Source organism: Geotrypetes seraphini, chromosome 3, assembly GCF_902459505.1.
Source record: "Geotrypetes seraphini chromosome 3, aGeoSer1.1, whole genome shotgun sequence".
In the NCBI taxonomy this organism is placed as follows: Eukaryota; Metazoa; Chordata; class Amphibia; order Gymnophiona; family Dermophiidae; genus Geotrypetes; species Geotrypetes seraphini.
Genome location: NC_047086.1, coordinates 143,778,476 through 143,911,439, shown reverse-complemented (window position 1 = coordinate 143,911,439; position 132,964 = coordinate 143,778,476). Strand labels below are relative to the sequence as shown.

Here is a 132,964-nt window from a genome sequence, read left to right as displayed (position 1 = left end):
GATCGATAGCAGGAAGGCTGTGGAGGAGGAACCACCATTGCATACACTGAAGGTGCAAAGGGAGAGATAGGAAGAAAACCAGGAGAAGGAAGAACCCACTACATGCTTTTATTACTAGTTGCCTGGATTACCGCAACACATATCTGGGCCTTAGAAAAGCAAACTTATCTCGTCTACAACTGATACAAAACACAGCTGCTAGGCTCCTAACGGGGGCACAAAAAATGACCCTAGTACTGTTTGAACTACACTGACTGCCTCTAACCAAGCATATCAATTTCTAGTTACATTGGGCTAGATTCACTACAGCTTCTGATCCTGTCCCGACGATCGCAAAACCAGTTATACTGGTTTTGCGATTATTCCCCGACCACATTCACTAAACTGCTGCCCGATCAAATCTCCTACCCGATCCGATCCACCCATGCAAATGAGGGGAAATGGCATGCATAAGTAGGAAGTCATCAATTCACTAAGCAAAAGAAGAAACACCGATTGGGTTTGCCGATACGAAATGAAGCGACTGTTGAAGATCAGTCGCTTACTGTCCTGGCCGATTCTCCTGCCCTCTTCTGCCCTGAAATGTCAGTATCGAGGTTACAACCCCATATAAAACAACCATCAAAATACAAAATAAAACAGTAAAATATCTATACATATGCATACAAATTCCCTTTTTATATGTTCTGCAAAAAGCGCAGTGCGAGCCCATGGTTTTAACCCGTGGGTTTAAAGCATGTTCTGTTCCATAATCTGGCTGCACAAAAATTAAAATCATTCCTCTAAAAATGTCCACTTGTAGGGCCAGCAAGTAAACTGCAGCCACCCCTCCCCCTTTATTTTGAGCTAGCTTATGCAAAGAGCAAACGCATGCGCAAATTGCATCTAAACCAACAGGGATAATCTGCGCATGCGTCTCGATCGCTCACAAAAAAGAAAAATATAGGAGTTAAAGTGGGATTTAATCTTAAATTCCTTGGTTTAAAATGCATTGCAACCATTAGGTTGCCCTTCTGCTCTGCAAGGATATCTGTGTGGCCATTTCTCTAAGAATGCTGCCAGACAGACCTCCTTATCCCTACTGTTTTGTTGGGACATTCCAGTTTGTAAAATGGCTGTTCATGTCGGATGTCCTCAGTACATAGTCATCCATTTCATGTATTTCCTGTTGGAAAATAAATGTGAAATGGCATCCATTTTGGACATTATCAGCTGGATGTCTCTATTCTGATTTGGATTGTCTTTAAAAAACACAGTTCTGTGCCTTTATAAAATAGCCCCTAAGTTAGGGTTACCAAATGGCTCCAGAAAAAGGAATATGGATTGAGACCTTCTGGAGCCATATGGTCAGTGGCATACCAAGGGGGGGTGGTCCACCCCAGGTGCACGCTTCAAGGGGGTGCACAGCCGGCCGGATATGAAATGTCCCACGCTGCTCAAAACGGCACCTCAGCGCGACCGCCGTACTTATTCCAGAGCAGAGTCGGCAGTTGCGCTGAAGTGCAGGAAGGTCCCGTGATGACTACTTCTGCTGCTTCTGCTCCGGAAAAGGTAAATGACTTGGGGGGTGAACCAGCAGCGGGACCTTGCCGCAAATCCCTGCGTCTGCCGGCCCAGCCCCCCTTCAACGTCACTTACCTCTTTCGGAGCAGAGGAAGCAGCAGCAGCAGCAGTCATCGCGGGACCTTGATGATTTGGATGGAGAGAGAAAGGAGCATAGCAGGGTGGTGGAAGGAGAAAAAGGGGGTCAGGGTGGAATGGAAGGGTGTGGAGGGTGAGAAAGGAGGTCAGGATGGTATGGAAGCATGGTGGACGGAGAGAAATGGGGCAGATGGAATTGCAGGGAAAGGGGAAAGACACATAAGGGGAAAGGTTACTGCATGGAATTGGGTTGGACGGAGAGGAAGGGGGCAGATACTGATAGAAGTGGGGGGAAGGGAGAGGAGAGAGTAAAATGCCAGATCATGGGGGTGTGGGAGAGGAGAGAGATGCCAGACCATTGGAGAAGGGAAGGGAAGAAGATGGATGCCAGACCAATGGGGGTGAAGGGAGAGATGGAAGGGGGAGGCATAAAGTTTCTGGAAGGGGAATAGAAGGAGAGAAGATGCCATATAAAAGAGGCAGGTAGACAGTGGATGAAAGGAAGAGTGACAAGAAGATGAGGAAAGCAGAAACCAAAGAAGACAAGGTAGAAAAAAAAAATTCCATTTATTTATTTAGCTTTAGGGGAGATGCATCGCTATTTCTGTGGTGTTGCATTGTATGAGGAGTTCAGCTTCTTGATGCTTCAGTTTAATCTTTGTCTACGTATTTTTATTCTATCTCCCCATTTACAAAACTGTAGAACGTTTTTTTAGCGTTGGCATCTGAGTTGTTACCACCATGGCTAAAAACCACACTACAGTTTTGTAAAAGGGGGAGGGGTTAGTTTGTGATTACATACTAGGTGAAGGTGTTTTCTGTGTTCTGTGTGTTCGAAAAGACATGGTTTTCTGTTAGGATTGATCTGTACTAGTCTGGCTTGTTTAGTTTTACAATGGGCGTATTGATGTTGTACTGCTCACTGCAGTATGTAAGATGCTGCCTTTTATAATGAGGCAGGTATGGGTGGAACTGGTCTGTCTTTAGGACATTCTGCAGTGTCTTCATCAACTGCCATTTATAGTTCTCTCAATCATTTTGTTAAAATGCCTCTCTCATATACAGTTGTCTGGATTGTGTTTAATTTCATCAATTTTATATGTTATATTCAAAAACAGACGCCTCAGCCCCACCACTCCACCGCTTGTAATAATTCAAAAAGCGGGAAGCTGATTGTGGTGCTTCATCATTGGCAGTCAATTTTGCATGATGTTTTTCCCTTAATTTTAACTCTTTTTTATTTTTTATTTTATTTTTTCTATGTATCAAAAATCTTTGAATAAATAAATATTTCAAAAACTCTTCATTTCTTGAGTGTCATAATGTGTGTTTTAAAAAATAGATAATACTTATCTCAGCCAAAAACCCAGGGAGTCAGACCCGACATGTTTCACAACCAAGTGTTTTTTCAAGGGTCTCCCAAGGGTGCCGCTGTCATCCGACTCCAAGTTAGTAATGAGAAAAGATGGCATATACAGGGCAGTCCAGTTACAGTTATTATGTATTCTGTGGAATCATTGCTCACCAGTGCTGATGTCAGCTGGTGCAGGTCTACGAATAACTGGTTGAGCCAAGCAGGAATAGGTCTATTTTTAATGCAATTACAGTAAAATAACTTTTTTTTTTTTTTTTTTAAAGCTATTCATAGGGAGTTTGAGGCACAGACTGGGAGAATAAAATAGTACCACAGTTCATGCCATGTTTCAACTCTAGCATTAATGTATAGCGATGACAGGAGCTGAATGACATTTTAATGTGAAATATCCCATTAAACTAAGCTAAAAGAAGTCAGTGTTCTCACAGAGAGCAAGAGCTTCTTATTTGAGCTGCATTTATACTGTAGCAACTGCATCATCAAATTGCAGGACAAGTTGGTGGATTTGACATGACACGCAATGCTATAACACTTCCAATCCCATAAGAAAGAATTTATTACCTCATTCATAAAGATATAGAATGTACTGAAGGTCTAACCAGGCAATGCTTTTGTGTGTGTGTGGTGGGGGGGGAGGAGGGGGCCCAAGAGCTCCATCCTAGCCCCAGCAGGATCCTGCGACACAAACTATTTGTCCAGCTCCCGACCCCCCCACCCCACCTTCCCTGGTCACTGTAATTTTAAGTCTTCAAACAGCTGCCGCGCAGCGTCAATGAGCAGGCCTGCCCCGGATGTCTTCATTCTGCAGTGACTTCCTGTTCGTTGACACTATGCGGCGGCTGCCCGAAGATTTAAAATTACAGTGGCCGGGAGGAATTAGGTGGGGCAGTAGAGTCATAATAACTCACTCTTCTGACCGCTAAGTTTTGGGGAGGCCATGGCCCCTGTGGCCTCCCCCGTTCCGACGCCTATGACCAGGCCTCCATCCTTCTAATCCTGCCGCGCCCTTATCATAGCATTATTAATGTTAACCACGCTTACCCTAATATTCTTCACCCCTTTTGTTTGTTTTGTAGGTGTCTTGTCTAGTTTGAAAGCTTCACATGGTAGGGACTGTCCCTTAGGGTTGCCAACTTTTGAAAGAAAAAAATCCACTACCTACTGCTGTACTACCCATGCTGCTCCCTGCCCCATCCTGCTCTAGCTTCTGACCCACCCCCAACAAGCAGCATTAGAAACATAGAAATATGACAACAGATAAAGGCCAAATGCCCATCTAGTCTGCCTATCCTCAGTAACCATTATCTCTTTCTCTCTCAGAGATCCCACGTGCCTATCCCAGGCCCTCTTGAATTCAGTCACAGTCTCTGTTTCCACCATCTCTTCTGGGACACTGTTCCATGCATCTACCACCTTTTCTGTAAAAAAGCATTTCCTTAGATTACTTCAGAGCCTATCATCTCTTAACTTCATCCTATGTCTTCTCATTGCAGAGTTTCCATTCAAATGAAAGAGACTTGACTCATGCACATTTATATAACATCACATAGGTATTTAAACATCTCTATCATATCTCCCCTCTCCTGCCTTTCCTCCAAAGTATACAGATTGAGATCTTTAAGTCTATCCCCATACGCCTTATCACAAAGACCACACACCATTTTAGTAGCCTTCTTCTGGATCGACTCCATCCTTTTTATATCTTTTTGAAGGTGCGACCTCCAGAATTGTACACAGTATTCTAAATGAGGTCTCACCAGAGTCTTATACAGAGGCATCAATACCTCCTTTTTCCTACTGGACATATCTCTCCCTATGCAACCTAGCATCCTTCTAGCTTTTTGCTGCCACCTTTTCAACTTGTTTGACCACCTTAAGATCATCACATATAATCACACCCAAGTCCCACTCTTCTGTCGTGCACATAAGTTCTTCACCCCCTAAACTGTGGAGGAGTGTGCGGCGCAGTGGTTGGAGCTACAGCCTCAGCATCCTGGGGTCGTGGTTTCAAACCCCGCGCTGCTCCTTGTGATCCTGGGCAAGTCACTCAGTCCTCCATAGCCCCAGGTATGTTAGATAGATTGTGAGCCCACCGGGACAGATAGGGAAAAATACTTGAGTACCTGATTGTAAAACCTCTTAGATAACCTTGATATGCGGTATATAAAAACCTAAAACTTGAAACTACCGTTCCCTCTGGTTTTTGCAGCCCAAATGCATGACCTTGCATTTCTTAGCATTAATTTTTAGCTGCCAAATTTCAGACCATTCTTCAAGCTTCCCTAGGTCTTTCTTCATGTTATTCACATCATCCGGCGTGCCTACTCTATTGCTAGTTAATCTTAAAAAGTAATTAATTACACTTACTAGGATATGGATAGATAGTTAGCTACTTTATTGGTTACTACAGGAAAGTAATTAATTATATGAACAGATTACTAGTAATTCAATATTGCACAACATTGCTAGCAAGTAACTGTAGCAACAGTAGTATAGGCGTCAACCCCTGCAGACCATATCAGTGGAGTAGGAGATGCAAATAAGGTTACTGTATTTTTGACCTGAAAAAAAGAGGACACATGACCCCACCCCACCCCCGGCTCTGTCTTCATCCCGCCCCTGGCCCAGTCCCCCAGAAGCTAATTTGGCAGGGCCAGTTACAAGGAATCTGGTAGCTCTCCCCCTCTTACTTCCTTGACACTGCAATTCTATTTTCTTCAGGCCGCCGGCAGCTCAGTGATGTGAACGTTTTTCTCAAGACCCATGCTGAGAAAGAATCGTTTTGGAAGCTAGTGCCTAGAGACAAATTTCCCAACTTCAGAAGATGCAGTGAAGCTGCACACGCCTGTTTCGGTTCAACTTATTTCAGTGAATCTGTGTTTTCCCATCTGAAAATGACAGAATACTCAACGTTCCAACATGACAGATGAACATTTCCAGGATTCCCTGAGACTGGCCCTGACGCATGTCAGCCCTGCCTTAACTTACTGGCCTTACCAATGTCAGCAAAGGCCTATGGGAGATCATATCATTCATGTCTGACCTTAGGGAATGTAATTGAAAACAGCCTTAACCAGCCTAAATTAAATCAGTGCTTAGAGGACCTGGCAGTAAAGAGGTGTTAAGATGTGTTAATGTCTGATGCTTAGGATAGACAGGTTAGGATGTACAATGGGTCCAGGTGCACAAATAGTTAAGGTAATCAGAAACCAGTGTCAGAGGCATACTGGAAATTACATTTGACTCCAGTCTATTCTTCTCCAGTCTCGCACACCTCACTTGCCTTCCTTATCAATGAAACTAACCATTGTTTCAAACAGTTTACAAAAGATAGGGATACTTAACTTCAATAGATTATATTGAAGTTCAATAGTTTCTATATTTAGAATAAGATTCTAAGCTATAAAAGCCTCCTCTCTGCATCACCCCTCTCTCTCTGGAACCCGAATCTTGGAACATTACCCCACCCCCCCCCTCTCTTTCTACTTCTCTCTCTTTCTTTGTCCTCACAGCACCTAATCAGGAAGCTGTCTTTTTCTATTTCATTCACAAGAGCACAGAAGCAGTCTCTGTATTTATAAAACTTATTTCTACCATTGTAATGATTGATGTATCTTTATAAATCTTGCTTTTCTGTAATATTAAGCTTTTTTTCTGCACAATATATACATTCTTTATACAAGCGCTCTTAGTGGTCTTTGTCATTGATTTTACTTCCTAATGAATCTTCTGTGAGGGTATTGAACCCGGGACCTGGCGGATTGTAAGGCCGCTTCAACATTACCCCTCCAAATCTTACATTTGGGGGGCTAAACCTTACAACACAATATTCACCTAACTACAAAAAGCTGGTGGATGAAATGCAGGCTCAGACATCTCACTAATGAGCAAGAGCGAAATATTAAAGATTGTGCAAGATCACCCTGGATCAATACGCGACCTAAATTTAACACAAATTACTCAAGAGAAGTTAAAGAAAGTTATTAAGACAGTTAAAGAAAGTTATTACTCAATAAAACTTTAAGCAAAATATACTTTCCATTTCCCCTCGCAGTTCTTACTGGATCTTTGTCTCTTGTTTTTGCTTAATTTGCTTAACAGCGACCAGAAGCTCAACAAGAGACTGATACCCTTTATGGAAGACTTTGTCTTTTGACAACACTGTTTTGGCTTCCTGAAGAAAGTATGAAATGTGGCACGTCGAGGCCAATTGAACTTCAATTAAAAAGATGTGTTGCTTAATAAATTTTTGATGCTAATGCACAGTGTTACACTCCAGTAAAGTGGAAGTTCTGCAATGATTGGGTGGTGAGGTTTTTTGGGGACAATGTCCCCTTTTTCCTCCATGTCTCTGAGCACAACCTATCCACAAATGAAAATATGATATAGATGATGTTAGAGATAACTTTTTGAATTTGTCACAGTGATTTATATTAGCGTGATTTACAGCAAGGGCAGGATCACCTGAGGATCACTCCTGCCTTAACTATACCTCAAGATTGCCAAGAATTGTAGGATAGACCCAAGGGAGTACCTACAGGTGGGCAGGAGAGAAAGCAATTGTTATTTAAAGGGAAGGGGGAGGAAGGGAGACAAACGGAACAAAGCACAAATTTTCAGATTCCACCAAAATCACATGGTCAGTTTCAGCCAAAACAAAACCATGGCTGAAGACTTTTGACCAAAACCAGGCCAAAAAAAAAAAAAAAGAACTTTGGGCCAGTTTTGGCACCGAAACTGAAATTCAGTCAGCCTCTATTTCCATACCATTTAGTTTTAATCTTAATTTCTTGTCAGCTAACCAGATTGTATTACATTTGATCTTTTTTTTTATGTCCAAAACATTAAACCTCTATTTTATAAATCAATTTTGCAGGAAAAACCTTATCCAGTGCCCTGGCATAGATGATAGGCACATTGTACTCCTTATCAGTGTTTCTACTGACCTTATCAAACCAGCTTAATTACGGTAAATTATGTTTAGCCTGTGCTGCCTGCAATCCATTAAATTAATCTGGAGCCTTTAATACAGTTGTTCCACTTGTGTTTATGCCCCTGATTAACAGTGATTGAGCTAAAGCCTCTCTTTTTACTCCTACCCACTATTACCATATCTATAAACCTCTGCCCCACTCAACTCTATTCAGCAAAGCTCGGTGAATTCCCCCCAGTTGAGGAAGGCTGCCACTTGATTTTACTGTTTGATTACTGGAATGAAGCTATTATGGTGCCAGCATTTGAGATGCAGGATATTGCTAATACTGCTGTATGATCAGTAATAACAATACACATAGAAGTAGCTCAAGTAGGTTCTTTTAAGGGAAAATAATGTTATGTAGTTGTCAGAACAGTATACAGTGGTGCCTCACACAACGAACTTAATTGGTTCCAGGAGCAAGTTTGTTATGCGAAAAGTTCGTTATGTTAAACGCGTTTTCCCATAACAATACATGTTAAAAAAAATAATTCGTTCTGTAGCATAAAATATGCTAAGATGACATAAAAAAAGATACATTTTTTGTTATTATTTTTATTTAGATACATCTAAAAACATAATTGTTTTTTAAAACAACACATTTTTTAAATTTAAAGACAGACTAAGTAGAGTCTAATTTTACAGTGAGAGAGGGCAGAGTCTCAGCGGCAAAAACTGGGACTTAACTGTTCATTTTTTTTTTTTCTAGCATCGGGGAAGCGGCGAGAGTAGCTCCGCCCCCCCCAACGCATCAGCAGTAGGCGCCGGGCCCCTGCGAGCCGATGGTCCGCCACTGCACAGGGAGCCAGGCGGAGAGAGGGCAGTTAAGCGCAGTGCCTGCGCGGAAGGATGCAGCTCGGGCGACTTCGTTGTGTGAAACGAAGTTCGTTGTAGGAAGCAAGACATGAAGTTCGTTGTGCGCAGCGTTCGCTGTGCGAGGCGTTCGTTATGCGAGGCACCACTGTATGTTGGAATAAACACTTCAGGTGAGTAAAAGGAAACAGTGTCGGCTAACTTAATAAGTATGTCCAAGAATGTGTCCAGATTGTATTGATTTTAAACCTGACGCCTCAGCCCCACCACTCCACCGCAATGTTAAGTTCAAAGAGCGGGAGATTTACTGTGGGAGCCTCATCATTGGCTGTCGGGTTTGTATCCTAAATTTATTTATTTTTGTATTTTTTGTATTTTTAATAAGTTTTAATAAGTTAATCTGGACACATTCTTGGACATACATATTAATCAATATTTGTCTAGATTATACCAACCTAATTTTTGTGGCCATAGGTTTAATGGGCTAACTTAATAAGCCAGCTTTCTTCATTGTAAGATCCAGATGTTAATGGTAACCACAGTTGATATAATGAGTAGAGAATGACACGGGGACAAATTTTTCCCCGTTCCCGCAGGAACTCCATTTCCCCATCCAGTCCCCACAAGTTTGTCCAGCCTTAACCGAACAAACCTCGAACACTTATGATTTTTAAGTGTTTGAGGCTTGTGCAGATGAAGACAAAGCTTGCAGGAATAGGAAAAGAACTCGCTCCACTGACTGACCTTTTCAACAAGTCTCTAGAGTCAGGAGTGGTACGGGAGGACTGGCGAAGGGCAGATGTGGTCCCTCTCCACAAAAGTGGAAGTAAGGAAGAAGTACAGAATTACAGGCCGGTAAATCTGATGTCTGTGGTAAGCAAATTAATGGAAATACTTTTAAAACAGAGAATTACATTACATTAGTGATTTCTATTCCGCCAATACCTTACGGTTCAAGGCGGATTACAAAATAAGTTATCTGGCTATTTCCAGAGGAACTGAAAAGAAGAGCAGGTTGCTTCAGATAAATTGGGATGAGTCTTGCAGTGTTAGTTTGTCTTCCAGGATTTCTTGAATAGCATGGTTTTTATTTCTTTTCTAAACGATTTGTAGTCTGAGGTTGTTATCAGGAAATTGGAGAGTTGGTAGTCCAGTTTTGCTGCTTGTGTGGCTAGAAGGCCATCATACAGTTTTTTTTCATTTGACGTCACTGATTGGGGGATGCATGAACGGTCTGTATGTTCTCCTATATCTGGTTGAGGTAGAATGGTCAAGTTTCTGGAATCCTGTGGATTACAGGACTGGAGGCAACATGGATTCACTAGAGGTAGGTCTTGTCAGACAAATATGATCAATTTCTTTGACTGGGTGACCAGAGAATTGGATAGAGAATGTGTGCTAGATGTGGTGTATTTAGATTTTAGCAAAGCCTTTGACAGTGTTCCACACAGACGTCTAATAAATAAACTGAGTGCCCTCAAAATAGGGTCCCAAAGTGACGAGCTGGGTCAAGAACTGACTGAGTGGAAGGCAACAGAGGGTAGTGATCAATGAAGATCACTCTGAGGAAAAGTATGTTATCAGTGGTGTGCCTCAAGGTTCTGTTTTTGGGCCTGTTCTTTTTAACATTTTTATAAACAATATTGCTGAAAGGTTGTCGGGTAAGATTTGCCTCTTTGCGGATGATACCAAAATCTACAATAGAGTAGACATGCCGGATGATGTGAATAACATGAAGAAAGACCTGGTGAAGCTTGAAGAATGATCTGAAATTTGGCAGCTAAAATTTAATGCTAAGAAATGCAAGGTCATGCATTTGGACTGCAAAAACCCAAGGGAACGGTACAGATTAGGGAGTGAAGAGCTTATGTGCATGACAGAACATAAGAACATAAGAAGTTGCCTCCACTGGGTCAGATCAGAGGTCCATCGCGCCCAGCGGTCCGCTCCCGCGGCGGCCCATCAGGTCTATGACCTGTGAAGTAGTTCCTGACCATTTTTATAACCTACCTCTACTTCTATTTGTACCCCTCAATCCCCTTAACCTTTAGGAACCTATCTAAACCTTCCTTGAACCCCTGAACTGTGTTCTGGCCTATCACAACCTCCGGAAGCGCATTCCATGTGTCCACCACCCTCTGGGTAAAAAAGAACTTCCTAGCATTTGTTTTAAACTTGTCCCCTTTCAGTTTCTCTGAGTGACCCCTAGTACCTGTGGTTCCCCACAGTCTGAAGAATCTGTCCCTGCCTACCTTCTCTATGCCCTTCAGGATCTTGAAGGTTTCTATCATGTCTCCTCGAAGTCTCCTCTTCTCTAGGGAGAACAGCCCCAGCATTTTTAATCTGTCAGCGTATGAAAAGTTTTCCATACCTTTTATCAGTTTAGTCGCTCTTCTCTGGACCCCCTCAAGTACTGCCTTGTTCTTCTTGAGGTGCGGCGACCAGTACTGGACACAGTATTCCAGATGTGGGCGCACCATTGCACGATACAGCGGCATGATGACTTCCTTCGTCCTGGTTGTGATACCCTTTTTAATGATACCCAACATTCTTTTCGCTTTTTTTGATGCTGTCGCACACTGAGCCGATGCTTTCAATGTTGAGTCCACCATCACCCCCAGATCTCTTTCAAGGTTGCTCACCCCTAGCGGGACTTTGGGTGTGATTGTATGTGATGATCTTAAGGTGACCAAGCAGGTTGAAAAGGTGACGGCAAAAGCTAGAAGGATGCTAGGTTGCATTGGGAGAGGTATGCCTAGTAGGAAAAAGGAGGTATTGATGCCCCTGTATAAGAATTTGGTGAGACCTCATTTAGAATATTGTGTACAATTTATTTATTTTAAAAAATTTTTTATTGAATTTTATAAAAAAAAGTACAAAACAGCAGAAAATGGATACCAGCACAATCATAAATGCAAAATTCAACAATAATACAATACAACAATCTCCCAACCTGAAGTGCACAAAATATACCTCCCATCACAACAGCAGTGCCTGTAACCCAATCTTGAACAGCAAGCGTAGCTGGTTTTAAGAAAGATTTGGACAAGTTCCTGGAGGAAAAGACCACAGTCTGTTATTGAGAGACACGGGGGAAGCCACTGCTTGCCCTGTAACGGTAGCATGGAATATTGCTACTCCATAGATTTTGGCCAGGTACTAGTGACCTGGATTGGCCACCATGAGAACGGGCTACTGGGACTGATGGACCATTGGTCTGACCCAGTAAGGCTATTCATATGTTATGGCTCATGTTCATCCACAAAGGATTATACTAAAGAGGAAACAAGAGATCTAATGGCAAGATATAAATAAAGCTTAAAGTGGGATATGAAAATAATGGGATTGGTATGCCTGCCTCAAATGAGCTAACTGAAAACTTATGCCCAAGCGAAAATGACAATAGCCAGGCAATGTACTAACTCCCATCCAGTGGCGTGGGGAGGGGAGGGGCGGGGTGGGTTGTCCACCCCGGGTGCCATGCCAATATCCATTTGTAACCTTATTTGATATTTTTAAAATTGGTTTTTAATGGCATGTTAATTTCCATATAACCAAAGAACTTTGTTTGTAAGAGTCTCCTTATATAACTATGAACACTTGAATTCCAAGATGTTCCTCTTAATAGTCACAGAAAATTTCAGTAGTAGGAACCTACCGCAAGGCAAAGTCTCCCAGCAGAACCGCGCATCTTAACGCCAGATGGCAAAATTTATACGGGTTCGCCACTACATCATTTTTTTCTCTTTGAACATTTTCTACTTTTGAATTTGCTGTTTTGTTTTTTTTTTTAAATAAAAGTGTTTCTTAGCAAAGGAAGACTCTTTCTTTATATATATATATGCAAATTTTCAAAATGAAGAAATTAGTTGTCGACTCAGTCACTCATGAATATAATAATATCAACGGGAGAGTCACTTAGCTGGATTTTTTGATGATGTGGCACGGCTTGAGACTACCCAACAGAGTTCTCCGTTTCATCTCTTCATCGAGGGTAGACGCCTGTTAATCTATTGCAAGCTGCTCACCAGATCTGAATTCAAGAACTCGACCCAACAATGCATCCAAAGTCGAGCGTCAACGTCGATTATCATGCCATTTAACCCATTAACAAACAAGTTGCATTCAGATTTAAGTTAGGCATTGCTAAGCATCTATGTTTAAAGCCATTTATTTATTTAATTTGTTTTCATCCCGTTCTCTCCAACGAGCTCAGAATGAGTTACAGGTTGACATACATAATATATATGTAATTTGTAATGTAATGTAATTTATTTCTTATATACCGCTACATCCGTTAGGTTCTAAGCGGTTTACAGAAAATATATATTAAGATTAGAAATAAGAAAGGTACTTGAAAAATTCCCTTACTGTCCCGAAGGCTCACAATCTAACTAAAGTACCTGGAGGGTAATAGAGAAGTGAAAAGTAGAGTTAGAGGAAAAATAAAAATAAAATAAACATTTTAACAAGTTGGAAAGTAGAAGAGAGGAGAGAAAGGAATAGAAGCAGAAGGGGGAGCCGTTGAACAGTAGAATTCTGGAGAAATTTAAATGATAGAAATAGAACAAAACAAAGACAAAAGGCAAAACAATAGATAAGATTAAAGATAAATCATAAGCTGGAAAGAAAAATAAAATAAAACTTTGTCTTCAATCCACGGTTTCAGCGTCAGTGATGAAGTGGAGCAAGTAAGTTTAGGAGGAGCGATTGACGTTTCCAGAAAGGGCTGAACTCAAATATGGGGAAATTTATTTACAACACTGTGAATACTGTAAACTGCTTCAATTCTTATCACAGACCTTCTTGAAATTATAATCAAATCACCACTTATTTTATATAATGTAACATTTGTTATGTGAATTTGATATGTTCAGACCCACAACCTCGTGAAATAAGTGAAACAAGCTGTTCACCAGCACGGGTTGTCACGGGACCATCACTGCAGCATCAAGTCCCACCGCCTTATCTTATGACTGTTACAAGCACATTGATCTTATTTGTAGTTGTTAAATAAAGGTGTCCCAAGACAAAACGGGGATAAATCAAACACTTTAAACCCAAGTGCTATAAATAGATTGAATGGGCATATATCAAAATATTCACAGCATTTACTAAGTCACACTTGTATTGTGCTCAGAGAACCGTTACAAGGTAAAAACACCCCGTCAGGGAACTAGAAAGCCCACTTTTGAAAACGGCTCAAGTTCTCAATCACTGCACAACACGGAGTGTATAAAGTGCTTTTTATCAAGTTACTTAATATATTTAATTTAAATGGAAAGACGAAGAGTCAATTCACCACATCAAAAAGTAAAAAAAAAAATTTAAATTTAGCTGCATGTAAACGTGTGAATGAGTAAAAATGAGTCTCAGGTCCTGACGCGTTTCGCAATCAGTTGCTTCAGAAGACCCTGATTGATGCTGGCAAAATAGCTCACATTTCTTTCTGTTTCTGTTCTCCCATTTCTCTTTCTGCTCAAGACATGCAGCTAAGTTTTAAAAATTTTTTTTACTTTTTGATGTGGTGAATTGACTCTTTGTCTTTCCATTTAAATATATTAAGTAACTTGATAAAAAGCACTTTATACACTCATACTTGTGCAGTGATTGAGAACTTGAGCCGTTTTCAAAGGTGGACTTTCTAGTTCCCTGACGGAGTGTTCTTACCTTGTAACGGTTCTCTGAGCACAATACAAGTGTGACTTAGTAAATGCTGCGTGTATTCATTTGATCTGTTAAATGAAGGTGGTCATGTTACTGGGACCCCATGCTTGGTAAGCAAAATTTACTTAACGATAAGCTCTCCGAGTCGGCCCCCCCCCCCCCAACTCAAGTTTCACCTAATCACAGTTTCCTCAGGAGGGAATGCTTACCCTTGGCTTTCATTCCTAGGAGAACTTTGAACTGGTGCTGCCAATAGACATACTGTTTTATTATGTTTATTTAAGATTTGATATATAAAATAAGGGGTGATTTGATTATAATTTCAAGAAGGTCTGTAATACATAATATAGTATAGTCAGAACGGGTTACAATTTGCCATATTTATTCTAGCCTGACATATACAGAGGATCTGGCCCTAAATATAGAATCAGGCCCAAGGTGCAGAAAAAACCCAACTGATGGTCATGTATGGAATGGAGTATATGGAGTGGAGCATATGGGATAGTTAAGGAATGAAAGTATACTGGTAAACCAAAATGCAGTGCCTTGAATGCTAGAAAAAGTTTTTTAAATTTAATTTTCTGTTCAATCGGAAGCCAGTGATGTTCTTTCAACAACGGCATAATGTGAGTAATTCTGTTCACACGACAGAGTACATGAAATAATGGTTACTACGGATGGGAAGACTGAAAAATAGTGGCATAAACAATGTTACAATAATCCAGTCAGGTCATGAAAAGGGAAAGAATAAGTGTGTGACAAGAATTGGTATCGAACATACACCTACCTGCGTAGCTGTCTTAAAGTAAAAAAGTAAAACCTAGATAGGGAGGAAACCTGAGGACCAAAATATAGCTGCAAGTCAAATAGTATACCGAGATAGCAAAAAGTCTCAGAATGAGTTTAGAGCCAAACAAATGGAGATTCTTCTCGGGGTGAGGCAAATGGCTAGATGGCCAATAGGCCACTGTCTTTTCAGGATTTAGAACCAAACGGTGATCAAATAACCAATTTGCAATCTTATCCATACATGCTTCAAGAGATTGGAAATCTGGGTTAGTGGAATTGGAGGGAAACAGGAGGAGAGTACTTTTTTTTTAAATAATCTTTATTGATTTTTAATCTAAAACAGTGCAAGACAAATAAAAGAACAATAATTATTACATACAATGCACTATTAGCTGTACAGGTAACATATATATCATTCAAGATTTTCCAGATTCCCTACATTCAATAATAACATAACATAATATATAATGTAAATGAAGAAAATAAAGTTACCCACATGTCGCCATCAATATTTAATCTTTATGTATTGTCCACTCTATGGGCTCCTTTTACTAAGCTGTGTTAGGGCATTAACGCGTGGAATAGCATGCGCTAGACGCTAACGCCAGCATTGAGCTGGCGTTAGTTCTAGCCACGTAGCGTGGGGTTAGCGTGCGCTAAAAACGCTAGCGCACCTTAGTAAAAGGAGCCCTATGTCCCAGCTTCAATCGCACGATCATCTACTTCACATGAAGCCCAGGACTGCAACCTGGCAGTACAAAATAGCAACTACTGAGCCATTAAAATTGCAATGTACTTATAACCATTGCTAATGTTTGCTTTGCTCACAATTTGCCAGCTTCTCAGTTGGGTTTTTTTCACTACAGCTAATGCATTAGCCTTTATCTGAAACGAATGCATCATTCCGATGACCAGATGTTTTGCATGCAGCTGCTGTTATTTAAGAGCTGTTATAAAATGAAATGGCCAGCCAAGCAAAGGAAAAAGAACACAAAAGCTTAATGGAGAAAATAAAGACTGCAGGGATGGGAAAACCAGAAGTGAAATGGAAAACAAGAAGGGAAAGAAAGAGCATCAGACCTGCGGAAGAGAGATATTAAATTGGGAGGTTAAGAGGAGTAAAAGGGATACCAGGTCAAAAGAGGCCCGACAAATCAGCCCAAACACAAAATAGCCCTTACGAAAAAGCTCCTGACAAAAGGGCCCGCCCACAATTTATCCCTGAACAAAAGGAGTTGCCCCCGACTTTTTCACCCATGCTGCTATTGCTGGGTACTTGCTCCGGGCTGGTCTTAGGCAGGGGCAACCAAACAGGAGAAATGCTTGACCCAGAGATGGAGAGAGGATGTTATGCTAGACCAAAGATGGGGTAGGGGATAGAGGGGGAAAATGCTGGACCTGGGATGTGGGAGGAAGAGAAGAGAGAAGGGAGGGACAGGGCACAGACAACAGATGCTGGGCATAGAGCAGTGGTCTCAAACTCTAACCCATTTCATGGCCACATTTTGGATTTTAGGTATTTGGAAGGCCTCAGAAAAAATAGTTAATGTCTTATTAAAGAAATGACAATTTTGCATGAGGTAAAACTCTTTATAGTTTATAAATCTTTCCTTTTGGCTAAGTCATAATAATAATATTGTAATTTATAGCTAAAGAGACATATGAACAAGAAACTATTTTATTTTACTTTTGTGATTATGATAAACATACCCAGGGCCTCAAAATAGTATTATTTTATTATTTATTTATTCAATTTTCTATACTGTTCTCCCAGGAGAGCTCAGAACGGTTTTACATGGGTTTATTCAGGTACTCAAGCATTTTTCCCTGTCTGTCACAATGGACTCACAATCTATCTAATGTACTGGGGCAATGGGGGAATTAAATGACTTGCCCAGGGTCACAAGGAGCAGCGTGAGCTTGAACCCACAACCCCAGGGTGCTGAGGCTGTAGCTTTAACCACTGAGCCACACTCTCCCCATACCTGGCAGGCCGCAAGTGGTCCCCAGGCCGTGAGTTTCAGAGACAAGAACTCAGGGGGTGGATAGGGACACTGAGTGGACAGATGGTGAACAGAAACACAGAGCAGACATGCTAGACAGGACAGATAGGGATGCAAAGAGAAGATGGATGCCAAACATGCAAAGAGAAGAAATGTAACAAAATAGCCCTTGACAAGGCTATTTTGTCGGGGCTATTATGTCAGGCTGCCAGGAAAAGGAAAATCAAAACATCTCAAAAAAAGAGACAGAAAAAAATAGCTGAATGGGGAGGAAGAGAAGAAATGAGAGTGCCTTAAATGAAGACCTCAAGTTGTCTGTGTTGCACACAGCTCTAGATGGAAAGTATTACCAAAATGTGGCTGCCACTTTCTTCCAGTTGGAAATAAAACTTCTCCCCCCCCCACCCCATTATCAAAGAGGCCAGTCTAAATAACCTTCCAGCTTCACAGTGCACAACTGAAAAAAGAGTAAACAAGCAGCAAATGATGAAGAGGGACCTTGTAGATAGAAGAGATCTGAGGAAATCTGGAGGGAAATAGCCTCCACCCACCGTCCCTTGCTAGAATACAGCTGTGCTCCTAATCTCCTTTTCCGGGGGAAACTACCATTACATTATATGGCTCCTGCACTTTCATCCTGGGAAGCAAACAATTAATTATTGATGATAAAATAATAATATTACAGCTCTCTCCTAATGTAACATTTGTATCTTAGAAGGTTTAGAAAGTGCAAGTGGCTGTCAAAAGGCACAAAAGTTATTAGAGAAGGCCTGATAGTTTTGTTAGAAAGGATGATGAGGCAGGCTTAAGTTCAAAACCCTTTGCTCTGTTTGCTTGCATCACGTCTGTTGGACTGTAAGCTCTTCCGAACAAGGACTGTCTGTTAAATGTCAAGAGATACAGCACTGCGTATGATTTTCAGTGCTATAAAAGTGATAAGTAGTAGTAAGTTTTGAAATGATGCCTCTTTTGCCAAAGAATTTTATTTCTGCAAGATCCTCTGCAGTTGAAAAGTCTAAGAAACACGGTTGCCGCAGGACATTTGCCTGATCATAATACATTACTTAGCAGCCCTAGGCAAAGGTTTTTTGACACTTTTTTTACAGAAGATTATTTCTTCCAGTTGTTTTCTGTGACGTTTTATAGCCCCACCTCCTTCCTGTATTCGCAGGCATAAATACAGCTACAGCTCTGTTGTAAGCAGTGACCTGGTCAGTTCAGATAGGGATGCTGCCACATGAAGGCGGGCCCACGTAGAGGACAACTTGGGTGAGCCTAGGGTTACAAGATGTCCGGATTTTCCTGCACATGTCCTCCTTTTTGAGGACATGCCCAGGGGTCCGGAAGGCTTTTCAAAACCTGTCACTGTGTTTGGGTTTTGAAAAGCTTCCAGCTAGCAGCGATGCCAGGATGACATCTGCACGTGTTCAGATGCAACGCAGTGATGTCACATGTGACATCATCATGCCATACCAGTGCATGCGCAGAGACCCTGCTGACATACGACCAGGTTGAGGGTGTGGGGCTGGAGAGGAATGGTGTGTGATTGGGCGGAACGGGGCGGGCCTGGAGCGGGGCCATGGGTCTGGATTTTTGTTCCCAAAAATCTGGTAACCCTAGGTGAGCCAGCAGTGTTACCCAACACACCTCTACTTCTACACACCTCTGTATGCTTCCAAGCGCATTAGAGTGGCTGCAGGGAATGTCTCTGACAGGCACATTCAGACATGCCAAGTCACACACATGTAGGCAGCTTCTCCAGCTCACACACCTAAATGTGGTATCATAGTAAATGATGGCAGATGAAGACCTGAATGGTCCATCCAGTCTGCCCTACGCTCATTATAAATTCTTGCTTAAATTGAATCGTCTTTTGCCTTTGATATTACTGGGAGTAAATTCCAATCAGGCCAGAAAATTTAAATGTCCTGTTACTTCAAACAAAATACAGAGCCAGGCCTGTTTCATCAGAATCCAGTTTTCTTCATGAAAAGTTCACACATTCTCCCACCAGGCACCAGGGCCTTGAGCCATTTGCTCAAGTGTGAGTTCAAGTAAACAACAAAGAAGGAAACCAGGACACTCCTCTCCTCCAGTACCTACAGTGCCTTCAGATTGTATTGAAAAGGTATGAACTTACCAGGCAAATAAATACATATTCTATGACCCTGACCAACTGCAATTTTTTTTTGGAAGGCAAGGCTACCACAAGGGCTCCAGACTCCCCCGTGACTCCTGCTACCCAGGCTTAAAAATAAACCCAAAAGCACTCTGAGTTCCTTTAGGTCGTGTGTTTGCTCGACTATGATTTCTTGTAATTTTAATTTCAACTTCCCTTGATTTGGTATGGTTTCTCTCCCTTCAATTTGTGGACTATGGTTATAGTAATTTTAGGTGTGAATGTTTCCGCCTATTTTTCTTTGTTAACCTTTTTCAAGAAAGTATATTTTATTTCCTGTCAGTTTGTTTTTCTGTGATGTGAAAATAAAAAAATTAAAAAAAAAGGTATGAACTAAATTCAGGAACTATGTTTATTCACTCATTCCTCTATGCCCCTAAAAACGTGCCCCTCCTCCTTGATGTTAAGCGACAGTTGCTTCTAGAATTATAGGCATTTTTTAAAAACCGGAAGCATCAGTGGAAGAGATTATAAATTGGGTGACATGAGAGAAAGTAGAGATGCTGGAAGGGGAAAGTTGAGCGAAAAAAGAAAAGCTGTATGGGGAAAGAGGAGATGCTCGACAGGGAGAAAGAGGAGGAAGAGCATTAAAATATTGGGCATGCTGCACAGTGGCATAGTAAGGGGGGAGGGGCGGTCCACCTCAGGAGCTGTCTTGGTGGGGGCGCATGCTCCCGTCCTCCTCTCTGCCCCCTGCTTCCTTCCCTGGTACCAGTTTAACATTCGCCGCATAAGAAGCAACCCCAACCTGCTGCTTGCGCTAGTGACGGCTCTTCCTCCGATGTCACTTCATGGACCCACGCCTAGAAAGTGGCATCAGAGGAGGAGCCGACGTTGGTGCGAGCAGCAGGTTGGGGTTGCTGCTCGCGCAGGGAATGTTCAAGAGGTATGGGGGAAGGGAAGGGGCACGTATGGCAGGAGGGGGCAGGGAAGGAGTGGATGGGGGGGTAGGGGGTAGAGAAGAGGGTGAGGGAGGAGCGCCACTGCCCCAGGCGCCTCTCGCCCTTGCTACGCCACTGATGCTACAACCCTATAGAAATAGCCTGGGGGGGGGCAAAGAAATGAGTGAAAGGAAGATGGCAACAGAGATGGTGAAAGAAGGTAATTAGAGATTGGGGAGACTGGGGTATGGGGATAAGAGACAAAAGCAAAGGATGGGGGAGGGGAGGAGATGAACAGAGAAAGATCTGAGGCTGATGAGGGGAGAAGATTATAATATATCAATATGACTTCTTTGCCCTTTGCTACTGTGAGTGATGACTCAACTGAGCCTCAGGTGAAGAGGATACCTTTGTTTACACCTGACAGATGTAGCATCTAACCTGGCTCTGGAAGCTACCAACTGCAATTACCAGTGTGCATGGCCCAGTCAGTATAGCATCAGACTTTTAGGCTGAGGGTCCAGGGTTCAAGTTCCTGTGTGGGTAGGTGAGTCCCTGGGATTAGCTCTCTCTCCCACCATGTCTGCCATACAGCCACTCTCCAACTGGAGAGAAGAATGTTCTAACTCAAATCAAGCTCTTTAGAGGAGTGGTAAGTATGTTCACTCACTCATTGTGCATTAGATTTGTGTGCCTTATATGCAGAACAGGCTGACAAGAAGGCCCAATGAAGGCAAAATGTTTGCCTTGAGCTGGTTTCTGCTGGGAAGCCAGCAGAGGGTGAAGATGAAGGTGAAAGGGCGACTGTCGGACTCGAGAGTAGTCTGATTTTGAGTGCAGGAGTAGCTTAATGGTTAGTGCAGTGGGCTAACAAGGGGAGCTGGGGGGTTTAATCCCCACTACAGCTCCTTGTGACCCTGGGCAAGCCACTCAGACCTATAACCAGAGAATGACATGGACAGAATTTGTCCCCGCCTCCACTGTTAACCACGGGGGAAACTATCCCCGTGTCATTCTTTAAGGAGAGGGAAGAATCAGAGTATGAAGGTCAAAAGCGCAGAGGACCGCGGCACGCCGACAATGCCGAGCTGACATTTGAGCGCAGGACATATGCACGCCGCCACTTCCGCAAATTTCAGGGCTTCTGTTTAATGCTGTGAGGGGGGTAGGGGGAACCTCCGACTACACTTAGAACACCTTGTGCTCCTGTTGGGGGGGTTGGGGGGAATCCCCCCCAGTACACTGAAAACTCCTATTCTCATTCCCGTTTTTGCTCTTTGGGAGTTTTCAGTGTATTTGGGGGGTTCCCCCCACCAGGAATGCGAGGACTTCTAAGTGTAGTGGGGGGGTTCCCCCCCACACACCACCCTTAGAGTGCAAAAAGGATGCCCTGAAAGTGGCAGAAGTGGCGTCACGCATATGTCCTGTACTCAAATATCGGTGTGCCGTTGTCCTCCTTGCTTTTGACGCGTCACCGAGTATGAATGAGCATAGCCATTGACCTTCAAGTCTTAAATTGAAGAATGCTGGTATAGAAGGACTGAGGTTGAGATAGACACTAAAGAATGACAGTCTCTGATATTCAGAGCAGATATTGTGATGTCATAATGCCTCATTCCACAAATGCCTAAGAGCCAAACCCATCAGTGATGTCACAATGGCTTCATTGTCCTATACTTGGCACACATAAGAATCAGAGTATGAGTGGGCTCAGCCACTAACTGTCGAGCCTTGCACTGAAGAATGTTGGTGTAGAAGGACCAAGATTGAGATAGACACTAAAGAATGACATGGGATGATTTCCCGCAGGGATAGGGACAAATTCTGTCCCTGTGTCTTTCTCTTTAGATTGCAAGCGCACTAGGAACAAAGAAAGTACCTGCATATAGCGTATACAGTACTGTGTGTATCTAGTAGCACTAGAGAAATGATAATTAGTAAAAGCTGTGCAGTCATATAGAGAAACATTTGCAACTTTGGGAGCTGGTTCGCATTGCTTTTTGGGTGGAGGTTGCAGCCAAGAATATCATTGCACATGACCCAAAATCAAGAGGCTGCAGCCAATGATTTCCCCAAGTCCAAGATGAAGAAGGGAGTGATGAAGGTAAGCCTCAACAAGAGAGAGCTGACGTGAAGGGGTGTTCTTTAAGAATTAGAGAGCAAGGAGTGAGGAAGGGGCTCAACTCTGGGAAGTGGGGCAGAGAGAAAGAAAGCTGGAGTTTTTGCTGGGGGGGATGGAAAATAGTAAGAAAACTGGGAAATGAGCAAAGAGAGCTTGGAGGAATGGAGCTTGGGGAAGGGGGTACAAAGAAATGGGTAGCGAGAACTGGGGGAGGGAGAAGGGAAAGGGAAAGCTGGTGTGGGAGAAGGTTGGGGAGGGGGAGAGATGGAAGGAAGAGTGAAGATAGGGTTCAAGCTTAAGAGGAAAAGAACTGGACAAGATGGGGAAGAAGGAGAACTAGAGCTTTTAATGGGATAATTCAGCAAAAATACTAAAATTATGTATATTTGAGAACTAATGTATTGTGCAATACATATATTAATTACTGAGATGTCTTATTTGAACATATAAGGTTGCATAATTTTCAATTTTCTTTTTGCCCATAATGCCCCCAGGAGTATTAATGGACTGGGGTTAAAGTCGTGTAAGTTTCTGTATTAACCTATAAATAACTTCCTAATAGTTTGTTCTAAGGTGGATTTCTATGTATTATTTTGATTTGTACTGTGTTCCCTCATAATTTTGTTGTGTTAATCCTCTAGCAGTTTCCTGAACGAGGAAGATCTCCGGGATCCCAGCCAACATGGATTCACCAAGAGTAGGTCATGCCAGTCCAATCTAATCAGCTTCTTTGACTGGGTAACAAGAAGACTGGACTCAGGAGAGTCCTTGGACGTCGTGTACCTGGACTTCAGCAAAGCGTTTGACAGCGTCCCACACCGCAGGCTGCTGAACAAGATGAAATCGATGGGATTAGGAGAGACTCTAACTGCATGGGTTTAAGATTGGCTTAGTGGCAGACTTCAGAGGGTGGTAGTTAACGGTACCCTCTCTAAAATGTCGGAGGTGACTAGCGGAGTGCCACAGGGTTCAGTCCTGGGCCCACTCCTCTTCAACATATTCATTGGGGATCTGACTCAAGGGCTTCAAGGTAAGGTAACCTTATTCGCTGATGACGCCAAACTATGCAATATAGTAAACGGCTATAATCTACAGAATGCTATGGAGCAGGACCTGCATACTTTGGAAAGTTGGTCCTTGATCTGGCAGCTGGGCTTCAACGCCAAGAAATGTAAGGTCATGCATCTCGGTAACGGAAATCCTTGCAGAACTTACACCCTGAATGGAGAAACTTTAACCAGGACTACGGCAGAACGAGACTTAGGAGTAATCATCAGTGCTGACATGAAAGCAGCCACTCAAGTGGAAAAGGCTTCATCTAAAGCACGGCAGATGATAGGTTGTATCAAGAGAAGCTTCGTAAACAGGAAACCTGAAGTCATGATGCCATTGTACAGAGCCATGGTGAGACCTCATCTGGAATACTGTGTGCAATTCTGGAGGCCACATTACCGTAAGGATGTGCTCAGAATTGAATCGGTTCAGCGGATGGCCACCAGGATGGTCTCAGGGCTAAAGGGTCTCCCGTACGAAGAAAGACTGAGTAAATTGCAGCTCTACACTCTCAAAGAGCGTAGGGAGAGGGGAGACATAATTGAGACATTTAAGTACATCACGGGACGGGTCGAGGTGGAAGATGATATCTTTCTTCTCAAGGGACCCTCGACCACAAGAGGACATCCGCTCAAGCTCAGGGGAGGGAAGTTTCGTGGAGAGAGTGATTGAGCAATGGAACAAGCTTCCAGTGCAGGTGGTCGAGGCACGCAGCATCCCAGACTTCAAGAACAAATGGGATACCTATGTGGGATCCCTATGAGGTCATGCCAAGGGATAGGGTCACTAGGACTTGAATGAGCGGGTCAGTAGAGGGACAGTATAATTACAATTATACTTCAGGGGGTCAGTAGACTTAATAGGGTGGGTAAATAGTGTGGGCAGACTTCATGGGCTATAGCCCTTTTCTGCCGTCATCTTTCTATGTTTCTAAGCCTTTTTTGGGAACTTTGTTGAAATGCAAATAATAAAAAAAATTATGTTAAAGACCTACACCAGTGTATTGCAAACTGTGTGCCACTGCACACCAGCGTGCCTCCTGAGATATCAGGTGTGCTGCGGCACACTGGCGAGGAGGAGAGTCATCACGCTGTCTGACTGCCTACAGGACATGCCTCTCGCAGCGAGAGGCACATCCTGTAGGAAGTCAGCCGACGCAGATGACTCTCTTCCTGGCCGGCGTCTCTCCTCCTCTCCCCGCACCTCCCGGATCCTTCCACTAAAGCAGGTCATGGCCAGATGGGCCTACACGCATGCATGGACGTCAACATGATGACTTCATGCAAGCACATGACATCATCATGTCGATATCCACGCACTTCCGGGTGCCTTCCAGCCGGGGCACTGTATTTAGTATGCCGCTGGCCGGAAAGTTTGCGAGACACTGACCTACACAAAACACTAGAAACAGTAAAACAATGGATGAAAAACCACAAAGTAAAGCTAAACCCAGGCAAAACAAAGTTCCTACTTCTCGAAAACAACAGAATCCCTACCATAACGAACCTTGAAATAAATTCCATCTCATACCCCAAACAAACCCACCTAAAACTATTAGAGTGATGATAGACAGAAAAAGTCCAGAAAGCCTTCATAGTCATGCGTAACCTAAGAAAAATAATGAAAATTATTCGATAGAACACAATTCAGACTCCTGATCCAGGCACTAATACTAGGCCTACTAGACTACTGCAATATCATATACCTACCCTGCCCTGCCACCATGATAAAACAACTACAAACAGTGCATAACGTAGCCCTCAGACTGATCTACTCACTGAAGAAGTGAGTCGTCTATCAAGACACACACTAGCTACCTGTACAAGCACAAATACTTTAAAAATTCTACTGCATGCTCTTCAAAACCCTATATGGCAATGGATCATCCTACCTGAACACTCGCCTAACTCAGAACAACTTTTCCAGACCAAGGAGAACGTAGACACCCTTCACCCACCCCCCAATAAAAGGCATTCAGCGTAAAAAAATACACCACAGACTACTCACCACCAGTGTTCCCTCTAAGCGGGCGGGTGTTGTGAGCAAACTTTTTTCACTGTGAGCTAAAAATATCGGGCGCCAGCAAGTTATGAGCCAAATAAATATGTTGTCAAAGTTGCTGATACATGAGGACGAGGTATTCAAAGGAATTTTAGGCCTACACGCTAAATTAAATAACGTTAAATAATATTTTTAAGAACACAGAAATTGTAGGGATGAAATGATATCTTAATAAATGTTTTACAACAAATGTAGTTATGTCTGTTACATCCATATGTGTAAACTGTAAATTAAAAACAGTCCAGAAGACAATACGTTTGATGCTTTCAATTTCTAGACCAGTGTTTTTCAACCTTTTTTGGGCAAAGGCACACTTGTTTCATGAAAAAAATCACGAGGCACACCACCATTAGAAAATGTTAAAAAATTTAACTCTCTGCCTATATTGACTATATATAAAGTAATTCTCTTGAATAGGAATCAAATAAACACAAAGAAAGTATTTTATAATTACTTTATTATGAAATAAAAATTATAAAAATTATAAAATACTTTATTCAGTGCGAAACCTGGGCCTGTTTGGCTGAACACAAAGCTGATATTCTGGCTGGAATGGAAGAAAGACACACACGTAGCTCTTCGTCAACAGCTCTCAGTCTCTCTCTGTATTTGGTTTTTATAGCATACAAAAATAGACAAATATACCCTCCATCCTTTTTATTAAACCACAATAGCAGTTTTTAGCGCAGGGAGCTGCGCTGAATGCCCAGCACTGCTCTTGACGCTCATAGGCTCCCTGCGCTAAAAACCACTATTGCGGTTTAGTAAAAGGGGACCATATTGTAAAATATAGACAGCAGATATAAATTCAGAACTGTGCATAGTAAGTGAAGAGAAGTTTTCATCTCTGGGAATTTACCCAGTTAACTATTAAGTTATTTGGGCAAATTCCTTTGAAAACTGTGGTAATACTGCCTCCACTTTGCTAAATTTAAAATAAAATCATTTTTCCTACCTTGTCTGGTGATTTCTGGTTGCACTTTCTTCTTCTGACTGTGCATCCAATCTTTCTTCCCTTCTATCAGCCTGTATGCTTTCTCTCCTCCAAACCTCATTCCCTCCCCCAACTTTTTCTTCCTCTCTCCCTGACCTTTCTTTCTTTTTTTCTGTTTCTCTTCTTTCCTTCTGTTTCCCTGCCTGCCCCCTTTCTTTCTTTCTCCCAGCCTCCTGTCCAGCAGTAACTCTCTTCCCTTCCTCCCCTCCCAGCAGCATCTCTCCGTCTCCCTCTCCAGTAGCAGCTGTTCCTTTTTTTTCCTTGCCCAGCAGCTTCCCAGATTCCTTTCCCTCCTCCCCTCCCAGAAGCATCTCTCCTTCTTCTCCCTCTCCAGTAGCAGCTGTCCTTTTTTTTCCTGGCCCAGCAGCTTCCCAGATTCCTTTCCCTCCTCCCCTCCCAGAAGCATCTCTCCGTCTCCTTCTCCCTCTCCAGTAGCAGCTGTCCCTTTTTTTTCCTGGCCCAGCAGCTTCCCAGATTCCTTTCCCTCCTCCCCTCCCAGAAGCATCTCTCCTTCTCCCTTTCCAGTAGCAGCTGTCCCTTTTTTCCCCTGCCCAGCAGCTTCCCAGACTGATAGTGGTTTTCTCCCCTCCCAGCAGCTCTTCTTACTTCCCAGCGCAGCGATTCACGAAGGCAGCCTCGGGTCCTTTGTTGTGTCGCGCCGCCTCTGAGGAAAGAGGAAGTTGCATCATCAGAGGCAGCCGCGACTCAGCAAAAGCCCAGAGGCTGCCTTCGTGAATCGCTGCGCTGGGAAGTAAAGGAGAGCTGCAGAGAGGGGAGAAAGCCACTGTCGGAGGCTCCCCAAGATCTCTCCGGCCCAGCGCACGCTTCCGATGCTGATCTTGCAGAAGTTCAAATGAGTCAATCTTGCCGGTCCTGCGCTGTGACGAGAAACTTGTGCGCTGCGACCTAATATTTTGTGCGCCAGCGCACGCCAGCGCAGCTTAGCGGGAACACTGCTCACCACGCAAGTGGCAAAACTAGACAGCCACATCTCCAACATACTGATACTCAGCACCAAACTACAAAACCTTCAGGAGGGAAATTTAAACCAGGTTATTCAAGAAATATATCAAGACAAACTCATGATAATAATAATAATTTTAATAATAATTTATTTCTTATATACCAATATACCGTGAAGTTCGAAGCGGTTTACAATAAAGATACATTTGACAGTACATGGGATAGAAACGGTTTACAATAAAGATACGTTTAGTCCAGGGGTGTCCAATGTCGGTCCTCGAGGGCCGCAATCCAGTCGGGTTTTCAGGATTTTCCCAATGAATATGCATGAGATCTATTAGCATACAATGAAAGCAGTGCATGCAAATAGATCTCATGAATATTCATTGGGGAAATCTTGAAAACCCGACTGGACTGCGGTCCTTGAGGACCGACATTGGACATCCCTGGTAGTCAGTACATGGGATGCAAGTGGTTTACATTAAAGATACATTTTGTCAGTACATGGGATACATGTGGGTTACAGTAAAGATATATTTTGTCAGTACATGATACAACCAATAACCTCACTCCATCACCAGACTCTCACATGTTCCAACGAATAGCTTCCCTGTAACCTTCTGGATATGACCAGAATCTCATCCTTTTGTAATCCGCCTAGAACCGCAAGGTATTAACGGAATAAAAAAATCCTAATGTAATGTAATTTAAAGTCATAGGAGAGATTAGGAACTAAAAGTAAATTCTTGACATTTACTATAAGTAAAAGAACCTAAATCGGCTGCATATTTTTTATCAATAAGAGCAATCATTTAAACATGACTCCTAAAAATTAATTATTAAAAGCAGCTATAAAAAGCCAGGATTTTACTGGTCTCCTGATGTGAAGATAATTGGATTCCAAACTGATCTCACTAGGGAGTGATTTCCAGAGACAGGTAATAATGTAGGAAAAAGACAGCTTCTGAAAAGATCTGAATACTCTAGAAAAATTGTAATTCAATAATTGTTCACTTAAATACAATGGAACATGACCATGATGTGCTCTGAATGCTAACAACAGTACTTTAAACAGAGCTTGTTCTCCATATTTTCTGAAAGTGCACAAAACGGGGATTGGAAAAGCGGTGATACATTTCTCTGGCTCGTTGTTTTCTTATGCAAAACAAGTGGTTTGCTCAGTAGAAAATGGCACCATGCACTGCAGGGGATCTCAAACCAATTCTGGGTGTACACCCAGACAGTCAGGTTTTTAGTAACATGATGGTAGATAAAGGCCAAATGACCCATCCAGTCTGCCCATCTGCAGCATCTACTATCTCCTCTTCTCTCTGATCCCACATGCCTGTCCCCCGTTTTCTTGAATTCAGTCTTTGTCTCCAGCACTTCTACTGGGATATTATTCAACGCATCTACCACCTTTTATGTAAAAAAAAGTATTTCCTTAGATTACTCCTATCACCTCTTAACTTCATCCAATGCCCTCTCACTCTGGAGTTTCCTTTCAATTGAAAGAGACTGGCCTCATGCTTCTTTATGCCACGTAGGTATTTAAATGTCTCTAACATTGCCTCCTGTCTTTCCTCCAAAGTATACATATTGTGATCTTCAAGTCTGTCCACATCCGCCTTTGATCGGGTCAAGCAGTCATTACCCGTCACTCCTCTATCTCCACATACTTCTGGTCTTCCTTCCTATGTCATCTTGGTACTGTTAAACAAAACAAAAAACCCCAAACACACTTCATTCACACTCTTCTAAAACACATGACCAGGTCTCTCCAGATACTTCCTGATCACCACCGGGTCCTCCCTGGACTCTAGTCTTCTCCAGGACCTCTCCAACCCTTCATTGGCCCTCCAGGTGTTCTGGCAGCTTCCAGGACCATTTACTAGTCTCTCCGATGGTTGACACCGGTCCCGCTGGTCCCTCTGTCAGTCACTTGCCAGTCACCTTTGGCCAATGATCTCAGGGTCTACAGGCTACTTCTTCTTGGGTCTTCTGGCAGCTCCTGGTACCATTACCAGGCCCTCCGTCGGTCACAAATAGAACAGGCATGTAATGCGTCCCTGAGTGCAATATGGCAGAGAGAGCATGCGCGACTAGGATATGTCAATGCTGAGCCGCCACTCGCTGCAGCCATACAGAAAAGCTGCAGCGAGTGGCAGCTCAGCATTGACACATCCTAGTCGCACGCATGCCATATTGCATATTGCAAACAGGGACGCATTCCAGAGTGCCAAAACTGGGATCCCTGTTGGGACTATAAATTTTAAACTTTTTATGCTAATAAACGATACCATTGGTTGATTTGGACATCTCGCTTGCCTTTGTTGTTTGTAAATAATTTGTCGACATGCATTTATGGCTGTAAAGCTTTAATTGGTGTATTTTTATGTATTTTCCACATAGCATGTATTGTTTTGACTTGTCTGGTGCTGCTGCTGTTCAGTAAAAATTATTCAATAATATATATATGTTTATTTATGTTTCTATGTATATATGTGCATGCATGTGTGCATGTTTATACTGATGTGTGCATATGTAGATGTCTGTGTGTGTGTGCTGCCTTTGTGCATGTATGTCTGTGACCAAGAGAAGAAGGGAGAACAGAGGGGCAGTTTAAAAGGAATAATTTCCTAATTGCTATGCTTCAGTGTATCAATGTTCTTATGCTGCCTTTCCCACCGAAATGCTTTGTGCAATGTATTTTTGAGGGGGGAGGCTTGATATCTCTGAAACCCTTTGTCTGATCTGGCCCATATTTTAACCAATGCGTTTTCCCCCCTAAATTTTACCCATGTCAAATTTGATGACATTGTTACACTTTTTGGAGAGTTATTTTGCCCTAGACAGATAAACATTCTTGACCTGTTACGTATAATTTCTTTCCAACATTCCATTTGGTTGGAAATTTTAAAAAAATGTAAGTACTCAGAGGAAAACATGTGAGAGTTTCTGAAGACGAATCTAGCTCTTATACAGTTTATCCTGAAAAGATTTTAAGGATCACACAAATGGACTAACAATTTATTCTCTAAGATGGAAGATTTTTATTTTGGCATGCTACACAGAAAGTCCCTTACCTTTTCTTCATCTCCTGCTCATTTGTTTTATTATCTATTGATCCTTGTATGTCAGCTACTCAGTTCTGCCCAACATCTCAGTTTCACATCCAAGAAGTCTGCTGAGATTTTTATTATTACATTTCACAGGCCTATTTGCTAAATTATATTTTACTGTTGCATTTACTATGCAGTATCAGAAAATTTGAAAATGTAATGTATGAAACAATTTTCTAAATAGCATAACAGGCATAACTTTGATTAATGAAGCTACTGGCATTCCTCTCTAATAGAAAAACAACAACAATAGTGTAAACTTACCCCCCCCCCCCCTGAGGTTTTTAGTGCCGGCCAGGGCAGTAACAGTTCCGACACTCATAATTCCTGTCCTGTTCTCCTCATAGAACTCAGATTAAGATGCATAAAATACAGTTAACAGGTTACAATTTGCCATAGTTACAGTATAAGGTGTTTTGGGGGTTTTATTGTTGGGGTTTTTTTTTGGGGGGGTGGGTTGATACAAGTTTAGATCCTAACACATACTAGGGATCTAATACCAATATATGTGGATGGGAATTTTCAAATAAAAGGTCTAAGTCCAACTTGGACGTTACCAGCTGAACGCCCAAAGTTGGAGGTACAAAAATGGCTCCTGCTGGTTGCAGCTCAGCGGCAAAAGAAATCAGCTGCCACCAACCAGGTTAGCAGTGGGCAGGAGCGTGGAAAGCTCGCTCCTGCCCGCTGCTCCCCTGGACCACCAGGAATCAAATTTTTGGGGAGGCCACGGCCCCTGTGGCCCCCCTCCCCCATTCCGGCACCTATGATAGTAGGGTTTATTGGGTCTCACACGTTTTACCATAGTGGTTAGAGTGGCTTATGGGCCTGGGTCTTCCTCTCTATGGTTCATTAGCCCGCCCACCAGGCTACTTAAGACACCTGTGTGTAGCTCTACTAGGCTTCCCCATACCAGATGCTGCTGTTTTAGAGACAGGTATGTACCTTTTTGTTCTCATTTTTGCGTTGTGGAAGGGGGTCAATGATATATATATATATATATCTTAAATAATAAAATGCTAAGCGCGCATGTGCACTCGCGCCGCATGTTCCCTGATCCCTTTTGTGTCGGGGTATGGCAGCACGAGTGCGCATGCGCGCTTATTACCTCACAACAACCTCCCTGCTCTCCACCTAGTGCTGCTTTCAAAGGGCCCGGTAAAGGTCAGAGAAGGCGGAGATCATGAGAGGAGCCGCCGGAGCATTAAACTGGTCGGGGCTCGGCCTGTTCGGTCTGTGCAGGCTCCTCTCTCGCGGTCTTGCCAGCGGACAGGAGGGAAGACGCAGACCAGCACGAAGCTCCGACTTGGCGCGCCTTTGTCGGTGCACGCTTTTGACCTGTCACCAGCTCTGACACCAGCAGCAGCACTACTGCCCATCCCCTCCGTCAGCTCACACGGCAGCTCCAGCTCCAGCAGTCCCTGATGATCCGTGTAGCCGCACGCCTCGCACACTCCGTCTGTGGATGGCTCGGTTATCTTCCTCCAGCGGCTCAGCGTTGACCGACAATGCCAGGAGGGCAGCGCCGCATTCAGGAGCTGCCTTAGGGCGCACGGCAGCTTTGCACCCAGGAGGCTGCCGGGCCGGAGCGACATCGGCCAGGTCAGAGCTGCCGGGCGGTTCCGGGGGCCGCTCGGAGGTCCGGACTCGGCTTTGATGAACATGAGCCTGCCTAACCCATGGAGAGAAAGGGAAGGTAATACGCTTGGCATTCAAAAAATTGGACAGCATGGTCTGATGTTGACCCGTTTCTCACAGGGCATTGATGGGCCTCTCTATATCTAACCTTTAATACTACCTGCAGTTCCCCCACACATGCTATTGAAAAGTATGTCACTCTCAGCAGAGATGGTTTTTACAGGAGAAATCTGCTTAAATTTATTGGGCCGATGCAACACTTTCGTTTTGTATGAAACCTACGTGTTTTTGGTTTTGGGTTTTTCTCTCATAGCCCCTAAGGCATATTGGTAAACCTGGCTAGCTGCTTAAATCTGACAGCCTATTTTATATCAAGGGGGTGAAGAGTAATGCATTTTACCTATTTTAAAGCACAGTATAACAAAAAATTGTGTCCATCCTTTTCCTATCATCACAAATCTAAAGCCCCTTTTATCAAGTTGTGTTGGGGTTTATTGCAGGCCACTGTGGTAAAAGCTCCGATACTCACAGAATTCCTATGAGCTTTGGCGCTTTTACGGCAGTGACGCTCATCCTCAGCTCCCTGCCGGCCGGTGAAAGGTGCATGTGAGGGAAGATCCTGGATGGCGGCGCCGGTTCCCTAGGACCGGTTATTCTCTCCACAACAGTTGACCCACCAGTTGTGTTTCGCTGGGATGGTAGTGAAAGGCAATCTAGAACTGGCCCCTCACAGTATCACCACTGATTGGATAATACCAACCCCTCAACAACGGGTCTCCAGCCCCATCCAGCTACCGCTACTGGGAAGCAAGTTAACCTGCCAAACAACACACACAAACACACACAGAAAACAAACAAACACACATACAGCAGGCAAAGAGACAAAACCAAAACAAACACAGACAGAGAGACCACAGGGAAGTGGGGGGGGGGGAGGAAAATGCTGCACAGGGTGGGAGGGAAATGCTGCAGCACAGGGAAATGGAGGGGGAAGGAATGCTGATGTAGCTACTGCACAGGGAAGTGGAGGGGGGAGTGAAATGCTGCTGCATAGGAGGCAGGGAGAGAGACAGATAGTGGGAGGGAAGGAGACAGAAAGAAAAGAAGGAGACAGGGGCAGGGAGAGAGACAGAAAGAAAGAAAGACAGTGCCAGAAAGAAACAGAAATAAAGAAAGACAGACAAATATATATTCTAGCACCCGTTAATGTAACGGGCTTAAAGACTAGTATAAATATAAAATAAGCTCCATATAGGAGCCCTCTAGATAAGGATTAAAGAGTTACCCCTTATTTATATGCACTTTTTAGTAGCACTTATTAAAAAGCTTGTTCATACTGACCCCATTCTTTCAGCTTCTTTTAAATGTCTACTTTAGGTTAGTCTGATGGTACAAAAGCCCCCAAGTCACATGGCCATGCACTTCACAATATTGCTATCATCTATTATTCATTGCTTTTTTGGGAATGTTATATTATTTTATTGTTTTGGCAAATATAGGTAACGAGAACCAAAGCACATACAGACCATGAGTCATCCAAAAAAGACATAGTTTTTCTCGCCTGCTTGCTCTTGCCTTTCAACAGATGGCACTGATGAATGGCAGTACTCCAAAGTCTTTCTAAAACAATTAGAGGCATGTTCTTCTATAAATTTTTGTTCCTTTTTTTTTTAAATCAAATTTATATTGGCTAGGCTGACCTTGGCCAAAATACAGCAGTTAGAATGATTTACGGACTGAGGAAGTATGATCATGTAACCCCTCTATTACCGTGAGCTACACTGGCTCCCAGTTGAGGCCTGGATGATCTTTAAGTTGGGATGTTTATACTATAAAGTCGCTTTTGGTGCCGCTCCGCTTTACCTTGTTGATAGATTTGTTAGATTCACGGGAACAGTAGACAATCTCCTGCCCTATTTATGTTCCCTTCTGTTAAGGGCTGTAAAAATAAGAAATATCATGGGCACTGTCTTTCCTATCAAGCAGCTCAATTCGATAAAGAATTCCACCCATTATTGACTAGATCAATATCTTATAAACATTACAGAAAACTTTTGAAAACTTTTTTCTTTTTTCTAAATTTGTAGCCAGCTAATTCTTACGTATTGCATTATCTCTGTATTCTTTCATAGTGTAATCTTTTGTAAAACGCATTGAACTAAGGGTTATGTGATATAGAAATCTGTTATTATGTTATGTTATGACTTTGGGGTGGAAAAGTCAGGGGATCGCCTGGTTTCATACTGTGTGCCTTTGATGTCCTCCAGTTCCTGGGCATGTCATTCAATGGAGTTCCATTAAGGAGAAAAGACAAGGAAAACTCACAGTGGACATGCTGCTTCTTCCTGACAATGTGTCGGTACACAATACATGTCAAAACAATCACAGGCTGCCATCCGAGAATGTGGGTTTCAGCAGCTGATTTTTATTTAAGAAAACACTTTCATAAGAAAAATGCACAAGGTCTGATGGATAGAAACAGCACAGCTCAGGCTTAATTACAAAATGCAATTGGAGGAAAAAGCCTCAAATTAGGGCCCTCCCACCGCCACAAGAGGTGGTTGAAGGTGGTTAGGCGTCAACCTCATCAGCAAAAAACCTCCATTTCACTGCAAAGGATAAAAAGCCTTTTGCGGTGCTATTTTGTGCTAAAAGATGGAAGAAATGACTTTCAACTTATCTTCTCATTGATCGGTACACCAACGGTGGCCAGCGTTTCACAAGTCTGCTGCCTCAGGGTGTAACATATCCGATCAAGCTTCGAATGGGATGCCAAAACACATCTCCTGCATCAAAAGATGCAGCTGAACCATCCACCCTATAGTCCTAACCTAGCTCCCTCGGATTAGTTCCTGTTCCAAGTTTTGAAGAAATCTCTCCGTGGACAGCGGTTTTCAAGTTATGAAGACATCAAGGAAGCTGTGACATCCTGGTTTGAAGGTCAAATGGAAAAATTCTTTTCAAAGGGGTTAAAATCATTGCAGGAAAAGTGGATGAAGTGTATGGAGCTTTTAGGGAACTATACTGAAAAATAAAACAAAAATGTTTTTAAAACTCTTTTCTTTCCTACTGAGGTACATAAATTATTGAACCCCCCTCCCCCACGATACTTCTTTTTAGCAACAGGAGTCAGAAAAATGCAGTTTAAATTCTGAAACACAGTTTAAAAGTTATCACTTTTCCTTTGAACTATAACTCCAGATTTAATTTAGAAATCTCAATAAATCATGAGAGCCAGCAGGTATCAGATAAGTTACTGCTATGTATTATCTATCATGTTCAATATTAATGTAGTGTATTGGACACAGTCTCCCAGATTCTATATATGGTGACTAAAGTTGTTTAATGAGTCAATTGGTGCTGATAATTGACCACTAACATGCAATTATCAGTATTAATTAGTACTAATTAGAATTTACGTGCACGGGCCCAGATTCTCTATATGGTGCCGATATTGGTGGCCACCTAAATAGCAGCTGCCTATCCCATGTCAATCATGCAACAGCACTGTATAGAGAATCATGCCTCCAAAAAGGACGCCAGAAATGTAGGCCAAGGTTTTCCAAGCCTACATTGCTGATGCCTATCTTTAGCGAGAATCACACTTCCATAGGCGCTTAAGGCCACCTATCGCCACTTCTGGCATTAGCCACGCCCACTGTGGCATTAGGTGGCCTAAAGCGCCTATGGAGGTGCGATTCCGGCGCTGATTTTTCAGGTGTTGGTAGACGCCTTGAAACTCAGTTAAAAACATCATTTAAACAGTGTTTTTATACCGAGTTTGAGAGCTGATTAGAGAATCCAGATCACACTTTCTAAGCATATTCTACAGTATCAAGTAGTGCCCATAAATCTGAATGCATAAATCTGAAAAGGGAGTGAGGTTATGGGAGGGGCTTAGACAAGCCATAGGCATTCCTATAAATTACATGCAGAATTTAGGCACAGGGATTTAGTTGGCATACATTTTAGTCATGGGGCTGGCTGCTACATGCTTGTATTCTATAAACTGCTCCCAGGGCCAGTTCAAGAGGTTGTAGCACCCTGGACCAATTTTTGCTTTTGCGCCCCTTGCTACCCCGCCTTGGGGGTCAAATACAATTCAATAATTTAAACATGTGTTTCTTAAACCAGTCCCAAGGATAGGCCTTGGCATTCTGGTTTTCAGGATATCCATTGTCACTCTATATGAGAGGTTTCGTAATGCATGTAAATCTCTTGTGTATTCACAGTGGATTTCCAGTAAACGAGATAGGCTATTTCTCAAACTTCTTTTTTATTGCTTTTCATCTCTTTCCCTCACCCAGGCCCTCCCATTCTGGCAGATTCTGCTTCTCTTATTTCCGAGTCTTTCACTAACTCTTCCTGCTCTTCCCCCTGCCATGCATCATCTCTTCTCCATGTTAATTTTCTCTCTCTGTCCCTTCCCTAGCCATTCAGCAACTCCTGTGGAAGGAGGTGTTGGCTTCTGAGAGCTAACTGAAAAACGTTTTAAGTCCTTTCAGTAAAAAAAATCTTCTTATTTTCCATTTTTAGATTAGTAGTTCTTAATTTGTAATGCACACTGTGATTAATATCATCAGGATAATATAACAGAAATTTTTTACTCACATGAACTCAGTCCTTTTTTTTTTTAATTTATTATTTATACTTTTACAATTTAACATGTCAATCAGTAATTGAAGGAAATATAACAATCCAATAAGAAAAACAAATATTAATTATAAAATAATGCCACATAGTAACTATGAGTAAAGTCCACAATCTGAGAGGAGAAGGAATCAATCACTTCCAAGGGTAGTTGGTTTCAAGAAATAAACTAAATTAATACAATACAAATAACAGAGTGCAGTTGGAGTTATTTAACTAATGGCCTGCTGGGTTGATTCCATGGAGGTATCTGGAATTCTTGTGGTTACTTTACCTTCAAGAAAAAACTGCAGTTGATCGGGTTCATAAAAAATATATCTATTACTCTGATAAGTGATGCAACATTTACAGGGGAAACGTAATTGAAAAGTTGCCCCTAAACTCAAAACAGACTGACGACAAGCCCACATGAACTCAGTCCTTAGAGGGAACATTGGGTTGGAAACACACACACACACATATATATATACTGTATATATATACACACACATAGATAGCTAGATAGATAGATTTTTTTTTTTTTTTTTTTTACAAACGAGAGGCCAATTAAAAACATAGGTGGGGGTACAAAAGGCACACTTGGTTTTGCTAAGGGATTAGGAGGGTAGGGGGCACAAGGAGGCATATTTGATTTTACAAAGGCATGAGGGGATAGGGGTGCTGGAGGAATTCTGCTGGATTTTACAAAAGGGTAGGAGGATCTTGGAGGCACATACAGTATGATTTTACAAAGGAATCAAGGTGTAAAGAACCATATTTTGGCCATCATACACTGGCCCTTTAAAAGTCAGCAAACTGTATTCAGGAAAAAATGTACTCAATGTTCTCAGCTACAGTAACAGAAAGCTGACTTGAAGTGGAATTTTTCTTTGTGTGGGTCTTTTTGAGTACCAGATGGTGCCGCCATTACAAGCTCAGTCCCATTAATTCCCTGACGCAGACACGAGGGAAAACGATGGCCATTGTCACTGAAGCACATGGTGAAAGTTAAGTGCGTTATTTAAATTGATAAGATTTATAAAATACAGACTTGTTAAACGTATGACCACTTGCTCATTAGAGCATTAAAATATATTGTTAAGCATATGACTTGCTCATTAGAAATCTTTGAAGTAGATCACCTGATGTTTTTATGCCTGTGAAGTAATTTATCCTCTCTGAAGGAGTTCTGAGGTTTTTCCTCTGAATGGATCTCTGCTTTTTTTGTTCAGTCCAGTACTGCAGTTGCTTTTGTGGGATGCCAGCTGAGACATGCTATTTGTGGGACACATAGGTGCCAACATTTCAAAATGACTGGGGGTGCCAAACACTATACAAATTATTCCTCCTAGATGTAATAAAGGAGCTTGCCCAATACTGGGATGCTCAACACCCACTGGCATCCCCAGACTTTGATCCAAAGCTTAGAGAAGAGTGGGCAGAACTTGTAAAAAATAAAAACAAAAACCCAAAAACATTAAACAGACTGTTCTACTGACTTCCTGGAATTAAATAGGCCAAATTTAAAAAAAAAAAAAAATCTAATTTTTTTCCCCCCTGAATCAGGTAGCTCTAGCCTAAACCCCTGGTGAGTATGGGTCCCCACCCCTATCTGCCCTCCCAGCCAAAGCATCATCTGTCGTATTGGTTTCCAGTCTTGCCCATCCCTTCCCTCCAGGGCCCGGCTTGTCTGCCTCTAGATTCCCTTGTCTTTTTAGGATTAGTTAATTCTTTATCATACACACAGCCCTCCAGGAACTGAAGAAGTCTTTATTTTCTCTCAGGAGCTAGCTGCTTTCCTGTCCTTCAGGTAGGAATATTTACTCTTTTCAAACTTGGGGCTCTATTGCCAGAAGGAGAAGGAACTATTTTCCTTAGGGGATTTTGAATAATTCCTGACTCTTTCAAGGACCTGCTCTGTTCCCTGTAGCCCCTCCCCCAAAGTGTAAACATTTATCAGAGATAGGACCAAGTTTTACCTGCTGCCTCATTGAGCAAGTTTGTGGTGGTTAATGTGCTAAGGCAGACCAGGAGGAAGTGAAACATTTTCAGGTCTAGTCAGATGTATGGGGCAGGACCTGTACCCTACTGGTTTTCTGTTATATATGGCTGCTTGAGGAGAAGCTTGCATTGTCTTTGCTTTGGATGCTGTTAGGCAGTGGTGTGGCATTTGTGACCTTTACTGAGTCACCTGGGAAGGTTCTCTGCCTTGCTAAGTACTCCCGTTCCACCTTCCTGTCCTTCATTGACCTCTTTCCTTCTTGTACTCTCAAATTTCCTCTTCCTGCTCTGTCCACTGCTCTTTTCTTTCTTGTCCTACATGTCCACCATTTTCTGCTCCCCCCAACTCATTCTCCCAATGTTCTGCCTCTTCTCATCTATGCTCATTTTCCATACAGAGAAACAGAGACACATAAAAGATGGTCCCTACTCAATGGAGCTTACAATGTAGTCAAGGCAAAATGCACAACAAAAACTAAGGGTATGCACCCAATAATGTTTTCTTTTCTTTTCATACAACAAAATGGCTGTAGCTTCAAGCCAACCAGTGCTATATTGATCATGAGTGGGTCAGCAACAAAAGGGGATTATTCCTGCTTTAAGAAGACTTCAAATGGTAAGAGATTCTGAGAGATACGAGGGGAATTCAATAATTTATCTACCTCAGTAGGAAAGAAGAGAGTTTTCAAAAAAAAATTTTATTTTTCAGTATAGTCGCCTGTTAGCTCCATAATCTTCATCCACTTTTCCTACAACGACTTTAACCCCATTGAAAAGAATTCTTCTGTTTGACCTTCAAACCAGAATATCACAGCTTCCTTGACATCGTCATCACTTGAAAACCACTGTCCACAGAGAGATTTCTTCAAGATTTGGAACAAGAAATAATCCAAGGGAGCCAGGTCAGGACGGTAGGGTGGATGATTCAGCTGCTGAAACCCACATTCTCGGATGGCAGCCTGTGATTGTCATGACATGTGTACCAGTGCATTGTTACAAAGCAATCACTGTGTTGGCGCAACTCATCCCGGTTATGGTTGTCTTGTGTGGCATGAACTCCAGAAGCAAAAGTCCATCATCATCCCAGAAGACAGTTGCCATGACACTGCCTGCAGATTTTTCTGTCTTGAACTTTTTTTGGGGTGGGGGATGACTTGTGCTTCCACTGCATTGACTCTAGTTTGGACTCATGATTTCTGTGATAGACCCAAGTCTCATCTCTAGTCATCAAACGATGAAAAAAAATTCACTTGGTCTTCATGGAGCATCTCCAAGTTCTCCTGCCAGCACTGGAGCCATGTGGCCTTCTGACCTGGCATCAGCATTGTTGGAACCCATCTTGCATTAACCTTAGACATGCCTAACTTTTCATGAATTGTACCTGCCGAGATGCCCATTTCTTCAGCTTTTCAGGAAACTTTAATTCATCTGTCTGACAAAATTAAATCCTCAACTTTCTTTCACATTTCTGTGGAAGTTGCTTCCACAGACCGTGCAGTGTGAGGGTCAGGATTCTCTACCCCACTTAAACTGCTTGCTCTAAAATTTTACCTTGTAGGATGATGGGGCAGACTCACCATAAACCACAGTCATGCGTTCATGGATCTCTTTTGGCTTTTTCCCTTCTTTTGTGAGAAATTTTATTACTGAACGGTTCTCCAAATCTAGCAATTTCTTACTTGATTCACATGAGGACTCTCCTGACATCCTATGTCTTGGAATGTTAGACTTGTACTGAGCCGCAACTGGGCATGAGTAAACTATCACAACATGCACAAACTTATTTCAACACGCTTGCTACTTCCTATCGTACTCAGGTAGATAAATTATTGAACGCCCCCCTCGCATATGGCTGAAGAGGTGAACTTTTTAAAATAGTTTAATGAGAGCTAGAGGCAGTTTGGAGGGGGCAGTTTGAGGCCATCAATGTCACATATATGATGACTTAAATGAAATGAAAGGGAAAACAAACAACATCCTATCTGTAACAAAAATAATCTCCACCGTTCACAAAAGCGCGAGAGCGATTTTTAATGCCGGCTGGCGCGCTGAATGCTCTGCGCTGTTCCCGACACTCATAGGAACTCTATGAGCGTCAGAGCAGCGTGGAGCATCCAGCGCACCAGCTGGTGCAAAAAAACAAACAAACGCTTTTGAGGTTTTGTGAAAGGGAGGGTAAATGAGAAGTTTTGAGTTTTAACAGCAAAGCCACAATGGGAAAGAACTAAAGCCCTCTTTTACTAAGCTGCAGTAGAGGTTTCTACTGTGGCCTGGGACACTCAATTCTGTGACACGCAAAGGAATTCTTTGAGCATTGGAGCATTTAGCGCTCTGATTCGCTTAGTGAAAGAGGGAGGGTAAAGGAAGGGATTACTGTTATTGGTATAATGGTCCAAGGAATGAAGCCTTTTGAAAGCCTATACAAAACATCAGTCATATAGGTACATTTCTGTAGTTCAAATATTTTATTGAAATTTTAAATGTAACATGTGTAGGTACATTTCTAGCAGATCTGAATCTAAAGAGCAATTTCCCCATCACCACTCAGCTGCAGTCTGACTTTCAAGGGATTTGAGGATCATGACAGATTTTTCACAGGCAGCTTATACTGGAACATTTATTATTAAATATGCTCCATTCTCCTTTGGCAGCAAGTATTTCCCTCACAGCTTATGAAGCTCATGAAATCAGCACCCTGCAACCCTACTTCAGCTAGAGCCTGCAGGCTTGGTCCCCTAATCCAGTTCTTCTCAACCTAGTCTTTGAGGCATACCTAGCCCCATTAGGTTTTCAGGATATCCACAAGGAATATGCATGAATCGATTTACCTATCAAGGAGGCAGTGCACGCGAATCTTTCTCATGCATGTTCATTGTGAAAATCCAGAAAACCAGACTGGCTAGGTATGCCCCAAGAGCTGGATTGAGAAGCACTGCCCTAAACCTACAATCTGCTTTAGTGGTTGAAGAGAATCCAGGTTTTTGTTTTTTTTATTTAAAGGAACTTGCCAACTAAGAAGCCTCCAGTTGCCACATGCTTTTTCTTTTGCTTTCTGTTTTTCAATCGATTGGGGGGGGGGGGTTGATGTTGCTTTGCTGCTGGTCTTGCTTGGAGGAAGAATGTTTCTTTTTATCTTTATGAATCCAATATGGTCTTGCTGCTTTAGCAACCTGTTTTGTTCTCTCTCTTTTCATGCTTGGAAGGACTCAAAGCAGCAGCTGTCTCTTTTCTTATCAGGGAGTACGGTAGGGCAAACCACACACCCTGCTTCTTTCCCCTCCCATCTTAGTTTTTCCCTTATCAGAAGGCACTTTTTTTCTCCCCTTGTACCACATTTGGGAGTATTTTGATTCTTCAATTATAGGGGGGATTTCCCCCTCATTTCCAGTTTTTATTTTAGGGGGAGGGGGTACTGATTAGTACTAGTAGGGCAAGCAAACCTAGATCACCATCTCGCCAACATACTATTAAGAACGCCTGATTACAAAACCTTTCAAAGAGAAATAAAGACCCTGCTATTCAGAAACTTTGTCAAGACTAGCTAAAACTGTGCTTCAGCCTGAGACACAGTCTTGTAATTAATACCCGATCCTGTAATTCTCCTGGAAATGTCCAGCTTACCTCTTTTGTAATCCACCTAGAACTGCGAGGTTAAGGCGGAATAATGCAGTAGGGACTAGACCAGTGGTCTCAAACTCAAACCCTTTGCAGGGCCACATTTTGGATTTGTTGGTACTTGGAGGGCCGCAGAAAAAAATACTTAATGTCTTATTAAAGAAATGACAATTTTGCATGAGGTAAAACTCTTTATAGTTTATAAATCTTTCCTTTTTTATTAAATTATTATATTATTATATTAAAATATTATATTATTATATTAAAATATTATTATTAAATCTTAATAATAATATTGTCATTTATAGCTAAAGAGACGTATGGTCAAGAAACTGTTTTATTTTACTTTTGTGATTATGATAAACATACCGAGGGCCTCAAAATAGTACCTGGCCACTGGACTAGACTAAGGATGTCTATAAATAAAAAATTATTTAGTTCTAACTTTTTGGGGGTATGAAGTCTGTTGCCATTTACCCCACCCTTTTTTTTTTTTTTTTTAAACTAAACTGTGATAGCGGTTATTAGCACAGGAAGCTGCGCTGCTCACGACACTCATAGAGTTTCTATGAGCAGTGCGGAGCACTGGTGGCTAAAGATCAAGTGAGGTCAAGGCACACCTTCCTGCCTGTTGGGGAACCCTGGGCTGTCCCCAAGCTAGGCAACAGCCTGGACCAGAGAAAGCACATTTAAAGTTGGGAGCAAAGTGTTCCTGTAGATTTTGGTTCTGAAGACAAGGTGTTTGTTTCAAGGGCTGACAGCTAGAAGAATTGTGGGGGGGGGGAGGGGGGTTCCCCTATTTTGAGAGAGCTGAGAAAGCCATAAAACCATGCTGGAGCCTCTGGACTGTATTACAGAAGGAAGTTTGAACTAAGGCTCCATTGGACTATATTGGAGAGAAAGGGGAGAAGAATTAGCACCCTGTGCCAGGCTCAGCAGTACAAAGCAACATTCTAGGGGGGGGGGTCACTTTCTGACCCTGATTAGGGCAGTACTCCTGCCATTAAGTTACATTCTGACAGTGTTTTTTTTTGTGTTCACCAATAAACCTTTATTATGAACTGAAAACACACACACACACAAAAGAGCAGTGCGGCTCCTTGCACTAATAACCACTATGTGGTTTAGTAAAAGGGAGGGGGGGGGTAATTACTACAGACTTTTCAAACCCCTGCCCTAACCTAGGGGTTCTCAACCCAGTCCCAAGGTCAAGCTCAGGCAGTCAGAATTTCAAGATATCCACAACAAATATACATTAGATAGATTTGCATGGGGTTACCAAATGGCTCCGGAAAAAGGAGGACGGATTGGGACATCCGGGTTTTACTTCCACTGAAAGCAATGGAAGTAAAACCCGGATGTCTCAATCCGTCCTTTTTCCGGAGCTATATGGTAACCCTATAGCCACGAAAACCTGATTGACTAGGAGTGTGCTGAGGCTCAAGTTTAGATCCACCGACCTAACCCGATAATCCTCCTAGGTTGAGGATATTTTTGTTGGCGCTTTTGCACATCTCCATAGCAAACAGTGTAGTACCTTTCTTCCCGCCTCTTACGCATTCTATTCCCTCCACCCCAGAGGGCCAAACATTTGCTGCAAGTATCCTGCGGCTCTCTACCTGTGCCCTCTCCCAGTACTCCAGGCTGAAGAGCCGAGTGCTGCTACCAAGATGTCAGATGCCTGCACTTTCATTAAAGGGGAGGTTTAAAGGGGAGGGCTGACTATTTATGTGCCGGAGGTGTCTCTATTTAACACAGACCCCGCTGCTTTCTGCTGCTCCAGACGCTCTTCAGGGTGCAGTTGCTGTTTCTGCCTCTGCATCACGGCCACGGCGAACTAGATCTGACCCTGGCCGAACTGCTATGATGTCCGCAGATTGGGGGGGAGCTGCTTAAACCTTGCAATCCAGCAGTTGAGGATCAAAGAAGAGAGAAAGGACATCCGGGAGACAGCTGTGATCTTAAGGTAAAAAAAAAAACACATACCAACACAGATGAGTGAGCGAGAGGGACGTGACTTAGCTTAAGAGTTTAGAAGAGGAGAACTCGCTAAAGCAAGGGGGGGGGGAAATACCCCCACCGGGTCGAACCTAAGGACCCATTCACAAGAGCCCTAGGGCTGGTAGGACGTGCTGGGAGCTAATAAGTGTTGAGGGTGCTCTCGGTAGCCTCCCCCCTCCCCAGAAAAATTCCCGGGACACAGGCGGACACGAGGATGGATTTGTGGCATTTAGAGAAATACATTAGCCCAGGAACAAAACGATGCTCGAGGCTCTCGCCAGAACCGTGCAAGCACTTAGGATAGTTTATCGACGGCTCAGGGAGCAGAATCTCTGCTGCTGCTGCTGCTGTCGGAGCTTTTTCTCTCTAATGAAATAACGAATGAGAACCAAATGGATGAGAGAGAAGCAATGCAGCGCAAGCCATTACCCTCCTCCGAAATCTAACAGGGTGGTGCAGAGAGACAGCTGCAGGACCCAGGTAAAAAGAGCTAAACCGCACCGCGCCAGGCTGCTCGACGGCAGGTGCTCAGGGCGCCCCAGATGCAGCATTAGGGCGCAAAGTCTGGAAATTGCAAGCAAATCTGCAGGGGCGCTTCTTTATAAGACCCCCGTGGGAGGTTTTGACATCGCTGACTTAGGATACCGTGTGTTAGTATGATTTATATGGAAATCTGCCTCATGCTGAAATGAAGAAATACTGATATGCTTTAATTGCTCCATTGACCTTATTATATGTTGCCTTTCTCTGATGAAATAGCTAACGCTGATCTTATGGGGGAAATGTACTAAGATGCTGTATGGAAATGCGTCAGTAGTATGTTGGGACAAAGCTGAAAAAGTTGAAGATGTTCACCAAGCTCAGTGTTATCATAACCCCCATAAAGCTCTGAATGGGCACAGTAAGTGACATAGCTGGGCAGCCAATTTGGGTAGGCCTGAGCTCAAACTGGGTGGATATATTTTTTCCCCCGTCTCCTGCCTCCCTCTACTCTCCACTTCTTCTCCAGCACCTTCCAACTCAAAATATACTTTAGCTAATAAGGATCCCCCAGATCTGTAAGCAGACGATTTCCTCCAAAGGTGGCCAGAACTCCCTTTTACCAATTTTTGCAGGCAGTAGTAACGTCCTTGAGCCATCTGTGCCAGCATCCTACACATGCTTAGCTGTTGGGAGTGCTGTCCAATTCAGGAAAAAAAATTTTGATTTGATTTTGCCAAGTGAATTGATTTTTCGATGCAATTCGATTCGAGTTGATTTGAGCAAAAATTCTCTGTTACACTACCCTGATGGTATTTTATGCACTGTACATTGCAAATACAAATTTAAAAAAAAAAATAAGCCATTTTATTGAAAGGACTTAAAACATTTTAGCTCTCAGAAGCTATCTCCTTCCGCAGGTCAAGAAAGTAAACTGTCCTGACTTGAGAAAGAAGGTTTTGGTCTTTGACAGTCAAAACTGTATTAAAATTAGTCCAATGAAAATATATAATCTTAATTCTATTTTCTATTTATTAACCTTTATAGGCACCATACTACATTATCCTGAACTAAAAATAAAATAATTTTTTCTACCTTTGTTTCCTGGCCATTTACTTCGCTGATTTCTGTTTTCCTCTCTCCTCCTTTTTCTTTCAGCTTTCTTCAATTTATTTTTCTATGTCTTTGTCCATATTTAACTCATTCTTACTATCTAGCTTTAAGTTCCCTCTTTTTTATGGTCTACTGGAAGCTTTCCATCTCTTTCCCTCACCCGTCTCTCCTATTTTACTTCTGCTTATTCCCATTCTTTCACTAACTCTGCCCTCTTTCTCTCCCTCTTCTAAATAGTGTTTGCCCTCTATATCAGCCTTTTCTTTCCCGTTCCATCATTACCTCCATCCTTCCTGTCTCCCCTCCCCCCAAAAAATATCTGCTCATTTTTCACCCCTCTTCCATCCAGCATCTGACCCCTTCTATCTGCCTTCTCTCTCCATCTTTCCATCCAGCATCTCCACACTGTATTTCCCCTTCTACCAGTATCTCCCTCCCATATAGTCTGCCCCTCTCTTCCCTTTCACTCCCCCTTCTAACATCTCCCTCCTATATCTCCATTTTTCCATCCAGGCTTCTTACTCCCTCCTTCTATACAGCTTATTCCCTCTCACCTTCCATTCAGTATCTTCCCACTTCTATACAGAATCTGCTGTCTCTCTCCCCCCCATCCCAAACCATTTCCACCAGCTTATGCCCCCCTCTCTCCTCCCACCTCACCTCCACCAGTGTCTACCCCTTCTCTCTCCCCCACCAATCTTCCACCAATATCTGCCCTATTCTACCACTCATCCCACGTCCACCAGTGTCTGTCCCTCTCTCTCCCTCACCCACATCCATCAGTGACTGCAAACTCAAACAGACCGGCTGCGGGACCTTCCCATACATATTCACAGCTTCCAGCTCTGCCCCGGAAGAAGTGACATCAGAGAGGGTGGGTCAGTAGCTGTGGGTACATACAGGAAGGTCCCAGAGCCCGCCTGTTTCAGTTTGCTGCCACTGCTGCTGCTGCTGCTGCTGCTTTAGGAAAGGGGGAGAGTGGTGCGGGAGGGAGATGGGGTTGATCCTGGCCCTACCGGCTGCGCAGCCTGAATCGGTAGGTCCATTTAAAAAACAAAAAAAATCAAATCAATTCAGCAAAACTGAATTGATGAATAAATGTGAATCAAAAATCAGACAGCACTATTAGTGGCACAAGGATGCTGCAGCGAACTACAAAGTTTGGTAGAAGGAAATTCTGGCCACCTTTTGGAGGTGGTCCTCAGCTGGTAGTGCTAGGAGATCTTCACCAGCTACAAAAAGGTGTAGGACTGGTGTTGCAAATGCCGGGGTCCAGGTCAGAAAATAAGGAGGGCATCTCCCTGATCCCCCCTATCCTCCTTGCCCCCCTCCAATCGCCTCACCTGCCAGTGTCACAGACCCTCACCAGATATAGAACAAGGGATCACAAATTAGACCAATATTGATCTGGGAAGTGGAAATTCCAAAATTCAGCATGTTCTGCAACACTGAAAAAATTTAAAAGGGCAAATGTGTTCACTAGAAAAGGAAGTGCAATACAAAGGCACCTGCTATGTACTTTTCCCAAAGCGAATATATTTCATTTAATAAATTCACAATAAAATGCTTTTTTCTACCTTTGTTGTCTACACAGTTTATTTCCCCTTCATGTTAGTTCTAGCTTTTCTTTTCTGCTTTCTCATCTGTCCTCTGCTAAATTCTTCTTCAAGTGTCTGCTATCCATTTATCCTTTCTCCTATCTTGTTTCATTACCTCACTATACCTGTTTCTGATATATTGAGCTTTCCTTTTTAGTTCTTTCCTTTCTTTTCTGCCTATCCACTCAAATTTCACCATCTTTCAAGCCATTCTTTTTACTTTCCAGCGACCTATGAAATTTCCATCTCCTTCTCTCACCCTCTAGCTTTCCCATTCCTCAGCTCACCTATTCCCCAGCCTTTCATCTTTAATCTATTCTCCATTACCATATTTCTATCCCATGCAATAACTATCCTCCTCTCATTCATTCCCTTCACCCTCGTCTCTCCCACATTATTCCACTATTCCCTGTCTCCTCCTCCCTTCATCCTTCTAGCTCAGCACCTGCTCCCTTTTTCTCCACTCCCCCCTCATAGCCTGATATCCTCCTGCCTTGCTCCCCTCTATTGTGGTCCAGCATTTCTTCCTCACTCTTCCCTCCTATTTGCTGTATCTCTCCCTCAATCCTTTCTGCCCCTGGATCCAACATTTCCTTCTTTTTCCCCTCCTTTCATGTTCATATTTACCTCTCTCTTCCCCTTTTTCCTTTCTCTCATTGTTCACCATCTCTCTCTTCCCCCTTGTGCCCTGGATCCAACATTTCTCTCTTTCTCCCCTTGCTCCATACAGCATCTCTTCTTCCCTCCCCTCCAGCATCATGCCCAACATGTCTCCCTCCCTGCCTCCCCTTGCAGCATCTCTCCCTCCTTCCCATGACAATGTAATAGCTAAGAAGAAAAATTTAAAAAAAAAAATTCCCTTGCCCAGAAATAGCTAAGAAGAAAAATTTAAAAAAAATTTTTTTTAATTGAATCAGGTTGGGCAGACTGGATGGACCATTCGGGTCTTTATCTGCCGTCATCTACTATGTTACTATGTAAAGTAGGAGAGGAAGAAATATTGATCATGGGAAGGAGGACGAGATGCTGTAAGAGGAGGCAAGGAGGGAGAAGAGGAAGAGAGAGAGGGAAATGGAACCATATGAGAGAGGCCAGGGGGCAGGAAATGAGTGAAAGAAAGATAATGATTGCATGGGAAAAATAAAATGTCCAGACAACAAAGGTAGAAAAAAGCATTTTATTTTAAATGTATTAAATGGCATATATTAGCTTTGAGAAATGTACATACAAGATGTGTTTGTATTATGTTCTAGAAAAAAAAATGCACTTGCCCCTTTTATTTCTTCAGTGTTGCAGTGCATGCTAAATCTTTGGAGTACCAGTTCAATTTTTGTCTACATATTCTACATTTCTAATTTCTGATCACTTGTTCTATATTTGCTAAGGGTTTGTTGGTGTTATAATACTGGCAGATAGGGTGATTGGAGAGGAGGCAAGTAGGAACTCCATTCTACCAAGCTGTGCAGTTGGCAGCAGCATCCTTGAGCTACTGACAACTAAGTATGTGTGGGGTGCTGGTATTGGTGGCTCAGGAACATTACTACTGCCTGCCATGCTTGGTAAAAAGAAGCTCTGGCTGCCTTCGGGAGAAATCTTCAATTGACAGACCTTGGGGATCCTCATTAGTTAAAGTATTTATATTTTGAGTTGGGAGGAGTGGAAGGAGGCAGAAGATGGAGAGAGAATTTTGTGCCCACCCACTTTGATCTCAGGCCCACCCAAAATTGACCGGCTATGCCACTGGTAGCCAGCTTTACTGCTCGGATCTCCCTCCAAAAGAAACAAGTTTCTAAAACTGGACAATGGTACACTAAATATTTACACTGAATGACATAATATCCCCACAACCCTAAACTGTAGTTTGATGCCATGTGTTCAGCTCTAATACAAATTTGGAGGGAAGGAGCTGTCTGGTGCTGAAATCCTTGTGCTGGCTAAACATTGTGACAGGAAACATTGTGCAGCACTGAAATCTTAACCAAAAATGGAGAAAAAGGAGCTGTCTGATGCTGAAATGTCAGGTATGCAGTAGGAAATTTCACTACCAAAATTATAAGTGGCGTGGAAAGAAGGTGATGTGACCTGGGAATTAATTCTCAGCCATACTGTGGAGGTTGGTCAGGGGAGCAACACAGAGGCTATTTTAGGCAGATATCTATCAAATTCTAGAAAAGTAGCTGGTTATAAGAAAGGTTTGGACAATTTCCTGGAGGAAAAGTCCATAGTCTGTTATTGAGAAAGACATGGGGGAAGCCACTGCTTGCCCTGGATTGGTAGCATGGAATATTGCTACTCCTTGGGTTTTGGCCAGGTACTGGTGACCTGGATTGGCCACCATGAGAATGGGCTACTGGGCTTAATGGACCATTGGTCTGACCATTGGCTATTCTTATGTTCTAAAAGGTTCACTGAACTACCCATAGCTGAAAATAAAGGGGAAAAAAGTACAATGAAATTATAGCAGCATGTCCAGTAATGTAAAATAGTAATATGGAAAATATTTGTGATTAGTTATTTTAAAGACTCCAGGAAGGAATCCAGAAAATTGTGCAATAGTCAGATTTGAAGACCCCCTCCTTCCCCCCCAACCCCCACCCCCCGTGTTAAAATTTCTGTAAATGGAAAATGCCTGTGCTTTGATGTAGGAAATGGGAACAACCATTTTCTGTACAATTTTCTCATGTTGGTACTTCTCTGTATCTCTGTAGAGTATTCAATGATAATATGCAACAGTTCTCATAAGGATAGAATTACAAAGCAATGCTATAGAGCAGAGAATAAAATAATTTAGTGCTGGATTCTGGGAACAATAATAAGTACTAAAGAAAACAGATTATGACATATAGATCAATGCTCCTTTTAAATATATTTTTCCTGGAGAATTTGTAGATTGGCACTATTATCGCACACACAACTTTTCATGTATGTGTGTGTGTGCGTGTGTGTGTGGTGGAGCATCCCCCATCCCCCATATTGCTTTCTCTACTGCAAAGCTATCACAAGCTGTTACCACCATCAAAGACTTGAATTCCATATATCTTCTTGTTTTCTTTCATTTGCTCATCTCCGCTTTCACCTCTCTTCCCTTTTTTTGTGATCTCTTCTCATTTCTCCATAGCTGTTTCACATTTTTCTGCACTCACCTCCACTCCTCTTATCTTTCCAATGCTTTTTTTGTTTCCAGTCATTTTTCACTTCCTTCTATTCCTATAGCATCCATTATCCCTAAAATGCCTTCTTTCCAGTCCCTTAATGTTTTTTTGCCTTACTTCCAAAAACCTCAGTTCTCCTCTTCTCTCTAAATCCTATTTACCACATTTTCCTCAAACACCGACCCCAGCATCTAAACTACTTTTTCATTCAGTATATACTTATATCCACATGTAGGAACACTTCTAAGCATTTTAAAGTCAGCTTGCAAAATACATTTTACATAGAGTTTACAATCACAAATCTTAAAATATCTCTATCCACCTTCCCCAGCATTTGTTCTCCTTTTTCTTGTCTTCCTCTCTCTCCCTCCCCCCTTCCCAGCATCTGCATCTTTTCCCTGTATCTTTCCCTGCCTCCTCCCACTGACCTAATTCGGTGGTAGGAGCACTTCATGCTGTTGCTGACCACATTCTGCCACCGTGCCATGTTCAAAACTCATAGGCTGGCACTTTCTGGTTCTTGAACTTGCAATGCTTGAGATCAGTAGCTAGAAAGGGCTGATCCATGAGTTTTGAAGATGCTTATGAAGCCACCACAGAAAATAGAAAGAGGTGGGACATGATCTTTCTGGCTCTGCCATCAGGTGATGAGGATGCAAGAGTTTGGGTTGGACAGTAAGGTTAGCAGCATGGGCTACTGGACTTGATGGACCATTAGTCTGACTCAATAAGGCTATTCTTATGTTCTTATATGCTGCATGGTTGCGCAAGTATGCACCTTAGATGAAACAGTGAACTTGACATCAGACAAAGAAAATGTAATTGGTCTCAATACTCATGTACATCATCTGTTTGCCAGAATAACTTGGCTTCACATTCCCAATCTCTGGCCATTTATTTACATTTCTTTTTATGACCTTGCTGCCGACAGGATTCAAGCTGGGGTAGAACTGATGTGAAATTCAGCACTTCAGACATAACCACTCTCATCCATTTCGCACAAATCCAGTACACTCAGATCTTCCTGTTTTACTAATGACTGTTTTCTTTATGATTGCTCACAATCTCTCTTTTAATTCTGTATAAATGACCAAACCAAACTAGTGAAAATTCTGCCATAAACTGGAAGAATTCTCTTCCCTGAAAGCCAGTTTAAGAGCAAGATATACATTTTTTAGCATTAAATCTTAGCTGTCAAATTCTGGATCATGCTTCAAATTTTACTAGATCTCTCCTCATGTTTTATCCATACTATTGGGGACATCTGTCCTCTTGTAGATTTTGGTGTCATCCACAAAGAAGCAAACCTTACCAGACAGCCCTTCCACAATGTCACTTACAAAAATATGTTACAAAGAATTGGACCAAGAACCGATCCCTTTTCACACCACTGCTAATATTCTTTTCTTCAAAGTGAACTCCATTTTTCACTACCCTTTGTCACCTTCCACTAACCAAATTCTAACTCAGTAAGTCACTTTAGAGCCCATAGTTGGGATAAGAACATAAGAACAGCCACTGCTGGGTCAGACCAGTGGTCCATCGCACCCAGCAGTCCGCTCACACGGTGGCCCCCAGGTCAAAAAACAGTGCCCTAACTGAGACCAGCCCTACCTGCATTTGTTCTGGTTCAGCAGGAACTTGTCCAACCTTATCTTGAATCCCTGGATGGTGTTTTCCCTTATAACAGAATCTGGAAGAGCATTCCAGTTCTCTACCACTCTCTGGGTGAAGAAGAACTTCCTTACATTTGTATGGTGCCCTCTCATACTCCCCTCTCATACTCCCTACGGTGCCCTCTCATACTCTCTACATTGGAGAGGGTGAACAACCTGTCTTTATCTACTAAGTCTATTCCCTTCATTATCTTGATCATGTCCCCTCTCAGTCTCCTCTTTTCAAGGGAGAAGAGGCCCAGCTTCTCTAATCTCTCACTGTACGGCAACTCCTTCAACCCCTTAACCATTTTAGTCACTCTTCTCTGGACCCTTTCGAGTAGTACCGTGTCCTTCTTCATGTACGGTGACCAGTGCTGGATGCAGTATTCCAGGTAAGGGCGTACCATGGCCCGGTATAGCGGCATGATAACCTTCTCCAATCTGTTCGTGATCCCCAGTCTGTTTGTGATCCCCTCATTCCTAGCATTCTGTTTGCCCTTTTTGCCGCCGCTTCGCATTGCACAGATGGCTTCATTGACTTGTCGACCAGTACTCCCAAGTCTCTTTCTTGGGGGTTCTCTCCAAGTACCGCCCCGGACATCTTGTATTCATGTATGGGATTTTTGCTCAGTTTATTTATAATTCCCCTATGCAGAACTATGTCAAAGGCTTTTATTGAAATCTAAATTCACCACTTCTAGAGCTATCCCTGAATCCAACTCTCAAGTCACCCAGTTGAAGAAATTCATTAGCTTTGTCTGACAAGACCTACCTCTAGTAAAACCATGCTGCCTCAGGTCCTGCAATTCATTGGACTCCAGAAACTGTACTAGTCTCAGTTTTAAAAGCATTTCTATTAATTTATCCACTACAGATGAAAGATGGGGAACTACAGACTAGTTAATCTCCTCCTTACTATTTTTGTGGAGAGGGTCCACACCTGTCCTTTTCCATTCCTCCAGGATCAAGCAACTAAAGAAGCATTGAAAAGGTCAACAGTGAAGTTGCCAGAATTTCCTTAAATTCCTTCAAAACCCTTAGATATATGTCATCCGGTCCCATCACTTTATCAACCTTTAGTTTAGCTAACTCCTCACAAACACAGTCCTTTGAAAATCATTTAGGATCTACCACACCTCCATTTCTATTTATATTTGTCTTCTACGGTCCTACTTGTAAGCCTTCATCTCTGAACACAGAACAAATATATATTTTAAGCAATTCTACTTTATCCTTAATCAGTTTATACATATTCCTCCCCTTCTGTGAATTTCATTTTTTATATTTTCTCCTATCACTAACATATCTAAAAAATGTCCTGTCTAGCACCTATCAAAATTTATTTCCGCTAAAGGGCAACCTATTAACATAACATGAGTTTGCTGTTGAAGTTATCTAACTCAGTTAGGAAAATTTGAGAGCCACCTAGCTCCATCTTTAGTTTTCCTTGTTATACTTTCTGGATTTAAATTTCAGCAGTCTTTAACTCTGTCTCCATATTTTGTGGACTACCTACTTCTTGTGGAAAAATTTTCCTTTTTTGTTTTTCTTCTGTGAAATTATGTTATTTCATTTTCCTTTTTCACTGTTAAGATTATTAAAATTTATAAATAAAGAATTTTTTTTTTTAAATGTCTTGTCCTCCCATTTTACTCTTTTTGCTATTTTTTCATCCAATTATTGTTCCAATATTTTCTTTTTTTTATAAATCTTTATTCATTTTTTAAACTCACAATAAGTGTAACACAAAATACAATCATTTTATACTTTAACATCACTTAATATATCATCATATTATAACTCTCATCAAATACCCCTCCTCCCTTATACCCAACAATGAATCATAAGCAAAAGAAATCATAAAATATTCCCACCCACTCCCCACCCCACCCTGGACATGTATGAACAAAAGGGAAAAAAATTCCAATGTTCCAATATTTTCTTAATCCCCATGTGTTCCAGTGATTGCAAACACTTAGGGACCCTTTTACTAAGCTGCTGGAAGCACTAGAGCATTCTTACCATGGCTTAAAAAGACACTACCGTGGAATGCACTCAGATGCCCTTCGGTAGTTTTGAGATCAGCATGCACTTCTCACTTGTTTAAATAAATAGATTTTAATTATTATTATTTTTTTTTTTTTTAGCATAGGGGCATGTTTAGGGATGAAGAGTAGAAGTGCCCTGCACTAATTGGTTAGCGTAGCTACATTGCTGCATCCTAACCTGTTAATATGTGGTTAGTGTGGAAGCCCCTACTGCCTAGAAAATAGGTAGCAGTGAGCGCCCAGTCGCTAATGGTCATGTGCTAATTTGGAAATTAGCACATGGCCATTAATAGGGAAAATGGAAAATGTGGCCATTTTACAGCTGCACTAAGGGTTCCTTTTACGAAGGTGCATTAGCGGTTTAACGCGCGTAATAGCACGTGCTAATTTGCTGGCCAGCCGCTACACCTCGGTAGTTTTTCAGCTAGCACGCGCTAAAAATGTGCGTGCGATGAAGCCGCTAATGCAGCTTCGTAAAAGGAGCCCTAAATGTAAGTTCAGCGTGCAGGAAACCCATGATGGCACTGTTAGCACAGGTCACTTTCTAGTGCAGCTTAATAAAAGGGCCCCTTAGATTTTTAGTTTTAATTCATACATTTTCCAAATTTAAGATCAAGATGAGTTACATTCGGGTATACAAGAGCTCTAGCCACTAGGCTGCTCCTCCACTGGTCATAAAGAGCCTTCCATGATGAGCCTATGTGAAGTAGCATCTCTGGATTCCTGCTATTTAAATGTCTAATTCAATTTTAGATATAAGTAATCGTTAGGAAACTTCCCATTTGAGTGTGTGTTTTTAACGTGTGCCCTTGGGGTGAAGGTTATCATGAAACAGAGCTGAGCTGTTCTGTGATCCTAGAGATTCAAGTAAGCAAAGTCATTCTTATCTCAATAAGAAATAAGGGGTCCTTTTACTAGCTGCAGTAAGCGCACTTAAAAATGTTTACCACCTGAGGCATCCTGCAGTAAAATTCCAATGTGCGCAAGCAAAGAAATATTTCTGAATTTTTTCTTAGAGGGGGCATGTCTGTGGGGACAGAGAGTGAGCATGAGAGTACAAATCAGTTAGCAAAGTCACATTACCATGCACTAATTGATTAGTGCGAGATTAACACATGAGCCCTTACCAACTTCAAAGTGGGAGGTAGCAACAGCTCATGCTAATGTTTGTTAATTGCCTGAACTGAGGTCTCTCCTACATCAATCAAAATTTTTCACCTTGGGGTCCTTTTACTAAACTGCAGTAAAAAAAAGTAGTCTTAGCATGCCCTTACATGGGTCTTTCCCACATGCTAAGGTTATTCTTTTACTGCAGATTAGTAAAAGGGGCCCAAGGTGAAAAATTTTGAATGATGTAGAAGAGATTTCACCTCGGTGTTGTTCCTAGATTAACTGACATGTTGGTTGCTTATATTGCTTTTGAAACTCCATTATGGCCCAAGATCTATAAATGGCGCCGATATCAACGGCCACCAATTGCATGTCAATCATGCATCGGCACCATTTATAGAATCTCGCCTGAAAGATAGGCGCCAGAAATGTAGGCTAGCGTTTTCCAGGCCTACATTTCTGGCGCCTATCTTTGCCGGAATCATGCCTATATAGGTGCTTTAGGCTGCCTAATGCCACTTCTGGCATTGGCCATGCCTACAGTGGCATCCGGCGGCCTAAAGCACCTACATAGGCATGATTCTGGTGCCAGTATCAAGAATCCAGGCCTATGCCCCTGTACATTTTGTTGCTGTTATAACATACCATCACTTCATTCAATGCAGGAGGCATGGACATACTGTGACCATTGGTGCAAAGTCTGGAGTACATTTTAGCCACCAGCTTTACACTAATTCTCAAAGGGAAAGCAGGTGGAGAGACAGGACCGATGTTAAAAGGCAAGAATCACTTTGCATACAGTAGACATCAGATACCATAAAGCAAACCAAGGTTACACTTCTGTGGTGGGAGCATTTCTTAGGATCAGAGCACTTTATTTATTTATTTATTATTACTAATAATAATAATAATTTATTCTTGTATACCGCCACACCTCAAAAAGTTCTAGGCGGTTCACATCCATTAATTAAGATCCGTGCTGACACACGGATTTACAATATTTTGAACAGAGTTACAGCAGTAAAGAAAGGGAGCGTGGGAGCGATATACAGAGTTTTATCAAAAGTACAAGCAGCAATAAAGGGAGGGAAGGAAGGTAAAGGAAAGATAGGAGAGAGATCAAGTAAGGGGAGGGGGGAGCAAAGGGGGCCGGGGGAGAGTGGGGAAGGGAGGTAGGTGCAGGTGGAAAGGGGTTAAAGGGCCTATTCTCGGAAAAGGTGCGTTTTGAGTAATTTTATGAAGCTGAGGTAGGTGGGGGCCTCGAGTACCATTTGTGCTAGCCAGGGATTCAGTTTAGCCGCCTGGTAAGCAAAGGTTTTGTCAAGAAATCTTTTGAGATGACATAATTTTAGGGAGGGGATTTCTTGTTGGTGGGATTCTGCGGGATTTCTTGTTGGTGGGATTCAAAGTGAAATGCTGATTGAGGTAGTTAGGTAAAAGGCCGAGAGCTATTTTGTAGCAGAAGCAGGCGAATTTGAATAAGACTCTGGATTCGAAAGGCAGCCAATGCAGTTGATGGTAGAAAGGAGTGATGTGGTCCCATTTCTTTAGGCCAAATATGAGGCGGACGGCAGTGTTTTGGATCAATTTTAGCCTCCTGGTGGTTTTCTTCGTGGCGTTCAAGTAGATGATATTGCAATAGTCCAGTACACTGAGAACGGAGGACTGTACCAGTAGTTGGAATGAGGTGTCGTCAAAGTATTTTTTTATGGTGTGCAGTTTCCAGAGTACCGAGAAACATTTCTTGACAGTAAGATCAGTGTGATTTTCAAGAGAAAGATGTTTGTCTAGGGTGACTCCCAGGATTTTTACTGTTTGTTCAAGGGGGAAAACCAGTCCTTTCACTTGGATTGAGGTGTCTTTGATTTTGTCATTGGGTGTGGCTAGGAAGAATTTTGTTTTGTCTGGGTTTAGTTTTAGCCTGTAGGAGCACATCCAGAGCTCTATCTGGTTGAGTATGCTTGTAATGTAAGTGAGTAGTTCTAGGGAGAAGCTGGTAAGTGGGATGGCTATTGTGATGTCATCTGCATAGATGAAGAATTTGAGCTTGAGATTATGAAGGAGGTTGCCCAGGGAGGCGAGGTAGATGTTAAATAGGATGGGGGACAGGGGAGAGCCCTGCGGGACACCGCAGGAGTTATCCCAGCTATATGAGGATGAGTCGTTTTTGAATACCCTGTAGGATCTGTTTCGTAGGAACCCGTGAAACCAGTTGAGAACCTGGTCGGAGATGCCAATGTGTGTCAGGCATTCTAGGAGGATGTTGTGGTCGACTAGGTCAAATGCACTACTTAGGTCGAATTGAAGGATTAAGGCGCTGGAGCCCTGGCTGAAGAGTGTGTGCAAGTGGTCAAGTAAGGATGCTATAATGGTTTCGGTGCTGTGGTCTGCGCGAAAGCCCGATTGATTGTCGCTAAGTATGTTGAATTTGTCCAGATATGCTGTAAGTTCTTCTTTTACCACCCCTTCTGCTATTTTGGTAAATTGAGGGATGCCAGCGATTGGTCTGTAATTTGATGGGACGTTTGGGGGTTCTTTCGCATTTTTTATGATTGGGGTTAACATAATATGGCCTTGCTCTGGAGGGAAGTTTCCTGAGGAGAGTAGGAAGTTGACCCAGGTAAGCATGTTGGCTTTGAAATGGATCGGAGCAGTTTTCATGATGTTTGGGGGGCAGATGTCCAGTTTGCAGAAGGAGTTAGAATATTTATTGTAGAATTTGTTGAAGGTTTTCCAGTCGAGTGTTGTGAATTGGTTCCAATTTAGATCTGCTCTGGACCCTAGGTCTGGTTTGTATGTGTCGGTGTCTGGGAGAATGGGAAAGAGCTCAAGGGGGTTGGACGAGATAGGTAAGGTAGATCTTAGTTTTTGGATCTTGGAGGTGAAGAAGTCGGCTATGGTGTTTGCGGTTAATGTGGATTCTTCATGGTTGTTAGTGAGAGTCTCGATGTTGTATAAGTCATTAACCAGCTTAAAGAGGTTGCTACTGTTTTTAGAAGAGTCACCAATTTTGTGTGAGTAGAATTTTTTTCGTTTTTCTATGGTGAGGTTTTTATAGGTTTTTAGTTTAAGTCTCCAGGTTGCTCTGTGTTCCTGGGATCCGGACTTTAGCCAAAGTCTTTCAGATTTTCTAAGGTCCCTTTTCATCAGAAGCAGTTCTGCGTCGAACCAACCCTCGTGCTTTGTGGTTCTGATTTGGCGGGTTTTTATGGGGGCAATTTCATTTAATATGTTTGTGCTGTCAGTGATCCAGGCGGTCATAAGTTGTTCTATTTCTTCGCTTTGTTTTGTGTTCTTTTCATAGCGTGACCAGAATTCCTCTGGGTCTATCTTACCCCTGGTTGTATGAGTTTTGATGTTGCTGGTTATGTTATTTTTGGGGGGGTTTTGTTGGTAGCCAATGGAAAATTCACAAAGTCTGTGATCAGACCAAAGGGAGTCTGTCCAATTGGCTTGACTCCAATGTATTTTTGGGCTGGACAGGACTTTGGAGGAAAAGGTCACCAGGTCTAGCTGATGCCCTCTTTGGTGGGTTTTGGTTGGGGGGGGTTGAAAAAGCCTAGTAGGGAGATGAGTGACTAGAAGTCAGATACTTCTGGTTGATCAGATTGCTCTAGGTGGATATTGATGTCCCTGCACAGTAGGTTGTATGGGCCTGTTAAGGAATTAGTAAGTAATGCTTCCGAGAAGTCCTCTTTGGCTAGGGTCCATTTTTTGGGAGGGATATAGAATAAAGTGATTGTTAGGGGGGCGGCCATGGATTTGGAATTGAGAGAGCAGGCTAGTATTTCAGAGTTAGGAGAGGATATGGTGTTAAGTACTATGCACTTGAGCTGGTCTCTAAAGATTATTGCTAGACCTCCTCCTCTTCCCCAGGTTCTGGCCAGGGAGAGAATCTTGAATCCTGGGGGCAGACAGTCTTTGATTATGATATCCTTGTCTGAGTGCAACCAGGTTTCAGTGAGTAGGACAAAGTCAGGGTTAGTTGCAGTCAGCCAGTCTTTGATCAGAATGGTTTTGTTCCTCATAGATCTAATATTTAGGTAGAAACCTAGTAGGATCTCTTGGTTGGGATGGGCGACTGAGTAGTTGTGAGAGTAGGCTAATTTTTTTAGTGACCTTGGTTTTTTAGGGCGGGGCTTGTTAGGATTGCGGGGGGGGGGGTGAGGGGTTTGGGGGCGGACTAGTATTGGGTAGGTTCTGGGGAGTGTGGGGTGAGAAGGTAGGGGCTTTTGGTTTTACCGAGCGGTATGAGGAGATGTGGACAGGTATGGGGGATGAGGAATAAGGGTCTGCAGTGCAGATCCTGAGGGTGATAAGATAGAGTAATAGCAAAGCTGTGCACTGATGGGAGTTAGGCCATGCCATGATTCTGTGCTGTAGGGGGGAGAGTTGCAAGGGTTTGGAGGTCGTAGGGGGATGTTAAAGGGGTACCAATATAAACCTTTTTTTTTTTTTTTGTAGACTAAGCAGGATTATCGCAATGCAATAAGGTAAACACGATAAATACAATAAGGTAAACACAATGCAGTAATGTGCAGAACCGGCTACAGCAGGGTAAAGCAGTGCAATAGGTAAAAAAGAAGAGCAGAAGTGTGTTTAAGTAATTGGGTTTAGAGGCGTGCAGTAATAAGCAGTTTTTAAACTAGTCACATGTAATTTAGTGTCGAGTTGGAGTCTTCTCTTCACTGTTCCTCATTCGTCTTCGCGGGTGAGCCGAAGAGACTGTGTAGCAGGGGGTTTCGTGAGGCGGAGCTGGACTCCCACGCGTCCCGAAGCCTTTTCCCTGCACAGAGAGGGTCAGGTTGAAGTTGGGGCAGCTCCCGCTATCAATGGGGCTGCCCTGACGAAGGGAGGGTCAAAAGTTAAGCCGCAGGCGGTTTCGGGTGGCGGAGCTGGACTCCCACGCGGCCCGATGCTCTCCCTCCGCGGCTGGAGACTTTTCCTTGTTGGGGCAGCTCCCGGTAACGATGGGGCTGCCCTGAAGAAAGGTGCAGGAGAAACTGTGTGGCAGGGGGTTTCGGGAGGCGGAGCTGGACTCCCACGTGTCCCGAAGCCTTTTCCCTGCACAGAGAGGCAGCTTACAAGTAGCAACATTCATAAAATAAAGAAATGGTTAGATATTTTGAAACTAACAAGAAAGGAAACCTAGATCTAAGTCCTTTCACATAAAGTTCTACTGCTTTGTCACCTTCCGGACACCTATTCCTCTCTCCTTCTACTCACCTTTACTTTTCCCCTTCAGACCTTCATTAGAATGTGCTTATGATTTGGGATCATACTTTGCTCATGCTATCTTGACCTGAGGTGGGGTGGGGGTGGGGGTGGGGGGTTTAGTTTATTTGATATACTGCAAATATAACAAAAGTAAGATAGTAGAGGAATAACATAGACACATACCAGGAGAAATGAAACAAAACATGAGTACAAGAGGAAAGCGGTGAAGGGAGGAATTATAAATTTTATACAGTTGTTATGGAAAAGGTTAAAAACAATTGGTAAACAATGGAGAAAAATGTCTGCTCTGCTAAAAGAACTAGTCTATTGCGGATAACCTGATTTGGAGACGTAAAGGTCAGGTATAATTGGAAAATGAATCAAATGCCAAAGTGAAGTAATAAGCTTTTAGTTGGGACTTGAAAATATTAAAAGACTGTTCTGACCTAAGATAGAATGAAAAAGAGTTCCATAAAGTTGGAGCTGTGACAGAGAAACATGAGTGAAGTCCCAAAAGATAAAACTTTTTCCACATACAAAATCTGTTTTCATCCAGAAAAAGAAAATTGTGCTATTACATATGCACAGGTAAGAGGGTAATTCTATAAAGAGCTGCCTATATTTTGGTATCTATTTGCAGCCTATTCTATATAGAAAGTAGGTACCTAAAATTATTTTGTAAAATAATAGTGCATAGACACACATATGGATTTCAGCACAATCAAACCAGCAATAGAGCTGGTAAAAATGCTCGTGTCTAGACGGGAGATATGTGCATAATTTACAGTATGCTTTAAGTTATGTATGTAAGCGTGAACTCCACCCATACTCTTCCCATGTGAATTCCCACTTGTATGCATCACAGAGAATAGGCACGTACCTACAGAATAGCAAGTAGTTGGATTATTGTCATTTAAGCTCAGCGATGTAGGGTTACACTAATCATTTGAAAGGAAGCTCTGGAGTGAGAGGGCATAGGATGAAGTTAAGAGGTGATAGGCTCAGGAGTTTTAAAGAAAGAGTGGCAGATGCATGGAACGGTCTCCCGGAAGAGGTGGTGGAGACAGAGACTGTGTCTGAATTCAAGAGAGCATGACTGCATTGTTTGACAGATTTATTTCCTAAACAGAAGTCATATTAAATTTAATAATTCTATACTGATTATCCTTGAGAAATATGTTGTACTTTTACTATTTGTATTTTGTAAATCGCTGATTGTCCAGTTCTCTTCAGTGTAAACTGCCTAGAAGTCGTATGATTGTGGCGGTATAGAAAAATAAAGTTATTTGTTATGTTATGTTATGGGATAGGCACGTGGGATCTCTTAGAGAGAGGAAGAGATCATGGTTACTGGAGATGGGCAGACTGGATGGGCCATTTGGCATTTATCTGCCATCATGTTTCTATGTTTCTATAACTCTATCCAGGTGCCCAGATACCATTATAGGTGTTTGCCATGCTACATTGCAGGGGTACCCACTCTTTTTTGACTCGCGAGCTACTTTTAAAATGACCAAGTCAAAATGATCTACCAACAATAAAATTTTAAAAAAACACAATGCACACTGTACGCATAGAATTGTTAATTACCATTCCTATTCTGGGGTTTTTTTCAAAGATGTCAAAGCAGATGACTCTATGCACTGTCATCTCAGTAACAACCATACAAAAATAGACAAATACCCACTCCCCTCCCTTTTTACTAAACCACAATAGCAGTTTTTAGCGCAGGGAGCTGCGCTAAATGCCCAGCGCTGCTCTCGACGCTCATAGGCTCCCTGCACTAAAAACCACTATTGCGGTTTAGTAAAAGGGGACCATATTGTAAAATATAGACAGCAGATATAAATTCAGACACATTTTGATCACTAAATTTTAAAATAAAATAATTTTTCCTACCTTGTCTGGTGATTTCATGATTTAGATAGAAAATAGTGTGCATTGTATCTTTGTATGGGCCTTTCCTCTCTTTTAAGAGAAGGAGTATAAGAGGCAAAAAGCTCAGTCACACTACTGGAGACTCAAAAGAAGCAAGGACATGAGAGATTGGCTAGAGGGTAGGTGGATCAGGTTTGTCGTGCATTAAAGAATGGGAGGAGTGTATTGTATTATACTTGTTGGACAGATTGGATGGACTGTGCAGATCTGTATCTGCTGTCATCTACTATGTTATGTTACATGCACATAAATGACTGGAATACCGATATTTTACATGTGTACATGTTTAAATCTAGGCAGCTCCTTCTAGAATTTCTCTAAGAATGAGCCTCTACTTTTACAAGATCTATGCACTGGTGTTTCCAAGGATTATTTGGAGTAGAGCAAAGGAAGAACTAAAATGCTTGTAGGTATTTGTGAGCCATTGAGTGAAAAGGTACCAAAAGTGGGGTTACAAATAACAGAGATAAAGGGGCTCATAGGCGGTTTTTTGGACGTTTAAGTTTTTTGACTAAGTCGGCACTTGGATATCCTAATCGCTGGGACATCCAAGTGCCAATAATCAAAATCATTTTCCTGGACGTCTAGACATTTCTCCCACTGTATATCCAGAGTTTCGGGGGGGGGGGCATGCTGTGAGACGTATCTTGGGCAGGCTTTAGGCGTGCTTATTTTGGATGCCTTGCCTTTTCTAAGACATTCTGGATGGAACTTAGACATTCGGAATTAGACCTGTATTAGAAGTATCTTAAGTGCCACAAAGGGACCCAAATTGACCAGATGGCCATTGGATAAATTAAGGTATGACCCCTCCCACCCCAAGAAAATCTGAATGAAAAAGTACACACCTGTCTCTAGAACAGCAGCACTTGGTATAAGAAAGCCAAGTAGAGTATCACACAGGTGTCTTTAGTCAGTGTTTCCCAAGTCGATCCTGGAGCACTCTCTCGCCAGTCAGGTTTTCAGGATATCCACAATGAAAAACTACCGCCTACGCATTAAACCGCTAACGCGGCTTTGTAAAAGGAGCCCATAGTCAACATTTTATGCATAGAGAGAATGATGCTGTATTTCCTGGTTTTCAAATGTGTTTTTCCCAAAAACGTTTTCTGTTGATAAATGTTTCTCATTTTATTAAAGATGTAATTAGTCCATACCTGAGGCTGAAATTTTGCAGGATTATGCAGCTGTTAATCCTCCATCTTGTGGTGCAATGATTTGTTAATTCCAACAAGGAAAGAGCTAGGGATACAGTCAGTGAGATCAGGGGTTACTTCTTGCTCGGGGCCTGAGGAATGGAACAGGCTTCCATCTTATATTCGGAAGCAAGAGAGTACCGTTATGTTTTAAAAAAGTTATTGAAGCGGTACTTATTTTATCATTTGAACTATCCAGAAGAATAGTGTAGGTTAAAGGAGAAAGTGCGTAACTGCTGTATTGAAGGAAAGAACATTGATTGTATTACAATTTATTTTATGTTACATGGTGTTATAGTTTGTTGCACTCCGCTTTGGAAAAAATCAGATTATAAGCAAATAAACTATAAATAAGTCACATACCCCATTTTTTGGTACTTTTTTGCAGGTCACATTTTATGAAATATATGGGAACACACGTGGAGTCAACCACACAGATTTATACCATCTTCAGAGCCGGTGTAGATTTGGGCAAAATTTGTGTGCTATTATGGGCAAGATCAAGAGCCCACGTTGCCATTTTATAAAATAGGTGTCTTTTAGAACAGTGGTTCCCAACCCTGTCCTGGAGGACCACCAGGCCAATCAGGTTTTCAGGCTAACCCTAAAGAATATGCATTGAGCAGATTTGAATGCCTGTCACTTCCATTATATGCAAAACTCTCTCATTCATATTCATTAGGGCTAGCCTGAAAACTCAATTGGCCTGGTAGTCCGCCAGGACAGGGTTGGGAACCACTGTTTAAGAACTTTTCACATAGGTGCTCTATTATAAAATTACACCCTCCCCCCCAATGTGCATTGTTAGTCCAGTAAAAAAGTATTACATTATATTTGTTTTAGTGGTTGTTTTTTTGTTGGTTTTTTTTCTATTTATTAATATTTATTTCTATCCTTTGAAAATTGGCGTGGGGACAAAAAGCATCCATAGAATTTTGTGGCTGCCTTTGACTTAGGCCCTCTTTTCTCCATAGAAAATGGAACTGGATACATTACCTGACTCCCGACCTAAACACAATCCCACAAATGCTTTGTCTCTATGCAGGTGCAAGAACAAATTCCATGGAAAAAAGCACATAGTGTTAACCTCATAGAGGGAGGGAAAATTGGCACTGGAAAAATACATCTCTGTATGACAATGCTACTAGAGCCACCTTCCCTAAATAGCTCTAATACGCTAATCTAACAGGTGATAAATAAGCAAATATGGAACATTAAGAGAGATGCCCTAGGCTTTCATTTCTGCTCAGTATTTTACAAGTTACAAGTCTATTGACTTTCTTTACTGCTTTCTCACTTAAAAAGAAATATAAGTGTTTTACAATGTTAAAAATCAAAAAGAATAATTAAGAAAGGAAATAGAATTTTAAAAAAGGACAGCCCCTTCCTAAAGCCTCCCATAGGAAAAACAGCTGTAAATAAAACTTGTTTCCCCCTTTTACAAAACCGTAGCGTGTTTTTTGGCGCTGGCCATGGCATTAACAGTTCTGATGCTCATGAGCTGTTACCACCGTGGCTAGCGCTAAAAACAATTTATGGCAAAAACAACTTCCCCCACAAACAAGATCAGAGATACTAAGACATGATGTCACTGAAATGAGATTTCCAAGCCCCAAGAGCAGCAGAGAAATCCATTCTTTTTGAGCCCACACATTGGATTAGGTGATACGCCATAGCTTGACTACAGTTTTAGAGTAATATTCAATAGGATGCGCATTAAAATTCTCCCTCATCACTGTCTAACTGTATGCATACTTATTCATAGTATATAGAAATTATTCAGTGCTGGTATTTACTGGAAATATTTCACGGTATACAGAGAATCCAAGCTAAGGAAGGATGGATGGGTTCATAGTGCTTGAGGGAAAGTAGTGCTTCTCAGCCCTTTTCTGGAGGCACACCTCGCCCTTCAGGTTTTCAGGATTACCACAGTAAATATGCAGGCGAGAGACTTGAATGCAATCGGATTTTCAGTATATGCAAATCTATTCCATGCATATTCATATATTTGGCAGTCCTGCAAATCCAACTGGCTAGGTGTGCCTCCGGGAGACGGTTCTGAAGCACTGTAATAGAGGAAGGTGGTTAGTGATTTGAGTTCTCACTGCCCCGTGAACACTGGCATTACTGTGATTACTGGTTTAAACCTTTCAACATAAGCACATCTGAGAATCTCACAGGGAAGTAGTCCCGTATGTCACTTAAGGGCCCTTTTACTAAGCTGTGAAAGGTGCTGACGCATGCCTAATGCAGGATGTACTAAAGTGTTCTACATTAGTCTTGCCATTTGCAAGTGCTAAGCGCACAGTATTTAATTTTCCTCTTGTTTGGGGGGGGAGGGAACATGTTGGGGGCAGAGAATGGGCTTGGATGTGCTAACCAGCTAGTGCACTGGTATTACCACTGCACTTACTGGTTAGCACATCGTAAAGCAGGAGCTCTTAGTCTCTTCTAAACAGGAGGCCGTAAGGGCCTGATTCTTTATATGGTGACTAAAAATTAAGCCCAAAAAAATGAAGAGAATAAAATTGTCAAACCCCCCCCCCCCCCCCCGAGAATCTCAACAAACGGAGAACACAAAAAAACAAGTAAACGGTTGGGCAGCCGTTGGGCGAGTATGATAAGTGCCTTCCATTGGACATTTTATGCACTCTAAAGCACTTTAGTTGTGAATTTTTTGCACAGCACATGTCACTTGACCTAATGACCAATACAGAATTGTTTTTCTCAAAAAGGGCAATTATTTGATTAAAAGTGGTGCCTTGGGAAACATAAGGTCTGGTTACTTATGTTTACTTGTTTTTTTTTGTGTTCCCCATTTGTTGAGACTAAAAATTAAAGCGCCAGCTAGTGTGGCGCTAAGCGTGATTCTATGAAAGTTATATACTTGGGCATGGCTAGGCATCCTAACTTTAGGTGCACCCTATTTATATCGGGGTTTGCTTGCCTAAATGTGTGTGCCTAGGTTAGGCACCAACTGGCTCCTACATGCAAAGCACGCTCATGGTCTGCCCCCTAACCTTGTCTACTTTGTGATAGTGCCTACCTCAAAATGGTAGGAGCCTACAAAGTTGGCACCTAATATCCAATTAAGTGCAATTTACATAATTTAAAAGGTTTTAATTGCCAATTATCGGCGCTGATTATTTTGTTTTAAATGGCCACATGCTAATGCTAGCATTAGTGCATGGGAGTGTATGGCACAGTGGCTAGAGCTACAGCCTCAGCACCCTGAGGTTGTGGGGTCAAATCCCACACTGCTCCCTGTGACCCTGGGCAAGTCACTTAATCCCCCCATTGCTCCAAGGTGGTGGAATGCCCTTCTGAAGGAACTAAAACTAGAAAAAGACATTGGAAATTTCAAGAAAGGGATAAAGACCTCTTCGTAGACTACTTTAGCCAATAAAATGACATAGAGGAGACAGTTGGCTTGTCCCTCCTCCCTCCTCCCCCTCCCCAATCAGGAACTCGATAGGAAGAACACAAAAGGATATAAATAAACCAAGGGCTGAAGCCGAGAAAACTAGACTCCGAGGAATATAATACTTCAAAGATAAACATAAAACACAATACAGACACATGTATATTCGCTATAATAAAACCCTTAGTGCGCATGCGCACTTCAAAATCCATGGGTCCGTGATCCGTGGCACCATGCCTCCGCATGCCCAGTACAACGAGCATGTGGCAGTTTGCGCACAGCGGTTTCCCTAGCGCCAGTTGTGTTGTGCGTGCGCCGGTTTCTCCTGCTGAAAAAAGGAGCCTGCAGCAGGCCCTGTCAAAGCTGAGAACCTGCAGCGGTTGAGGTTTTCGTGCGGTGGTTTCTCAAGCCGAAAAAAAGAACATGCACCTGACCCTGCCAAAGCTGCCTCCGAAAACAAGGGACACTTCTCAGATAAGCCTTCTTTGGGGAAGGAAGCTATTTTGCTTTGCTTTGGGGGAAATAAGTCTGCTGGGGGAGCTGTGAACGATCTTTCATTAGTTTAGGTAAAGGGGGGGTGCTGGGAAAGGGGGGCATTGAGCGATCGTACTTTATTTTGGGGGGGAGGGGTGACCGCGGCTCTTCGGCGTTGTGAAGGAGCAGGAGGTAAAAGGGAGGAGAGTTGCGATCGGACATCTTGCCTGAGAGAGACATGGGGGAGGTAAAAATAAGGGAGAAGGGCTACTTCTGGACAGGGGGAACAGGGAAGGGGTGCTGCTGGATACCTAAGTCTACATACACATCCATTCTAGCACTCGTTAATGTAACGGGCTAAAAAACTAGTAGACTATATTTAGTTGAATAGGCCAAACTCCTTAGGAGGTGTGTAAATATATTGTACTTAGCTGCAATAGTAAACTAATATTAGATGTGAATATAGGTAGGCCGATTGATTTGGTATGAACATAAGCAAATAAGTAGGATGATCAATGTGCCGGTAACATAAGTAGGATGATTGATTATGCCATAATTATGCCAGTCTTAATAACTCTGTATTGTAACACCTCACAGAAGCTCTTTGTAACTCTGTATTGTAACACTTCTACAGAAGCTCATGCAAACTGCTCTGAATTGACTCCCCAGTCATTAGTAGCGGTGTAAAAACTTACAATAATAATTAAACAGAGTGTGAGCCCACCAGGACAGATTGGAAAAATGCTTGAGTACCTGAATGTAAACCACTTAGGACTATAAATGGTATATAAACACAGTAAAACCTTGGATTGCAAGTAACTTGGTTTTCAAGCGTTTTGCAAGACAAGCAAACCATTTTATTAAATTTTAACTTGATAAACAAGCATACAGTATACACGTGTCACATCATCATAACTGAGCCGATGGTTCTTCTCTCTCTCTCTGATGCTGCAGGAGTGTAGTGACTGTTCCAAACGAGCGAGGTCTTGCAATACGAGTATGTACAGTATTTTGTATAAAGTGTTTGGGTTGTGGAACGAATCATCTTGAGTTTCCATTATTTCCTATGGGGAAATTCGTTTTGATATACAAGTGCTTTGGATTACAAGCATGCTTCTGGAATGAATTATGCTTGCAAACCAAGGTTTTACTGTACTAAAAATAAATAAAACAAAAGGAAAACGCCCTTTTTGATGGATATGCTATAAATAGGCTTAGGTCTGGATTCTCTAACTGGCGCTGTTATCGGCAGCCACCTTAAAAGCAGCCACCGATCGTGTGTAAACCACGTGCTGGTGCCGGTTAGAGAATCACACCTCTGGCATAGGTAGGTGCTGGAAATGTAAGCCAGGGTTTTCCAGGCTTACATTTTCGGTGCCTACCTCTTGATGTGAATTGCACCTCCATAGCCACTTCACAGGAGACGCGATTCTGGTGCAGATTTTTTTTATAGGTGCTAGTAGGCGCCTTGAAAATCATTGGGAAAAAACGCCATTTTTCACCGAGCTTGGGTGCCTACTGGCACCTAAAAAAACCAGTACGTTTTGAAAATTTGGGCCTTAGTGCATAGAGAATTTGTATTTATTTATTTATTTTCCTTTATTTTAGGTATTTAAATACCACCTATCGAAGGGGTCCTTTTACTAAGGCGTGCTAGCCGATTTAGCACGTGCTAAACGCTAATGCGACCATAGGATATAATGGATGCGTTAGCATTTAGCGCACCTTAGTAAAAGGACTCCACAGTTATCTAAGCCAGTGGTTCCCAACCCTCTCCTGGAGGACCACCAGGCCAGTCGGGTTTTCAGGATAGCCCTAATGAATATGCATGAGAGAGAACTGCATATAATGGAGGTGCCAGGCCTGCAAATCTGCTCCATGCATATTCATTAGGGCTATCTTGAAAACCCGACTGGCCTGGTGGTCCTCCAGGACAGGGTTGGGAACCACTGATCTAAGCGGTTTACAGTCAGGTACTCAAGCAATTTCCCTATCTGTCCTGGTGGGCTCACAATCTATCTAACAGAAAAGGCCCTTGTATGAAAGCCCATTTCTTAACTCAGCTTATTACAAGGGACTTTTATGGCTCCTTTTATGAAGGCGCGTTAGGGCCCTAACGCGCGGAATAGCGCATGCGCTAGCTCTCGAGCAGGCGGTAGTTTTCGGCTAGCGTTTTTAGCGCGCGCTAATCCGGTGCGAGCACTAAAAACGCTAGCGCACCTTCGTAAAAGGAGCCCTTAGTCAGTGGGCATCCTAAGCCTAAGCGCTGGGAAAATGTCCTGGATTAATACTGTTAATGACAAGTGCTGCTCCGGCACTCTAACACTAACCATTTGTTTTTTTTTAATCTATCTAGTAACTGTGTTTGCTGCTCAGCCCACGAGACCCAGGAATCACAGCTTTAATCTCCTGGAAAATCGGACTTTTAACAGGATCCTGGATTATTCTCCATCTGCAGACCTTCCAGGAAGTGCTGCAGTTCCAGTGAACATTCCTTAACAGAAGAGAAAGTGGATTGCCACTGAGCACTGATGCTAGAGGGCCCTTCCTCAGCAAGAGTATGGGTGGAAACTTTTAAGCTGCATCAGAGGGAAAGGCAGCCGAGCAGGACTGGTCTATGGCGCTGAGAAGAGTGTGCAGTTCCACTTCAGACCCGTCCCTGTTTTATTTTCAAACCAATGAGTGTTTGTTTCTCTGGGACATTCAAGGGAAACGCCTGGCAAAGGATTTTTGTAACAGAGGAGATGGCCTATTTCCCATTGTATCTGAACTCGGCGGTGCTGGTGCTTTTCAGCTGTGATCTCTGCCTGGTGAGAGCAAGTAAGTGCAGCAAGTTCTTTCTAAATGGGATGGAGGGGGAGGGGGGAAAGCTACAGCAGGGTGAGGAAGAAATGGAGGGTGGAGGAGAATATAGGGTGAGGAATGAGAGGCTAGGGAGAACAATGAGAAGATATTATTCATGTCTTCCCAGTACATACCCCAAAAGTTATGTGGAGAATCTAGGAGCTCCTTTTACAAAGGTGCGCTAGCGTTTTTTAGCGCTTAGCGCTATAGCGTGCGCTATCCGAAAAACTACCGCCTGCTCAAGAGGAGGCGGTAGCGGCTAGCGCGCGCTACTCCGCGCGTTAAGGCCCTAACAGACCTTCGTAAAAGGAGCCCTAGGTGTGTGAGGGAGGGGATGAATACCATAAATATATGAAGTATAAGATGGAGATTGACATTAAGATATCCAAATGAGAAAAATGTGGGGAAGGATATTGTAAAAATCATATTCCTTCTCTCTGTGTCTTGGCATTATTGCTTCATGCAGATGAAACAAGAAAATATATGGTTGCAGATGAGTAGTTGCATGGTGCCACCGTTGCTTAGGAGATCAGTCATTATGGGTTTTTGTTTTTTGTTTTTTGCTCCTTTGATTTGAAGTACTAGGTGTAGAATGAATTTGCACCACATGCAATACAACTTTGTCCTATATTACTCAGATAATTGAGTCTATTAAAATTGATGGATTCATGGATGCAGGAATTTAAACTTAAATTAAATTAATTTATTTTATTTATTTATTCAGTTTTCTATACCGTTCTCCCAGAGGAGCTCAGAACGGTTTATATGCATTTGTTCAGGTACTCAAGCAGTTTTCCCTCTCTGTCCCGGCGGGCTCACAATCTATCTAACATACCTGGGGCAATGGGGGGGGATTTAGTGACTTGCCCAGGGTCACAAGGAGCAGCGTGGGTTTGAACCCACAACCTCAGGGTGCTGAGGCTGTAGCTTTAACCACTACGCCACGCTCTCCCAAATTCTTTGTTGCGTTGCCACACAAAATTTCACGTGAACCATCAATTACTATAGACTCAACATTCTATACAATTCATCTGACGATTAAAATACTGGGAGTTGTTATCGATCAACATCTGACCATGAAAAAGCAAATAAATGCCATGGTACAAAAGGGCTGTGGAAGTTGCGTACTATAAAACCATATTTTGAGTTTTTGGCTTTTAAACTTTTAGTTCAATCATTTGTTGTTGAGTCTTCTTGTCTATTGCAATTTGTCTTCTTGACTATTGCAATATGCACCAAGAAAGAAAAGGCTAAACTTAGATTAATTCAGAATACAGTAGTTAAATTGATTTATGGTTTGAGGAAATATGACCATGTGACACCTTTCTATCGTGAGTTGCACTGGCTCCCAGTGGAAGCTCGCGTTTTGTTTAATTTGGGTTGCCTTTGTTATAAAGTTGTGTATGGTATTGCTCCAATCTATATGACTGATAGCATCTTATAAACACAGAAGAGGATCACATGCTTTGTTTATCTTTCCATCTGTTCAAGATTGTAAAAGCAAGAAATCTTTGGATCATACATTAGCATTCCAGGCTGCTTTCCATGATAAGGAATTTTGACCTTTGTTGCGTAGCGCTTGCTCTTACAAACATTTTAGAACCCAATTGAAAACTTACCTTTTTTCAAAGTATCTGGCCAAATAATCATATCTGTTTCATATGTTATTTTTATTATTAATCTTTTGTTAACCATGTTGAACTTATGGTTACTTGGGACAAATTTTGCAGATAGCTTAGCTGGTTTTAAGAAAGGTTTGGACAAATTTCTGGAGGAAACGTCCATATGTGATTAAGACATGGGGGAAGCCTCTGCTTGCCTTGGATTGGCAGCATGGAATGTTGCTACTCTTTGGGTTTTGTTAGGGTACTGGTGACTTTGATTGGCCACCGTGAGAAGGGGCTACTGGGCTTGATGGACCATTTGTCTGACCTAGTAAGGCTATTCTTCTGTCCCCGATCTATCTCCATCCCCTGCCCCGCAAGTTCTTTCTCTGTCCCCACTCCATCCCTGCAAGCTCTGTCCTCATCTGCACAAACCTCGAACACATATGATTTTAAAGTATTTGAGGCTTGTGCAGATGAGGACAGAGCTTGCAGGGACAGGGCAGGGAAAGGGACAGAACTCACAGGGACGGAGATGGAGATAGATCCCGTGGGGATGGGGACAAATTTGTCCCCGTGCCATTCTCTACCTGGAACTCTAGGACTGAACTTCCGATTCTGATAGGTATACTGAATTTTAAACTATGACAAGACCTGAATGTGAGTGCTATTTAAAACTGAATGCACAATACATTTTGGCACTCTTTTATATGTATAGGGATAGACTGGCATGCATATCTTGTCTGAGTTGTATATGAGAGGTTCTCTATAACATAATAATAATAATAATAACTTTATTTTTATATACCGCCATACCACAAACAATTCTAAGTGGTTTACAAGGGTATACATAGTAGGTATAGCTCCAGGTAACAGTCATCTGCAAGCATTCTACTTCTACATATGTCTGAAAAGGATTTGTTTTATCTCTTTAAAGTAGGAATGTTGGTTTGTCTATTCCCTATACAAACCAGGAAAATGCTTCCAGCTTTGGATACGTGCAATTGTTTTTTCTTTTCATTTCTGTTCTTTTGAGGTTTTTTAAAAAAAAATTTATAATACAGAAAATGTGCCTGAGCTCTTACAAACCTTCCTATACTGTACATAAAATATCAGAGCTAAATGTGCCTCAGAAGTTTTTTCAGCAGTGATATATCACATTTGTACTCCACTGCACCACAGAGATCATGCTGCCGGGGTGGAGGGGGAGAAATCTCAGAATCTGAGTCTGCAGCTTTTGCTGCAAAACCAAAGTCTCCTGCTTTATCAAAAAAAGCAGCTGCCTTTGTTACGCTAATAAGAAAACCCTATCTTCCTAGGCCATGTTGCTCATCTGTCCCCTTATGGACGTTTCCATTTCTACCCATTTTTAATAAGCTTTTGGTTCTGGATGGATGGAATGCATATGTGATCATTGAAATGAAAAGAAGATGCAAGAGAAGTGTGAAACGTAAAGATTTGCAGGATCAAATATTTCAGTGAATCGAGGAGCCTAGCCATGAAATAGCAGAGGTAAAAGTGCAACGGTGTGCTGTATACGTGATTGAATCCTCAGGCTGTCCCAAGCCATTGGAACAGCAGCATTGTAATAACTCCAGCTGAAACTGTTCATTGTATTAGCCACCTATAGGCAGTCGCTCTCCAAGAGAATATTAAGATTGACAAAGGTTGTGAAATTTGCAGCAGTGCTTATGACCTGGAAGAGACCTAGCACTAGTAGCCCATCATTTGATACATAAAGTAATAGCTTGGTACGCCCCAGTAAAGGTTTTCACTGCGAGTTGTCCTATTGATTCCAACATCACCAGGAAAAATGTGTTTGCTATTATCGTGGAGAACAAATACTCCATGTGCCTCTTCCCACGGAAGCCTCTTGAGGACATATGCTGGAAGCCACTCTCCGCTGCTTACCATAAAATCAATTCCAATTTCACGGAAGTGAAAGACAAACCTAAAGATCCCAATTAAGTGCCTCCACGCTGGCAGCTTCAGATCTGCTAATGAAAGAGGCACTGCGTTAATCAAATGCCAGCGAGAACTCAGCGTTGCATATTAGGGATGGCAATTCTAGAAAGTTACCTAAGGCCAGTGCTCATTTTTAGTTTTTCTTCATTTTCTGGAACTGAAAACATACTAATCAAAACAGACAACGTACCGCTTGAGGATTCCCATCTGCTACTACCATGCGAAACCAGCTCTCTGCCTCGGTTTCTTTGCGGTTCCTTGTAACGTGTGGCAAAGATGCTGAACACATGCTGATGTGTCCCTGAGTACCTTTATAATATATTCTCTCTGAACTGAACTCAAGACTCCTCACTGCCTGGCAGTTTAGAAACATTATACTATCTTTTCTTATTGTAAACCGCCTTGAACTAATGGTTTGGCGGTGTATATAAGAATAAATTATTATTATTATTATGTTGTTTTTGACTAATGGATTCCGGTTTAATTACATATTGGGAAATACTTCAGGATTCCATACCTTGCTGTGAAGGAAGACTATACTCGGAGTGGCCTAAAGCAGTGTTTCTCAACTCGGTCCTGAAGTACCCCCTTGCCAGTCAGGTTTTCAAGTTCAAGTTTATTAATTTTAATATACCGACCATCGACGGACACCTGGCCGGTTTATAGTGTTAAAAAATAAGAGGTTAAAATTAAATTATTATGAGGGGAGGGGAAGTGTGAACAATAAATGGACAAATTACAAGTATGAACGTGAGCTTGAGGATGAAGGGAGAAGGGAAAGTTAATAATTATATCATTAAAACAACAAATTAAAAGGCGGGGAAGAGAGGGGGAGGATATAACATCAGGGAAGGGGATTGCTTCTTAAAAGCGGTTTGTGTTTAGTTTGCTAGCTGTTGGAGAATAAATATTTGAATAAAAACTTATTTAGTTTAATCCTGAATTTGTCAAGTGAATTTTCAAGGTGGAGTTGAGGTGGCATGGCGTTCATAAAGTAGGAGCTACAACGGAGAAATTAGTTTTCCTAGTGTAATAGAATTTTTTGATGGAAGGTATTCATTGAAAGCAGTGCATGCACATAGATCTCATGCATATTCATTGGGGAAATCTTGAAAACCCGACTGGATTGCGGCCCTCAAGGAGGGACTTTGAGACCCCTGAACTAGAGTTAAGATTGGAAAGAAGCTTATCCTAGCTTAAAGAGTTATCCCAGGACAAGCAGGCAGCATATTCTTAACGCATGGGTGACGTCACCGACGGAGCCCTCGGTACGGACCTTTTTAACTAGAAAGTTCTAGTTGGCCGCACCGCGCGTGCGCGAGTGCCTTCCCGCCCGACGGAGGAGTGCGTGGTCCCCAGTTTCTTCGTTTCCGCGGAGCGAAGACGCGTGTGTTTTTTCAACGGCCGTTGAAATCACTTTTTGCCTTCCCGCTCGTGCTTTTTTTCCCATTTTTTCTTCTTTTTTGCCTTCGGGTTTCTTTTTCTTTGATTTGTAAAAAAAAAAAAAAAAAAAACTTAGCTTTTTTTCCCCTTTTTTCGATTTTGCCCCGGCGGGGCCTGTTGCCATTATACAGGCCTCGGGGTTCGATTTTGCGGAGGCTGTTTTCCCCTTCATGCCCCCGCAGGTCGGAATTTGTGCATAGTGTTACAGAATATGGCAGATCCTTGCCTAATTTAGGTATGAGGATTTATACCAGCTTTCAGCTGGTGTAAATCAGAGATCTCAAAGTCCCTCCTTAAGGGCCGCAATCCAGTCGGGTTTTCAGGATTTCCCCAATGAGTATGCATTGAAAGCAGTGCATGCACGTAGATCTCATGCATATTCATTGGGGAAATCCTGAAAACCCGACTGTATTGCGGCCCTCAAGGAGGGACTTTGAGAACCCTGGTGTAAATCTTCACACCTAAAAGTTAAGCATAGATCCTGGTGCAAAGCATTATTCTATAAACAGCGCCCAACTCGAAGAGCCTTTTATAAAACAGCAGTTAGCACTCATTTCTTTTGGTACCATATATAGAATTTGGCCCTCAATATCCAATAACTCACATAAATAACACTAACCCCATTATTTTCAGTGGGCTTATTTATTAACTCTGCACTTTACACGGATGAATGCACATCAACAGATTAGCACGCATATATAAACAGAGCCCTACTTGAAGCATTTGAGATTAAGTTGCTTGCCAAAGGTCAGAAGAACATCACTGGGATTTGAATCCTGGCTCTCAGGCCATTGCTCTACTGAGCTACTCCTGCTCTCTGAAATAAAGCCCATGACCATCCAACTAATTCATCTGGCACCCATGGGGTACACTGACACTACCTGCGTGTCATACGTTTGCATCCCTTCTAGCTAGTGCAAGCTGTATTCCTCATATACATGTGGAGGGGCATTTTCAATAGTGCATCTGAGTCTGACTTGGAACATATCCCACAAGACGTCCAAATATTGGGGTGGCGAAACATCCATTTTCGAAACTGCTAGACATCCAATGTTTTGGTTTTTTTTTTCCAAAATGACCTATTTGGATGTCTTAGCCTTTAGGACATCTAACTTTTTGGGCAATTTTTGAATAAAATACATCTATGTTCAAAATGTCCTAATTCAGACCATTTGAATGTGGGAGGCACCAGCATAGTAATGGATTGGCCACATAGATATCAAAACAGAGCAATGGAGCACCTTAGAGGGCACTGCTGTGAGCCTCACTAAAAGGTTGCCAGATGTACTGTATATCTCACCATAACCCTCTTATAATTTATAGTGAGTCTCCCAAAACCTACTATACCCACCTGTGTACCATCCTAATAGCCCTTATAGCTACAGGTGGCACCTATATGGCAGTACAGTAGGATTTGGGTGGGTTTAGATGGGTTCATAATTAATACCTTAGATGATGTGGTTAGAGTGCATTATGGACCTGGGTCCTCCACTCTTTGGTTCTCTAGCCCATCCACCAAGTAACTGCACACCTGATGCTCTGCTAGGCTTCCCAATACCAGATGCTGTTGTTCTAGAACCAGGTGTACATCTTTTTTGTTCTCATTTTTGTGTGATGGAAGGGGGTCAGTGAGCACTGGAGGAGTGTGGGGGTGTCTTAACTTGATGCATGGAGTGGTCATGTGGTCAGTTTGGGCATCTTTGTGGCACTTAGATGCTTCTAAAGCAGGTCTAGCTCCGAACGTCTAAGTTCTGTCCATGACATCCTTCAAAACATTTATTGCTGCAAGACTTCCAGGTCTAACCCGCCCTTATGAACAACATGAACAATATGCTGAACAAGTTAGAATGTCTCAGTTCTATCCAGGCCATCTTGCAAAATGTTTATCGCTGCAAGATGTCCAAGTCTAACCCACCCTAATGAACAACATGGACAACGCCCAAAGCCCGCCCCTAACATGCCTCCATCTCGCCCATCCAGAGCTCTAGGCTACCTTGCTAGATGTTCAGAGGCTAGGATACCTTGCTAGATGTTCAGAAAGGCGGTTTCAGTTATCAACATATAGACATCCTGGCAATTAGGACATCCAAATGCCAATTTAGGACACTTTTTGGACATTTATATTTCTTGATTATGAGCCCCATAGGCAGTAATTTTGTAACAAAGTGCTTATAAAAATTCTCAAAAGCATGCTTATTTTGTGAGTATTTTATAAAGATCTGTACGCCTTTATAAAATAGGCTCCTAGAGTAATATCCAACAGCACATAAATGCTGTGACACAAATTTTTACTTGCTCCAAGGCAGGTGCATATATTACATTACATTACACTGGTGTCTTCTATCCCGTCAATACCTTTCAGTTCTAGGCGGTTTACAACAAGAGTTGGCCTGGGCATTTCCAGGGAGAATACATGGTTAATAAATGTAGAAACAGGGACGAAGTGCGAGATAATAAAATTTGCGGACGACACTAAACTATTTAATGGAGCTCGGACTACAGAGGAATGTGAAGAATTGCAAAGGGACTTGAACAAACTAGAAGATTGGGCGACGAGATGGCAGATGAAGTTCAACGTTGAGAAATGTAAGGTATTACATGTGGGGAGCAGAAACTCAAGGTACAACTATACAATGGGAGGGATATTATTGAATAAGAGTACCCAGGAAAGGGACTTGGGGGTATTGGTGGACATGACAATGAAGCCGACGGCACAGTGTGCAGCGGCCGCTAAGAGAGCGAATAGAATGCTTGGTATAATCAAAAAGGGCATTACAGCCAGAACGAAAGAGGTTATCCTGCCGTTGTATCGGGCAATGGTGCGCCCGCATTTGGAGTACTGCGTCCAATATTGGTCGCCGTACCTTAAGAAGGATATGGCGTTAGTCGAGAGGGTTCAGAGGAGAGCGACGCGTCTGATAAAAGGGATGGAAAACCTGTCATATGCTGAGAGATTGGAGAAGCTGGGTCTCTTTTCCATGGAGAAGAGGAGACTCAGAGGGGATATGATAGAGACTTATAAGATCATGAAGGGCATAGAGAGAGTAGAGAGGGACAGATTCTTCAAACTTTCGAATAATAAAAGAACAAGAGGGCACTCGGAAAAGTTGATAGGAGACAGATTCAAAACAAATACTAGGAAGTTCTTTTTTACCCAACGTGTGGTGGACACCTGGAATGCGCTTCCAGAGGACGTGATTGGGCAGAGTACGGTACTGGAGTTCAAGAAAGGATTAGACAAATTCCTACTGGAAAAGAGGATAGAGGGGTATAGATAGAAGATTACTGCACAGGTCCTGGACCTGCTGGGCCACTGCGTGAGCGGACTGCTGGGCACGATGGACCTCGGGTCTGACCCAGCAGAGGCATTTCTTATGTTCTTATGTTCTTAGTATGTCGGGATATATGGAGGGTCGATCAGGTTTGGTTAGATCATTTGACAAATTTCTTGAATAGAAAAGTTTTAAGTTCTTTCCTGAATGTTTTGTAGTTGGGCGTCATAGTCAGCAGATTGGAGAGGTGGTGGTCTAGTTTCGCTGCTCTGGGGGCTAATAGTCTGTCATATTTTTTTTTTTGGCTTTATATACCTTAGATTGGGGTAAAGTTTGCATGAGTTCTCCTTGGTCGGGATGTGTTTTTCCTGATTAGGCGGTTGCTCAGCTTGGAAGAGACGGCTGAGGTGGGATATGATTGAGGTCTCATTGTAAGTGCCCAGCCTAAACCCCCGAAAATCCCTGTGCTGAGGTGTGTAACAGCATGTTGTGGGACCGGGATCCTGGCGAGGCCTAGTAACTTCCCAGAATCCCAGTCTTGGCGCGAGCGTAACCGTGGTGGACCACAGCGGCCTGGTGCCTCCCATAAACTGCACACCACACTGGCCGGGTTTTGTCCAAATATATTACTTTTATTTATTCACAAGGGAAGTTTCAAACAAAAAAGGTCAAAATTTGGCATTCAAAGTAAAAATCCAAAAACATTCCAATTTTCTCTTGTTCTGCTTTCTTTCTCTCATGTGCCAGTTCTTTTCACTGCACCCTCAGGGCTGGCCAATTCAAGTTCACAATATTAAGAACATAAAATACAGTTCATGTTAGGTGTTATTTCCTCAAGCAGTGCTAGAACCGTACCTGCCTTGGTAATAGTTAGGCTACCTGGTTCTAGGCACTAATTAGGCTTCCGGTAGATTTGAGTGGCAGTTCCCTTTTACTAGGAGCAGAGGGACTTGTGCTCCCACAGGTGTGGCCACTGTTCCACTCATCTAACACAAAAGTAAATTCAGCAGCTTCCAGCCCAGGTTGAAAACAGGATACAAAATCCTTCACAAAACATAAAACTCAAAAAAGGAAGAAACAAAAACAAAACCCTTTCACCAAGGAAAAAGGACATTCAGGCTTTCCTAAACCTATTCCCATTCCATAGGGTGTTCTTCCCCAGACATAGCCTTACTCTCTAACCAGTCCATGTCACAAACCTCAGATTGTGTTTCAAGGTTTTGCATTTCCCTATCCTGGTGAGAACTTCTGAAGGCTGGCCAAAAGTTAGCTGCTGTAGCTGGTTTTCTTCTCAGCTTCCCCTGAGCTTCCAGTCCCAGCTGTCCCTCCTCTCTCACTGACGAGGGAACTTCAGAAAAAGGGAGACTCGGCACATAACCACGCCCCCTCACAGCAGCTTTAGCTAATTCCTTAAAGAGCCCTGTCCTTCCCGTTCCAGCCTGAGCTCTGTGAGTTTTTAAAGGGACAGGCTCTCTCTTAACCTTGTGCTCAGGATTTTCCCTATACTCAGGATATTTCTTCTCCTTAGTCCCTGACACATTATTAATGCTTCCCTGCTCTTTTCCCTGGGCTTTTCCCCGGGCTTTATTAGGACTGGCCAGATCCCTGTCAAAATGTATCCTCTTAGCATAAAAATATAAGAATAGCTTTACTAGGTCAAAGCAATGGTTCATCTAGCCCAGTATCCCGTCTTCATAGTGGCCAATCCAGGTCATAATTACCTGGCAAAAGCCAAAATAGTAGCAACATTTGCATGGTACCGATCCAGGGCAAGCAGTGACTTCCCCATGTCTATCTCAATAACAGACTATGGACATTTCTTCCAGAAAATTGTCCAAACCTTTCTTAAAACTAGCTAAGTTAATCGCTCTTACCACAACCTCTGGCAACACGTTCCAGAGCTTAACTATTCTATGATTGAAAAAATTTCCTCTTATTGATTTTAAAAGTAACTTTATTGAGTGTCACCTACACAATGTTGTAAGAGCCATTTTCCACCTGTCCAAGAAGCTTTGCACATGGAAATGGTTTTTATATAGTCTCCCCCCCTCCCCCAACACACACACATGATGCCAGCTTTCCTCAAAACAGTGTCAGTATCTGTTTTCACGTAACTATTTATAAAGATTCAGAAAAGGCCCAGGCACTCACTCTGTGACAGGGCAGCCTGTATTCCTAATTCCTACCTGAACCTCCTTTTTTTGTTGGGCGGTGGGGGGGGAATACATCTTCTTTTGTTTCTGTTTCTTGAATTGTCTTTTCATTGCAGCATTTTGGCCTTTTTCCTTTTCTTTATCTTTTTCTGCTTGTCTCTCTATGCAACCTCTTTGCACAAAGAATTGCCTGACCCAATATTTTCCTACATTTAAATAGCTGTTGAGGTTTCAGAAAAATATAGGCTGTAGGGTAGGGGTGGCCAAAAGGTCGATCGCGATTGACCAGTAGATCGTAAAGGCAACGCGAGTCGATTGCAGAGCCCATGCTCCACGATAGACTCACGTTGCCCTTGCGTTCTCCCTTTTTCCCCGATGCTGTAACATGCCAGCAGCAACTGCAGAAGTGCCGGGCACACCAGCCTTCCCCCCTCCCCCCCCCCAACGTCAATTCTGACGTTGGAGAGGAAGTTCTGGGCCAGCCAATCACTGCCTGGCTGGCCTGGAACTTCCTATCCGACGTTGGGGGGAAGGCTGGTGGACCCAGCACTTCTGCAGTCGCTGCTGGCCTGTTGCGGCATCGGGGAACAGGGAGAACTCAGTGGCAGTGGTGGCTTGGAGGCCTGTTCCCAGACTGCAGCGGTGGCTTAGGGGCCTGTTCCCAGATGACAGCCCCGGCGCTGGCCTGTGGAGAAAGAAAGAACAGAAAGAGAGAAAGAAAGGGGAGACAGTAAGAAAGACAGGGAGGCAGAGCAGGAACACAGAAAGAAAGAAAGAAAGGGGGCAGTGAGACAGAAAGAAAGACAGAGAGAAAGAAAGTGGCAGAGATAGAGAAAGAAAGAAAGAAAGAAAGGGGAGGGGGCAGGGAGAGAGGAGGAAAAAGTTGAGGGAGGGAATGGAGTGTGTCGGGTGACAGGGGGCAGGTAGGAAGAGAGGAAGAAAAAGTTGGACTCATGGAAGGACAGAGATGTTGGTTGGGGAATGGAATGAGGTCTGGAGGAGAGGAAGCATGCAGGAGGCAGAAAGAAGGGAAGAAATATTGGATGCACAGTCAGAAGTGCAACCAGAAACTCATGAAATCACTAGACAACAAAGGTAGAAAAAATGATTTTATTTTCAATTTAGTGATCAAAATGTGTCCATTTTGAGAATTTATATCTGCTGTCTACCCCCTTTTACTAAACCGCAGTAGTGGATTTTAGCACAGGGAGCCTATGAGCGTCAAGAACAGCGCAGTGCATTCAGCGCAGCTCCCTACACTAAAAACTACTATCGCGGTTTAGTAAAAAGGGAGGGGGTATATTTGTCTATTTTTGTAAAGTTGTTACTGAGGTGACATTGCATATTTTAAAATCATCTGCTATGACCTCTTTGAAAAAACCCCCAAATATAAATGATAATTAACATTTTCTCTGCGTACAGTGTGCTTTGGGGGAGGGGAGGGGGTATTTTATTGTTTGGAGATCATTTTGACTTGGTCATTTTAAAAGTAGCTTGCAAGCCAAAAAAGTGTGGGCACCCCTGCTGTAGGGTATAAAGACAAAAATACCATGCATCTTGTCTGATTTTGTTAGACTTCAAGATATATTAATTATACCAATTATGCCAAATGACTCAGTTTCTATTTCTGGACACTCACCGATCTAGGTCATGTCTACATTGCATCAATCCAGTCACTCTTGGTTTGAAATGGTTTAGATCAATAAAAAAATATATACTTATGCACGTCTCCATAGATTATGTAAGGTAAAATCTTTTATGCTAACAAGAACAGTTTCATGTAATAACTTAGCTTTGCGTTCTAACAGGACATAACAAATCCTTGCTGATCTTCTTAAGAGTCTCTTCTCTGGAATGAATTTTCAATGGCCAGTTACTGAAATAAGATACTTTTGATAGTGTTTTAGTCATCCTGGGACCCCCTACGACAAGCTGGATGTTCAGAATATTCATAACAAATGTGTGTAGCCCCAGGGCCCCATTTTAATCTTGTGACTGATTATGTTCTGCAGGAGGTAGGCCCCGGTACACCTTCAGCTATGAGTTTGGATTTCTGGGATTAAATTCTCCTATACCTGGCATCAGGGTACTGGGACCTGTACAGGCTGATAGGTGTTTATCTGATATCACAACATATAGTAGCCTCCTGAGCTCAATAGAAAAACTGCACAAACACTCCAAATTAATCCAGACACCATCAAGTTTCAAGTTTTCAAGTTTATTAGGAGACTTGATCAATCGCTTAATCAGATATTCTAAGCGATGTACACTTTAAAATTTACAATTATTAAATATATATAAAAAAAATAAAACAAACAATACAGTACATACAATTACTTAAAAAATGGGTAAGGAATCTTGATTTTAACATTGATAAACATGGGAAAGGAGGGATGAAATACAATTCTTAAAGTAAAGAAGAAACATTGAGGGAAAATACAAAGGGATATAGTTAACACAGGTATAATATTGGACAACATGATACTGAAACTATAAAATTATGTTGTAAAAGCATCTTTAAAAAGGAAGGTTTTAAGTTCAGTTTTAAATTTTCCAAGTTCTTTCTCCTCTCGTAAAAAAATAGGGAGGGCGTTCCATGTTTGCGGTGCAGTACATGAAAAAATAAATTGTCTCCTTGTATTGATAATTTTTAATGAAGGGATAGATAGCAGATTTTGTTCGCTAGAACGTAGAATTCTCTTTGTAGAATATGGAATAAGAAACCTATATAGAAATGCAGGGGTCTTATTGATCAGAGTTTTGAAGATAATTAAGCATAACTTATAAGTGATTCTGTAAATAACAGGGAGCCAATGAGCCTCTTTGAGGAGTGGTGTTACATGATCAAATTTTTTTGAATTGGTTATTAATTTTATAGCTGTATTTTGTATAATTTGTAATCGTTTAATTTCATATAATGCAATTCCTTTAAATAAAGAATTGCAGTAATCAATTTTAGACATCACCAAAGAGTGAATCAGTATAGTAAGTGATTTGGGACAAAGAAATTTCGAAATGGAACGAATTTTACGTAACCTATAAAAGGTGATTTTCACAATGTTACTGATATGATCATGGTAAGTAAGAATTCAGCAGCACACACTATTACTATAAATTACTCATGAACTTTACATAATACAGTATACACATTCATGTGAAAGCATCCAGTCAGGTACTTAAATTTTATTTATTTATTCCGTTTTCTATACCATTTTCCCTGGGGAGCTCAGAATGGTCTTGCATGAATTTATTCAGGTACGCAAGCATTTTTCCCTCTCTGTCCCGGCAGGCTCCCAATCTATCTAATATACCTGGGCAGTGGTTAAAGCTAGAGCCTCAGCACCCTGAGGTTGTGGATTCAAACCCACGCTGCTCTTTGACATTGGGCAAGTCACTTAATCCCCCCCATTGCCCCAAGTACATTAGATAGATTGTGAGCCTGCCAGGACGGACAGGGGAAAATGCTTGAGTACCTGAATAAATTCATGTAAACTGTTCTGAGCTTCCCTGGGGTAATAGGGGGGGATTAAGTGACTTGCCCAGAATCACAAGGAGCAGCATGGGTTTGAACCCACAACCTTGGGGTGCTAAGGCTCTAGCTTTAACCACTGCACCACACTGTCCTCCCAAATAAATTAGCATTGAATATTTAAGATTTGATTGCTATATAGGCTGCCTTGATCTCTTCTACTACGGATTCTTATAACTTATACATGAAAGTTGAGTCAATAGAGATTGCTAAAGTTACTATATTTTAGTCCGCAAAATGCCGGACACGGTTGCCCTGCTCTGTTCCGCCTCTGACCCCGCCCCATTCTGTCCCAACCCCGCCTCCAGCCCTGCCCCATTCTGCTTCCAGCCCTGCCCCCACAAAGCTTCCTCTCTTCTTCCCCTACGAGCTCCGGCTGCATCTGGAGGGCTTGGAATATGCACAGATGTGCATGATGCTATCCACGCATGCTCAGAGGCCTTCCAGATCCAGCCAGAGCTTGTCAGGGCTTTCCAAAACCTGGACAAACTGCTGAGTTTTGGAAAGTCCATCCATGCACCTAGACAGTCCTCTAAAAAGAGGACATGTCTGGGTTTTCCCAGATGTCTGGTAACACTAGAGAATGCCAATAGAGCTAGAAATTTGTGTTTTATTAATTTTTCTTCATATACATTTACTTTCCTCAGAGTTCTTGCTAAGGAAATACCTTAGTAAGATCTTATGGATTGATAATGCTAATACATTACCTAGATCTAATTATTATTATATATAGGACTTTAGTCCCTGAAATATCAGAGATGAGACAAGTTAATTTAATCATGTATTTTTAATGGGTATAACTAATTGGCAGACTGGATGGACCGTTCAGGTCTTTATCTGCCGTCATTTGCTATGTTACTATGTTACCTACTACAATTAAAATTACTGAAGAACAAAATGTTGACTGTTTGCTTTCACTGAGAAAGAATTTAACAGCTTTTTTTTTTTAGGGAAGATATAATACAAATAAGGTCCACCTTAGTTAGTAGCTTTTCTTAATGAAAATGATAAATCCCTGATAATGAAATTCCATTTGAAAAAAAGAAAAGAATGTATTTTGTGGTGCTACCCAGCTCAAGACAGAAGACCTTTCTGACTTTGAAACCTAGAGTGGTAGCCCTAGGGACTACACGTTTTTTTGGTAGCCCTAGGGGGCCACAATTTTTTTTTAATTCCCATGCAAATATGTTCTTACTTTACAAAATAAAGATTATACAGTGTATTTTGAGACCCACTCCAGTTAGAACAGTTTCTAAAAGATAATGAAAAATAATTGCTTTAAAAATAGTTATGGATATGTATTTACCTCGCTAGCCCAAGGTAGAAGTCTCTACCGCAGCTTTGTAAAAGGAGCCTAAGTCCTTTATTTTACGGATAGTCACTGTGAATATAGCCAGTGGAAGAAGGTGGGCCCACTAGGACCATGACCTGACCAGTATTTTGCATAACACAGCTTCATCAGCTAGAGAGCTTGGGAGTTGGGCCAGAGATTGGTTTGTTTGACATCTTCTAACAAGTTTTTCCATTTATTTGATATACCCTAATTGTTCCATATCATGAAAAACCGACTGTGATGCCTCAAGGACATAACCTCCACAGCACAAGGAAATAGAATAGGAATCTTTCTTCTGCTTCTACTCCTTTTTAACCTCCCTCCCCTCCCAGCGAGCGCATCTACTTTAAATTTGTTGTAAAAGTTGCTGGACGGTGGCAGTGACTCACAGTGTTGCTCTGTTGCCAACCCCTGCAAAATGTCATATTGAAAATGGTCTTCTGTATCTTCTAATATTAATGTCCTTCCTATTCTATTTCCCTCTGCCCTCTAGTGGCCATTGTTTTAGGACTGGAATGGGATACACACTTCATTACTCTTTCCCAGTAATAAAGGAGGCCTCCTTTATTACTAATCTATATCCTTACTCTGCATCAAGCTTAAAGGACTTAGGGCTCCTTTTACAAAGCCGTGGTAGAGATTTCTACCGTGGGCTAGCGAGGTAAATGCTCCAACACTCATAGGAATTATTTGAGCATCGGAGCATTTACCTTGCCAGCCTGTGATAGAAACCTCTACTGCAGCATTTTAAAAGCCAGCGTTAGTCTCTAAGCAGCCTTTAGGTCCCTTGAAAGTACAGGGGAAATGGAAGTGATTGTAAAAATTTTAACTAGCATGAAGACTGAGATTATTTAATTCTGAGCTAGTCTATTACTTCATCAAAATCTCACCAATACAGCAAAAATATGATTTTATTTCAGAAGAGCATTTCAGCTTGGTTTGCTTGTACAATGCTCTTAATCACACATGAGTTACGCATACTGGATGGAATTTTATTCCTGATTTCCATTTAAAATGCTCACACAGTAGTTTAAGAATTTAGTACTAAAAATTAGCAATAAGTACTAAATTACCCATAAATATAATCAAAGTGAAAGAAGAGGTTTTTTCCCTCAACAAATACAACTAGCAAAATGTAAACTATGTAAAGTGTGCATGTGAAAATTCTATTTTTAAAATAGTAACTTTGATCCAAATTACATTTAATGTGGCGTGAGCTCATGTAATGGATTCACCCCTGTGGAATTGAGACACTCCTGCTACTGGTGACAGTGGCTTAATAAGGGGGGGGGCGCAGAACGCCCCAGGTGCCGTCTTGGTGGGGGCACCGGCACCTCTCCACCCCCCCCCCACACTATACACGTGCCCTCCTTTCCCTTCCCCACTCGCACCTCCACCTCTTCAACATCTTTATAAACGATCTGGACATTGGTACAACGAGTGAGGTGATTAAATTTGCGGACGATATGAAGTTATTCAGAGTAGTGAGGACACAGGGGGATTGCGAAGATCTGCAACGTGACATAATCAGGCTTGAGGAATGGGCATCAACATGGCAGATGAGGTTCAACGTGGATAAGTGTAAAGTGATGCATGTCAGTAACAAAATTCTCACGCACGAATACAGGATGTCCGGGGTGGTACTTGGAGAGACCACCCAGGAAAGAGACTTGGAAGTTCTGATTGACAAGTCGATGAAGCCATCCACACAATGTGCAGTGGTGGTGAAAAGGGTGAACAGAATGCTTGGAATGATTAAGAAGGGGATTACAAACAGATTGGAGAAGGTTATCATGCCTCTGTACCGGGCCATGGTGCGACCCCCCACCTGGAATACTGCATCCAGCACTGGTCGCTGTACTTGAAGAAGAACATGGTACTACTCAAAAGGCTCCAGAGAAGAGCAACTAAGATGGTTAAGGGGTTGAAGGAGTTGCCGTACAGCAAAAGATTAGAGAAACTGGGCCTCTTCTCCCTCGAACAGAGGGGACATGATCGAAGCATTCAAGGTACTGAAGGGAATAGACTTAGTAGATAAGGACAGGTTGTTCACCCTCTCCAAGGTAAGGAGAACGAGAGGGCACTCTCTAAAATTGAAAGGGGATAGATTCTGTACAAACATAAGGAAGTTCTTCTTCACCCAGAGAGTGGTGGAAAACTGGAACGCTCTTCCGGAGTCTGTCATAGGGGAAAACACCCTCCAGGGATTCAAGACAAAGTTAGACAAGTTCCTGCTTAACCGGAATGTACGCAGGTAGGGCTAGTCTCAGTTAGGGCACTGGTCTTTGACCAGAGAGCAGCGGCAATTCTTATGTTCTTATGTTCAGCAGCACAAGCAATTTTTCTAGTTTGCTGCTCATGCCAGCCTGGCTCCCCTCTGAAATTACTTCCAGATCACAGGGCCAGGAAGTGACATCAGAGGGAAAGCCAATGCCCGTGTGAGCAGCAGGCCAGAGAAGCTGCTTGCGCTGGCGAAGATTTAAAGAGGTATGGGGGAAGGAAAGGCGTGAGTGTGGCATAGGGGAAGGGGCAGAGAGGAGGGCACGGGAGGGGGCGCCACCTACCCTCACTTTGCCATTGCTGGTGACATCTGCATTATCTGCTGCCGACTGTCCCTCATTATAGTCCTCTCAAGTATGAGAGTTGATCTCGATCCCAGACTCTGGTTACAATTCTAAGTCAATATTCCTTTGTATTCTTTAATATACTTTCCTTTCCAATATAGTTGAATAAAAAGAACCCTAAAATCTATTTTAACAGAATGCCTAACTTGTCCTGCAGGGATCATGCATTCTATTTCTAGTTCATTACAATATGATAAATAAAATGCACTCTTTGAAAGATATTTCAAACAGCACATGTATCTATTATGGTGGAGAAGAAAACGGTGATAGAGTTCAAAAAAGCGTGGGATGAACACAGAGGATCTAGAATCAGAAAATAATAGTAAATATTGAAGACCTAAGGCCAGTACTGGGCAGACTTGCACGGTCTGTGTCTGTATATGGCCGTTTGGGGGAGGATGGGCTGGGATGGTGTAGATGGGCTGGAGTGAGCTTTGACGGAGACTTCAGTAGTTGGAACCGAAGCACAGTACCGGGCAGAGCTTTGGATTCTCACCCAGAAATAGCTAAGAAGAAGAAATAAGATTTAAACTGAATCAGGTTGAGAAGACTGGATGGACTATTTGGGTCTTTATCTGCCGTCATCTACTATGTTACTATGTATTAACAACTGTATAGAATCTAGTATTGCATACATTTTTTTTAAATATTACATTGGATTTGATTAAATCCAATCTTTATTCATAACATTAATCCATTTTAATCAGAGTCAGATGGATTTCCCTGAAATTAAATTGAAAATTTGAATCTGATGAAGAACTAATTAGCACTGATGGTATTAAAGTTCACTTGGTCCTGTGCACTGCTTTAGCAGTATTGCAATTCTCACAAAAAAAATAACACTGGGATTTCAGTTAATACCTGAAGTTAATTAATTTAAGAATCAGGCATTCTATTCCTAAATCAACACTCTATTCTGTCACTTTCTAGGCCCTTTAAAATGGAACCAGCAACAGCTACTTAACAGACCCCTTTGCTTCCTCAGCTGCATGCCTAGCCTCTTTACACCACACTCATCTAGGAAGCAACTTTCAGTTACTTAAAACAATGGCTTCCAAACTTTTTGATGTTATGGCAAGCCCAGCACATGGTTCATTCAATCAGGGCACACCATCAGCTTCCCTTCCCCCCTCCCCTCTCCCTTCTCCCCTCCCCCCTCCCTTTTCTTTCTTCCAGTCCATGGTACCATCATCACCTTGATCACCTTACCTCTGCCACAGTCACATTCCCCTGCCACAGTCACATGACCCTTGTTAATCTCCTCCAGCAATGCTTTCCCCCTGCATCCTCCTTCTCTGCTGGCTTCCCTCTATAGTCAGAACCATAAAGCCTGCCTGTCCCAAGCAGCCAACAGTATCATCCCAGACCCACCCTAATTCTTCCTCCTCTTACTAAGCTTTGCCATGCCATTATTTGTTTAAGCAAAATACAACATAAGAACATAAGAGTTGCCATAATGAGGGAGACTGAAGGTCCATCAAGCCCAGTATCCTGTTTCCAACAGTGCCCAATCCAGGTTACAAGTACTTGGCAAGATACCAAGGAGTAAAACAGATTTTATGCTGCTCATCCTAGAAATAAGCAGTGAATTTCCCCAATCCAAATGCTGGCTTTTGGATTTTTGTTTTAGAAAATTATCCAAACCTTTTTTTAAACCCTGCGAAGCTAACTGCACTCACCACATTCTCTGGCAATGAATTCCAGAGTTCCAATACTTTTAGTAAAATCAGCAGAACATACAGTATTTAAAAGGATTTATCTGTGTAGCAGCACCTTTTACTCAGATAAGTCGCACTGAGACAGATATTCAGCAGATAGTACTGGTGATCCAAGGACAGAGACTAGCAATTTTCACTGCCACTACTTGGATAATTATCCAAATGACTTAGGACAGCAAAAAGCCTGTCCTTAATCTATCTGGATAAGCTGTTTGAGAGCAGCTGAATGTCTGCCTTGTAGATAATGCTGCCACCTCTGCTCTCTCCAGATATTCAGCAACAGCTAGATTTTTTTTGTGCATGGTAGCCAGCATTTAAAAACCAAATACTGATTACTGTGGACTCAATATCAGGGGAAAATATTTTACTGAGAATGTCATAAAATTCTTCCTCTACTTCTATTTTTTGTAGTGTTTCTATTATCAGCTAAGGGCAAGGAGTACCACTCAGTACTAGGGATGAGTCATTCCTTTAGCTGCTAATCAATACATCACATACTCCATTCCGTTTGAGTCCTTTGAAACTGAAGGGATGATTACATCTAGGTCCCAGGCATACAGTTAGAACAGCTTAATTTAAAACCATAAATCGCAGCAGGAGGCAGAGATTTACTAAGGTGAATGCGAGGCAATCAACAATATTCAGAAATTTGTTGAAAACACTCCAGTACTTGGGAAGCTTAATTCCTAGATGTTCGTGTCTATGATTCATGAAATTTCTTGTCCCTGAGAGCCAATGTCTCTTTTATAGGTCTTGGATGACTTGTAAAAGCTCTATAAATAGGGGACCCCTCCATTCTCAAACAAATCTCTCCCTCATACTGTTAATTCAGTGCAGACTCCTTTAATGCTTCGTCAGCTCCACGTTCTCATCCTCTTCTGCACTTTGGCATCTGGATGATACCACCTCCAGGTTCTCCACTGTTATCATCTCCTTCTCTATTTCTCTTAGGCAACCAAATGGCTCTCCTACCTTCATGGCATATTGGGATCTCTAAATAAGAGACCCTGTAAATGCTGTCAGACTTCTTACCTTCACGAGTGAAGGTGGAGATGAGAACTCTTCTTTCAATAATACATGAAAACTAAGAGTGCACACACTCCTTCTGCACTTCCAATCTGTAAAACACTTCTAAGTCTGTAAAACAAGATGTACCTCAAATGAGTTTCTAGCCTTCACTGTACTCCTCATCTGCAGCAAATCTAAACATTAAAAGAAAAAGCAGAGCAATTGCCTCTCCTTCCTACTTAAATTCAATGAGGCCCACAGGATAATGGGAGGCAGTTCTGTGGGGCCAGTAGATGCTAAGCTTTCCCAGTATTGACCATATTTATTAAACTCTTAATATACCTCAAAGCGGTTTAGAGTATAATCATACATAATGAAAAGAACTCCATTAAAAAAAACAAAAAAGTAAAGAAAGAAAGAGAAGAAAAGCAAGGATAAGAACATACTTACATACTCAGTATAAATACTTTACTATGCAAATTATAACAAAGGATTTCAGTTAGCTGAACAAGGGAAAGCTAATCGAAAGTAATGGGCTTTTAGATGTCTTTTAAAGTTTATTAAGGATTCTTCTTTCCTCAGCTTTAATGGAAAACTATTCCATAAAACTGGAACCAAATAAAAAAATGCTCCATTCCGAGTTGATGCCAAATAGGCCTTAGAAATATAGGGTAAAGCTACTTTCTTGTCATCCAATGATCTTAATAATCGACAAGGAACATAAAATAATACCAAAGTCGAAAGATTATGAAGGTCAATGTGGCTTAGTAAGGGGGGGCGAGGAGGCTGGTCCGCCCCGGGCGCCGACACCGCTCCTCCTCTCCACCCTTCCGCTTCTTCCCACTCCTCCCCTCGCCACGAGTGCACGCCTCCTTCCCTTCCCCGTACCTCTAATTATTCACCACCACGAGTAACAACTTCAACGTGGTCCTCGCGACTGCATCAGCTGTCCCGCCGACGTCACTTCTGGGTACCATCAGAGGAAGTGATATCCGAGGGAGAGCGGCCGGGGTCGCGAGGAGCACATTGAAGTTGTTGCTCGCAGTGGTGAGCAACTAGAGGTACGGGGGAAGGGAAGGGGACACGCATGGCAGGGAGGAACAGGGAAGGAGCAGGGGGGTGGAGATCAGGGTGGGGAAGGGGTACTTCTCACCCTAGCTACGCCAATGGAGGTCGCAGTTCAAAGAAAGCTTTATGAGCTAGCATCAGAATCTTAAACTTAATCCTAAATTCTGTCGGCAACCATGCTCCCACTTATAACCAAGGAAAAGTAATCTGCAGTGTTTGGCACCCCCCCAGTTATTTTGAAATGTTGGCGCCTATGCACAGAAACATTGTTACAGCTCCTGCTTCTTCTGGATCTTAATCAAAATGGCCAACTCCCAATAAAATGTTTACACCCGTACTAGGGGTCACTTAGTAATGCCGAAGTTAAGAAAATTCTGATATACTGCATATCATACCATTTTCCACGAAAATAAGACACTGTCGTATATTAATTTTGGGCCCAAAAAAGGCACTAGGTCTTATTTTTTTCATGTTAAATGATTATCTCTCCCTTCCTCTCCTCCACCCCAATTCTTCTTATTTTCTTTCTTTACCACACATGTGCAGCATCTTTCCTCCCCTCTCACCAATCCCCTTCTGCAGTATCTTTCTATCCCTCCCTCCCTCCCATCCCCCTGTGCAGCAGAACCTTTGCAGCCTATATACCCTCTCTCCCTTTGTGCAGCAGAACCCTTGAAGCTTCTATCCCTCCCTTCCTCCCATCCCCATCCCCCTGTGCAGCATCTTTCTATCCCTCCCATCCCCCCCGCTGCCGCTGCTGCGCACCCCCTCCCACACACACACACCCCCGCTGTCCCTTTCATCTCTCCCTCCCAAACGAACCCCGACCGCAAGCCAAATACCTGGAAACAAATGGCAGCGTCAGCAGCACAGGCTGCATTGTGGCCTGCCCTTCTCACATCTGGGCATTCCTCTGCCGCATCACCGAAGATATCATTAGCAACGCGGCACGGAACGGCCGGGCATGAGAAGGGTAGGCCGCGATGCAGCCTGTACTACTGACACTGCCATTTGTTACTAGGTATTTCGGTCTCACGGTCGGGGTTCGGATGGGAGGGAGAGATGGAAGGGTCAGCAGGGGGTGCAGTGGGGAGTGGGGAAGTGCTACTGCCGGCGACTAGGGCTTATTTTCTGGGGTAGGGCTTATATTAAGACCTACCCCAAAAATCTTGCTTGGGCTTATTTTCGGGGTAGGGCTTATTTTTGGGGAAACACGGTAGTACAGAGAAAATACATCTTTGCTGCAGGACACAATCTCCAGTTAATAGTGAATCCTAAAGGATCATTACATTTACAAATTGCTGAAATAATTATGATTTATTTGCCTGAATATTATGGTATCTCTTAGAGTAAAAGCAGAGTATGTGTGTCATATAATACACAGAAGTAGCATCGCAGTGTCTCTGACTGGAAACGAGCCTCATGATTATAAATCATCATTTGGTGGAAGTGACTCCTAAAAGCAATTGTCAAAGGGATACTGCCAACTCTAAGTAAAGGGCCCCGCTTCTCTAAAGGAGAATGCCCCACAAAATATCTTTGTTCAGAGCATTGCAAAGTAACTTTAATGGATGAAACGTGGAAAGTCAACTGTAATAAATTTAATTTCACCAGATTCGTACTTGATGACTTGTGATTCCAGAGCTCTTTCATCATTTTAAATGGAGGCTAATAAGTGTGGGATGTAAGAACAATCCGTGCGCAGGAACTCCATGTGAGAGAGCCAAAGAACATTGCAGAGAATAAGAAATGGCTTGCTGTGTTAAGAAGCATAATTCTATTCACTTGGGAGAATAGTGCAATCCATCAGAGAAGCTGCCAAATTAAAACTATATTTTATAAGCTATAGTGTGTTAAAATATGTTACTTCTGGGTTTTACATGCAGTTGGCTCTGAGTTAATGTGGATTAAACATGGACAAACATGATAAAAACATATTAGTGAGCTGCCTCACATGCAAAGTAGTTCCATATTTGCACCACTGGATGTGTGCAAACATGCCATGGTATTACAACCTGCAGTCGCATAGTGAGGGTGAGAAGTGCCCAGGGCGGTGGTGCTCTGTCCCTCCCCCGCCCTCATCTCCGCAACCGCCCCCCCCCCCGGCTTCTTCCGCGATCCCGTCTGCCACGCACCCCCCTTACCTTCTCTTGTACCTCTAGTTGGTGTTGGGGGTCAACAACAAGCTCCTCGCAACCCCGTCAGCTCTCCCTCTGATGTCACTTCCTATGCGCGGCACCTGGAAGTGACATCAGCGGGGAAGCCAACGGGGTCACAAAGAGCACGTTGTTGACTGCATGAATAACAACAAACTAGAGGTATGGGGGAATGGAAGGGGGGTGCGCGTGGAGGGGATAAATGGAAAGAGGTGGGGCGGAGAGGAAGAGGGGTGCCGGTGCCCCCAACAACATGACACCCAGGGCGGACCGCCCCCCCCTCTTTACTACACCACTGATAATCTGTAATAATCAAACTTTTGAGAAAATGCCCAGGGCACAGGTTGAACATTTGGGGCTAGACATGTTTTAACAAAGAATAAGTACCATAAAGCTGCCCAAACTGACCAGATGATCACAGGAGGGATGAAGGCAAGACCACCCCCTCCCCCCAAGACATGAATCAAACAGATGTTATGGCCAGTCCTAAAAGAAGAGCAAGCAGGTTCCTGGAGTAGCCTAGTGGGCAATGTAATGAACTATAGAGATGAGGACTCAAACCCATATCCCACTTTAACTATTACACTTATGGTGGAATATGTGAGCCTTACAAAATCCACCCAAATCCCAATTTTTCCCTATATATCATGCAGGCATAAGTTGTTTCCAGTAGGTTTTGCAGGGCTCACCATACAATATAAGGGAGTTATGGTGAGATGTGTACCTGGGACTTTTTATATGATGTTCACTGCAGTGTTCTACATATCTGTGTGGCCAGTGTACTAAAAAAAAGCTTTCCCTCAACCCCCACTTACATTCCGATGGATTGTTTTGTGCATTTTTCTTTTGGATAAATTCATGTAAACCGTTCTGAGCTCCCTTGGGAGAACGGTATAGAAAATAAATAAATAAATGTTTTTGTTGTTTTGTTTGGGGTTTTTTTTTTAATGGATCAAAAAGATAGACACATTGAGGACAAGCACATCTACAAAATTGCCGTTTTTGAAACAAAAAAGACATTTTTCTGTTTTGAAAATGGTCATGATCGCTACTGGATTTCTGTGCTTGTTCCGCAAAACATCCAAATTTGGATTTGGCCATCATATAGAAAATGCCCCGCCACACCACTTACAGGCACTGTGGCATAATAGCTGTGGCAGTATTCTATAAGTTAATGCTCATGAGTAGGAGCCCCACCCAGGTTCTGCTCATGCTCCATCTATATTTATGGCCCATTGCATTTACAGTCTATGCTACTTACTATCAGTTGCTCTGCTGTCACTTTCACCTTAAGAAGGATATGGCGACACTCGAGAGAGTCCAGAGAAGAGCAACAAAGATGATAAAGGGCATGGAAAACGTTCCATATGCTGAGAGGCTGGAGAAACTGGGGCTCTTTTCCCTGAAAAAACGGAGACTTAAGAGGGGACATGATAGAAACTTACAAGATCATAAAGGGTATAGAGAAGGTAGAGAGGGACAGATTCTTCAGACTGGTGGGGGAAACAAGAACAAGAGGGCACTCAAGAAAATTGAAGGGAGACAGATTCAGAACAAATACTAGGAAGTTCTTCTTCACTCAGAGGGCGGTGGATACCTGGAATGCGCTTCCAGAGGAGTTGGTAGAGCAGAGTACGATTTTGGGTTTCAAAAAGGAGTTGGATAAGTTCCTGAAGGAAAAGGGGATTGAAGGGTATAGTTAGAGGGGTACTATACAGGACAAAATGTCTTAAGTAAAGGATCACTTACAGGTCACTGACCTGGGGGGCCATCGCGGGAGGGGACTGCTGGGCATGATGGACCTATGGTCTGACTCAGCAGAGGCGATGCTTACGGGTGTACATGTGCCCTTAAGTGACAGTATTCTGTACATTTATGCATTCAAGTAGCCCATAAATGTGAATACTGCTGTTCTCTCTAAGTTGAGCAGGAGTCCTCCAACTGCATTGCTGCCAGGTTGGTGCTTCAGTACTTTGTTTTCAATCACCAGGGACAGACAGAGTCTCTGGAGTCCTACAGAGCTTGCCTGTCCCTCACTTTTGAAATCATGATAGTAAAACAGCACCCCTACTGGCAGGACTAAAGTTGGAGGACTCAGCTTAGCAGGACCAGTTGGGGGGGGGACCCTGTTATGAAATTGCCCGCTAGATGGCAGAAGCTTAAAATGTTCCCCCGGAGCTCACCATTGTACCCTATTCAGACAATTTTTTTCTACTGATCTGGATGAATACGTAGGTAGGACATAATACTCTTTTGATCTGGTATCAAGCATGGGAGTCTAATGAGCATTTTTGGCTTGCATGGTTTAATTGTTTTGACGCAACACAGAGGATCTTAATAATAGATTGTTATTTGGTCAAAGATGACTGGGGAAGGGAATGGTGAACCATCCCTGCTAATGGTCTGCCAAGAAATCATGCAAGTGGCATGCCCCATAAGTTGTTCACAACTTAAAACAGGGGACTACCTTAACCTTTTCTTCCGCTATTTGGTCATTTTAGCCTCTTCATGAGAACTAGCCTGTGAAGTGTTGACTGTGACTGTAGAGTAGGAACTGAGGTGCCATCTGTCTCCTAAACCCTGGGGACCGTAAGCCAGTCATGGCAAGTTGTATTTTTGAGATTTACAAAGTTGAACTATAAATACCCCTTGTTATACTGTAGTTGATGAGTTGTAAATCTGAAGAACATTAATTCTTTTTGAATGCACATCAAAAATCCATCTATGGCTTCTTTTGAACCACTGCAATCCGACCACATTTATATTAATCATGGACCTTTGGCATTATACTGGCTCTATAGAAAACATACTTTGGCAGATTGGTTTCTCTTAGCCAAATGTTATTTTTATTTCAGTTTTACTTGACATTCATTTTTTATTGACATCTTGTTTGCAGCTCATTCTCTTACTGAGACTAGTTTTGAGCTAAAGATCTTTTGTTCTTACTTTCTCTTTCTTTGCTATATCAGTGGTCTCAAACCCGCAGTCCGCCAGGTACTATTATGAGGCCCTCGGTATGTTTCTCATAATCACAAAAGTAAAATAAAACAGTTTCTTGATCATATGTCTCTATAGCTATAAATTACAATATTATTATTAAGACTTAGCCAAAAGGAAAGATTGATAAACTATAAAGAGTTTTACCTCATGCAAAATTGTCATTTCTTTAATAAGACATTAACTATTTTTTCTGAGGCCTTCCAAATACCTAAAATCCAAAATGTGGCCCTGCAAAGGGTTTGAGTTTGAGACCACTGGTGTATATGCTCAGACCAATATTCAAAGTCAGTTATGTATTCCATGGCAGCCAGAGCGCCCCCGATAGCCTATCAGTATATTTTCAAAAAAAATATACAGACTGTAGTGGGAGATTTAGTTGCTAAATATTATATATGTATGAACCAGGTTGCTATGGTGCAAGGGTGGCCCAAAATGATCAGTTTAGCAGAAATATTCAGAACGCTTATTAAGTTTAAATCTGTAAACTGGGAGCTAATAATTAATTGCCATTTACATATGTAAAGGTTTAGAAAACTGCCCAGCAGAATGACTTCACTCCACACAGATTCCATCCCAGCAATGTTTGGCTAGTGCCAGGATGTTTAGAGAGATTTTTTGGCAGCACTCTTCAAGCAGTGCTGCTGAAAATCCACAGAAAAGGCACTTATACTTTTGAGCCCTACAAGTACCCAGTGTCTATTTTTGCATTGTATTTTTGGATTTCCTTTCATTTTCTTCTGATTCAATGGTGTGTAAAAGTCCTGCATCACTTGGCTTTGGTTGAAGCGCTTTAAGCTATGTAACCATTTGTTATGTATTATCTTATTTAATTTTCTGTTCTGCTATCATATGTTCAGTTACTGTACATGTATATTTGATAAAGGTGGTGTTTTTAAATAAATAAATGTAAATACATTTTCAGTCCAGAGATATTTTGTTGAACATTGGCAATGATAATGTATTGTGCTCATATGGCTGTATGATATTAAATTGTAGTAACAGATTCTGTTATATTACTATTAGTTTTACTTTTATTTCTATAGTTAGCCCTGAACAGGGCTGTTTTGTCCTAGCTGCTACTTTCAATATTTGACTGGCCAGCCTTTGCTCTTGCGGACTAGCCGACACCTTTTGGGCATCGAGTGGACCAGATGCTCGTGGGCGATAATCCTATTCCAAGCTTCAATCAATGTTGGCTGTTTAAAAAGAAAAAAAAAAAAAATTCCAGTGACAGCTTGTGCCACAGGTTCTCAGTTGGATTGAGATCTGTGACTGAACAGGCCAATCAATTGTCGTCGCTCCCTTCTTTCTCATCCATTCGAGTACAGTTTCTGCTCGATGACATGGTGCATTATTATCTTGAAAGAAGTAATCACCAGAAAGCAAGTTCTCTGCTGAAGGCAATATGCGTTTTTGCAGGGTTTCAATGTACTTCACTGCATTCACCATGCCCTCTACAATGTGAAGCCGACCAATACCACTTGCCGCCATACAAACCCATACCATGACCTTTGTAGGACACTTAACTGACAGGCTAAGGCATTCAGGCTTGAATTCTTCTCCTGGATATCTGTGTACATACGTTCTGCACTGACCACCAAAGATGCAGAAAGTGTTCTCCTCACTAAATAACACCTTCTCCTATATTTCCTTTGTCCACTTGCCATATTGCACAGCCCATGCCATTCTTTGCTTTCTTTGCTGCACAGTCAGTAGTGTTTTTTTCCCTAGCTTTACACCCTCTCAAACCAAATTCCAGGCACCTGTGCCTCACTGTGCTTGTACTAACCATGGCTGAGCACTTGTCCTGAGCAACTGAGGTGACGTCAGCTGAGCAACTGAGGTGACGTCAGCTTCCTATTGCCAAAAGATGTGCACCTCAACACTCGATCTTGTCTAACATGTCTTTCTTGATTGATCTGAACACTGTCTATCCTGTGTTCCTCCCGTCTCCTTCTTTTTCTCTAGCACCCTGATCACTGTACTTCACCACTATTTGAGCCCGGTTTTCCTCCGACAAGAACTGAAAATTGGACTTCATTGCTATTGATGTCGCTGGTCAATCAGTTTGAATGATACCAATTGCAAGAATCCCAGAAATTTATACTTCCCACCATGTAGTGAATCTTAATGCTGATTGGCTGCAGAAATATCACTTCTGATTTGCTGCAAATGCTATACTGCTGATTGGTGAATTTCGATTCAATTTTCACACAAACTCTTAAGCCTGTTATTAAAATCATTCTGATCAATGTGACATAACTGAATAGTCATAGTTATCAAGGATTTTCCATAAATTTCATGAAATTTCATGGAATTATACTTTTCATACAAAATTTATGTTCAGTTAGAAGCTTAAATTATGTTAACAGTCTCAAATGAATAAATATTCTAATTTCACCATTCGATGCAGGATTTTTGCACACCACTTGTATGTGCCTGAAGTACAATATGAAATGTTTTGTTTTGGGTTTTTTTTAACAATTACTGGCGTGAATTGTCTCTTTTTGATGTTTTAAGTTGGAAGACATACAAGAGGTGAGAAGTCTTTGATAGACTAGGGCAGAGGTAGGGAACTCCTGTCCTCGAGAGCCGTATTCCAGTCGAGTTGTCAGGATTTCCCCAATGAATATGCATCGAAAGCAGTGCATGCAAATAGATCTCATGCATATTCATTGGGGAAATCCTGAAAACCCGACTGGAATACTGCTCTCGAGGACTGGAGTTCCCTGCCCCTGGACTAGGGGCTTGAAGTAGTTTCCTTCCCTTGGTTCTTAGGACCCAGAACTAAATTTGTCTCCCTTTTGTAGCCCTCAGAACCCAAAGCAGTGTTCTACTGTGGGGACCTACTACTCACAAATCAAATCACACACACATGAACATGTTTGTAGAACTGAAGGTCCAATAACTGGTTACAAAAAAATGATAAAACTGGCTTCAAAGGTGATTCAGAGGATAACAACATGATAGGGAAGTTATCAATATGGGCTGCCATTAACATGGATTATTTTACCACTAACCAGTGCTATTTTATAAAATGAGACCGAGTTACTAATAATCCCTAACATGAAAAGAACTTAGGGGAAGAAATTTGCATATAATGGAGAGGGTGTATGCAAATCAAGTGTATGCATATTCATTGTGGATATCCTGAAAACCTGACTGACAATGGGGTACTCCAGGACCAACTTGAGAAACTGTTATAATACACAATAGTATAGACCAGTGGTTTCCAACCCTGTCCTGGAGGACCACCAGGCCAGTTGGGTTTTCAGGATAGCCCTTATGAATATGCATGAGAGAGACCTGCATATAATGGAGGTGCCAGGCATGCAAATCTGCTCCATGCATATTCATTAGGGTTATCCTGAAAATCCAACTGGCCTGGTGGTCCTCCAGGACAGGGTTGGGAACCACTGGTATAGACATCCAGCCAATTCTCTGTTGCATATTGCGTCAAGACTCTCTGATTCCCCTATTGCTAGGGCCTCTTGTATATACTCTGACAGATCCCTTTCTCTCACTGTCTTCTATTTAGAAATGTGACTCACAAGGACATTCACAGTTTGCCATCTTGCCCACCACTTCCAGTACTACATACCTCATAGCAGAGGTCGTCCGTCTATAGAAGTAAGACTAAGCCACAACACCAGTGGCAGGTGAAAGGAGGGGGGGGGTGCATGGGATTCAGACTGAAATTATGTTGAAATCTAATTTGTGCAGGCAGCGGCATATTTAGGAGAATGACATTCAGGACAAGCTGCCAAACGCTGATGCTGCCTAATCACTCTCATTAAATAGCAAGTTCTGTTTCCGGCACAAGTTCACAGGATCTGGTTTAATTGATGCAGCTGTCCCTGCGCTGGCTCTGAGCCCCAGAGTCCATGATTCTGCATTGCTATGTGATATGCATGGTGATATTGGATCACAGGGGCAACACACGGAGAGCTGTTTTCAATGTTACACTTGCGATGGTGTCAGAACCTGGAACAACAGGGAGGAGCACAAAATGATTGTTGTACAGAGGTAATATAGACAAATATTGTATATAGATGATCAATCAGATGGGCTGGAACCGTAAATTACATTCTGAGAAATTTTATACAGACACTAGCTGGGCAGAGAAAGAGAGAGAGATGCAGGAAGACAAACAAAATACCTGTGTGGGGACGGAGAGAAAAATACCTGCCGGGAGAGTGAGGGAGGCAGATGGCGGTGCAGCAAGAGGTGCAAGATTTTGGCAGCTGTCGAAGACCAAAGCCCCTCTGAACCTCTCTGCTTGTGGTATTTTCACAGCAGTGACCTACTTCTCCAGCAGAGATGATTGATGGAGAGGGAAACGAGCACGTTGCAGGGGAAAAGATCTCAAGGTCGTAAATATTAGTAAGAGGCGTGAATGACTGAAGCTTCAAGTGCTATTTATAGGACACCTAGACCAAGTAGCTGAATAAAGAGTCGGAGAGAGAAGCAACAAAGATAACTAGTAAAATGGCTGTTGCACACAGCAAAGGAATAACAATGACTACAGCAGACCATGGACATAAGTGATTACCAAAGGAGAGAGGTTTATAGGGATCAGGGTACAAGCACAGATCACACATGGGAGACTGAGGAGTAGCTTGGTGTGGAATTCGAATGCAGCTGTAGTTGAGGTCTCATCTCTGCCCTCTTTGTAAAATTCCATAACTGGCTGCAAAATAAGAATGTTAAAAAACCAAACAAAACACCAAACCTACTACTACTTATTTCCAGTGCTACTAGATGTATGCAGTGCTGTACACAAGAGAGAGTTCCTGCTTAATAAAGCTTACAATCTATTCAAGACAGACAAACAGGACAAATAAGGGACCATTTTAAACAAACATGGGTACTAAACAAGTGAATAGTGGGTTAAAATTTAGTGTTGAAACATTTTAATTTGTCAATAAACAAAACGTCAAGTAAAGAACATGACGCAACAAAGTACAACATCCCCCCACATCCACCCACCCCTTCCATCCGTCCCCAATTACCTCTCACCCATAGGATGTATCCCAGCTCCAGCAAGCCTACCACAATAAGAGGCTTTGTGATCTGTGTTCTGATAATCCCCGAACCCTTACTCCACAACAACACAAGATGACCCAGGAATTTACCCCTCCTCCCACCACAAAACTCCCTCAAGGTCAGAAGCATGACATTATCAGTGATGCGGCAACACAGGAAAGGCGGGGAAGGCTGCAAAGCAGCGTGCTCAGTGCTGCCACCGCTGCTGTTTGGAGCGGAGGTATGTCGGCCTCGCGGTGGGAGGGTTGGTGGGGTTCTGCTGTGCGGGATGGGAAGAAGGGATGGAAAGATGTTGCGCAAGGGGATCTCTCTCAGTCCGGCTGTCATATGGCCACAGCCCACTAGTGGGCCACAGACTGGGGGTTGAGGACCCCTGATCTAGAGGGCCAATAGAGTGCTGCCGCCGCTGCTGTTTAAAGTGCAGATATGTTGGCCTCGCAGTGGGAGGGTCAGTGGGGTTCTGCTGTGCGGGATGGGATGGGAGTGAGAGATGGAAAGATGCTTTTCAATGGCCCCTCTTACACCTTTCCTGAATTTATAGACTTCTATCATATTTCCTCTATCATCTCTCCTCCAAGTTGAAGATCCCTAACTCGTTTAAACTTTCAAAAGTTAGCTGAATCTATTACCATTCCCTTAACCATGTTTTGACCCTTCTATGCACTTTTCTAGTTCTACCATATTGTTGTTGAGAGCCGGTAGCCATAATTACATGCAACACTAAGTTCAGTTGTGGTATGGATTGATGTAGAGCCATTGTTCTCCATTTTGAACAATTGTTATTATTCTATTTTCTTTTCTAGTTGCTGCACTCACTAAACTGAGAATTTTAAAGTATTATTCACAGTGATTTCAAAATTCGAGTATGAAACCCATCAGTGTATATTTGAGGGTGATTGAAAGTAATGAGACCTTTTTTTCATTCAGAATCAGATGACTCCACAGGATCTGAACATTTTTCTTTTTCAAAATAGTGTCCTTCACATCAAGTACATTTTTTGCAGCATTTCAAAAATGATTAAAAGACATGCAGTAGTCTGTTTTGCAACATCACCGTTAGCGCCGTATCTGTGTTATTTTTCACTTAATCATCTGAAGAGAACTTAAGAACATAAGAATTGCTGCTGCTGGGTCAGACCAGTGATCCATCGTGCCCAGCAGTCCGCTCACGCGGCGGCCCTTAGGTCAAAGACCAATGCCCTATTTGGGTATAGCCTTACCTACGTACGTTCTGGGGTTCAGCAGGAACTTATCTAACCCTTTCTTGAATCCCTGGAGGGTGTTTTCCCCTATAACAGCCTCTGGAAGAGTGTTCCAGATTTCTACCACTCTCTGGGTGAAGAAGAACTTCCTTACATTTGTATGGAATCTATCCCCTTTTAACTTTAGGGAGTGCCCTTATAGGAAGATTTATAGTAGATACTAATCAGTTACATAAACAAATTACGTCTCTGTTAGTTTTGTCTAGGGAAAACTATAAACGCTGATCCAGGTTCTGCTTTATTGCCTGTTTACATGACACAAGACCCAGGCTAATGAAAATTACTTTTATTATGAAAATAGAAAAATATAATTCACAAGCCAGTTGCAATATCTAAATATTGATCACAAAATATCTGATTACATAAATGAAACTCAGTACATAATTATCACAATATAATTGTTAGAAACTAATTAATAATACTGGTTACACACACACTAAACAATTCCTTATAATAATAATAATCCCTGATTAGCAAATGATTATATTATCACACAGGTAACTTTACAACCCTTGTCCTATCACAATTGGATCCTTATCTAACCCAGCTGATAAGAGTGTAAATTCCATATTCTCACCCGTAAGCCGACCTCCGGCACAAATGAGGTGAAATGGAAACTTTTCTTGTTAACTGTAAGCGAAGCAGGAAATCCTTGTTAAAGGTACACGTGTTGGTCAGTCCTGGGTGAGGCTATAATTCATCTGCAGACAAGTTCCGTTTAGTGTTGAATTCAGAGCTGTTTAAAAGTCCGAATCTCTCTCTCTTAGGCAGAGAGTCACACGAGGTAACTTACAGGTCTAATTATTAAAAGAAAAAGGTTACGTGCATAACACCTGTGGGAAGATGTAAGCTACCCCGCACCTCAACACAGACTAACTAATTAATTGGCACCTTCTCACTTGGATCTCATCAGATGACTTCCTCGGACCAATCCAGAAACAAAACTTGGATGAATAGCCTTTCTGTGGAAAATATCATATAGGCTGAAAGACCCAGGGCCGTTAGACAGATAAGAGCAGAATACCTATCCCCCAGAATCACATAGTCCCATTATGAAGACACAGATGAATGTCCTTGAATAGTATAACATTCTGGTACATACCCATAATGCATTAGGCAGAAACAGCAAAGCTGTGTACTTCTTTCTTCTTGCAAAATTCATGCTGGAAAGTTTCTTGTGCAGCAGAAAGATTTCTTGAGACAATGGTTCAGGCTTGGTGACATCATAGAGGCCTAACCTTCAGGTGTGAATACGGAAATACCCCTACACCCTCTCGTTCTCTTCACCTCAGAGAGGGTGAACAATCTCTCTTTCTCTACTAAGTCAATTCCCTTCAATATTTTGAATGTTTCGATCATGTCCCCTCTCAGTCTCCTCTTCAAGGGAGAATAGGCCCAGTTTCTCTAGCCTCTCATTGTATGGCAACTCCTTCAGTCCCTTGACCATTTTTGTCGCTCTTCTCTGGACCCTTTCAAGTAGTACTATGTCCTTTTTCATGTACGGCGACCAGTGTTGGATGCAGTATTCCAGGTGGGGGGGTGCACCACGACCCGGTACAGCGGCATGATAAGGGATACAGATAAGGGTAGATAAGAGTATGGAAAGAGTATAGATAAAAACAAGGGAGCTATAGGGCTAAATCAAGATAACATGACAGGTCATGGACCTGATGGGCCGCCGCGGGTGCGGCTGGGCGCGATGGACCTCTGGTCTGACCCAGCGGAGGCAAATTCTTATGTTCTTATGTTCTCAGATCTGTTTCCGCGCAGTTGTTTTATTTACCACTATATCCTTGCCATAACATTTTAAGCGTTTCAAGACTGGTCTTTCCAAGTTTAACACAAAATTCAATCACAGACTTCTGGCATACTCTCACAGATACGACTTCCTCATCTATCGTAATGAAACATACAAAGTTCTTCTTCTTGCTGTGATCTAACAATGAAGACTACGGCAGTCCAACTGCAGGTTCAGAAATGTCGATGTGTAAGCTTCACAAGAACCAGCACAGCGTTGCCACGTCTTCTTGGGGGGGGAAAAAAAAAATCCAGAGGCAGTCTCATTACTTTTCAATCAGCACTTGTCTATAGTTTGGATTGGTTTTCTCATTGGGTGAAAAATGACAAAAGGAAAAAACTGCAGAGACAATGTACAAAGTGTCAGGTTACTTTATTAAAAATGAATCAAATATAGTAATCTCAATAATGGTTCTCATATGTGAAGTACAGGACCCGATACAGGCCGTGTTTCGAGAAACACTCCTTCCTCAGGGGTCCGGATGAAATAGAATCACAATTATGGAGAACTGTGGGTCTTGAGAAATCAGTACAATAAATTGGTGGTCAGTGAATACTGCCAGATTATGTCCTGCTGCGGCATCACTTAATGTTTGTGTACATTAAATTTCATAAGATAAGCAGAAAGGATGTCTGAGGGAGTGGAAGGGATTATAGAGCATAGTTAGTGGTATGGATGGGCAAATTGGATAGGCCATGTGGTTTATATTTATTTATTTAATTCATTTATTTAGCCCGTCCTCCCAACGGAGCCCAGAACGGGTTACAAGAGTACATTCATAGTATGGTTAGGACATACATAGGTGAGAAATACAGATTCTACAGCATTTACAGTAAAAACAAAGGGGTTTGATTACAGTATAGACATAACATGTAGACATAAAATACTGACTTAGTGGGCATAGGGTGAATTTAATTTCAGCGCATTCAGTGTAGATATCACTTGGAGGTAAGATAGCTTTCTTAGTAAGCGGGTGCAATGTTTGTTGTCGGAGAATGTAGTAGTAATTCAGGTTATATTTGCGGTGGCATGCGAGTAGTTGTGAGATTCCGTGTGAAGTTTTAGGTCAAGTCTTTGAGATCCATCCATCCATCACTTTTTATGGGCCCGATATTTAAAATTATTTAAATGGTCAGTAAAAGCTCCCAGACCATTTAAACTGGCACCAAACCAGATAGAGCCACTAGAAATGTCCGGTTAGCGCTCAAGTCGAAACAAACTATTTGGGGGCAGAGTCGGCACATAGCTGCATCAATAGAACTGCATTTTATGGGGGTTCTGCCTTTATGCAGTTCTTCATAGCTGGCTAAGTGCCAAATATTGCCCGGCATTGAATTTTCAGGTTAATTGCCATCAGCTAAATATTGGAGGAGTGACCTAGTAGTTAGGGCTGCAGTCTCGCCATCCTAAGGATTCAGGCTCAAGTATAGCACTGGTCGTTGTGACTCTGGGCAAGTTACTTAATACTCCATTGCCCCAAGTACATTAGTCAGATTGTGAGCCCACCAGATCAGATAGGGAAAAATACTTGAGTGTCTGAATATAAATTGCTTAGGTTTATAAACGATGTATAAATACTAAAAATAAATAAATTGGGCCCTATATTTCTATGTGTTCATTTCCTCCAAAGAACTCTTAAGAACTGCTGCTGGGTCAGACCAGTGGTCCATCGTGCCCAGCAGTCTGCTCTCGCAGCGGCCCTTAGGTAAAGGACCAGAGCCCTAACTAAGTCTAGCCTTACCTGCGTACGTTCTGGTCTAGCAGGAACTTGTCTAACTTTGTCTTGAATTCCTGGAGGGTGTTTTCCCCTAAGCCAGCCTCTGGAAGAGCGTTCCAGTTCTCCACCACTCTCTGGGTGAAAAAGAACTTCCTTACATTTGTACAGAATCTATCCCCTTTTAACTTTAGAGAGTGCCCTCTCGTTCTTCTTACCTTGGAGAGGGTCAACAACCTGTCTTTATGTACTAAGTCTATTCCCTTCATTATCTTGAACGTTTCAATCATATCCCCTCTCAGTCTCCTCTTTTCAAGGGAGAAGAGGCCCAGTTTCTCTAATATCTTGCTGTATGACAACTCCTCCAGCCCCTTAACCATTTTAGTCGCTCTTCTCTGGACTCTTTTGAGTAGTACCATGTTCTTCTTCAAGTACGGCGACCAGTGCTGGATGCAGTATTCCAGGTGGGGGATCGCACCATGGCCCGGTACAGAGGCATGATAACCTTATCCAATCTGTTTGTAATCCCCTTCTTAATCATTCCAAGCATTCTGTTCGCCCTTTTTGCCACCGCCGCACATTGCGCGGACGGCTTCATCGACTTGTTGACCAGAACTCCCGAGTCTCTTTCCTGGGGGGTCTCTCTGAGTACTGCACCAGACATCCTGTATTCGTGTACAAGATTTTTGTTACAGACATGCATCACCTTACACTTATCCACGTTAAACTTCATTTGCCATGTTTCGGCCCATTTCTTGAGTGAGTTTATGTCCTGGTGTAGGTCATCGCAATCCTCCTGCATCTTCACTACTTTGAATAACTTCGTATTGTCTGCAAATTTAATCACCTCGCTCATCGTTCCAATTTCCAGGTCATTTATAAATATGTTGAAGAGCACGGGCCCAAGCACCGAACTCTGCGGCACTCCACTATTCAAAATTCTGGAGTACCAGTTTGAATCCTTCTCTTCCATCGCATGTTTAGTTGAATAAAAAAAATTCTAAATCAGTTTTGGCTCCTCTTCCCTTAATGCATGTTTATCATTGTGCTCATTGACTTTGTTCTTAACAATATCATCTACCATTTTCCACAGTAGAGGTCTCCAGCTTTCTGGATCACTGTACATTATTGGGCTTTAGTGATTACAGATATAGTTTTAACTTATTTGATATAGGGGTCCTTTTATGAAGCCGCGCTAGCGGGGTTAGTGCGTCAGACATTTCATCACGCGCTAACCCTCGCGGCTGGCTAAAAAACTAACGCCTACTCAATGAAAGCGCTAGCGGCTAGCGCAGCAGGCGGTTTAATGCGCGTTAAACCCCTACCGCAGCTTGATAAAAGGACCCCCATAAAGTTTGCTGTACTGCCTTTTATAATTACACAAAGCAAGTTACACAATAGAGCAATAAATAGCATCAGTTCCAAAAATAAAAAAATAAACAATACCACAGGGACTCATTTTCAAAAAAAGAAAAACATCCATAAATGGGTAGGTGGATTTTTTTTTTCTCAGCAGACCGTCCAAATGACTATTTTCGAAACCCTACTTTGTAGACTGTTTTCTATGCTGTTCACCTGCAGTGCATCTAAATCTCAAGGGAGCATGTTAGAGGAATGGTTTTGGTGGGACTAGGGTGAGCTTATGATTTGGGTGTTTTCTGCAATAATGGAACTTTGTAAAAAACAAAAAAAAATCTATGGCACAATTTGGACATTTTGAGGCTAGTCCTGTTTCAATAACAAATAAGTGCCAAAAAGATGTCCAAACTGACCAGATGGCCACTGGAGGGATGAAGGCATGACCCTCCCACTCCCCAAAGATGTGAATGAAACAGTACAGCTTCAGATGTTATGGCCAGGCCCATTAGAGCAGCATACAGGCTTCTAGAATAGCCTAGTGGTTGGTGCAGTGGACTACAGAGATGTGGACCCAGGCCCATATCCCATTCTAAATCGTACACTTGTGGTGGAATATGTGAGTCTTCCAAAGTCCACCCAAAACCTACTGTACCTCCATATAGGTGATAAATGCAGGGACCTGAACAAACTGGGAGAGTGGGCGATGAGATGGCAGATGAAGTTTAATGTAGAAAAATGTAAAATCTTGCATGTAGGAAACAGAAACCCGAAGTACAGCTATATGATGGGAGGGCTGGTAATGGGTGAAAGTACCCTAGAAAAGGACTTGGGGGTAATAGTAGACAAGACAACGAAGCCGTCGGCACAGTGCGCAGCGGCCTCAAAGAAGGCGAATAGAATGCTGGATACTATCAAGAAAGGTATTACAATCAGAACGAAAGAAGTTATCCTGCAGTTGTATCGGGCGATGGTGCTCCCGCATCTGGAGTATTGCGTCCAATATTGGTCGCCGTACCTTAAGAAGGATATGGCGATACTCGAGAGGGTTCAGAAAAGAGCGACGCGATTGATAAAAGGTATGGAAAACCTTTCATATGCTGGAAGATTAGAGAAACTGGGGCTCTTTTCCCTGGAAAAGCAGAGGCTTAGAGGGGACATGATAGAGACTTACAAGATCGTGAAGGGCACAGAGAAAGTGGAGAGGGACAGGTTCTTCGAACTTTCGAAAACTACAAGAACGAGAGGGCATTCAGAAAAATTAAGAGGGGACAAATTCAGAACCAATGCTAGGAAGTTCTTCTTCACCCAGAGGGTGGTGGACACCTGGAATGCGCTTCCAGAGGATGTGATAGGACAGAGTACGGTTTTGGGGTTCAAGAAGGGATTCGATAATTTCCTGAAGGAAAAGGGGATAGAAGGGTATAGATAGAAGATTACTATACAGATCTTGGACCTGATGGGTCGCCGTGTGAACGGACTACTGGGCATGATGGACCTCTGGACTGACCCAGCAGAGGCACTGCTTATTGTTGTGGCTATTGTTGAGGCTATTGTTGTGGTGTGCAGTGGGTTTTAGAGGGCTCACCATACAATATAAGGAGGTTATTGTGAGATGTGCACCTGGGTCTTTTTATGTGACGTGTACTATAGTGCCCCTTAAAGTGCCCCACTGCTTTGCTGGGAGGTCTGTGTGGCCATTCTACTAAAAATGTTGACCCTTCTTATATCACAATGGTTTGTCTTGTGTGGTTTTCTATTGGACTTTTTTTTTTTTCTTTCAACAATGATTACAAAAAATTGACACACTATGCACAAAACACATCTAAGAAATGGCCATTTTTGAAACAAAAAAAATACATTTTTCCGTTTTGAAAATGGTCACGTTCACTACTGGATTTTTGGACGTGTTCTGCAAAATGTCCAAGCTTGGATTTAGATGTCGTATCAAATAAGCCCCTCCACATCTATGGCAGTAAGGCAAGTTATGGGTCAGGCAGGAGGAGAGAATAAGGTAGCAACACACTAATGCAGTAGTTCCTCAGCTTTGCGGTCAGCCTGCATCTAGTACAGATAATCCTTTGGAAATGATTATGACGGAAGGAAATGTTTTAAGGTCATCCTCAAATCTCTGATAAAATAATTCAGCATGAAGAGAAATTGATGAAAATTTCCAAAATGAGGAAGTTGGATAAGAAAAAGTGACCTCTTGATGACCAAAAGGGAGGAAATAGAAAGAAGATTCTCATATTGTTAGCACAGAGTCATGGTCAGCACTAAGGGATGAAACCTTTGAATGTCTGTAAACGACATCTTGAGTGCTGTGTTTTTAAAGATCTTAAATTTAAACCTGAAGATAAGCAGAAACCAACCTTGGGCTGCTAGGAGATGACTCATGTGATAAAACCTACATTATAGAGAAGATGGCTGTGTCTTAGGTGAACTTAAATGAATTATAGTAATCAATTCAGCTATTTATAAATAAAGGCACGTATTAAAGCTGCAAGATCTTCAGTATCAAGCAGAGACTTAATATATTAGATTGGTCTCAATACAACAAAAGATGTCTTTACCACTTATGATCGTTCTTAACCATTCTAAATATCCAATCAGTTGTAATTCAAACATAGAAACATAGAGTATGACGGCAGAAGAGGGCCGGCGGCCCAACAAGTCTGTCCACTCAAGAACCCTCCCTCCCTGGAGTACCCATCTTTTAATAATAATAATAACTTTATTTTTCTATACTGCCAAAATCAAACGACTTCTAAGCGGTTCACATTGAAAGAAGGCTGGACAATCGGCGAATTACAGAATGCATTAAGAGGAAATGTTACATAAGTGAATGGGGTTATATGGGGAAGAAAAATTTGAGAGGTTGGAGATACCCGAGAGATTTCATCAGGAATTGCAGCGGGGAAATAACATAGTGAGAGAAGGTCATCTGATTAGATAAAAAATTTGTCGAATAGAGTGGGTATAGCAAAAATAAGTGTAAATCAGATTGCAGTAAGTTTTCGCATTCAACCTGTTTGTCGCTGCTCTGTACGGATTCTTGGAGACAGCTTCATGTGTAACTGTGGGGCAAATTGTATAGCAAGGCTGCAAGATTAAGAGGCTCTTTTACCAAACAGCAAAAATGGCCTTAGTACTTGGGAAGGACCAGTGTAATGGTGTGCTAAGGCCATTTTTACTCCTGGGATAAAATAACCAAATTCCATATTTTTTGTGTATTAACGGCCACCTACTTATTATGCCATTCGCACATGGCTATTAAACCAGATTAGTGCATGAGTCCTTATCACTACTGCTAATTTTTTCTACGAGATGTATTCAGTACTTTTTCTGTCCCTAGTGGGCTCACAATCTAAACACACACACACACATTTATCATGCTGTGCTAGAGAATTTTAGCGTAGGCAGGCAGGAATTACATTACATTAGTGATTTTTATTCCGCCATTACCTTGCGGTTCAAGGCGGGATTACAGAAGAGGACTTCTGGACATGTCCAGAGGTGTTACAGAGTAGAGCGGGTTGCTTCAGAGGATTGAAATGTTTCATACGGTATTAGTTAGTCTTCATGGATTTCTTGAATAGCGGGGTTATTATTTCTTTTCTGAAAGTTTTGTAGTCTGGGGTCGCGATTAATAGATTGGAGAGTTGGTGATCTAGTTTTGCTGCCTTTGTGGCCAGAAGGTCATCATACAGTTTTTTCCGTTTGATGTCTCTAATTGGAAGGTATGTGAATGGTGTCTGGATTCTCCTGTGTCTGGTTAGAAACATAGAAACATAGAAATAGACGGCAGATAAGGGCCACGGCCCATCCAGTCTGCCCACCTCAAAGACCCTCCCCTACCTTTCATTGTGAATAGATCCCACGTGTCTGTCCCATTTGGCCTTAAAATCAGGTTGTGGTAGTTTGGATTAGGCGGTTGTTCAAGTAGGCTGGGCTCTCACCATTTATGGATCTAAATAATAGACAGTAGAATTTAAATAGTATTCTTGCTTGAATTTGGAGCCAGTGTGAGTCGAGTTATGCTTCAGTGATGTGGTCGTGTTTTCTTAGTGAATAGATTAGTCTCAGGGCTGTGTTTTGCACTGAACATTTACCGCGCCAACTTGCACTAAAAAAACTCTATCGCAGCTTGATAAAAGGGATCCTAAGTTTTGTACCTGGAACAGCGGAAGGTTAAGTGGTTGCCAGGGGTCCTAAGGAGATGTAGTGTGAATTAATCCCAGTTTCCCAGATTTTCAGCTCATTGCACTAACAATTAGGCTACTCCTTCACCACCTATTACGAGGGGCTGCTGAAAAGTTCTCAGCCCAGCCCACAAAGTTGGGCCGTCTCCATCGAGGGCCACACACTTAGGGCTCATTTTACGAAGCCGCGTTAGCGGCTTTATCGCACGCGACTTTATCACGCGCTAACCCCTGCGCTAGCCAAAAAACTACCGCCATTCTCAAGAGGAGGCGGTAGCGGCTAGCGCGGCCGGCAGTTTAGCACGCGCTATGACGCTAACGCGGCTTCGAAAAAGGAGCCCTTAGTCCAGTGATTTTCCACTTTTTCTGTTCCGTTGGAAAAATACTGAACGAAGTGGAAAATCGCTGGATTAGGTGTATGGCCCTTGATGGAGACTGCCCCAACTTTGTTGGTTGGGCTGAGAACTTTTCAGCGGCCTCTCATACACAAGCGATAAGGGCTCATACGGTGTGCGTTAAGTACACACTAATCAGCATGCGGGAAAGTAGATGCACTAACCCACTCTCCCCCACCACAAAAATATCAACCATTTTTTAACACATGAGTAGCGTGTGCACATCCCAAAATGACTGCAGAATACTTCAGTGTGCTATTTCTTTCTGCACTGAGCACATTTTAGTGCTTACCACAGCTTTGTAAAAGGGCCCCTAAGTGAGCAGGAAGTTTATTTCTAAATGTATTTTGTATTTGGTATACCACCCATTCACACAGATATCTGAGCAGTTCACAGTCTAATCAATAAGTATTTTCCCTATCTGTCCTGGTGGGCTCATAATCTAACTATAATAACATAGTAAATGAGGGCAGATAAAGACCCAAATGGTCCATCCAGTCTGCCCAACCATACATGCTCTATAAATTAATGATTTAAATTCTCTTTTTTTTCTTAGCTATTTCTGGCCAGAAACCTAGAGCTCTGCCCACTACTGTGTTTAGATTCCATCCACTGGAGTCTCCGTCAAAGCTCACTCCAGCCCATCTAAACCATTCCAGCTATCGAAGCCCTTCCCAGCCTATCCTCAACTGAATGGTCATATACGGGACACAGACCGCACAAGTCTGCCCAGTGCTGGCCTTAGTTCTTAAATATATACCCATTATTTTCTGATTAGAGATCCTCTGTGTTCATCCCATGCTTTTTTGAACTCTATCACCATTTTCCTCTCTACCACGTCCCTTGGGAGCACATTCCAGGCATCAACCTGGGGTAATGGAGGGTTAAGTGACTTGCCCAGGATCACAAGGAGCAGCAGTGGGATCAAACCCAGAGCTTCAGCATTTTACTAGAAATGGCCATACAGATGTCCTTGTGGAGAAGAGGGGCAGCCTAGTGGTTAGTGCAGTAGACTGTAAACCAGGAAACCCAGGTTCATATCCCTCTACAACTGTTATTTTAAATGCTGAGCCCTCCAGGAACAGCAAAATACCTACTGTACTCGACTGCACACCATCTCACTAGCCTTCAGGTTTGCAGGTGCCATAGATACCATATTTTTCCGCTTCATAAGACGCACCTCACCATAAGACGCACCCCAGATTTAGAGGAGGAAAACAAGAAAAAAAAACCATTCTGAATCAAATTCTATACTAATATATACCTGGCACCTTTAAATTCTATCCCAGTCCCCCCTCCCATCCTCAATCATAATTTTTACATACACCCAGCACCTTTAAATTCTGTCCCAGCCCTCCAGCACCTTTTGTAAACCGCATAGAACCGAAAGGCTTTTGCGGTATAAAAGTAAAAATTTATGTTATGTTATTTGTGCTGAAAATTCTTCAGAGTAGCAGTTTGTGGCCATGAATTTCCATGAGTTCTTGTGCTGTGTAGATTCTCCTAAAGTTGACTTTTATTGGCGTTTATTCAGAGCCCACACTATAACTGTGCGGGCTCATTCCCTCCTCCGCTGGTGCAGGGCCCAGGCAATCTGCTCTATCACTCAAGATTTTACCATTACAGCCAACTAAGTTAAACTGATCAGGCAATATCATAGACTGCCATCAAATCTTTGTCTGTTATAGATTCTAGCAGTTCAACTATTCACATGCTGTTCCTGCAATTTCTGTTCTTTTGGTCTTTCAAATTCCGTCCCATCCCCCCTCCCCCGCAGTACCTTTACATTGTGCTGGTCGGTGGACAGCTGCCTGCTGATTACGTCAGTCAGTGACACACAAGCGCTGTAATGTCTGGGCCCGTGTACCTTCCTAATTGTGGTGTTCGCTGGTGCTTTGCTGGACTGCTGCCTGCTAATTGCCTTTATTTCGGGGCCAGCGGCGCACAAGCGTGCTGCTGCATGGGGGCGTGCCACTTCCTGAATGTCAGACCTAATTTTAGACCCTCTGTAGTCCAGTCCACAACACGCCCCCCCCCCCCCCCTTGCTATTTGGATGAACTGCAGTGTTGGATTTCCAAATTCTGCCATTTCAAAATCATAATTTGGATGTTGTGGGCAGATGACCTTTTTTTAAAAAAAAATTTACCCCCTTCTTTACAAAGCTGCGTTAGCATTTTTAGCACCGGCCACGGCGGTAACAGCTCGGACGCTCATAGGACTTCTATGAGCATTGGAACTGTTACTGCAGCGATGTAAACGCTAGTGCAGCTATGTAAAGGAGGGGGTTAATTTTTAATTGATTTAACATATAATTACAAATTACATCACTTGCTCGAGAAACACAGTGCTGCTTTCACATCAATTATACCTTAGGAGAAATAAGAAGGAAAAGAAGAAAAATTTTATGAAATGCTAGCTCTTCCTCAGACCACTATTTAAGGTGGGGAGGAGAAAAAGAAAAACAAAGGAGATAGTCTACAAAAAATCATTAGAAAGAAAAAAGGCTTTATCAGAAATATCCCATCTTAATTCCAATAATTAAACTTCGTGTACCACTAATAGTTAGCTTCTTAAGATCTTAAAAGGGCCTAAGATGTTCTGGCAGGAAAAAAAAACATATCTCAAACCTAAATACTTCACCACACTCTTGCATGGATATGCCAGCAAAAAGGTGGCTCCTATTTTCCTTGTTTCGTATCTCATAATTAAAAATTCTTTCCTGAGTTAACTTAGTCACATCGGGATATAACCAAATTCGCTGACCACAGAAAAGAGTTCCACTACTTTTAAAGTATATTTTCATGATAGAACTTAAATCTTGCTCAAAAACAAAACTAACAATGAGAGTCGCACGATCCATTACATCAGAGAGTCTTAAAGAATTGCAGTAGTTGCATACTTGTAATAATCCCAGAATAATTTGTAGGTTGGTCCCCTGTTTTCAGTCTTTTTGCCCCCCCCCCCTCCGAACCATCCCCATTCCCCCCAAACCTCCCTCATACCTCAAAAATAGATGACAACAGGAGGGATGCCTAGTCCCTCCTGCTGGCAGGCCCACCACTCCAAAATGGCAGGCCTTTCCCTTCCAGGTGCATCCTTGGATGCACAGGGAGGGGCCTAAGGCCCTGATTGGCTCAGACACCTAAGGCCCCTCCCCTTTGGGTAAAGTATATTCATTTTTTGTTTAAAATTTGGAGGAAAATGTTTGAGTAATATATTACTGTTTTATGATGCTTATGTTATTTGTACTTTATGTATGTGGTTTTGTAACCCACCTAGGATTTAAGCAGGCTGGAACTTATATAAATAAATGAATAAAACCTGACAGACGAATCCGTTTCTACTTGTGCACTGTGCTATCTCTGGTTCAGAGTTTGGTTTGCTCCTGTGCAATGCCATTTGAAGGCAGGAGGCCAAGCCAGTAAGAAGTTAGGGGTTCTCTTTGCTATTATGTAGGGGGTGCAGAAGAGCGGCACTCAGATGCTACTTCACTTTGTGGGGATTGAAGGACTGTGTGGGTACAGGGCCTGCTTCCTCTGGAGAGGCTATTGAATGCAGCAGCATTATCCTGTCTTTAAGGCAGCCAGCTTTATATCAATATGTTCTGTATCTCGCTAATGTTATACATCCTGCACTAAAATGGGAGGTAATGCCCACATTAAAATTATTGGATAGCATGCATAAGAGATAATTCTGTAATGTATGTGCTACTATTTGCATTCCAAAAATCCACCTATGCACCTAGGCACCTAGGCACTACTAGCCTATCCAGGCATATTTGTGCCTATATTATAGGTGCAAGCAGTTATGCCAGCCATAGAGCTAAATTTAGCTCTATGGCTGGCATAACTGCTTGCACCTATAATATAGGCACAAATATGCCTGGATAGGCTAGTAGTCTATAAAGCAGTGTATCGCAAACTGTGTGCTGCCTGAGATTCCAGGTGTGCTGTGAGATGCTGGGGAGGAAGAGAGGTGCCAGCGCTGGCTGACTCGCGGCAAGAGGCACATCCTGTAGGCAGGCAGCCGGTGCCAGCACCTCTCCTCTCTGTGCCTCTTCCCTTCCAGCATCCCCCCCCCCTCCGCGGCGGCTTAGGGTCCCATCTGGAAGGCCTTTGCACATACATGGACTTCAATATGATGATGTCATACTTGTGCATGACATCATCGTATTGACGTGCACGCACTTCTGGATGCCCTCGAGCCGCAGCCACCACATTGAGTGTGATGCGGCTTCGCAAAGTTTATAAGACACTGCTATAAAGGAAACCAGGCACCACACAGGCGCCCTCTAGATGCCTCTATACAGTAGACACACCATTATAGAACTACTCCTTAGCTGCTAATTTTAACACAGATTTTAGATCATAGACTCCAGAGTACTATAAATCTTACTACCTGATCTGCCTTAACTTTTGGTCTTTCTGTCTTACTCGCCCTTTCTGACCTTTTCTGTTGGATCCCACAGACAGACCTCCTTCTCCTGTCAATGTGACTGTCACTCAGCTAAAGGCCAACTCAGCAACGGTGTCATGGGATGTGCCTGAAGGTGATATCATCATTGGCTATGCCATCTTACAGCAGGTAGGACCTTTACTGCTCAACCAACGCTGCGTGCTCAGTAGATGTTGTTAGAAATCTCTGAGTATGTGAAAACATTTAAATCTAGCATAATTTGCCTTATCATCCTTTTAATTAGAAGGTTTTAAGGATTTCCCAACTCCCAATGTAGCAAAGACTGCCAACAAATTTCTTTATGCCCCATTCAAGCATAAAGATCTTAACGGGGGGGGGGGGGGATGGGTGTCATTTTATCATAGGTTGCCTATGTAAGAAGTCAAAAAGGTTTTAAGACTACTTTAGAAAGACAACATAGATGTCAAAGTACCTCTTTAATATATAATCCCAGAATATGCTCATACACACGATTCATACCCAGATTCACACCTGCTCTAGACAAAGAGCATATTTATTATAATATGCTAATTCATTGGCTGCATTGGAACTATGTTCACCCAAACTGCAATCCCAGGATTGCTTATGCACTCTTAACCTGCATCTACTTTAGCATGCATATGTGATAACAGTGTTTTAAAAGCCCTATTTTGCATGTACAACGAGAAAAGTTTGGTAAAAAATCAAATTAAACTTTTTTTTTTGAAAAATCAATTTTATTTCTCAACATAGTCTCCGTTGATGGTTATCTGCTTAGTCCATCGAGTTTCTAGATTTTTCATCCTGTCTGAAAAATAGGTTTTGTCAAACTCTGCAGAATGCTCATTGAGGCATTGATGACATCCTCATACGACAAAAATTTCTTCCCACCAAGCAAAATTATTAAGTTTGGGAACAGGAAAAAGTCAAACAGGGCCAAGTCCAAGGAATAGGGAGAATGAGGGATCAATTTGAAGCCCAATTCGTGCAATTTTGCCATTGAGACAATTCATGTCCTGGCGAAAGAGCATTTTTTTATGCGCCAATCTTGGCTGTTTTTCCTTCAAACCTTTCAAATGGTTCAACAATGCTGCATAATAGGCTCCTATTATTGTTTTACCCTTTTCCAAGTAGTCAACCATGAATCTTCCTTGGTAATTCCAAAAAAACAATGGCCATCACCTTCCAAGCTGACAAAACAGTCTTTGCTTTCTTCAGTGCACTTTCACCAGTTGTTGTCCGCTGCTTTGACTGTTGCTTCAACTCGAATGTGTAGTGGTGGATCCAAGTTTCATTCACAGTAATGAATCGATGCAAGAATTCCTGCGGATTTCAATTAAACACCACTAAACACTGCATTGAAATGTTCTTTCATGTGCATTTCTGGTCAACAATCGCGGCACCCATCACGCACACAAATTTTCATGTGCAAGTTTTCATGCAGGATATTGTGCACTCATTTACTTGAGATGCCTATAGTCTCAGAAATCTTGCGCACTTTCACTCAGTGGTCTTCCATAACGATATGATGGATTTTCTCAGTCATATCCTTTGTGGTGACCTCAACTGGGCGTCCAGAGCGCGCTTCATCTTCAGTGCATGTACAACCATGTTTAAACTCATTTATCTAGAAATAAATAGTGTTCAACACTGGCGCAGGGTCCCCATGAACTTTTATCTAACTTGGCTTTGATCTGCGCAGCTGCCTACTTTTATCACTCCACAGAACTTTGTTTTTTTCCATTTTTGTGATAAATGCAAACGTGGTCAATTCAAATGGCTGTCAAACTTTTGTCACAGTTGTTTTGAAGAATGAAGCTAGCCAACAGTGATGCCACTTAACAGACTGTGGCGCCATTTCATGGAAATATACCAAGCTTTTCTAAAAAAAGAGGACATGTCTGGGTAAATTCCGGACATCTGGTAACCCTATATCTAGAGCCATCTCATTCTCTGTTCTGGACATTAGCCAACTATCTGAAAAGATAAACTGTAACCTATAGATAGCTACCTTGAATAGAATTAAACTCAAAGCTCACTTTTAAATGGTCTTTGGTACTTGAGATGCTTTGGTTGCTGAATCTCTCAGATTGAGCTGTTGCTGCTTTAGCATCACTTTTTAATTAGGGCTGCAAATTAATCATAGTTAACTCTGAGATTAGTGCATTAATTATTAATCACAATTTAAAAACTTAAGTGTGATTTTAAAAATTAATCATGTTGCATGTCTACTCCAAAAATCTCTTCTGCTCCTAAACCTGTCCTTAGCGCTATTCGGCATCTTTCCCCCACCCACGATTCAATATTATCTCCTCCATACCAGTCTACTTTAAAAGTAGTTTTCTGTTGGTCCCCAGTAGCGGCAGTGTTGCACATATGCTGCCTGTAACCTGGTCCAAAGCTTTCCTTCTGACTCTTCATGGCTATGCAGAAACAGGAAGTGACATCAGAGAAGCCAGGATGAGCCAAAAGGAAAGCATTGTAGCAGGTTGCAGACAACCAATGTGAAATGCTGCCAATGTTAGGGGCCAACAATAGACCAGTTGGGGTGAGGGCAGATGCGAACCCCACGATTGAGGAGGTGAGTGAGCTGCAGGCCCGTAAGCAGAACTGAAGAGGCCACCAATGGAAACATGTCCAAGGCAGTAAACTCCAGTAGCCACAAGAAGAGTTTGGTGCTGCTCACCACCAAGTTTGTGTCATTGCTCATGGGACAGAAGGGAGGGAGGGAGAGGTGTTGGACAATGGGAGAGAGGGCGAGAAGAAGATTAAAAAGAGAGAGAGAAAATTAACCCCAGGATAGAAAAATATAATGGATCTGGGTGAAGAGGAGAGGAAAGAATGGGGGGGGGGAAGAGATGTTGGATATGGAAGTAGGGAGGGAGATTATCAGTCCTTTAGGGAAGGGGGATGGGATTTGATCTACCTCCTTTCTGTGGTTATAATCAAAGCAATCTATATTATTATTATATACAGCTACTTATTTTGTACCTGGTGCAAGGGGGGATTAAGAGGCTTGATTGACTAGAGCTGCAAAGAGCCACAGTAGGAAATAAATAAACAGCATAGTCTTAATTGTGCAACTAACTGCAATTAAAAATTTTAGTCAAAATGCAGCCTTATTTATAACGTTGCCTTTTTTTCACAGCGACAGGATGGCCAAATGCAGAGGTTCATTCGAGAAGTCAACACCACAAATCGAGCCTGTGTACTGTGGGATTTGGAGGAGGACACAGATTACATTATCCAGGTGCAGTCTATTGGGCTGCACAGTGAAAGCCAGGCCAGCAGACGGGTCCATTTCCGTACCCTAAAAGAAACTGACCGACTGCCATCCAACAGCTCCAACCAAGGCAAGCACCATCTTCCTTTCTCCTTCAACCATTTCTTGTAACTCAAGAGCCCTCTCAATTTTCCATATTTCCTTCATTCAATTATCTAGTTAATCTGGTTGATAAACAATGATAGCAACATACTGATCTGATAAAATGTCAAAAATTAATAAAGAATAATGTTCAGTGCTAAATGAAAAATGAAATGCAGAAAAATCATATAGATACAGAAATAAGAACATAAGAAGTTGCCTCCACTGGGTCAGACCAGAGGTCCATCGCGCCCAGCGATCCGCTCCCGCGGCGGCCCATCAGGTCCATGACCTGTGAAGTGGTTCCTGACCATTCTTATAACCTACCTCTGGTTCTATCTGTACCCCTCAATCCCTTTATCTTTTAGGAACCTATCCAAACCTTCCTTGAACCCCTGTACTGTGCTCTGGCCTACAGTGGTACCTCGGAATCCGAACGCCCCAGAACTTGAACAACTTGAACTGTTTTGTTTTGTTTTTTTTTTAATTAAATTTTGCCACGGAATCTGAACACTGCTTTGGAATCCGAGCGTACGGGAACTGCAAGCGCTGCTCAGCCCAAAGCTTCCCCTCTGATGCAGCTTCCTGTTTCCGCCTGGGCGGTTCGCGTCAGAGGGAAGCTTTGGGCTGAGCACCACTTGCAGTTGCCATTGCCGATCTTGCTGCCTATGCCGGTGGGGGCCCGATCTTGCTGTCTCTGCCAGGGGGGGGGGGCGATCTTGCTGTCTATTTGAAAATCTGAGTTTGTGGGACCAAGGAACGAATTAATCCAGTTTCTATTATTTTCAATGGGAAAAATTGTCTTGGAACTCGAACGGGGGTTCTGGAACGAATTAAGTTCGGATTCCGAGGTACCACTGTATATGGTGCCATGCCATTAACAGAGAAGATTTGCATGACTTTAGCAAAAGTGAAAAGAGGATTACAGTGGGGCATGATGAAAACATTCCAGGGCATTAGAGAAACTTAAAGGGATTCTGATCGCTCCAGTCGCTCTCCCAAGTAAGAAGTGGTTCTAGCAGAATGGAGGTGGGTAGACTAGAGAATGATACGGTGGTAGTTACCCGCAGGTAGCCACCAAAACGGTGGGGGGGGGGGGAAGTGCTCACTGCGGGCATGGGGACAAGGCCATCCACCACCCCGTGTGCTGCAGAAATCTATCTCCCAAAACTCAAATCCAAATCCTCAAAACTGTTCAAACTCTTCTCTGCAATTTTGTTATGCAGCGAACCTTCCCCCCCCCCCCAATAACTGGAGATGTTGATAATTCCCTATACAGCATAATTACCCCTCCCCCCCAATTCTAATTTATCAAATTTAGACCACAGACCATTTGGGTAGCTGCCTTCTGAACCAATTCCATCTGTTTCACTTTTTTATTTTTTATTTATTTATTCAATTTTCTGTACCATTCTCCCAGGAGAGCTCAGAACGGTTTACATGAGTTTATTCAGGTACTTAGGCTTTTGAAGGTACAGTCTCCAAAATAGCACCCCCAAATGAGAAGTTTCAAGTTTATTAAGTACTGTATTTGATATCCTGCCCATCATTACGTCTAGGCAGTTTATAATAGGTTAAAACAAAGTTAAAAATAATGGTCTTCCAGATACTTATAAAGAGGCACTGTCACCTTTTTTTCTGCTGGCCATTCCTCTCCCTATGCACCCAAACATCCTTCTGGCTTTCTCCATCACTTGTCAACCTATTTGGCCACCTTAAAATCCTCAGATAAGATCACTCCCTGCTTCTGCTCATTTCTTGTGCACAGAAAAATGTCAGCCCCCTATACTGTACCACACCCTTGGGTTTTTACAGCTTAAATGTATGACACTGCTTTTGTCGACATTAAATCTCAGCTGCCATGCTCTAGACAACAACGGCAGACAGTGATTCTGTGTTAAAAGTAAGTTGATTTGCATTCTGTTTTCCTGTTTATTAACACAGAATGATCCTGTCTCTTCTCTCCTCAGGTGAGATAACAGTGGAAGGCGTGGAAAAGGAGAGGCAGTTGGAGACGGGGGAAATTATTATTATTATCGTTGTGCTGCTTATGTGGGCAGGTGAGTTGAACTGTGAGGGTAAACAAAAGGCTAAAAGCATATATGGCAATATTGGAATAAAAAGATAAGTGCGACCCAGCCAAATCAAGGTGTCAGGAGAAAAACATCTAAAAACAAGAGGAGATTAATTATAGCTGTGTCAAAGAAATTTAAAATAAATAACATTTAAAATTATTGCACTTATTTTTGAAGCTTAAAGGCATCAATTTTTTAGAGGCAGAATTGATGTCTTTAGGCCTTATACAGTCTCATATGACAGGATCTTACAGCCAGCCTAAACACACAAACTTATACCTGCCCCATCTATCTATATGTGTGTCTGTGTATTTTTATAAAATATGTGCGTTCATTGCATACTTTCTACCCAACCTGCACCCTTGAAATGTCTTTGTGCAGTGCAATCTTTGTGTCTGCCTACTTTTGATGCAAATATACAGCCACATAATTTTATAAAAGCTCTCTTCTGTTTGTAAAACAGGCTTTACCTGAAGAAAAAAGCTTTATAAAATTATCCCATAAAGTCACATATTGATTTTCAGCTGTGCTATTTTTGTAAATAGCAGAGCCAGTGCATGAATGGCGAGTACCCTAGGTCAGTAGTTCCCAACCCTGTCCTGGAGGACCACCAGCCAGTCAGGTATTCAGGATAGCCCTAATGAATATGCATAGGGCAGATTTGCATACATGCCATTTCCAGTATATGCAAATCTCTCTCATGCATGTTCATTTGGGCTATTCCAAAAACTCTGACTTGACTGGTGGTCCTCTAGGACAGGATTGGGAACCACTGACCTAGGTAAACCTCCACTTTTACACCCCCTCAATTACTGTAACATTCAGGCCCTTCACTTGCAGCCCCTCCAAGATTTTGATATTAAACCTAATAATTATGATCCACACCCAAACATCCTATAAAAAATGCAGGTTAAACTATAGCTTGATGGATATTAGAGTTTATGTGGCTGTTGGGATCTATTATTATGTTTTGACTTCAGCTGCTCTTTGCTACCCCCAAGAAGCTGCTGCCCTAGGTGATCTCTTAGTCTTACCTAATGGTTAGGCCAACCCTGGCAGCACAGCTGAAAAGCCATGCATTGTTAAATGACTTCCTACCTCACTACCATTATTATACAATAACTTGAATGTACAAGTAATGACACTCTATCAGCCGTTAAGGTCAGAAGGAGCAATACGACTGTCATTGACGGAATTTTCACAAGTACATTATGACAGCACAAGGGCATCTGCGATTTCCTTAGCAGGTGTGACATTGTGGAATAAATTGACAGGACCTTTAAGAGCACTCTTAGACTTACAAAAGTTTAAGAAAGTACTGAAAACCACTTTGTTTGTGGAAGCATTTAAATGAATGACTACTGGAGATTCATAAGGTTACTGGCATTACTCTGTGTAGATGTCTAAGAGAATGTATTTGTTTTATGGAAGAAATTATTGTATGTATGTTTTACTATTATAATTGTATTTTTGTAAGCCACTTAGGTATAGGCAGGTAAGAAAATTTTTAAATAAATAAGTATTAATGACAAAAAAAGCAAGATATGTAGAGAAGTACACAGAACCATTTGTATAATGGCTATTGTATCATGCTATTCTTCATGAGAATGGGTACAAAGCTGATGGCTTTCCTTGTTCACACCTATGCAATAAAACACTTTTGTTCCATCTCATCATTCCTTCCAGCTGTCATTGCACTTTTCTGCCGCCAATATGACATCATCAAGGACAATGACTCTAACAATAACAAAGAAAAAACCAAGCCATCCTCAGAGCAGAGCACACCAGAGCGGCATACAGGAGGGTTGTTACGGAAGGTAGGTCACCAGCATGACCCACAGAAGGGTTGCTGTATAAGGAGTAGTCATAATGCTCAATAGGTAGGTTTATCCTAATAAAAAAAATAAAATAATATGGAACGTGAGAGCATGGATTACTCTCTAGAACAGGGATCTCAAAGCCCCTCCTTGAGGGCCGCAATCCAGTCGGGTTTTCAGGATTTCCCCAATGAATATGCATTGAAAGCAGTGCATGCACATAGATTTCATGCATATTCATTGGGGAAATCCTGAAAACCCGACTGGATTGCGGCCCTCAAGGAGGGACTTTGAGACCCCTGCTCTAGAAGTATTACTGTGCAACAGGAGCTCTAGGGTACTTCTAAGAAGGATGTTGTGAAATTATTTTTCAAAAGGAGTATCATGTAACATACATTGTGGATATAATCCCTCATAAAGATTTGCCTCTGGACAGAAAACAGTCTCCCGTACCTTCTTTCTGATTGGCTCTGTTAACTATGTTAACCTATCATTTCTCTCCTTCATTATAGGAGCTGTACCTTTATATCCTGTTCCCTCTAAGCTGAGTGGGAGTTCTCCAACTGCACTGTTGCTGGTGGGGAGGGTGCTTCAATATAGTGTTTTCAATCACTAGGGACAAGCAGGTTCCTTGGAGTCCTGCAGAGTTTGCCCGTCCCTCACTTTTGAAAATGTGATAGTGAAACAGCTCCCCCCACCCAAAAAAAAAGTAGGACTGTTTTAAATCTACTACTTAGTAGCTTCATCGCATGCCCCCTAGTCCTAGAATTTTTGGAAAGAGTGAATTAGTGTTTCATATCTACCCTTTCCACTCCACTCAGTATTTGTTAGACCTCTATCATATCACCTTTAAGCTGCCTCTTCTCCAAGCTGAAGAGCCCTAGCCACTTTAACCTTTCCACATAGGGAAGTCATCCCAAACCTTTTATCATTTTCGCTGCCCTTCTCTGTACCTCTTCTAAATCCACTAAATATTTTTTGAGATATGGCAACCAGAACTGCACACAGTACTTAAGTTGTGGCCGTACCATAGAGCGATACAAGGGCATTATATAATTTTCATCTTTGTTTTCCATTACTTTCCTGATAATTCCTAACATTCCATTTGCTTTCTTAGCTGCTGCCACCACACATTGAGCTGAGGGTTTCAACGTATCCTCAACAATGGCACCTAGATCCTTTTCCTAGGCAGTGACTCCTAACATAGAAACCAGCATCACATAGCTATAGTTTGAGTTCCTCTTTCCCACATGCATCACTTTGCACTTGCTCATATTAAACGTCATATGCCAGTTTGATGCCCAGTCTTCTATTTTCCCAAGGTCCTCTTGCAATTTTTCACAATCCTCTTGCGATTTAACAATTTTGAACAATTTTGTGTCATCAGCAAATTATCTCACTAGTTATTCCTATCGCTAGATCATCGATAAATATGTTAAAAAGCAGCAGTCTCAGCACAGACCCCCCCCCCCCCGGGGAACCCTACTATTTACCCTTCTCCATTAAGAATATTGACCATTTAAACCCACTCTTTGTTTTCTTTCAACCAGTTTTTTATCCATAATAGGACATTACCTCCTATCTCATGACTTTCAAATTTCCTCAGAAATCTTTCATGAGGTACTTTGTCAAATGCCTTTTGAAAATCCAAATATATAATTTCAACTGGTTCACCTTTATCCACATGTTCATTCACCCTTTCAAAGAAATGCAAGAGATTGGTGAAACTTAAAGTTCATAGAAATATGATGGCAGATAAAGGCCAAATGGCCCATCTAGTCTACCCACTCCTTTATAAAATTACCCCCCATACATACACACACACATGTCTAACATGATAGAAGGCAATGTTATTAATACATAAGATCACAGCCAGAATATTTAGGGTCTGTTTTACAAAGCCGCACTAGCGGCTGCTGTGTGGCAATAGCCCATGAAGCCCTTTAAATCTCTATGGACTTCGGGGCCGTTACCGCGCTGCAGCTGCTAGCGCGGCTTTGTAAAACAGGCAGTTAGTCTGGACAAAAACAAGAAAACAATATAGAGACTGATACTTTTAAAAAAAACAAAACCAAAACCCCAACACCTGAACTCCTACATTTGAGTACCTAAGTTAGGATCCTACATTTTCAACTGAAAATTCACCTAACATTAGGTTTGTTATTCATTTGTCTCATTCAGGGCTTGCCAAACCTGTCCTGAAGACCGCAGAGCCATTTGCATCAGATAAAGTTGCATATACTGATTTCCAGTGTATGTAAATTTATCTCATGTATTTTCATTGTGGATATTCTGAAAACATTATTAGTTGTGGGGTTCCCAGAACAGGTTTATGAGGACCTGATCTAGGCTTAAGAGCTTTGTTGAGATGCCTTAATGCCAAAAATCAATGCTATTTTTCCTCCCCCTTGTTCTAAATCCATTCCTGTTGCCACCTGCTCTTTAGGACCCTAAATTGAGTAGCCTATTGAAAAATTTGGCATAAATCTATAGATACTAGTACATTTTCAAAGAGGCCAAGTTTGGAGCGTAACGGTTAGGGGCCTAAACCCTTTGAATGTCAGCTTTATAAATATTATTGAGTGCACCCCTGTTTTGTTCCTCTGGGGCCATATTTCCCAGTTCTTTTCATGACTCTGAGCAAACAAATCTTACTCAGGCATACCCAGGATAGATATATCTTTTATTAGCAGTGGATGGGAATTACAGTGAACAAGTAGATACTAAGGTACAGCTGATAAAAGGGAATCAAACATATAATTAGCTGGGAAACTAAGCAAAAAACAAGGCTTAGCAGCATCATAGAAATCTCTTACCCCCTTTTACAAAGCCGTGCTGCTGAGCAGTGTGAGATAAATGCCGAGCCTCCGATAGGAATAGAATGGGCGGCTCAGCATTTAACGTGCACTGCTTAGCAACATGACTTTGTAAAAAGGGGGGGGGTGGTAGCTAGAACAGAAAAAATGCAGTTTTATATGTGCTTTAAACAGACAGTAATTCCGGCATGTAGATAGGCCGCAGAAGCCTGAATCTCACCCCAAAATATGGCAGGATCTTTCTGTCCTGCATCAGAACTCTTTCAGAGGTTGACAGAAAGAAAATTGGTATGCCAACCATTCCTGCTAATTGTATACATTTTATAATTTGACATTTTATTTTGGTCTTGTATTGTAGATCTTAAGCTACATGCATTAGGAATATAATTTCAGTGTTTTTGTAAAAAAAAACAAAAAAAAAAACAACAACAATCCCAAAAATGTCCTAAATTTGGCAACAGTGCCGCTCTGTATCCTTATATTTATAAGTGATGAAGTAATGGAAATCTACCAGTAGAAATATTTCTGTCACCCATACAAAAGCTTTTAGTATTCCTTAAACATATGCACTTCATAAAAAGAACAGCATTCTAAAGAGATGTTTAACTCTGAAGTATATCCCCATTGTGGTGAACGATCAGCCATACCCTTTGTTAAACTGTTCTTATATGAGTATGGTAAACTTTAGACTCTAATGAAATTTTTTACCCACAGAAAAAAGCTCCTTCTGTCAACATTATCGAAGTCTAACACAGGTTCTAACTTTTGAAGTTGTTGCTGGAAGGATTCTTCTAAAGGAAGAGGAAAGACAGATGAGGAGGACAGCGGTGACAGCTTTCCAGTCTGTGTACCAGCCATGCAAACACTACTGTTTCCAAAGACAGGTCCTATTCAGTTACGGGCTCCCGTGCTTGGAGTTGTCATGGAATTGTGCATGCAGAATTCTATCCAAAATGTCTATAACCAACTATAGGACCAAACGTTAAGAGGAGAAACAGAGCAAAGGAGAACTGGAGGGAGGCAATTAGCAATATACAAGGTCCAAGATTTATCCTACCACTCAGTGCAGTGCACAAGGTCTTGTTCCATTTATTGGAAGTTTTTAAGAGAGAGGGATTCTTGTGGGAGCTCAGAATGGAAAGACTAATGGTAGGTTCCTCGTGCATTGTTTTGTGTCAGTTTTAAAACATTGTGGACTGAAAGACCTCACTTGAGTATATTTAGACTGACAAAATGGAATTGCATTGATATGATCTTAGAAAAGTCTGTCTTTAAGTGTGCAGCCATGGCCTCAAGACAGAAGCACTTGTTTGTAAAGAAAATGATGGCCTAGCAAACTGCTATAAGACGGTCTTAGTTAAACTAAAAATGACTCATCTTATATTCAAGAACTGACTACAAAGATGAGATAACTTTTGGACTCATTCATTTCTACAGTGCATCAGAATCCAGTATCCAGTAGGTTTATGGAAATGCATGCTGGTAAGCTTGAATTCTGCCACTTATCAGCCTTTTCTCTTTGTATAATACAAAAAGCAATAGTTTAGTAAGTATAATCAAAAAAGCAAAAATATTCTGGAGGAAACCATGTTAATTCTTGCCCCAGGTCATTCCACTAGTAGACTACGCACCACACATCTATAACTTTGATGTTCCACTCCCTGAAGTGATTGAATCAGATCAGATGCACCCTGTCCTATTTTATCGCCTATTAATTCAACAAAGATAACACTAATTTTTATGTTATAATAATGAGTCATTGAAAAGAATATGTTACTTAACTCTGATGTGATATATGTTGAGTAGATCTTTGAGGTCAGCTATCTGTGGAACTGCTATATCACTGTAGGAAAGCCTATGATATACAAAACCATAAAATCTGACCAAAGTTTTGACAATGTCGAACTAACAGCTAGAGAAAAGGTGAGGTGATAAGGAGAGAAAGATGACAGAGAAATATACAGAGAGGTAGATGATAAAAACGTATTCAGATGTGGAGAAAGCATGATATATAAGCTAAGTATTAGGGATGAGAATTCTTTAAGATGAATTTGGTTGGTTAGCATGCCTTTAAAAATGTATTGGGCAGTTCTATTAACAGCTTACTTACATTTGTGCACCAACTGTTCACCTAAATATACAAATTGCCAACATTTACATATCTAATACACTTACCCATAAAAATATAATTTTGCAGTCTAAATGGCATTCTAGAAAGAGGTGCTCAAATGGCACAGCTCATATTTGGTACAGGGGGGCGTTCACATGGGTGGAGCATAGCAGGCTATAGGAAAAGCAAACATTTGATAGGCGACTATATTCTCCCATGTATGCCAGGTCTATAGTAGGTATAAAGGGGGGGGCACAAAAAAGTACACCAGTATGCTCTAAGGGCACCTGGGTGCCTAAGTGTCCATACAGAATAAGTTCTTACCCAGGGTGCCTAAGCGGAGAAGCCCTTTTGAAGGATTGATCCTCTAGTGCAGTGGCCTCCAACTTTTTTTCATGTAAAGGGCCACAACGTGAACACGAAAAAGCTTTGAGGGCCACCCAAAAATTTCAGACTTACACATTTAAGCCTTTATTACAGTAGTTAAAATACATCATCAAAAATTCTGTTTTTGTTATGCACACTTCTATGTTTTAGCAAAACTTTGGTGTGGTTTCCGCAGTTCTCTGAATGCAAGTGTATCTTGCTTTCTCTCGCTTTGTTATACTACTGCAGCACATGTGTATCCAAATATGAATAATGACTTTTGACCTGTACTACGGCTATATATACATATGGCACAGGCATAGTAGGTCCTATATCTGCCCTATGCCAACCTTCATCCATACCCATTCTAGATACAGTGCCTAAACTTAGGTGCTGGTAGGTGTCCTACCGCCGCCTATGTTAATTAACAAATGCCACAACATTAAAGCGTGTACTGGTACTTAAATAATACACACTGGAATCATGCCTACATAGATGCATCTAAGCCCCTAATGCACTATGAGCATGGCTTGGGCGCAATTCAAAACAAAAATAGGCACCAGAAATTTACGCCCAGAAAACCCTGGCCTACATTTCTGGTGCCTATCTTTGCGGAGGTGCAATTCCCCATAGGGCGCTATCGCATGATTGATGCACGATTGATGGCCACTGCAATCAGTGCTCTATAGAGAATTCAGGCCCTTACTGCAGAATTCAAGTGAGCAAGGTTGAACATAACGAATTTGCAGGACTTGAGGAACTTTTCAGCCAACTGTTTGCGAGCCACATTGGAGGACTTCAGGGGCTGCGCATTGAAGACCACTGCTCTGGTGTATGCAAAATTGATTTATTCCACACTTTTCTTGACACTTTTCATTTCATCCCTCCAGACAGGAATTAAGAATTGATGTCAGCAAGGGCAGGACATGGCAGAGGAAAAGGCCAGCGCTGGCAGCAGAAATGAATCGCTGCAGGTGTCAGGGCCACATATAAGACATACTGGGGAGGGATGGACTTGAGAGATAGAAGTGCTGATGCCAGGACGCCGTGGAGGAGAGAGGGCAGTGTGGTGCCACTGCTGGGTGGGCCTGTGCCTACCCAGGCCACCCATAGCTACGCTACTGGCATGTATATCATTGTATGTGTTACTTTTATTTATATATTCAGCAGCTATAAGTATAGCGCCACTAAATTTAGGAATAATGTGGAACGCCTAGATTAGCTGTTTCAAATCCCCCCACCCCCAATATTTTACTGAAAATTAACCTGCATTGGTTTGTGCTACAATAATTCTACTTCACAACAAATTAGTTGTCTTTCAGCTATCTTAAAGAAACATTGTGGATAGGCAAATATATCACAAACATACAGTTCAAAATGACAGAGTACAGAGAGCTAGTCAGAGACAGAGCGCCAAATATACTGTATAGAAGCTGAGTAGCAAGTATGGCCCTCCTCCTAATCTCTGATTCAATGCCTTGAACAGCAGGAGCATCAGACTGCAGACTGGTCTATTTTCAGTGTATCCTTGAGGGATATGCTAAAATCCAGACCAGGTTGCACCCCTCCAGAATTCCAGTTTGATACCCCCCTCTTGTGTTATACTGTATAGCTGAAGCCTTTCTGACACGTTGTGTGATCACATTTTTCTCTGGTTCCACAAGAGCAAGAAATCTCCAGAGTGTGAAATGTCTCTGAAAGGAATAATGTGCACTTTCCTTGATCATAATGTAAAATCCCAGAGTGGATCCTGGCAGGTTCTATGTGAAATAAATCCTACAGCAGTTCCTTGTAGGTGATGGTGTATCACTTACCAATATATTGCTTCACCACACCTAGAACAGTCATGATGTTAGGTACCCTAATTCAACCTGGTCTAGATCAGGGGTTCTTAACCCAGTCCTCGGGGCACACTAGCCAGTCAGGTTTTCAGGATACCCACAATCAGTGGCGTAGTAAGGGGGGCAGGGAGAGCGGACCACCAAACACGCCTTCTTGGTGGGGGCATCAGCACCTCTCCACCCCCCCATGCCACGCTCACGCCCTCCCTTCCCTTCCTGCCCTCCCTTCCCTTCCTGCCATACCTCTTTAAATCATTGCCTTTGTGAGCAGCTATTCTGGCTTGGTGCTCATGCCAGCCTGGCTCCCTCTGAAATCACTTCTAGGTCGAGGGACCAGGAAGAGACATCTGAGGGAAAAACAATGCCAGTGCGAGCAGCAGGCAGGAGAAGCTGCTCGCGCTGGCGAAGATTTAAAGAGATATGGGGGTGGAAATGGAGGGCATGAGTGTGGCGTGGGGGGGGCACAAATGGAGCAGGAGGATAAGAGAGGAGGGCTCGGGGGGGGGGGGGGAATTTGCAGACACTACCTCCATTGAACACAAATCTATCCAATGCATTTTCATTATGGATATCCTGAAAACCTGACTGACTGGGTTGAGAATCCCTGGTCTTGATCAATAATTCTCATCCTAGTCCTTGAGATACACTCAGATAATCTGTTTGGGGGTTTTTCCAGACTACCTACAGAGAATATGCATGAAATTATTTGCATGCACAGCCTTCAGA

General features: G+C 42.2%; 1 protein-coding gene across 2 annotated transcripts; it reads left to right on the top strand.

Annotated features, from left to right (window-relative positions):
- The first annotated feature begins 43,990 nt into the window (after positions 1-43,990).
- On the top strand, positions 43,991-132,658 carry FNDC4 (fibronectin type III domain containing 4). 2 transcript variants are annotated; one of them, XR_004538632.1, is made up of 8 exons: positions 43,991-44,484; positions 70,281-70,744; positions 117,884-117,999; positions 120,998-121,202; positions 123,184-123,273; positions 124,975-125,105; positions 128,636-129,403; positions 131,288-132,658. XR_004538632.1 is itself a non-coding variant. In XM_033935524.1 (7 exons), the coding sequence occupies exons 2-7, from the start codon at positions 70,603-70,605 to the stop codon at positions 128,669-128,671; spliced, it is 720 nt and encodes a 239-aa protein (XP_033791415.1). In that variant the 5' UTR covers positions 43,991-44,484; positions 70,281-70,602; the 3' UTR covers positions 128,672-132,658. The 2 variants fall into 2 exon arrangements, 1 of the variants encoding a protein (XP_033791415.1); XM_033935524.1 differs by having other exon boundaries at positions 128,636-132,658.
- The last annotated feature ends 306 nt before the right edge of the window (positions 132,659-132,964 follow it).

Bases quoted from the DNA above. Each gene is read 5' to 3' on its own strand.
- FNDC4 (XM_033935524.1), top strand. From the start codon at position 70,603: ATGAGTGTTTGTTTCTCTGGGACATTCAAGGGAAACGCCTGGCAAAGG. The intron at 70,745-117,883 runs GTAAGTGCAGCA...TGGATCCCACAG, and splicing joins TCTCTGCCTGGTGAGAGCAA to ACAGACCTCCTTCTCCTGTC. The intron at 121,203-123,183 runs GCAAGCACCATC...TTCTCTCCTCAG, and splicing joins ATCCAACAGCTCCAACCAAG to GTGAGATAACAGTGGAAGGC.